Source organism: Ostrinia furnacalis, unplaced genomic scaffold (genome assembly GCF_004193835.3).
Source record: "Ostrinia furnacalis isolate ACB-3 unplaced genomic scaffold, ASM419383v2 OfSCF1535, whole genome shotgun sequence".
NCBI lineage: Eukaryota > Metazoa > Arthropoda > Insecta > Lepidoptera > Crambidae > Ostrinia > Ostrinia furnacalis.
This window is the reverse complement of record NW_021131774.1, coordinates 324210-431219: the sequence shown is the minus strand read 5'-3', so window position 1 is coordinate 431219 and position 107010 is coordinate 324210. Positions and strand designations below refer to the sequence as shown.

The following is a 107010-nucleotide window of genomic DNA, read 5'->3' as shown; positions in this document are numbered from 1 at the left end:
TAGTACTATCCAAAATTTTATTATCCTTACTTATTTAGATAATGTTGGAATATGACAACGCCAACATTCTTCAATAGAAAATGAATCAATTAATATTGAAAACTGTTGGATTTATTCAGATTGGAGAAGATAATTATATAATTTTAAATGACATTGACATAGTCCAACATGTTTCAAAAATTTAAAAATAAATAACGTCAGTCGTCTTTATCATTTTCTATTATTATAACAAAAATATGAATCATTCAAGAAAATCTGTTAGAAATAATTTTCTCCTAGACAAGTGTAACTAACCGCACGCTTCTGATCTTAAAACTATAATATTAATTATAAAATATACAAATGTACATTCTCGCAAAAGACAAAACTTAGATTCACAAAATCCTTACATAAAAATTAAACTCAATTAATAATGAAACAAAATTTGCGCATAACATGGGTGCTTTCCATTTGCTGGCCCAAAAACTGTGGTTACATTGTAATATACAGCCTTAAGTAGTGTGAGAGATATTGTAACTAAATTGTATAGTCCGATCATGTCGATTAAAGATTTCACGATTATCAGACTCACTAATTTATTAAAGATCAAATTTTAATTTTAAACTACAATGTAATCACACTTTTGAACATCTTCAGCCAAATGATTTGGTAAAATCTTTTGCAAAATCAAATAGTAATACAATGTTTAAAATCCGTAACAGCTCAATATAATTACCAATAGTGGATTATTAAAACTTGAACCATAATCTTAGCTCAAAATCAGTGTGTCAATAAAGTACTTTTAAACATTTTTCATCACATAAATTGATTCATAGGACCCTTCCCTGCAATCAAATCACAATTTCATAGGATAAGTAGAAGTACCCTATTATTCGGCAAGCATCTTATTCATAAACGTTTTCTATAAATTAAATATAAATAATACTGTTTCTCTAACGTAACTGGATGAGAATTGTGTGTTTCCGTTTGTTTATAAAATCTAATACAAGCCCATACATTTTGAGCTTATAATTTTTTGATGGTGTAAACGCTTTATTGCGTTTTTCACGATACGTTAAGTATGTATGTGCATACTGCTGGTATATGTACCAGTATTTATCGCTTGGACAACCTTACTTGTTGAAGGCACTAGTAGGCGAGTACATACTAGCAGTGACGGGCATAAGTATAATTTCGATGTTAACTTTCTGTCTTTCACTGTCCTAAATACAAAACCAGAATCGTAAAATTCGTAAAGTTGACGTATTTTTGAGACACCTTATGGAAGAGGTTGATTCACTTCTTACATCATCTAAAATTCAAAGTAACAGAATCTTAGTTATAATATTATTTCAAGTCTTTCTTTTGTAACATCTGAAAGAATTAACATATAATTACGTATTTTTACACAATTATTATTGCATCAAAGACACTAAGGTAGGGTGTAATTTTTCTAATTGAAGACCTCAACTGTCTGACAAATATTTAAATTCGGGATCACTTATTTTTGCGTCCGAATGACGAGATTGCGAAAAATATTTTAAATCATTGACAGTAATAAATTTTAACTATGAGGTAGATTACTCGTATTTTGACTCGATGCCAAGAACAAAGAACAACAATGATCAAACTCTGTCATAATAATGTATTTAGCTGAGAAAAATTGTATAGTGACAAGAATGGAAATCTTTTCAGACAATATTTACAGAATATTTGCATGTGAATTTTAGGACCTTGGTGATTTACTAATTTCATAATTTAATAAATAATAATGACACTGCTTTCAAAGTTGAGTGATATGTTTTCTTAGAATTAGTTTGCTTGTGGTTTTTTTTAATTATAACATTAGACTGTTTAGCCAAAAAATACATGAATATGGAGAACACCGAATCATAATGGTCGTGTTTGGACTAGACGTGCGCGCCGCCGCGGCGCGCCGCCGCCATAAGGAGTCAGCGCGCCGCCGCCGCCGCCGGTAGTTTAAAATTCGCGCCGAGACAAAACCCGCAAGAGAGTACAAGTTTAAAATCAATCTAATATGAAGCGGGCAACGGAGCTGGCAGATATTGACAACCATCTTTGCCTAGGGCACGCTCTCCATAACTTAGTTACGGTTGATGGAATAAAAGTCTGGTGACGAAATGCAAAAAAATAGTAAAAACAGTCAGGTATCGTTTTGGAGAAAGAGGCAGAAAATTAACAAAAGTGTTTAAGCTCTTTGGAGACTGTTTCTCATGTGATAGAGGAAGATGAAGACGATCATGGATGCATTATTAGACTGTAGGTTTATGAAGCTTGGAGAAGTTGACCTCTATCTGACTGCCAACGAATTAGCTCCAGCTGGTTTCTTAGCAGAATATACCAAAGAATTAATCCCTTACTACGAACATACCTAATCAAAATCAAAATCAAAATCAAAATCAAAAATATTTATTCAGTTTAGACCACAAGTGGCACTTATGAACGTCAATAGAAAATAATAAAAAAAGAAAAGGTAGCCCTTATGGGGCACTTTACATGTCTCCTTATCTTTTGGGCCCTACCAGCGCTTCGAGACAAACATATGGCAAGTGCTGAGAAGAAACGCCGGAACAAACTCAGTCACCACTTATTGCCAGGAATTATCTAACGGTAAGAATAGTCAAATTTAAGTACATCAAATATGTGCAGACTGAACTGACCACGCATCCTTGTCATCAATATAGTCTCGAACCTTGTAGTACCCTTTGGACATAAGGGTATTTTTTATATGTATCTTAAATTTGTTTATTGGCAATTCGACAAGGTTGTGTGGTATTTTGTTAAATATGGTAATACATTTCCCCAAGAATGNATTACACCAGGAGGATCACCAGGAAGAAGCGAGTACAAGTTCGTTCGTTCGTTTCAGCCGAAAGACGTCCACAGCTGGACAAAGGCCTCCCTGGTCCTGCGCCGCTCGCATCCAGGCACTTCCCGCGACCTTCACCAGACCGTCGGTCCACCTAGTGGGAGGCCTGCCCACGCTACGTCTTCCGGCTCGTGGTCGCCACTCAAGAACTTTCCTGCCCAGCGGCCATCAGCTCTTCGAGCTATGTGCCCCGCCCACTGCCACTTGATTTTAGAGATTCTGCGGGCTATGTCAGTCACTCTGGTTCTCCTACGGATCTCCTCATTTCTAATTCGATCACGCAGGGAAACTCCGAGCATAGCACGCTCCATCGCTCTTTGGGTGACCTTGAGCCTTATGAGGCCCATAGTAAGCGACCACATCTCAGATCCGTATACCATCACTGGCAACACACACTGGTCAGACTTTTGACTTGAGACACTGCGGTATTTCGGACGTCAGAATATTGCGAAGCTTCCCGAACGCTGCCCAGCCGAGCCAGAGAACAAGTAAAGTTTCAATACTTTCCCAACTCTCGCGCAAATACAGCATGCAACACCAGTTCTCATGGTTCCGGCTTCGATGATGCTGTTGACCAGAAAGCTTGGAAATACCTAGCTACTGCTGATCCTGCGAAACTTGAAGACGGGGACATCTTATCCTACTGGTAAACTAGACAATCTGCCTACCCGCGTTTATCGTCATTAGCACAAGAGCTAAAGAGAGTTTTCGGTTGCTGGAATACTTTTAACAGCCAAAAGGTCCCGGCCCGAGTCCATTTAGGGTGAATAAAATAATGTTTGTGCACACAACTATAAAATTTGCTAAAAAAAATATTTCTGTGAAGAAAAGTGATTGATTAGTCATCTTATTAGTTTACTAAAGTTCTTTCGTTTAAGGGTGGTTGTTCATTATACGTCTTAATATGCAAAGTTGAAAAATCCCACGCCGCCGGCGTTACGCCGCCGCCGTGGATTTTTTCGTGGCGCGCCGCCGCCCGATTTTTTTTGACCGGCGCGCACGTCTAGTTTGGACTATGCTCAGTTGGGACAGTTTTACAATCTCTGATCCTTTTGAACTTTTTTCTTTCTTTTCATGAATGTAGCAATATTAACTTCATTTTCTTCTAATTTTGTCTAATAAAGTTTGAATTGTTTATGATTACTGGCTACAAAAATGTCAACAGCATTATAATATTGTATGTCAAAAAAACCATATTCTGAAACAAAACTCAAGTTTCATGCACGTTTTCACCATCAATCCCTAATTTTTAAGTGACCCCTATGAAAACAAAATTCTTGTTTGTGTTACCATAAGAGGCACTTAATAATTTTGGGATTGATGGCGAAAATGGGCATTAATCGATCAAACCCAAGAATAAATGTATGCTGGTTTAAATACTGGAATTCAAATAATCACAGTATATTTATACTCAAGTTTAAATCAAGTTTTAAGTTCATAATATGGCCTTTTATATTAGTAACAATTTTATAACAGCGAAATAAGCTTTGTAAAAACGTTTGTCCTATAAATGGTCTACTATAATATTATTAGGTGCTCACTTCTATAAAAACTATCAGCGACTTACTGTATCAACATCAGAATGACTCAAAATGAGACTGACTTATCATCATTTATCTTCAGTTTTTTCATCTTTCATGGTTGTAACAGTAACATGGTATGCAATTCACACAGTTGTTCATGTTAGGCATTTGGTTTCTTTTAAGTTCCCTATTTTTTCTTTGAATAAATACTTGAGTCTGTGAATGCAAGTCTAGATTTGGTTCTTTGTGAGAGAAATAAAAATATGTAAGGCTGTGAAAATATTGCAAAAGTGTTATACATAATGTAAGCATGGTATTTACATTATTATACTTATTGTGGAAATCCTTGGGGGAGGCCTTTGTCCAGCAGTGGACGTCTTTCGGCTGAAACGAACGAACGAACTTATGCCATGAATACCAATGGGGTACAAAGGTCCTACCCACATCAATGTAACTACAGCTGATAAATTAATCAATATTGTGGTGTCTTATTTTGTAATACTATTTATTTATCAGTATCATATAAAAGTATAAAATACTTGTACAATATGTATGAAAGCACAATATACCATTACAACCATGAATGATTCATATCTCAGTGTTTAATAAATAAAAGTAAAAAAAAAGAATCACAAAATGTTAAAAATTACCCTTAGCTACTCTATCAGAATATATTTTCTGTAATCTTAGTGCAATTTTAGAAATATGTGTGAATATTAATTTAATTTCTTGTCTTAAAATTTATTTATTATATTCTCTTTCGTCGCTTTAAAACTCTTTTCACATCACAATCGCCCGCAGTTTTAGACTTTTTATTGTAAATATTTACATAACAAAGATTGTTTTTAAGATTTAATTGATAACTACAATAAATCTTATGGGACTTGCTTGCAAAAAAAACAAGATTATGAGCATAAAAAGTACTATGTGATGAACATTAAAAATGACAGTATATTTAATAGTACATTTTACACTTATATCAGTACTTATGTTATTCACAACATAAGTTATATGATTTAATTTCACATAGAAAAAACGTTTCATATGAAATCTAAGACATTTTTTCAGAAAACATCTCTTTATTTCAATATTTTGTATTTTTGAACGCATTACATATACAAAAACGTAATTGTATGCAAATGTCAACAACAGGAATCAAAGATGGATGAATAGAAAATTCACTAGACAAGGTTTCAGTCTCAGAAAACTCCAAACCTCAATGCTTAACATACAGGGTGTCCCAAAATTAGCACGTCACTTGACACTGGAGGTAATCGGGCCTAAGACGCAACGTACAAGTTATGGAAGATGATCAATTTTAGTTATTTTTTTTAATGGATTTAACATCTTAAATCTTAAATGCATCTTAGGCGCCCATTTAGTGTGATGTGCTAATTTTAGGACATCCTATACAATGTTTTCTTGTCTTTTTATTAGTACGTGTTACATAAATGCCAATTAATTGTTTCGAATTACAAAGAGAAATAGTAAAATAATTCACTGGCATCTAAAACTGCGCTCACATTCATCTCAACCTTACTAGCCTCTAAGAGACTAATCAGTATTTACAAAAAGACTATCCTAAGTACTAATTCTCAAGCATGAAGATAGGACGAAGGATCATTTTGCTAGACCAAAACAAGAATGGACCTTACCTAGTGTAAATAAATATCTTAATTCAATAACTACAATATTTATTATCTCGTATTAAATTCCGGTTACGTTTATTACGATGTTTTCATTTATATTTTATTGTTTCATGTAAAAAGTTGCAAATTGATTACTCGTAAGGAGTTTGAAATATTTCTTGTCCGTTCCAAAGATAGCCATCAAAGTTTTGTTAAACTTTTAACTAGAACTTAGCAGTCAATTCGCAACAGTAAACATGTCAAGTTAGAGTATAAACAAACCAACCTCTATGCTAAATTACTTACGGGTGTCCGTGGATTCGGGATATGTTTTCTAGAAACGAAACTCAGTCCTCTCGTACGTCAGCAAAATGAAACTGACACCACTTCAAACTTGATCGGTTCTCACACACTATCACTAATCGGGTGGTCGATGAACTACCGTTTGCGGTAACTTGACACTTTCCACTTTGCTTTCTTTCACTTCTCTGTGCTTGTTTTCATACTTTCTATCTTCTGTCCTGCTTCTGTCGTCCTTTCTGTGCTCCTTGTGGTCCCTCCTGTCGGATTTATGCGACTTGTGCGATCTCGATGAAGACGAATGCCGCCTGTGGTGATCATGTTTCTCTGACCTTTCCGTTCGGTGCTTGTCAGAGTCTTTATGCCTGTGATTTTTGTCTTTATCCACTTTATCTGACTTTTCAGTTTTGTCCGACTTAGGCTCGGATTTGTGATCGTTTCTCTCTGATTTATGGTCTGCTTTATGCTCTGTCCTCTCAGGCTTTTGCTCTGTCCTTTCCGGTTTTTGCTCTGTCCTTTCAGGTTTTTGCTCTGTCCTTTCAGATTTTTGCTCTGTCCTGTCCTTTTCAGTTTTCTCCACTTTGATTTCTTTGTCCGGTTTTTCTGTCCTTTCCGTTTTAGTTTCAACTTTTTTGTCTCTCTTTTCGTCCTTGTTTTCGGGTTTGGTCTGGACTTCTATGCTCTTTCTGTTTTCGCCCACTTTCAACGCTGGTTTCTCTTTGAATTTTGCACTGAGCGCTCTCATTTCTATAACTCCATCCTTATGTTTTGTTGAAGACTTTTTAGTGTCTGCAAAATAACAATGGCATTGTTTGAATGGAAATGATTTAGAATAATACACCAAAAAAAATCATCACATATTTTATGAAAAAATAAAAAGTAGATCTGAATAAACTTGATTAGAGTTTTTTATGTCCCGAATAATATGTAAAATTGTGAATTCCGTCACATAATAATCTGATGAACAACATATAAATTGTAATGTGACATGCAATAAACGTTTTGAATTTGAATTTGAATGAATCTAACCTAACCCACTGTTAGTTCACAATATCACGCATTATAATTAATATCATTATCATCATCAAGTGCAAATACTTGTGATCTCTCTTCGCGCTTTGTGCGTGTTTGTTTAGTTCAAGGAGAAAGTTGAGAGCCTGGTGATCTATCACACAGGGATTACCCTAGTTTAGACACCAGTCTCTCGCAAAGGTTCTGTTATTGTAACATTCACAATTATAGTATTCCATAATTCTTTGTTACCATTGTGAAGAGAAAATAAACATTTATTATTATTATTATAAACTGACGGAGTTCACAATTTCACGTTGACACATCCATGGGATTGTAATCTGCGCACGCAAGTTATTCATGAGAGCATGAGATAGACAACCTCTTGGGGTCCCCTGTATGACAATGAAAGTGCCTATAGTCTGGTCTGCGAGCACGTAGAATTTTGTCCAATGACCCCAAGCTACCCATCCATATCGCTCGCGCGTAATTATGTTGCTGTCGCGCTCGCACACTCACTGGCGTCCGTGGCACAGTCACGACAGCAATATAATGAGGGCTATCGTTTTTTTTACCTAACAGTTGGCACCCCTGGCGATTGACAGGACCATACTCTACAGTGGCGCCATCTTGATGAGTGCAAATGCGATAGTCCTCCTACCACTTTCACGCTCACCAGCTGGCGCCACTGTCTTCGCTACTAGCAAGTGACAGGACCTTACTCTACAGTGGCGCCAACTGGTGAGCGCTAAAACGATAGCCCTCATTACGCGCAAGCGATAAGGATGGGTAGCTTGGGGTCATTGGACAAAATTCTACGTGCTCCCGGACCAGATTATAGTTAGTGCTTAATTCTAGGGTCATGTTACGAGATTTATACCCTTTTTTATTAATTTATTTTATTTTTAACTTTAAAACATAAGGCGAACTTAATGCACTAAAGCATTCTCGACCAGTGCAGTGCAGTTTCTCACCATCAATTTCTAATTTTTAAGTGACCCCTATGTAAACAAAATTATTGTTGTTTGTTACCATAGGGGTCACTTAAAAATTGGGGATTGATGGTGAAAACGGGCATTACTTTGGCTAGGGCTTAGAGGGTAGGTCTTACCAGGCGGCGCGTGGTTGAGCGGCGGCGGCGCGGGCGCGGCGTCGGGCGGCGGGCGCTCGTCGGCCGGCGACGACGCCTCCGACGACGGGTAGTACTGCTTCAGGCGCAGGTGCCACGCTGGGAAGAGACGACAAATATGTCAATACTGTTACTTTGTTACACAACATAAGAGACTATTCCAGTCTTTCCCAAAGTGGGCGATAACGCATAAATTGTGGGCGCTGCAGGCTTAAAGGGGGGCAGTAAGAGACCCAGAAAAAAAATCGGGACGTTTTGTAGAGGCTTGGGAGGCGTCATTTACTAGGAGGACTCTTAGATACCAACTGAGCACTCGACACCCGACTACAAATGGGGGCGCTAAAAAGAATTTATTCTCAAAGTGGGCAGTAGACAAAATAAGTTTGAGAACCGCTGGACTATTCGATTCGATAGGTTTTTAGAAACCATTATTATGTTACTTAGCCTTCGTAGTACAGACGACGGCAAGTCAACGTAACCACTGTGGGTTCTTGTGCAGTTGTAATAGGGGTATTGCAACATTAAATGGGTAGCCAGATGTACTGTCGTGTATACATTTTTCACATCTGCCATTACTTATTGGGAAATGAAAATATTATGTCGATAAGAGATTAGAATTGGAATGTGATCATCATAGCTTTAGCCAGAATCTAGACCTTATTTGTGCCAAACTATGCTGACTTTAAAAAACATCAATCTTAAATAAAATACTATTGATAAAAATACGTTGTGTTTAAAGCTACAGTCTAGTCTGTGGCTACATGCCGTGACACCCAATAATAAAATTAGATCAGAAACATTTCGACCTGATGCTGACCTAAGAGTTTTATTTGTTGAGTGTTTTTACATCTTACCGCCACCAGCCATTTCCTAGAAGTCATCTCACACTGAAGGGAAACTTATAATATTCATCAATCGATCACTCACCAATGGAGGCGACCGCAGACACTGTGCGGAACTGATGGATAATGTTTCGGGGTAAGAAGTAGATGTCATCGGAGCACAGCGGTAGGCGCGAGTAGCGCACGCCTTCCCGTCGCAGTTGGTTGAGTTTCGCTTCCTCTAGCCTGGAAGAGAGCAATGCAATTTAATAACTAATAGTGGTGCCCAAGGTCTAGCTAGCCAATAGCAGCCCTGGTCTAGTCAATCGCAGCGAAATAAAAAATATAAATATGTAATGTAGTTACGCGGTCAGACTCGTCACTGTAGTGCATCATGTTTAACCTTTTCAGCGCCACGTCAAATACAAAAGCCATCACTCTGATGACGCCACGCTTGATAAATTATGATATCAATATAATCATTGTATTCATTATTATTCAGTTTACATAATACTCAATTAGCCTATTACTGACATCATTTTTAAGGCGGATTAATCCATCGGCTTCGTTGGCGTTCAACCTGATGTACGCATTTATCCGTCATTGGCGTTGAAAAAGTTAACACGTGACGCACTACGAGATGGTAGTGTGTCAATGTGACTAACTGCGAGACCGTAGTGTGTCAATGTGACGCTACCGCGAGTCGGCAGTGTCAGTGTGACGTACTGCCAGTGTGTCAATATGACGGTCTGCGAGACGATATTGTTTCAGTTAATATGACGCCCTGCAAGACAGTAGTACAATGACGCGGTGACGTACTACGAGATGGTTGAGCATGCTTACCACGTGACACAAGATCCAGCTGTAGCAGTTGCACGAGCTGGTTGAAGTCCGCTGCATCAAAAGCCACCACGTCCTTGGTGATGCGGCCGCAGTCCGACTCGTCGCCGCAGTGGATCGCTTTGATTATACCGTGCTTCTTACCAAGAGAAGAGACGCACTTCGAGACAGCAATGTGACGTGCTGAGAGACGGTAGAATATCAGTGTGACGCACTACGAGACGATAGTATGTCATAATGACGCGCTGCGAGACGATATTGTATCATAGTGACGCACTGCGAGACGGTAGTGTATAATGTGACACGTTGCGAGTTGGTAGTGTGACGCGTTGCGAGACGGTAGCAGAATGACGCACTGCAATACAGTTGTATGCTTACCACGTGACGCACTGCGAGATGGGCGGCTCATAAAGATCCAATTGTAGCAGTTGCACGAGCTGGTTGAAGTCCGCCGCGTGGAAGGCGACCACGTCTTTAGTGATGCGGCCGCGGTCCGACTCGTCGCCGCAGTGAATCGCTTTCAGCACACCTGGTGGTTGGAGATGATAATTTTACGTTAGAATTATGTACAAAATATATAGACCTGAGAAGCACAGGCATTTTATATTCGACAAATTGAATCCATTAAATTACACAGTTCACTTTTTGCGTTTTCTGAGTCCGTGTACATGGAATGTAAGTATTCTACACACCAAACGGCGGGTTACTCGCCGCTATGAGTCGTGAATTTTTTGTCAGCGGGTTGTCAACGATTTTACATCTCGTTCAAGTGGGAAAAATTTACCTGCGGCACGAAATCAGCATTTTTTAGTACCTATCACTGGAGTTTCGGCGGGCAAATGAGCGCGTACGCAAGTTGCGACATGCCGCCGTCGACCGGACTTTAGTGCATACTATCAGGCCTATTCATCTCCGCGAGTTTACATCGAAAACAAAACACGCACGATGGCCCACCTACAGGATACTATTTGACAAGGCCTCACATACGAGCGAACATTGACTCACGCACGCGTATTCTTGTGTATGATGGAAGAAAATAAAGAAAATGGTGTACTAAATACTGTGCAGTATTTAACTGCCTAAATAATAATAAAAACACAGAATGTAATTTTTTAAGTTGCCTCAAGACACTGAGAGGTAAATAAGTAGTTAATATTATTCATGATAATTCATGCTAAATCACGTATTTCCTCCGCCATTTTCCGCAGTTTGGCACCTGACGATTTTACCGAAGTCAGCCCTATAGCTTCGGCGCAGTGCCGATCACTGATTTGTCAACAAAATGGTGGTGCTCGATTCTTGAGACAAGCTAAATTACACCATATTGTTAACTACATTGAGCATATATTTTTTTAAATACCTCCGCGAAGAAAATCTTCTGTACGAAGTCTTATTATTATTATGTGCTTCATAGCGATAAGACCGCCTAGTTGTACCTTGTGTGTTACTTTTCTTTCTGTGATGTTATTTGTTTGGTGTGCAATAAAGTGTATTTATTATATTATTATTATTATGTGGTTATACTGACCGACGGCGGCGGTGGTGATGCGGTCGAGCCATTGCTCCTGCAGTCGCCATTGCTACCGCACTGCAGCCTTTCTTGTGCACTCGTGGAGTGGACCATTGAGTGCGGTTTTAACCTGGTCCGTCTGTATGTAAAGTCCGTTCGCCGAGCACGTAGAATTTCGTCTAATGACCCCAAGCCACCCATCCTTATCGCTCGCGCGTAAACGGGCGCCCGCAGTGAATGTGCGAACACGACAGCAATTTACGCGCGAGCGATAAGGATGGGTAGCTTGTGGTCATTGAACGAAATTATCCGTGCTCGGCGACCGGACTTTAGTACATATTATCCTGTGTGATGCGGTCGAGCCCGTGGCTGCGGCCCATGTCCAGCAGTGGACATCCTACGGCTGGGATGATGATGATGATAATGGTACTGACCGACGGCGGCGGTGGTGATGCGGTCGAGCCCGTGGCCCACGTGGTCGGCGTGCGCGCGCTGTGGCTGGGATGATGATGATTCATCGATCGTGGTGATGATGATGATCATCATGATGATGATGATCATCATGATGATGATTGATCATGGAGTGGACCATTGAGTGCGGTTTTAACCTGGTCAGTCTGTATGTAAAGTCCGGTCGCCGAGCACGTAGAATTTCGTCCAATGACCCCAAGATACCCATCCTTATCGCTCGCGCGTAATTATGTTGCTGTCGCGTTAATAGTGGGCATCCTACGGCTGGGATGATGATGATGATGATGGTAATGGTACTGACCGACGGCGGCGGTGGTGATGCGGTCGAGCCCGTGGCCCACGTGGTCGGCGTGCGCGCGCTGTGGCTGTGATGATGATCATCATGATGATGATTGATCGTGGAGTGGACCATTGAGTGCGGTTTTAACCTGGTCAGTCTGTATGTAAAGTCCGGTCGCCGAGCATGTAGGATTTCGTCCAATGACCCCAAGCTTCCCATCCTTATCGCGCGCGCGTAATTATGTTGCTGTCGCGCTCGCACACTCACTGCGGCCGCCCGTCTCACAGTCGCGACAGCAACATAATTACACGCAAGCGATAAGGATGGGTAGCTTGGGGTCATTGAACGAAATTATCCGTGCTCGGCGACCGGACTTTAGTACATATTATCCTGTGTGATGCGGTCGAGCCCGTGGCCGCGGCCCATGTCCAGCAGTGGGCATCCTACGGCTGGGATGATGATGATGATGGTGATGGTACTGACCCACGGCGGCGGTGGTGATGAAGTCGAGCCATTGCTCCTGCAGTCGCCATTGCTACCGCACTGCAGCCTTTCTTGTGCACTCGTGGAGTGGACCATTGAGTGCGGTTTTAACCTGGTCCGTCTGTATGTAAAGTCCGTTCGCCGAGCACGTAGAATTTCGTCTAATGACCCCAAGCCACCCATCCTTATCGCTCGCGCGTAAACGGGCGCCCGCAATGAGTGTGCGAGCGCGACAGCAACATAATTACGCGCGAGCGATAAGGATGGGTATCTTGGGGTCATTGAACGAAATTATCCGTGCTCAGCGACCGGACTTTAGTACATATTATCCTGTGTGATGCGGTCGAGCCCGTGGCCGCGGCCCATGTCCAGCAGTGGGCATCCTACAGCTGGGATGATGATGATGATGATGATGGTGATGGTACTGACCCACGGCGGCGGTGGTGATGCGGTCGAGCCATGGCTCCTGCAGTCGCCATTGCTCCCGCGTTGCAGCCTTTCTTGTGCACTCGTGGAGTGGACCATTGAGTGCGGTTTTAACCTGGTCAGTTTGTATGTAAAGTCCGGTCGCCGAGCACGCACAATTTCGTCCAATGACCTCAAGATACCCATCCTTATCGCTAGGTAGGTAGCTTGGGGTCATTGGACAAAATTCTACGTGCTCGGCGACCAGACTTTAGGCAGCAATTTTCCAATATTACCGCACGGTACGAGGTCGCAAAGTTGAAAATCGGAAAGAGCATAATTATCAAAATCTATAGAGATAAGGATGGGTATCTTAGGGTCATTGGACGAAATTCTCGACAAACTGACCAGGTTAAAACCGCACTCAATGGTGAATTTAGTACATATATTATACTGTGTTATACTGACCCACGGCGGCGGTGGTGATGCGGTCGAGCCCGTGTCCCACGTGGTCTGCGTGCGCGCGCGTGCGGTCCTCGAACAGGAACTCGCGCGCCTCGCTGTAGCGCGGCAGGTATTGTAGGTTGCGGAGCTCGTTGATGCCGGTTCTGTGATAGAAAGTAGTTAAATCATTCGTAAAAATTGGCATGAAGCGAGATCATCAAACATAGGTACTTTCTTAATGAAGAAATCAAGTGTTCCCAAGTTTTGGCCAGAGAGGACGCACGTCGCTTTGTGTTTCAAACCAGTAAGTTTAGTGCGATAGTGCGAGTTTACATCAAACGTCATCGCTGTAGATTTCGTAAAAAAAAATACTAACTTTACAGTGTGCTTACCATGAGTTTACTTAGGAGTACTCACTAACGACTGCGTAAAAAAATGTCATAAAAAGATTGTACAGCGTCTCTAGCTGATACTTTGAAAACTAAAATAGGTTTTTTACGTACTCGCTAACGACGACGTTCAATGCAAAATCGCACTAGGCATATAGAGCGTCATTGTCCCACAAAGTCGCAGTAACTCAACGTGAATGTCTAGCGATGTCTGCTTATTTATTGCCATTAAGGCGGAACAAAGTTCGCCGGGTCAGCTAGTATCAAATAATGAAAAGGTAAATGTAATCAACAGCCCAACGATGTCGGAATCAGAGTCCAAACCAGGACGTTTCGATAATCGAGGAACGCTAAAAGTTGCTCAATAAAACTGAAACGTGTAATTTTGTAGATCCTGGCAACAGAATTTGATCAGTCTGCACAAATAAAGATTGATTTGATTTGGAAGAGTTGCAGCGTTGGAAACGAGAGGTGGAAATATTCCCGTAAACATGTAATTTTATTGCACACTAGCTTTCCGCCCGCGGCTTCGCGCGCGTGGACTACGTTATCTACATATTTTACGGAACCCTATTTACATTATAACGGTCCAGTAGTTTTTGAGCCTATTCATTACAACCAAACAAACTAACAAAGTTTTCCTCTTTATAATATTAGTAGATATGTAATTCTTATACAGGGTGTTAGGTAAATGGGTATATGAGCCGACACTAGCCCATGTTAACATAGGCATATAAATGGTATGGTGAAGTCAGAAATTTGATAACATGATTTTAATTTTTTTAATTTTCATACAAAATAAATTTTACAAAATCCGATTTGTATGAAAATTAAAATAGTTAAAATGAAGATATCAATTTTCTGACTTCATCATACCTTTTATATGACCATGTTAACATGGGCTAGTGTCGGCTCATATACCCATTTACCTAACACCCTGTATAAATATTATCTAGCCTCATAACCATACCTCCGCTTCTTAATAGGGCTCTTCCCAAGCTCAGCAGTAGGCACCAGTTGCTCGCCCGGCCGGATCCACAGGATGGGCCCGTCGTTTGACTCCTGTGGCTCCATCTCAACCGCAGACATCGGGCCCCACGGCATGGTCTGAGGAGAAACGATGGTTAGAGGATGATGACCTTCCACCTAGAAGTTAGTTTCAAACACCGCTCTAACGTTGGATGTTGCAGAGATTATTATTATCTTGTAAAAATTGCTGACACCGTGCCCCGGTGAATCGGAGTAGGTAAAATAATGTTTTAAGCACGGTTCAAAACTTCAAATGTTGGATATTACACAAAAATAATTATAGGTTTCAAAAACTTTTGAATCATTTACCTTCGCCAGAGTTCAACTAGGGTGTAACTTTTTATTGATAACGAGGATAATGTAGATTCAATAGTAGCATTCTCCTTGGTTTTCAATTTACAGAAGGCGGAGGCAAGGGGCTATTGACAGGAGGGGGCAAGAGGCTATTTACAGAAAGGGGAAAAGGAGCTATTTACAGGAGGAGGCAAGGGGCTATTTACAGGAGGGAGCAAGGGGATATTTGCAGGAGGGGGAGGCAAGGGGCTATTGACAGGAGGGGGCAAGAGGCTATTTACAGAAAGGGGAAAAGGAGCTATTTACAGGAGGAGGCAAGGGGCTATTTACAGGAGGGAGCAAGGGGATATTTGCAGGAGGGGGAGGCAAAGGAGCTATTTATAGGAGGAGGCAAAGGGCTATTGAGAGGAAGGAGGTCAAGAGGCTATTTACAGGAGGGGGTGGCAAGGGGCTATTTACAGGATGGGGAGGCAAGGGACTAATGAAGAGGAGGCAAGAAGCTATTTATAGGAGGGGGAGACAAGGTGCTATTTACAGAAAGGGAGGCATGGGGCTATTTGCATGTGGGGGTAAGGGGCTATTTACAGGAGGGGGAGGCAAGGGGCTATTAACATGAGGGGGCAAGGAGCTATTTACAAGAGGGGGCAAGAGGCTATTTACAGGAGGCAAGGGGCTATTTACAGAAGGGGAGGCTAGGGGCTATTTACAGGAGGGGGAGGCAAGGATCTGTTTCTAGGGGAGGGGGTACAAGATACTAATTCCAGGGGAAGAAGGCAAGGGACTACTTTCAGGGGGAATGGCCTATTTCCAGGCGGACGAGGCAAAGGACAATAACCAGGGGAACAAGGGGCTATTTGTAGGGGAATTTCAAGGGACTCTCCAGGAGTTCACTCACCAGCTTGAGGAAGGGGCTGGCCGATAGCATGTCCAGCATGTCTGGGAAGTAGCCGCCCACCTCCTCGTGCACGGTGCCCACTAATGAGATCTGATGCAGCGGGCCGCAGCGGAAGGTGCCTGCTGCGTAGGACTGCGCCACCTGGTGGGAGAAATAGAATCGTAGTAATATAGATCAGTCTTCGTCATCATCAGGTCATTACTCTCTACTCTTAAGTAAAAAAGGTAAATGGGGATTGAGACATAGTATACTAGCTTTCCGTCCGCGGCTTCGCCCGCGTGGAATTTTGTCTGTCACAGAAAAACTTTATCGCGCGCGTCCCTATTTCAAAAACCGGGATAACAACTATCCTATGTCCATTAGCGGGACTCAAACTATCTCTATGCCAAATTTCATCAAAATCGGTTCAGTGGTTTAGGCATGAAAGCAGGACAGACAGACAGACAGAGTTACTTTCGCAATTATAATATTAGTATAGACTCGTAGTATACTCCCCCACGTTAGCCAGACGGGATTAGAATGCCCGATGTTTGCATTTTGTCCTGGATATAGTCACAATTCTTGTTCTTCTGTTTTATTCAAAACAAAATATTAGACTGCAATTAGTGCCTTTTTCCGGTTGCTAGCGGCCTGCGTCCAGCGCCTTCCTGCTACCTTTATGATGTCGTCGGTCCACCTTGTGGGTGGATAAATATCTCATAATACAAAAATAGCATCATAAGGAAACCAGCACATAAAAATCATTGTACGATGAGGATAATATTAACATACTGATATTAACATACAGTTCATTCGACAATAATATCAGTAGATCAGTAAAGTTCATCTTAGCGCTATTTGTGTGCATTGTGATTGTGACCGATTTAGTTCGATGAATAAACTATAGGTAGGAACGTAAGATTCTACAATAGTGAGCACAATTGACTTCATACTCGTATAATATTTTATAATCAATAATCGAGTGTATTTAGTCAGTCCCGCCCGGCCATTTTAAAAGCAAATCTAATAATAAACAAAATAAATATCCTTGGACTGGGACTGGGACTTGGACATAAATTGATTGAAGGAATCTCTTAAAGTTATTGTTATTCAAGTATTGTGATGCTGAAAAGAATTTAAACCTGCTGGTAAAAGCGACTGACCTGCTGGTAATATCGGCTGACAGTAGTAGTCTCGATGTCAGAAGCCCGTGCTAGGACTCCTGCCTTGACAGTGAGACTGGGGTGCGCCTCGCACAGGTAGCGTAGAAGACAGGGGAACTGCGCTACCGAGTCTTGAACTATTCTTGACCTGCTGGTACTAGTGAGTAACCTATTGACGAGTGATGACTGACCTGCTGGTAGTAACGGCTGACGGTGGTAGTCTCGATGTCTGAAGCCCGTGCTAGGACTCCTGCCTTGACAGTGAGACTGGTGTGAGCCTGGCATAGATAGCGCAGGAGACAAGGGAACTACGCTGCTGCTCCTCGCACTATGTCTGACCTGCTGGTAGAAGCGACTGACCTGCTGATAGTATCGGCTGACGGTGGTGGTCTCGATGTCTGAAGCCCGTGCTAGGACTCCAGCCTTGACAGTAAGACTGGGGTGCGCCTCGCACAGATAGCGCAAGAGACAAGGGAACTGCGCTACCGAGTCTTGAAATATTCTTGACCTGCTGGTACTAGTGACTGACCTACTGACGAGTGACGAGGCAGAAGCTCGTGCTAGGACTCCTGCCTTGACAGTAAGACTGGGGTGAGCCTCGCACAGATAGCGTAGAAGACAAGGGAACTGCGCCGCTGACTACCCTTGACTTGCTGGTATTATGGGAACTACGCTGCTGCTCCTCGCACTATGTCTGACCTGCTGGTAGAAGCGACTGACCTGCTGATAGTATCGGCTGACGGTGGTAGTCTCAATGTCAGAAGCCCGTGCTAGGACTCCTGCCTTGACAGTAAGACTGGGGTGAGCCTCGCACAAGTAACGCAGGAGACAAGGGAACTGTGCTAACGAGTCTTGAACTATTCTTGACCTGCTGGTACTAGTGACTGACCTATTGACGAGTGATGACTGACCTGCTGATAGTATCGGCTGACGGTGGTGGTCTCGATGTCAGAAGCCCGTGCTAGGACTCCTGCCTTGACAGTAAGACTGGGGTGCGCCTCGCATAAGTAGCGTAAGAGACAGCGAAACCGTAAACTACTCTTGACTTCAATCTTACAAATGAGCACACCTACTGGTAGTAGCGACTGAACTTCTGGTAATATCGGCTGACGGTGGTAGTCTCGATGTCAGAAGCGCGTGCTAGGACTCCTGCCTTGACGGTAAGGCTGGGATGAGCCTGGCATAGATAGCGTAGAAGACAAGGGAACTACGCTGCTGCTCCTCGCACTATGTCTGACCTGCTGGTAGAAGCGACTGACCTGCTGATAGTATCGGCTGACGGTGGTAGTCTCAATGTCAGAAGCCCGTGCTAGGACTCCTGCCTTGACAGTAAGACTGGGGTGAGCCTCGCACAAGTAACGCAGGAGACAAGGGAACTGTGCTAACGAGTCTTGAACTATTCTTGACCTGCTGGTACTATAGTCTTTTTCACGTAAGATGATCCGTATGACACTTCAAGGTTATCCATATTACGCATACTACATAAGCAGAATATTTTTGAAAAAATATTTGTATTTTATTAGCAATATAATAAAAAAAAATTAACTACTTGTCTTGAAATATTTAGTAAAATCTGTGTCTATTGATTATATTTTAATTAAATACGATGTAAAAATATTTTTTATTTAATGNAGCTAAATGTGTGAAATCTTTGAAATACATGTCGCTTGAAGTCTTGAAGCCTTACCTTGAGGAATTCCTTAGCCAGCACCTCCTGCTGTTGGACGTTGAGCATGTCGATTNAGGAATCGTTTTTTTGAACACGAACCATGAAATTTGAATATTATCAATAAAAATTTTTTACAATAATATTTGTAATTAAAAAAAAAACATGTTTTTTTGTTAAATAACACCTATACAAAATATTTCTCTAAAAGTAGGTTTTACTAACTCTTCCAAAAAATCGATAGATAAATCGCTATGGTTTAGTTATGTGACATCTCTAAATCTTTCAAACTCGAAACGTCATACGGATCATCTTAGGTGAAAAAGACTATAGTGACTAACCTATTGACGAGTGATGACTGACCTGCTGATAGTATCGGCTGACGGTGGTGGTCTCGATGTCAGAAGCCCGTGCTAGGACTCCTGGCTTGACAGTGAGACTGGGGTGCGCCTCGCATAGGTAGCGTAGAAGACAAGGGAACTACGCTGCTGCTCCTCGCACTATGTCTGACCTGCTGGTAGAAGCGACTGACCTGCTGATAGTAACGGCTGACGGTGGTAGTCTCGATGTCAGAAGCCCGTGCTAGGACTCCAGCCTTGACAGTAAGACTTGGGTGAGCCTCGCATAGATAGTGCAGGAGACAGGGGAACTGCGCTACCGAGTCTTGAACTATTCTTGACCTGCTGGTAGAAGCGACTGACCTGCTGATAATATCGGCTGACGGTGGTGGTCTCGATACCAGAAGCCCGTGCTAGGACTCCTGCCTTGACGGTAAGACTGGGATGCGCCTCGCACAAATAGCGTAGAAGACAAGGGAACTGCGCCGCTGAGTCTTGAACTATTCTTGACCTGCTGGTACTAGTGACTGACCTATTGACGAGTGATGACTGACCTGCTGATAGTAACGGCTGCCAGTGGTGGTATCTAGGTCAGAAGCCCGTGCTAGGACTCCAGCCTTGACAGTGAGACTGGGGTGCGCCTCGCATAGATAGCGCAGGAAACAGTGGAACTGCGCTGGTGCACCTTGAACCACTCTTGACCTGCTGGTACTAGTGACTGACCTACTGACGAGTGACGAGGCAGAAGCTCGTGCTAGGACTCCTGCCTTGACGGTGAGGCTGGGATGCGCCTCGCATAGATAGCGCAAGAGACAAGGGAACCGCGAACTACCCTTGACATCAATCTTACAAATGAGCACACCTACTGGTAGTCACGAACCATTTGTCGCAGAAGACAGGGGAACTACGCTGGTGCGCCTCGCACTACGTCTGACCTGCTGGTAGTGAAAACTCACCTGCTGATAGTAACGGCTGACGGTGGTTGTTTCGATGTCAGAAGCGCGTGCTAGGACTCCTGCCTTGACAGTAAGACTGGGGTGCACCTCGCATAGATAGCGTAGAAGACAGGGGAACTGCGCTTCCGAGTCTTAAACTATTCTTGACCTGCTGGTACTAGTGACTGACCTACTGACGAGTGATGACTGACCTGCTGATAGTAACGGCTGACGGTGGTAGTCTCGATGTCAGAAGCCCGTGCTAGGACTCCTGCCTTGACAGTAAGACTGGGGTGAGCCTCGCATAGATAGCGCTGGAGACAGGGGAACTACGCTGGTGCGCCTCGCACTACGTCTGACCTGCTGGTAGTGAAAACTCACCTGCTGATAGTAACGGCTGACGGTGGTTGTTTCGATGTCAGAAGCGCGTGCTAGGACTCCTGCCTTGACAGTAAGACTGGGGTGCACCTCGCATAGATAGCGTAGAAGACAGGGGAACTGCGCTTCCGAGTCTTAAACTATTCTTGACCTGCTGGTACTAGTGACTGACCTACTGACGAGTGATGACTGACCTGCTGATAGTAACGGATGACGGTGGTGGTCTCGATGTCAGAAGCCCGTGCTAGGACTCCTGCCTTGACGGTAAGGCTGGGATGAGCCTGGCATAGATAGCGTAGAAGACAGGGAAACTGCGCTGCTGCACCTTGAACCACTCTTGACCTGCTGGTACTAGTGACTGACCTACTGACAAGTGATGACTGACCTGCTGATAATATCGGCTGACGGTGGTAGTCTCGATGTCAGAAGCCCGTGCTAGGACTCCTGCCTTGACAGTAAGACTGGGGTGCGCCTCGCATAGATAGCGCAAGAGACAGGGGAACACTTAAAACTCATTATTATAAGACTTCAGGACTCAAGTCTTACAACACTAGGCTGGGGTGCTTCTCACAGATACTGAGTACTTACTTACTGGCAGTAGCGAATGACCTGGCTGGTACTAGTGACTGACCTATTGACGAGTGATGACTGACCTGCTGATAGTAACGGCTGACGGTGGTGGTCTCAATATCAGATGCCCGTGCTAAGACTCCTGCCTTGACAGTAAGACTGGGATGCGCCTCGCATAGATAGCGCAAGAGACAGGGGAACTTAAAACTCATTATTATAAGACTTCAGGGCTCAAGTCTTACAACACTAGGCTGGGGTGCTTCTCACAGATACTGAGTACTTACTTACTGGCAGTAGCGAATGACCTGGCTGGTACTAGTGACTGACCTATTGACGAGTGATGACTGACCTGCTGATAGTATCGGCTGACGGTGGTGGTCTCGATGTCAGAAGCCCGTGCTAGGACTCCTGCCTTGACAGTAAGACTGGGGTGCGCCTCGCATAGATAGCGTATAAGACAAGGGAACTGCGCTACCGAGTCTTTAACTATTCTTGACCTGCTGGTACTAGTGAGTAACCTATTGACGAGTGATGACTGACCTGCTGATAGTATCGGCTGACGGTGGTGGTCTCAATATCAGAAGCCCGTGCTAGGACTCCTGCCTTGACGGTGAGACTGGGGTGCGCCTCGCATAGGTAGCGTAGAAGACAGGGGAACTGCGCCGCTGCCCCGCGAACCACACCGCATACGAAGTGCGCCCAGCCGTCACTGTCTTCCGAGAACACCAGCTGTGTAAAAAAACATTGTTTTAGTTTCCAGCTCATAGTAGTAGCATAGTAAAAAAAAGGAAAATACTAGCATGGCCTTTTGTGGATATCAAAGAATATTGATCTAATGCCCGGTCTGTAAGCACGTAGAATTTTGTCCAATGACCCCTAGCTACCCATCCTTATCGCTCGCGCGTAATTATATTGCTGTCGCGACTGTGCGACGGGCGCCCACAGTGAGTATGCAAGCGCGATAGCAACATAATTACGCGCGAGCGATAAGGATGGGTAGCTTGGGATCATTGGTCAAAATTCTACGTGCTTACAGACTAGACTATATCAGGTCTAGTGTATTTGAATTCCGTACCCAAAAGGTGTCTATGGGTTAATTGCTTGCGCGAAACGATGACAGCGAAACGATTTCAATATACATCTCTGTAATGAAATCCTCACATCAGCAACGTGGTAGAACGAAGTAAACCCAGAGATATCGGAATCGTTTCGCTGTCATGGTTTCGCGGCGGATGTGTGCTACATACAGGCGTAAGTTAAAATTGGTTAAAATTTCACAGAATATGTATTCTATCGCTTCGGGAACAAAAATAAAAATAAAGGATTATTCAAGGATTATGTTGCTTTTCCATTTGATGGCAATAAATGGCAGCCACTTGAAATGTTTTAAGGCTATATTTCACCGGGACACCATGGCGGCGCAACCAGTCGCCGGCTACCAACAAAATGTATACAGCTCTATAGAGAGTTACTCACCTGGTGTCCGTTTGGTTGCGCAAAGCTGTATACATTTTGTTGGTAGCGGCGACTGGTTGCGTCGCCATGGTGTCCCGGTGAAATATAGCCCTAAGGCAAAGCTAAATGTGTGAAATCTTTGAAATACATGTCGCTTGAAGTCTTGAAGCCTTACCTTGAGGAATTCCTTAGCCAGCACCTCCTGCTGTTGGACGTTGAGCATGTCGATTATGTTGCTTTTCCATTTGATGGCAATAAATGGCAGCCATGAAATGTTTAAAGCTAAGCTAAATGTGTGAAATCTTTGAAATACATGTCGCTTGAAGTCTTGAAGCCTTACCTTGAGGAATTCCTTAGCCAGCACCTCCTGCTGTTGGACGTTGAGCATGTCGATTATGTTGCTTTTCCATTTGATGGCAATAAATGGCAGCCATGAAATGTTTAAAGCTAAGCTAAATGTGTGAAATCTTTGAAATACATGTCGCTTGAAGTCTTGAAGCCTTACCTTGAGGAATTCCTTAGCCAGCACCTCCTGCTGTTGGACGTTGAGCATGTCGATTATGTTGCTTTTCCATTTGATGGCAATAAATGGCAGCCATGAAATGTTTAAAGCTAAGCTAAATGTGTGAAATCTTTGAAATACATGTCGCTTGAAGTCTTGAAGCCTTACCTTGAGGAATTCCTTAGCCAGCACCTCCTGCTGTTGGACGTTGAGCATGTCGATTATGTTGCTTTTCCATTTGATGGCAATAAATGGCAGCCATGAAATGTTTAAAGCTAAGCTAAATGTGTGAAATCTTTGAAATACATGTCGCTTGAAGTCTTGAAGCCTTACCTTGAGGAATTCCTTAGCCAGCACCTCCTGCTGTTGGACGTTGAGCATGTCGATTATGTTGCTTTTCCATTTGATGGCAATAAATGGCAGCCATGAAATGTTTAAAGCTAAGCTAAATGTGTGAAATCTTTGAAATACATGTCGCTTGAAGTCTTGAAGCCTTACCTTGAGGAATTCCTTAGCCAGCACCTCCTGCTGTTGGACGTTGAGCATGTCGATGTCCCGCTGGTGTAGGTACACGACGCTAGCGCCGCCATTGGGGTGCGTCTCCACCCGCATTAGTCTGGAGCAATGAGAGATGACGTGTTGTTAGCAAAACAGTGTAAATTCAGCTTTAGGCCTGGTTCAGACGCAGCGATGATCGCGCGGTTGCTGGGCAGTTCGCAAACCGCTCGATTACCGCCTCAGTGCCTCGTCAATGAGAAACCGCACGTGTCTGAACTAGGCTCTGGAGTTTAACACCTAGAACACGACTGTTAAGAAGGAGGAAGTCAAGTTTTTAACTTCTTAGTAGTGGCAGGCCTGTTCATCTCCGCGAGTTTACATCGAAAACAAAACACGCACGATGGCTCCCTACAGGATACTATTCGACAAGGCCTCACATACGAGCGAACATTGACTCACGCACGCGTATTCTTGTGTATGATGGAAGGAAATAAAGAAAATGGTGTACTAAATACTGTGCAGTATTTAACTGCCTAGCTAAATAATAATAAAAACACAAAATGTACTTTTTTAAGTTGCCTCAAGACACTGAGAGGTAAATAAGTAGTTAATATTATTCATGATAATTCATGCTAAATCATGTATTTCCTCCGCCATTTTCTGCAGTTTGGCACCTCACGTCACATCATTTTACCGAAGTCAGCCCTATAGCTTCGGCGCAGTGCCGATCACTGACGTTTGTCTACAAAATGGTGCTTGACTCTTGAGACAAGCTAAATTACACCATATTGTTAATGACATTGAGCATACATTTTTTAAATACCTTCGCGAAGTAAAACTTCTGTACGTAGTACTTATCATTATTCTGTGGTATAACGGCAAGATCAGCCTTTAACGATGTCAAGCACCCCATGTTCTATTATTGTATATTGGCACTAGTTATAGTCTCCAAAGAAGAATTAATTTTAAACTTTCGCGTTGCATAATTGAATTAATTTAAACAGGGTTTTAGGCGATACCAGTCATCCTGTCAGCCTGTGACCACGGCCGGTGCAACTCGGTCGAAACGTCAGGCAAATACAGGTAATAATATTTCAATGTTCGTAGCGCGTTAAAACCTCTAGAGAAGAGTTTTGTGGCGCACTTAGTCCATAAAGAGGAGCCTTGTAGCTAATAAATAATAAATCTTTGGACAATTTCACACAGCGCCAGCTAGCCCCAAAGTAAGCAACTTAATGCTTGTGTTATGGGTGCTAGCTTAACGGATATACTACTTATATACTTTTTTTTAAATACATACATATTATACATAGTAACACCCAGACCCGTCACAGAAATTAAAATTCATCATTTCAATTTCTGCCCGGCCGGGAATCGAACCCGGGACCACTCGGCATAGTAGTCCGCTCTGAACCACTACACCAAACAGCCGACAAAGCTGAGTGTAGCTGAGTGTCTTTAGGGAGGAGCCTTATGGCCCACACCCCGATGGAACAGCGTTTGATGCGCGCGCGCCGCCTTATAGCTTAGTCTCTAGAAAGGAGTCAGTGGCTTACCTAGTTTCTAGCCAGGAGTCTTGTGACTCACTCAGTTACTAGGGAGGAGTCTTATGGCTCACTTAGTCTTTAAGGAAGAACCTTGAGTCTCGCTTAGACACTTAGGATTTTGATGGTTTGTATAGTCTAGCGACTTACCGATGATACTTCAGGTGCTTGACCACCACACTATCAGCCAGCGGCCCCCAGGACTATTCTTGCAGCATGCTTAATCTCTAGGAAGGAGTCTTGAGACATTCTTAAGTCTCTAGGTCGGGCTTTAGTAGCCCACATAAACTTATTCGTAGCTCGCTCAGTCTCTAGTGACTTACCGATGGTACTTCAGATGTTTCACCACCACACTATCAGCCAGCGGCCCCCAGGAGTCTGCTTGCAGCAGGCTTAATCTCTAGGAAGGAGTCTTGAGACCTTCTTAAGTCTCTAGGTGGGGCTTTAGTAGCTCACATAGATTCATTCGTAGCTCGCTCAGTCTCTAGCGACTTGAGACGGCAGGCTTGAGTCTCTAGCAAGGATTCCACTGCCCATTTTGGTTTCTAAGGGAACTTTTGTGACTGACATAGACTCTAACGTGTCTCGCTTAGTCTCTAGAATGAAGTATTGACTCTAGGGGAGAGTCTCATGGCTTACCGATGGTACTTCAGGTGTTTGACCACCACATTATCAGCCAGCGGCCCCCAGGAGTCCGCGTGAGGCAGGCCGGGCCGGTCGCGGCGGCACTGCACCCCGATGGAACAACGTTTGATGCGCGCGCGCCGCCTTATAGCTTAGTCTCTAGAAGGAGTCAGGGGCTTACCTAGTTTCTAGCCAGGAGTCTTGTGACTCACTCAATTACTAGGGAGGAGTCTTATGGCTCATCGGCAGTGGTGGCAGGACGACGAGTGACGGGAGGAGTGCACGCAAGTAAGGCGACAAGTCTTTGCTTACTCTTGGAGCTCACTTAGTTTCTAAAGTCCGGTCGCCGAGCACGTAGAATTTCGTCCAATGACCCCAAGCTACCCATCCTTATCGCTCGCGCGTAATTATATTGCTGTCGCGACTATGCGACGCGTCGCGTCGGGCGGCCGCAGTGAGTGTGCGAGCGCGACAGCAATATAATTACCCGCGGATTTTAGAAAGGAGTCTAATGCCCGTTTTCACCATCAATCCTTAACTTTTAAGCGACCCCTATGACCCCCATAACACATATCAGGAATTTTGTTTTCACAGGCTTGAGTCTCTAGCAAGGATTCTACTGCCCATTTTGGTTTCTAAGGGAACTTTTGTGACTGACATAGACTCTAACGTCTAGAGACTAAGCGAGACACGCTTAGTCTCTAGAATGAAGTATTGACTCTAGGGGAGAGTCTTATGGCTTACCGATGGTACTTCAGGTGTTTGACCACCACATTATCAGCCAGCGGCCCCCAGGAGTCCGCGTGAGGCAGGCCGGGCCGGTCGCGGCGGCACTGCACCCCGATGGAACAACGTTTGATGCGCGCGCGCCGTCGACAGTGGTGGCAGGACGATGAGTGACGGGAAGAGTGAGACGACCTGCGTGGAATGGAATGGTCAGTTTTTGAAAGAAAGAAAAAATATTTATTTGGTACCAAAAATAAAAACAATTGATGAGGAATTTAAATATACGATTACTTTTAAAGCAGTTTGCTATTATTAGGAAGGGCTCGATTATCAGGGATTTATACTATGGGATCAATGGGTCAGTGAAAAAATGTTTTTGAGAAGAAAGTTCTTAGCTATTGATTTAATCAAAATGTTAATGACCATCATTGACTAGCTTAGCTGTGTCTTCGCAGCCAAAGGGCCTAAAGTACTCGAGCTAAGTTCAATTTAGAGATTATTTAGCTGGCTTTCTTGTTCTTTATTGCTTCATGTTGGTATACAGAAGTAAAGAACAAAGGCAGTATTTTCGCAATTCCTCAAGCACCACAATGTGTTCAGTGTTGCAACTCAGACATTCACTACTCTCGAGGGACTAAATAAAATATAAAAGTTAACTCACCTTTCTCGTTCCCTCTCTTTTTCCTTTTCCCTATCTTTGTCCCTCTCCAACTTCACTTTATCACTCTCAGTCTTCACTTTAACATCCTGCACTTTATCAGTTTCGGTCTTGACACTCCTGCCAAGTCCTGCGAATATTTGTGGAGACGCTGTAGGCTCCTGCTTCACCTTAAAAGGCAGCTCCAAGTTGCCATAACAAGGAAGTTCTCTTCGAGGAGTCGACTGGAAGCGAATCGCCTTCAAAGTCAAGCTGAAATGCGTCCCAGAGCGGCGAAGATTGTTCGTATCCAAAAGCACGTTCGATCTCGTCACGCGAGGGTACTTGTATCTAAACATGGACCTTTGGAAGTGCGTGTTGATTATACGCAGTTGTCTCGACACTGACGAGAATATTCGCTTAGTTATATCATCGTCTGGGACTTTGTTGTTGAGCTGGGACTGTCTCCAGGTTACATTGAGGCCTCCCAACCAGTCGGATGAGAGAGGCTCGTGGAGACAAAAGTCGTGGTGAAGATTGAAGAGTAAGGGATTCCGCATGGGTGGGGTTTTGTTGAGCACATGCAGGGTTAGCATGGCTCCATCGCCGAACCCTCCCGAGTCGAACACTGGCCATATCTTGGTTAGTTTGGAAGGCTTCAGGTTCTCTCCCCACGGGCATAGCTCTAGGGAGTCTTCGCTGCGCTTGCGCTTCTTGCCTGTAATACAATTAAAATTAAAATAGTACAATTGAATTTAATGGTTTATTTAGTATTGAAGAAGGATTTTTACATGGGATTAAAATACATAAGAATACTGTAGCTCTCAGGAGTATAATCACAGAATAATAATGTACGATGGTATAAGTAGTAGAGTGTACAGACGATGTGATATTATGCCGAAAATATTATACAACTAAGTAATATTTTTCTTTAGGTTTTTAATCTAGGTAGTTTCAGACAATAAGTATAAGGTGTGCAGTCAATCCATATCACAAAACATACTGACTGTAAACAAACATTTAACTGACACTTTCTCCTGCTACATAGTTTAGTTTCTTTACCAACTTATTGTGTTATTGTTTGTGTACTACGAATTAATCAATTATGAAGTAATTCTGTCTATTTTTGTTTATTTCTTACAGTTTTCTTAGACTTAAGGTTTTAATGAACTTTGATATGGATACAGATGGGATCTATTTAATGAGAGGATATTAAGCAACTTGTGTCACAAAAACCGACTCCAAAAAACCTACACTAAAACGTAGAAAAATAATTACTAATTACCTACTTATTTATTAGGACGAATTATTAATATTTATGTAGGTATACCATGATTGATACTTCTGGAGTCGGTGCCAAGATTATGAAACATGTAAAGTTTGCCTGCACCGACTCCAAAAGTATCAATAATGGTATACCTACATAAATATTAATAATTCGTCCTAATAAATAAGTAGGTAATTAGTAATTATTTTTCTACGTTTTAGTGTAGGTTTTTTGGAGTCGGTTTAAAAAAAAAAAAAAAAAAAAAAAAAAAACATACGGGTCGAATTGAGAACCTTCTCCTTTTTTTGAAGTCGGTTGAAAATGGGTTACATGAAGGATCTCATTTTCCCAAATAAACTGATCGAACTGATTTAAAAAGTGGTTTCAATAATAAATAGGTATGAATATTGAATAACTAACAAATAATGTGAATTTTCAGCATTACCTACTAATACCTACTAAACTTCTCTGAATAATCAACATGTAGAATTTGTTTTAGATAATAGTTAAATGTTTTGTACTTAGTCTGTTTTTGGCACAACTTTCAATATGTTAATGAAAAGGTAATTATCTAGCTAGGTACTGTAGGAACATTTTTATAAGAGAATACAATGAATTAAATAATTTATTTACTATAGAAGAGAACTTCTATGTATGACTTTTAGGTACCTGGAGATAAGGTAAATTAGGTTTGTAATGTAAAACAGAGGTCTAGTTAAGGTTTGAACCCAGACTGCCATAAAGTTAAAATGTTGGTTACATTGTGGCTCATAAATCTAATAATATCTCAGTTATACCCAAACCAGAAGATTAATTTAATTAAGGGTGGATGGACCAAACAAGAGTAAATATTAATCTCAGAATAAACTTGTCATTTTGACATGATATTTCCCATACTGAAACTATCAAAGTTTGGTCGGATCAGGCTTATGGAGATTAAAAAATTACCAAAAAAATATAATAAAATTCAGTCAGTCAAACAGACTGCACATCATGGTACAAAACAGATTTAGTTGTAATTACAGTGAACCTATTTTATAGTCTTTAACCCATTTTACATCATCATTATGTAGCTCCCTATTACACCACGACTGGAGTAAATAAATCAAGTATTGAATAATAAATAAGCTAGTAGACAGTGGAAAGAACAACAAAATGCTTATTGTCTTGTAAGTAGTAACAAATAGAAAACCTATCAAGCAATGACAATACTGTGAATCAGGAAGTACTGTTTTTATTAAGTTTATGTCACAAAAGAGAATGCAAGCAAACATCTTGGGCTTTTTATTGAATTGTATCATGTAGCTTGCAAAATAAATACCTAAATACTATTACAGACTATAATTATTCACTTTTTTATTTCAATTTATTTACTTTTCCAACAATAACAAAAAAAATCAAAAATATTTATTTAGTTTAGGCCACAAGTAGCACCTATGAACGTCAAAATATAGTAAATAATAAAAAAAGAAAAGGTAGCCCTACTTTAAACATGTAAGGAATCAGATACTGGCTAAGTTATTTAACTGGGCCTTTTATAGATATTTTTTGCAAACCTTGGACCAACTTTTCCTAAATCTAGTAGGTATAAGATGTGACATTGAGCTAGATTTCATTGAGTGTTGAGCATAACTTATTTTCATGGTATTTTTTTTTACTTATATACTCCTACATATTTTAAGCAAAAATCTATTTAAATATATGTACAATAATAAGGTAAAATACTAAAATATCAAGTAAGCTTTTAACAACATGTGATTTTTTCCATTAAAATTTAATGATCTCAATAAAAAGAACATACAAGACGTCTTTCTTTATTGATAAATAATTATTTCTTTTGACTTTCACTCTAATGCTGATGAAGTCATTAATGATATAAAGCCTTGTAATTACTAATTAGATTTCTAGTTCTTTAGAACAAGAAATGCATATTAATGATTTTAATAATAAGATACAAAATCTGGAGAAAACCTGATGAATTTATACATGATTGGTGAATAACTATATGCGTACATTGGCATGTGAGTGTGCGGACTGAAAAACAATGAACGAAATTAATTATTGTTTCTTACAAAAGGCTTGGCAAGTTGTAAACTTAACTTTCTCTTATGAAAAAAACTTCTACATTACTTTCAATGTTTTATGAGACATTTTAATGAAAGAACAATGAAATATTATTAATCAACAATTTTATACAAGGTCCATGTTCTGAGGAATCATTTACTCGAAAGAGAGAAAAAAGTGGTTATTGGATTGATAAAATGCTGTCATTCTGCTGTAGAATAACTCTTACTGAGATTTGAACCCTGTACCTCAAGAAAAATCTAAAACCAGCCATTGCACATCATAGCAACTTGACTAGAAAGTGCAGGTAGCCCTGACCAAGGTCAGCATGATGCAAGCTGCACAGTGTTGCAACAATACTTATCAGCCGAATTACCTCTCAACAAGCACCATTTTGACCAAAAAAATACACCAAAACATCAGAAATATTGAAAGAAATGTTTATAAACAGTCATGACCTCCATTTTAGTGATGTAACTAACAAAAGATAGGTTACTAGATTTCCCACCAAAAACAATAATCAATAATTCGGTAATATCTCCATGATTAGATGGTATAAGAGCGTGAACGCGGTTTTTAAGATGTAAAAGAGTGATTTGTACCTTTGGAATCGAGAGATTGTGGTGGTTTCGCATTGGTTGACACACTTGGATCATATCCCAGTTTTGAAAGTCTTTTGTAGTCATGAGTCACTCTTCGGCGCTTACAGCCCTCGCCGGCGTCTGCTTCGCTGTTCTGACCGTAGATATCATCAGCGAAATCGCGAATTTCGCTTGCTTTTACATTGGTTTGTACAGGTTGATCCGACGCCATTGTTTCCCCAGGAATGACGAATTCTCTACCAAACACCCGTTACTCATCAATTAAACATCAACGGCACGAATGAACTTTACTTTAACACAACGATTAGATCCTACAATCACTTTGAATGATTAGAAACACATTGATTTCGAATAAAAAACAACTTGCGACGCCATTTCTTGCTTCCTCACTTTTTTTTAAACCTTTTTAGCAACTTGGCCACAGTGGCGAGCGCAATGGAATGACACATACAGCCTAATATTAGTTTTGACTAATTAAATTAAAATCAGTCTAATTTAATTTTGTTTATCTTAATTTATTTTAGTTATTTTATTACTATAGAATAAAAAAATACAAACTTAAATAAAAATTACAACAGCCTAGAACAATCTAAAAGCAACTCAACGCCCTCTAGGAGTTTACGGAAATAACAAGTTAAAGCAGTAAAATTTGTGTTGCAAAAATCCAATAGATTTCAGTGCACTGCACACCATTAACACGTGGTACCTTTACTCAACGCTAGATGTCGCTAGTAACTCTTTTATTTTCAAAAATAAATGGGTCTCGCTTTTACAGTACTTATTATTTTTCTGTGCTTTTACTTACTGCCTCTTTTAATTGTTTTAACTTTTAAATTTAATTATTAAAACACCTGTCCATCGGAGAGCTTACCAAATGATGAAGATTAACAAAACCTACATAAACTTGGTCTTCTTATGCAGATTTTATTTAAGTACCTATTTAATTTATTAATAAACTCCATGTTACAGTTCCTACAATCCGTAAGTATTGTTAGGACCTACTTTACAGCGCTGCGGACAGGTAAAAAGTAAACAAACGAGGAATGCTCGCCCGAAGTTGTTTACTCTCCATTCAAGTTTGGGAAGCAATAAAAGTTGTTGGTTAATATATTAAGTTCTTGAAAGTCCACACACTATGTTAAGTTAGGCAAGGCATTTTATAAAGTCTAAAAGAAGTAGGTAGATAGATATCCAGCGAGGAAATGCAGCCAGCATCCTCGCCTCTTTGAATCGCGGACACGCTTTTATTTTAGTTAGAGCACAGTTAATATAGTTAGAGTAAAGTTTTATTTTTTTCTTAGTTTAGTTAAGTTTGCGTCTGTTGTAAAAGTATATTTTATNTTTTGTGTTTAGAATTGATCTACGTCACCGCTCAAGCGTCAGGGTTGTATGAGCAAAGTAAAATAAATAAAAACTTAATTTTAAGAAGCATTTATTGTATTTACGATTAGAAAACTTTAATCTAGTGGAGTTTGTATAATCGTACCATCTCTAAAGTACCTATTAATAAACTTCAGTGTTGCGATAATTCGAAATTAAACAAACAGTTTTAAAAGGTGTAGTGTCGGAAAATAGACACGGTGAAGTAAAGTAAATGTTTTTATTAGCTAAAATAATTTTTTTGCTATAGTTTTTTGTCATAAGTATTTCAAAATAATTTATTATTTAAAAAGTGTAGTTTTTTTTTTATTATTTAAATCACTACAGTTAATTATTATTCCTAAATATTACAATTTTTCATTAAAGAAGAATAACAGTGCTGTTGGAACAATAAACCTTGATTGCGACTATGATCGACCGAGCGTGTATAGATACGCGTGTGCAAACAGGCGCGTGGCGGCCCGGACTGATTTGCAACTTGAAGTTGTCGCGCGCTGTAGGTAATTATCTCGGCCGGCATAGGCGAGTGACGGAGGCCTGATCCTAATCGAAGTGAACTTCGACACTCGCGTTTCAGTTAGCCGTCTCTGTGGTCAAGTCTCTGACTCAGAGAACCCGGGTTCGATTCCCTGTGGCAGCAATATTTTATGCTTAGGTTGCACCCGTTGGTTGGAAGTCCTCCTGGCTAGCTATCACCATCATAACAATCTACTTACAGCCTTTTATAAAAATATTAACCGAATTTTTTGTTTCGGCATTTGGAAACATTATGATGGTAGTCAGTGTTCTTCTATGATCCACCTTCGACCTGATTTTTTCATCAGATCAGTTTATTTTTACATCAGATGAAATGAAAGTGAAAAGTTTTCCCGTTGCGGTTAAAAAACTGTACCTTTCATGAAAGCTCTAACAGCTATAAGTCTTTCTTTAAGCATTTAAATGCTATAATGGCTACCAATTGCCGTATAAAACAATATATTACTTCAAGTTATTTTTATTTACATAGGCTCGCAAAAACGCGTGCCGAGTTAATTTTTCTGTTGTAAAAAATGTACATATCAACACGTACACAATGTACAGTTCGACGAAATACTTAACTGCTATTTTAGCTTTAGTAACAGTAGTAGAAGTAATTGCTATATTAAGTACCTACACTATGTTGTTGTTTTTCTAGAAATAATGTAATTGTAGCAATGTTAAAAATGACTATGTAAAGATACTTACGCCCGTATTCACAAACATTACTATGACTTATGAGGTCTCACAGTGCGCGTGGATGCTGTATTCGATGCTGTACGTTCGATTTGCTGGTTTGATAGGTACAATTTAATACAAACGATAGGTATTTGATGCACTAAAATGTTTGCATTGTGCGGACTGCCCGGGGATCGAACCTGCGACCACTGTCATACATATTACAGTAGTCCGGTACGCGAACTACTAGACACTAAGCTTAAAGAACATCATGAGGGTCTACATTTGTTTATGTTTTTACAAGCCTGGTTTCATTGGTTGGGTTTTTATGGCGGTCAAGCTGTAGATCCTGGCTACACAGGAGTTGCAGTGGTGGGAACGAGAGGTGGGAATAGTCCCGAAAGTGGTTTCTGATAAGAGATTTTTAGCTTGAGCATGCTCATCCTCAAGTTAAGTATTAACTCAGGAGGTGAGCAGATGCCATTTTGGTGCCTGTACCCTGTAATCCCTGTTGTTTAGTTTTAGTTGATATTTTATTTTGTAAGGGTACCTAGGTACTTGAATCTCTATGTATAGTAAGTACATTTTCTATATTTCTTTCAAAAAGTTTACTTGATTAGAAGATTAGCACGCTCTAGCCAAAACTCTCTGTTCCGAAAACGGGCCTTTGTTTTGGTTTATTCCACTTTGTTCACTTGACATTGATACCCAGGTGAACAAAGTAGAATAAACCTTTGTTTTGGGTTTGACGTCGTTTATTTATAGAATCGCTCCTATAGAAAATACAGTAAATTAAAGCCTGTATGGAAACTGATACACTTACTTGATCATTGTTTACGCTGGCTGTTTGTGTAATTCTATACTTACTCAGAAAGATAAAACATCTAATGTTTTAGTCAAATGTCTGGCAACGACAAACGTGGGTGGTAAAAATACGGCTATTGTGAGGCTCATTTATTTTGTCTAGTTCTAGCGAAAGAAATATCGCATTTTGGGGAAATATTAACTTCTTGCTATTAATAGTTCTTATTTGCTTTAATATTATGAAAATTAATTATTTAAGTCTCTTTTCTCAATTTTATTAACAATATCACAGGTACACACATAACATTTTAAAATGGTAAGATCCACCCGGCATCATCATCATCATCATCATCATCATTATTTCAGCCATAGGACGTCCACCCACTGCTGAACATAGGCCTCCCCCAATGCTTTCCATGTTGATCGATTGGTAACGGCCTGCGTCCAGCGCTTCCCTGCTACCTTTACGATGTCGTCGGTCCACCTTGTTGGTGTCACCATCTCCTACTTGAGAGCTGCTAAAACGCACCAACCCAATGGATTTTCGTGAAAATAGGAATCTATGAATTACCTACATTTTATGTTCAGCGATTCAGTTCAATAAGTATTTACATTAATTATTTGGAATAAATATTTAAAAATTATTTTTTTTATCAACTCTAATTCATAATTCGGAAGGCACCACCTTCGATGAGTCATTATAGTTCGTCCTCCACGACCAGTCCTACGCTGCCCGTATCCAGGCGTTTCCCGCAAACTCCATATCGTCGGTCCACCGAGTAGGAGGCTTGTCTACAGTACGTTTTCCAGACCTTGGTCGCCACTCGTGTACTTTTCTGTCCCGAATGTAGAACTTTTCTGCACCAAATATCTCTTATTGTCAAAAAGCTTCGTAGCGTATTGAATCCTGTGATATACAATGTAACAACTCCACCAGCTTGCACTAAGCGTTTCGATGATTCTTAATGCGAGCGAACAGCTAGATACTGGAATTCGTTGCCTGCTGCTGTCTTTCCCGAAGACTATAATCCGGGCCTTTTCAAGGCGAGAGTGTAGCACTAACAGGGCAGATATTATGTACCATCCTAGACTGCATCCCACTTAACACCAGGTGCGATTGTGGTCAAATACCTGCCTTGTTCGATCCTTATCGATACCTTGATCGAATCAGAAATGAGGAGATCCGTAGGAGAACCAGAGTGACTGACATAGCCCGCAGAATCGCTAAAAGCAAGTGGCAGTGGACGGGGCACATAGCTCGTAGAGCTGATGGCCGCTGGGGCAGGGAAGTTCTTGAGTGGCGACCACGAGCCAGATGACGTAGCGTGGGCAGGCCTCCCACTAGGTGGACCGACGATCTGGTGAGGATCGCGGGAGGTGCCCGGATGCGAGCGGCGCAGCGCAAGACCGGTCTTTGTGGAAATCCTTGGGAGAGGACTTTGTCCAGCAGTGGACGTCTTTCGGCTAAAACGAACGAACGAACGAACCTCCAAGACCTCATTGTGCATAAAAAAAACAACTACTTTATTTACCAGATGACATTCCACAAAATACGTCTCGGAGTGTCCTATTACGTCATAATGTTATGTAAGCGTCCGTCCATAAATTCGACTCATTAGCAGTCGGAACGCGGTCCCAGATTCGATTCCCGCTTGTTAATATTCGCATGCCGGCAAATGACCATGAACGATTATAATTTGCGAATGGCTTTGTATGTTACACTTTTAAAATGGTTAGAGTTTTAGGCTTGTTGTAATTTGAAAGAAAGAAAGAAAGAAAGATACATTTATTACAGTGGACATCACACAAATACAGGCAATTACATAGACATGACAGTGGCACATAATAATAAAAGAAGAAAAAATAAAAACAAGAGTAAACTGAGCAGTGCCACCCATTCACCAACCAGATGCCCACTGCAACGGGACCCCACTCAGCATATGCCGTGGCCCACGGTGACGAAGGCCACGGCGCTGGTTTTCAGTGTGCCCCATGCCGAGTGAGGGTCACGGACCATTGGTAAAATAAAAAAAAAAAATAAAAAAGCTGCATAAAATTGTCTAGATAAACATACATAAATAGTAATATTAGTGCACAGATAAATACAAAAGGCGGGAAATCGGTAAGGATGATATGACTACGTTTATTAAGAATACTAATGAAAAGAATACTAATAAAAAGATAAAACTGTTTGTATAGGTGTGTGTGTAGTAATTGTGTTAATGTGTAATATTCGTAAAGAGTGACATTGTTACGCGTTGTTGAGTGTCTCGACGCCCGCAGAAAGAAAGAAAGAAAGAAAGATACATTTATTACAGTGGACATCACACAAATACAGGCAATTACATAGACATGACAGTGGCACATAATAATAAAAGAAGAAAAAATAAAAACAAGAGTAAACTGAGCAGTGCCACCCATTCACCAACCAGATGCCCACTGCAACGGGACCCCACTCAGCATATGCCGTGGCCCACGGTGACGAAGGCCACGGCGCTGGTTTTCAGTGTGCCCCATGCCGAGTGAGGGTCACGGACCATTGGTAAAATAAAAAAAAAAAATAAAAAAGCTGCATAAAATTGTCTAGATAAACATACATAAATAGTAATATTAGTGCACAGATAAATACAAAAGGCGGGAAATCGGTAAGGATGATATGACTACGTTTATTAAGAATACTAATGAAAAGAATACTAATAAAAAGATAAAACTGTTTGTATAGGTGTGTGTGTAGTAATTGTGTTAATGTGTAATATTCGTAAAGAGTGACATTGTTACGCGTTGTTGAGTGTCTCGACGCCCGCACATTTGGTGACATAATATTAAGCGTTTGATGTGTATTATTTTCAAAGTCAAAGTCAAAAGATATTTTTTATCCCGTTTTTTTAAACAGGGACGCGCGCGATAAAGTTTTTCTTTGACAGACAAAATTCCACGCGGTCGAAGCCGCGGGCGGAAAGCTAGTTAGTATAATAAACAAGGGTTTTTCTAAAATGGTAGTAGGCCTCCCACTCAGTGGACCAATGATCTAAGTAAGATTTACTTAGGGAAATAAAAAGAGAGCTTTCAGCGCTCTCTCAAAAGATAGCTGAAAAAAGCTAGTTCCGCCGCACCTTATCTCAAACTATTTTATAGTTCACCATATTGATCTAAAGTAGTTGTATTTTTGAAAGCCTAGTTGCGATTTTAAAAGCTCTTTAATTATAATTATCCTGCTTTCGCCTCCGAGATTTATTTTACCATGTAGTACCCCTGTACGACAACCCAATCCGCACACAATATTCAGCGTAGTAGTATTAAAAAACAAAAGAGCGGGCAACCCCACCCCTACCACGCTGTGGGCTCGGTGTCCGAGCGGTCTCATTTTTTTTCCTTTGTGCGCACGCGCAACGACCGCACGCAGTATAAGAAAAATGCTTAAGTGACGTCACCAGGACGTTTTTACCGACAAAAAACGTAATTATTTTAAGTTGTGCAGTGTAGTGACGAGAATTAGACCCAACAAAAGGTTGGTTGTAACAACTATTTTGTGCAAGTGCTCGTACATTTTTATTATAAGCGTTGTGACACGACGCGTAACTTTGACCCATTTTTAGCTCCAAGTTAACGCGCGATGTTAACCAGTAGCCATTTTTTTGCTCCGAGGTAATGCGAGATGTTACCCAGTAGCCATTCTTTTGCTCCGAGGTAATGCGAGATGTTACCCAGTAGCCATTTTTTATGATCAAACGAACTTACCAAGTGAAGTTCGATCTAAATTATCCTGTTTTCGCCGAAGAGATTTAAGGTCCCTCCCAACCCGAAGATTTCTATATCTTCTTCCCTGGAGGTAAACGTCAATGTCATCTCTTCTCTAAATATAATGAGACCGCTCGGACACCGAGCCCACAGCGTGGTAGGGGTGGGGTTGCCCGCTCTTTTGTTTTTTAATACTACTACGCTGAATATTGTGTGCGGATTGGGTTGTCGTACAGGGGTACTACATGGTAAAATAAATCTCTTCGGCGAAAACAGGATAATTTAGATCGAACTTCACTTGGTAAGTTCGTTTGATCATTCAATTATTGTGACCACTTCTAGGCAAATGTCTTCCCCAGATAGCTTCCCCTAAAACTAAGTAGAATTGCCCACTCAATGCCGGGAATACTGGGAACATCGACCGGGATTCTAATAACGAATATGGAAAATGAAAATTCAATGGGAAATTTTAGGGAAAATTAGTCAAAATGCTTAAGGAAATTCATTTTTTTTATCCACAACGAGGAATTTCTTGGCCTGTATCTCACCTGATGGTAAGTGACGATCAGGCCGAAGGTGGATGTGAGCTTCACCCGGAATCCTCAACCACGGAGGAACTGGCTATCTTACCTCTAACTGCCGGAACACAACAATGCTGTTAACATTGTTGTTATGGCGACAGACTTAGGTAAGATGGTGGTAGCTAGCCAGGCGGACTTAGAACAAGCCCTACCACCAACCAAACCGAACAGAAAAATCTGCCCCCTCTGGTAATCGAACCCAGGACCTCTGCGTCTGAAGCAGGTGGTCTTACCACTAGACCACAGAGGCGGTTAATACTCCAGAGAAATTCAGGGAAAAGCCTTTTATTTTTTTCATAGCCTTGAAACTGAAAAACAGTCGTGTCAGTAAGTGTCCATGATACTTTTCTATGTAAACCGACTGACAAATAAAGCGATGTTTGTGTAAAAATATGAATATTTAATAATAAAGTTCGAGACCGTCTTGTTAAATTACAATACAACACATTTATTTTTCGTTTACAAAATGACAAGTCTGAAAACATGTTTAGTTGATGAAATAGTATAAAAGTAACCCTTGGATTTTGTTTCTTACAATATTTTGTGTTTCGAAAAAATAATATTGCTTAATAGTTGAGTAAGTATTTCGTCAAATAAGTAGTAACTTCACTGTGCCTGTTTAATTTCCATTTTGTGACATAAATCCTAAAAAATGTTATGTAAATACAAAAAGAATCAAAATACCTATAGTCCACGGCAATAGAAACGGGCAATTTTGTAAAGTACTTTCATAAAATACACTTTTAATAAGTAGATCGAAAACGGATCAATCCTTGGGAGGCTTTTGTCCAGCAGTGGACGTGATATTTATTATTGCGAAATGAACGAACGAACGAAGTAGATTGATCAGGACTGGAACATTATCTTTAAAAGATGTTAAAGTATTTTGCAATAAAGATCAAATCCAATAGTTAGTTGCCAAAGTTGTTCTGCTTTATTTGTTTTCAGTGTTTGTACATAAATGTGAAAGTCACCAAAGTATACCTATTTTAGTCTCCTGATTCCTGAGGCAATGTACAACTTTTATGTTTACCTATGTAGAGTCCCTACGTTCCATTAGTTAATCCTGAATTGATTTTTTCAAAGAGTGAAATTATCATAATACAAACAAATGCTAGAGACACACAAACAAATGCTAGGGAAACTAACATAAACAATATTATAGTCCAAAAGGTTTCAGGCAAAAAGTTGCATATTTATCGACTCTACCAGAAGCCTAGAAAGGTAAAAACACAGTAAGAAGGTAAGAAACATCAATATTTCAGCTGATTGATTCTACGGATCCTACAGTTAAATAAAGTTGTTCATAATCCCGTAATAATTAAGGAATCTCGCTCGATAGACCGACGATCTTAGTGAAGGTTGCGGGAAGCGTCCGGATGCGGGCAGCGCGGGACCAGTTTTTGTGGAAATCCTTGGGGGAGGTTTTTGTCCAGCAGTGGACGTCTTTTGGCTGAAAATTAAGTAATGAAAAAAGTGTTTTAAAAACATAACCCTCCTTCTGGCGCAGTCGGGTAAAAATAGCCCTGTAATTATTGAATCAATAGTGTGGAAAACCTTGGGGGAGGCCTTTGTCCAGCAGTGAAAGCCTTTAGGCTGAAAAGGAAGTCATGAAATTTGGCAAGTGTTTAAAAATATAGCCCTGTAATTATTGAATCAAAAGTGTGGGCAGGCCTCCCACTAGGTGGACAGACGATCTGGTGAAGATCGCGGGAGGTGCCTGGATACGGGCGGTGCAGGACCGGTCTTTGTGGAAAACCTTGGGGGAGGCCTTTGTCCAGCAGTAGTCTTTAGGCTGAAAAATTCACGAATTCTTGTAATAATTATCATTATTGAATTCATTAGGACTATACATTATTTTAATTTGTATTGATTATGTTAAATCATCATTGTCGTGTAAGTCTCTACATGACAATGTCTAAATATTGTGTTGTATATGTATGTTAGCTTTTAATAAAGCTGTTTTGTTTTTCAAAATGTTTATTAATTTGACAAGTTACTACTCGTATGAGTATAAGTTTACCTACTGAAAAATAAAAATACAATCTAAGTAAGTATGTGGTTTCATGAACCTTAAAAAATTGTATTTATAAAACTTTTTGCTAACTACGAAGTTATAATGAATTAAAAGCATATTTTTAGGTTTCGTTAATTAAAATTGGATTATCTACAGAGATATAATTAGGTACTTAATAATATGTCATCATAATTATTTAAGTTTAGATGACGGTACATAATCTTGATTAACACTTTGAAACCATTTGCGATTGTGATAAGTGCGAAATTGTAACAAAAAACAGTCTTATGTGCGGTCGACTGTACACTTCGGCTTCCAAGCCTCTTCATTGAGAGAGATAAAATTATCACAAATTTACAACAAAGAACTATCTTTGCTCGTCCTATCAACGCTTAACTTATCAAAAGCTTAATATAATAAATACGTTTACAATCAGAACAAATATCGCTAGTACGAATAATAACAATAACTGTTACATTTACTATGACGTCAATTTGACAAGATGTTTTATGGAGGCCGTATATCATTGCTCTGATTGTATGAGCAACAACACGCTATATTTATTTTTGAACAATCTAAAATTCATGTGCGAATAAAAACTATGTATTATGCAATCGTAATCTGTGGTAAGCTTCCCGCGTAATTATTCGCATAGACAATGAGGGGCCCAGACGTCGCGAATGCGAATTTTAAAAATAAGTCGTTCGGATCGAACCGTCCGCGCCGTGCACGTTCCACATTCGAAATAATAATTGTATTAAGGAAACATGAGCGCGGCGCATGTGTTTGTTTGTTTGTTTACTCGCCGGTGACGTCATATGTTTATTCTCGCGGGGAGGTTGGGGCGAAATGGACACCAAACATTTTTCAACTATTTTTTTTAGTGAATAGTTCATAATTTGCAAGTACATAGTCATATTATGATTGTACATCATTTATAGCGTTTTCAATAGAAGAAAAAGAAACATGAACAATTAATTTTAAGGTTGAAAAATGCTGATTAGTTCAATCCTGAAGTTTGTTCGTTCGTTCGTTTCAGCCAAATGACGTCCACTGCTGGACCAAGGCCTCCCCCAAGGTTTTCCACAATGAACGGTCCTGCGCTGCCCGCATCCAGGCTCTTCCCGCGACCTTTACCAGATCGTCGGTCCACCTAGTAGAAGGCCTGCCCACGCCTGCCCAATCCTGAAGTAAAAATATCAAAATAATGAAAAAATCAGCGATTTGTAAATTATGATCTACAGGACCTAAAATTTTGGAAGTTTGCTATCAAAAGTCTCACTGTTGTATTGAATTATTGGGCCGGTGATATTATGTAACTTATTTCAGAAATTATGGTTAGGTATTACATAATTAAAACATTCAATAGGATGATTTTTTATCACATTATGTTGGTGTCAATTTAAAACTGTTATTATATTTATTTTTAAGCCACTAAATAATTAAACTATTTGAAACTTTCATTTTTTTACGAAAATCATGATCAGACTCAGATTTACAGTCTGTTTGACATTTTCAGATACGAAAAGTAATTTAAAAGCTAGTTTGCCTATTATATTGGGTATTTCTTCTAGATATAAAAATCAAGGATAAGCAGTATCTAAAACTTTTGTAATTAATCAGAAACTTGCTCAAAAGAACCCTCATATTATGTTGTTTTGTTGCTCATGTAAACATTTTCCCTCTAATTTCTGCAACGACAAGGAAATGCAGTGCAGAGATTATAGACTGGATTTTGGAGTATAGTTTTTGTCCAGCAGACCGATTACTCGCCGTTTACCGCGAACAGTTTTCAAGTTCAAGAACATAATTGGCGTGTGATTAACGAGACAGGAGACAGTGTTCCGCGCGAGCCCCGCCGCCTCTTGTTTACACACGCACACAGCCGCGGCACGCACACTGCGCCGCGCCCGTCGAGCCGCTTATTTAGGTATATTGTTGTTTATTTTATTCGGCGCTATGCTCCGACACGGGGCGAGCCTTTCGACTCAGTTTTAACGCGCGTTTTATGAAACGACAACTATGCGTCGATGTTCGCTCTCCGATAATAATTATTCATATCGGGACCGCTCCTAGCGACCGAAATAGCGCGTAAACAATTACAACTTTACATTTTTGCATCGTTTGTTGAGTTTATTTTTTTATTTATTTTTTTTGCGAGTGTCCCGGCCGGCGCGCCTTGTCTCCGCGAATCTTAATAGCGGTTAATCATAGTTTATTTTTACCGCGCAACGTGTGTTAATAATTGTGTTGGGGCCGCCTGTTTCTTTTATTTAGCTATCGTGTTTGATTGAATCGCAAATTGCGGAAGCGTTTTAGCAAAAAACACTAACGTGGACTGTGAAAACGAGATCGTTCAACAATTATACTTTCAAATGTGTGTATGGTAATACTTTTGACAGTTCTAAATTTAAACGGCACGTTTTTTGAGTTTTGAAATTTGAATTTGCGCTTTGGCGGGAACGGTGGGTGCTAACGAAGTAGGCTGCACAGAAAGTTTGGAAAAGTGTTGTGCACACATCGGATGCTGGCAAGTGTTTTTTCAACGCGTTTTCGAGGCTAAGCGCTAGTTGTTTGAACAAGTGTGTTTTCTAATGGATTTATTTTGAGGTGAGTTTAAATTTACTTGTGTGTTGGTGTTTGTATTGTTTGTTCAACGTGTTTTGTGTGCGTGTTCGCGCCGGTCGGTGGTGGCGGGAAACTGTGTACCTAGCCGGTTCTACTCGTGTGTGAGTGTACAAACAGAGCGCTGGTGTGCGTTAGCGACTTATTGTCACTTTGTAAGAGGGGAAACAAGGAGGGAGAGGTTACTTGTCATGTATTTAGGCGAAGACAAAACTTTGATGAGTTGACTTTTTAATTTATATGCTCCTTTTATGAGCGGAGGCCGAGAGACGTCACATATTTGCTCACGTACTTGGCCGTCGATATCTGTATTGATTTTTGACATCACGCCATCAAATATTTTATGTAAACGCGAAAAGTGATTAGCCTTTTCACGAATAAGGTGGCTCGTACTTTCCAATTACGATTGGGCTAACTGTATTCTAAAATTTTGTGTAAATGTACAGCTTTTTACAGACTGTATTAAGTATTTGATAAAGTTGCGTACAAATAATGAGACGGATTTTTGTAATAGCTTATTAGCAACTCGATAGTATGTCCTTAAACCTACCTCTATTCTACCTCCACAATTTATCATGTAAAAGTTTATTTTTAATTTTAACTATACATTAACCCATTATAGACTGAGTTTTCTTAAAGTGTCAGATTTTTGTTTTTTTGAAATGTGTTCATAATTATGGTCTACATAATGCTATACAAGCATTAAAAAAATTATTCGACCTGTAATCTGGAAAAAAAATGCTGGTACCATATGGTACCGCTAGCCTCTTACCGTGTCAGTTGGTTAAAACATAACTTTATCATGGACTTTATAAAATTGGGTAAATTATATATTCTATTATTATTATAATATGTATTAATATACAAGCAAATAACAGGAGTGATATTAAATGTAAAAAAGCTGTATATTGGGTCAGCAATATTCATTTTTATCTTTGAATATTCAAAAATTTGGAATGGAGCTTGGCATTGCACGCTGCACATAGCCCCACGTTACATTTTCTATACTCTGATATTGTTCGAGAGTTGCAATTATCTTGAGTTTATTCTATAAATTTCTGCTTTTACAGAAATTTTTTTTCTCGTCTTGGGACCTTCATCGTCCTCCAAAACTGCCAATGTTTGTGAAAGTTACATCTAAAATAAATAAAATCCCATGGTTTTGTAAAGTATAGGAAACTATTTTACTTTATCTTCCTATATACCATATATACCATTGAATATATCACATACTTCCCAATAAATACAGTAAAAACTAAAAATCATAAAATAATTAAAAAGACATGGTAAGCGGCTAGCGGTACCGTACGGTACCAGTAATTTTGACATACAATATTTCCCATTATTATTACCTATCGACGTAATTTTACACCATTTCACAATAAAAGCACTTATGGAGAATACAAGATTGTAACAAAATCAGTATTTCACTATCACACAAAAAAAATATGATCACTTACTTTTATGGCGCGTCAATTTTTAAGAGAAAATTTTGATGCGCTCACTTCAATCATCAATTACACACAACTGATAAGAATAACTGTCAATTTTTTTTCCTATAAGCATAGACCATATCTATTGGCTACGATTTGCATCAATCAGAGCACTGCATCTTTTCACGTGTTAATGTATAGAGCCAAATTAAAACACACAAAAAAGTGGTACCATATGGGACCGCTAGTCTATAATGGGTTTATGCTCAATAATACTCAATATCATTTTTTTCTAATACCTAGATTATCCATATCATGCTAAAACAGATTATCACTATAAAAAGGGAATTTCCCTTTTACATCACTTCTAAGTAATGGTGAGGTAATCTTTTAACCCATTTTTGAGACAAAATTGCTTTTTTAACTCAATTAAGTACTGTTTTCGCAACATTTCCTGGTAACGTATTTTTATTCCAAAATTTTAATTTAATTGTATATGTAAATATTAATGACATTAGGTTAAAGTAACTTAGTAGTAATCGACCAAAATAAAAAATAAACCGCCAAAAAATACACTGAAACAAAACATTTTGCTTAAAATAACAATCATTATAGATAATATGCAAATTACGTATGTACTATATTATAGTTTAAGCGACATTATAGTAACTATAATGTCGCTTAAAGACTTCAATCAACCGTATAATTCGTAGTTAAAGAAAAAATATGTTATACATAATAAAAAATTAACCTATGTTTATTAATTGAGGATTGATACATTGCCCACTCTCCCCTTATTTTAACATTTACTAAATAAAAAAGTAACAAAATTAAAAATTTTGTTTTAAGGATGAGGTTATTTTATTTTAATGACATGATCTTACGTCATGAATCCCTACAAATATGAAAGTTTGTTACTCTATCATGTAAAAACTACTGAATGGATTTTGATAAAACTTTACAGTTTTATAGTTTATACATCAGAATAACAGCCTTTTTATTACGATTTGTGACGAACTGAATATAGAACCTATTTTTGGTTGGAACTAAATGCAGCAGCGCAAGGTCAAAGTCAGTTGAATTTATAAATGATTTTCACTTAGATACAAACTGTCTTTTACATTATCATTTATCTCAGAAAATAATTACGTTTATTTATTTATTTAACAAGTAAAAAGTTACATTAGATATCTTTAATTAAATACCACAAGGGTTTGAACTAAAGCTAACGAGTTTACAATAAATTCAAAATAATTTAACCAATTTTATTATTCTTGGTACTACTACTACTTTGCCTGGCCCATTCCCATTTTATTTGGGGTCGGCCCAATACAATTTTATTATTCTTGGTATTTTAAAAAAATAATAAAGATGATTATTGATAATATTAATGTTGATACAGTTACTGTAACATAATGTAAATGTAAAAAGTGCGAGTAAGTTTCAGAGAAAGATAAAGATTGCTAATTAAAAGATGCCCGATCTTAATCACCAATTTATCATTAAGTTTGACCACAGCTGACTTTAAGTAGTAACAATACAGACTAATTAATGATAAGTAGGTACTACTTACATTGTGTAAGAGGTAAGAAAGGTAAACAGGAACATTTCGCTTCATAATACATCCATTTTGTAAAAGAAAATAATAATAATGCAATCACTACCTTGAAGAGATTAATAATTATTAATAATAACATCTGTATTTGTGTTATGTCGTCAACAAAATATTCCAGAATCCAAATCTCTCAGTGGGACTGGGAAAGGCAAATAAAGGGGATGGATTGTAAAAACAGGGCTTGTGTGCCCTCTTATTGGGGTTTTGGGAGTCTGTAGGGGGATAGAAAAACGGGCATGCATTTGAGATGCTGAATAAACATGAAAAAGTGAGGGTTTTCGCGTAAGAAAAATCCGCCAGATGGCAATACGCGAGGTCCAAATGCTGCATGATTGGTTATTTTTGACATGACATTGACAGATATATGTCAAAATCCAACAATCACGCAGCAGTCAGAGCCCACATCCACGTTCCGCTATATAGCGGATCTTTCATACGCGTAAAATCCTCATTGTAACCAAATAATTATGTGGTACTACTGATTGAACTATTCCCACCTCTCGTTTTCACCGCTGCAATTCCTGTGTAGCCAGGATCTACAGCTTGACCGCCAATTCAATAGAGTAAAAACTCAATCAGTAAAGGCCAACTGGTCCAGAGGGAAAATCATGACACCCGCAACGAAATTATTTAATCAGAAGAACGTCATTCTGTTAATACAAATTAACAGAACAAGTATTTTTTACTTTTAGCATTATAAGAGACCCTTTTAATTCCTACTATCCTACTAATATTATAAATGCGAAAGTTTGTATAGATGTCTGGATGTTTGTTACTCTTTCACACAAAAACTACTGGATTTTGATGAAACTTTACAGTATTATTGTTTATAACCCAGAATAACAACGATCTGTGACAAATTAAATTTCACGCGGGTGAAGCCGCGGGCAAAAGCTAGTTGTGACATAAAGCCCGACTCTCCTCTCTCTCCTAGTTTTTCTATTTTCTGTCTGAGGATGTTGTAAACTTTAAGCTATTATTAATCCATAATCAATTAATCACGAAGAGTTTTGCGGAATTAATAGATTAATATTTTGTCATGAAACTTTGACTAACGTAAATTATACTTATCATTTCGATAATTAATGACTTAAAAAGTCAAAGTCCAAAATTCTTACAAAAACTCGTTAAAAGCCTGTTATAGAAGAAACCCATAAACATAGGTTTTATTTAAATTAATTTTATAGTAAACTGTAGGTCAAGGTACAAACTATGCCAATACGTGCTTTTTTGCTACAACAATGTTTTAAAAGGTATATAATTATGATGTCGACTATACTTTGATGATACAGTTTAATATTACTGTACTTTGACCATAAAATTAAACAGGTATTCAATTTTAATACGATGGTGCCAAACGGCACCATTGGCCGATGACTGGTGCAAACTTTCAAAATTTCTTATGTGCCGTATGGAGACAAAGGGTTAATTAGGTACAAAGCTTACGGGGCTATTCTCACCTCTCGTTCCCACCGCTGCAACTCCTGTGTAGCCAGGATCTACAGCTTGACCGCCAATACAAACCCAACCAGTGAAGTTCAAGTTTGTCCCGGAGGAAAGTTAGTTCGTTGGACCCGCGTTCGTTGGTCAACGACATTAGGTACAAAGTTTGCGTTTATGTAATAAAAATAAAATAAAACACACTGTATAATCTAGTGCCTCCTCCTTTTTTTGAAGTCGGTTAATAAAAACTGTACGGAACCACCCGCTAATATTACAGTCAAACTTGACAGTTATAAACTTATAACTCATCCGCTCACAAGGACTGATTGTCCTAAACACAAGGGCTACATTCATAAGTACAGTCTAACCCGAAATATGCACTATGTATGCGACTTTCAACCTTACATTGTTGAGCTTAAGGAAAAGTTTCAAGTAGGGTTAAAAAAGGAAATCTCTTTATTTGTTCTGAGTATTCTGATTTTGATAAGTCTCTTTCGTAGAGTTCAAATATGAACTTAGGTTCAAGTCTTTTACAGTTTTTTACAGCCAATAATTAGGTAGGTAAGAACTGCGTAGCGACATTATAAAATTATAGTGTCAGGTTTCAAAAACCTAAACTGCACTAGGCAACACCATTATTTATTAATTTAAGAATATTAGGAAAACAATAAAAAAATACTCGCAGTCACACTAAAAATAACACAGATAGTCAGCAAAGTTTCCACTTTATAAGAAAATCACGGAACTAATGTAAATATTTGCTAGAAAGCTAGGTACTTCTTTATGGTGGCGTTCTTCTTAAAATGGTGTGTTGATCTAGATATCGAATAAGTACTGAATATTGTTAAAATAAGATAAAAATATCACAAAATAACTTACAATTCCGGAGTTGCTGAGTTGGTAGTTTAATAAACCCGCCGCCCCTGGACTATTGTGGTGAACCCGATCGTAATCGTAACACAAGCATATACAGGATGGAATTTTGTAATGCCACCTGGAGTGAAAGTACTCTTAATACTGTAGATATGACCTATTACTCAAAGAAAACATTATTTTTTAATAGAAAGAGAACTGCATTCAAATATTTCCAAAAATTTTTCGAAAATTCACCACCATACCATAAAATTTTCTGTAGTTAAATAATTAAAATAATTATAGATTTCATGGTTTTCCTTTCATTTGATTTATCAAGTTTGTTAGAGAGATTTCATCTTTATACTTAACCCTAACGATCGATACAATAAAAATACAGGGTGTAATTTTCAACAGACTTTAGTTCGATTCCCGGATGTGACAAGCAAATTTTTTGAAATCTTTGAATGCAGTTCCATTTCTTTTCAAAAATAAGGAATGTTTTCTTTGAGTAAAATTTTCTATCTACAGTATTAAAAGTACTTTCCCTCCAGGTGGCATTACAAAATTCCACCCTGTATTTTAGCTTACCACGGGACTATTAGTAATTTGTGCAATACAAATATTATTTTCAAAGGAAACAAAAACAAAAAGCTCAATCAATCAAGCATTTTCAAAGAGTGCATCACACACCACCACTACACTAGATATATTTCAGAGAACTAATAAAGAAATATTCATGGTACATCAAATTAGGTACTAATTTAATAACGAAGCCAAGCTTGAGAAGATTAAGTTTATTTGCCGTTATCGTTATCGTAAGTTATCGTTATCGTAAGTTATCGTTATCGTAAGATATCGTTTGCCTCCTGTAAAAAAAAAACCATAGTTATTTGCCATTAACATAATTACTTGTAGCATAATGAGCTTTTTTCAGAAGATAATAATTAATAAGCTCTGTCACGGGATCCCACTTTCTCAGACTGCACAATTACATGAATAAATATAAAAAATAAAATAAAATAAAACAATGCAGTAACATCCCTGACCTGGCTGTTTGATCAGAAAACATTGGTGTAACTTTCGTCAACATACAAAAATACCATAATGTTTCTCAAGAGGATTTGCATTTAACTACATACTACACGTTAACATTGTGTTAACCTTAAGTACCTATAGTGACGTGAGTGTCCCACGCGCTTTGACAATTTGGACTTTTTTTTCGTTATTTTATATAAAATAGACTCGCTAGTCACAGTGACTAGTACAGCCGTGTATGATACCGATCCGATCGGGCGAATTTGAATTACCAATGAGTTAATACCTCTACCACCCGCAACAGATCTGTAGTCACACCCAATTGTCACTGCAGTGTGACCATTGTTAATTTTACTTATCCGTAATCACACTGGTGTGACTACGGGTAATTTTACCCGATCCGTAGACACACCGGTGTGACTACGGATCACTTAGTTCGACCCGTAGCCACACTGGTGTGACTACGGATAATGCAATCTGACCCGTAGTCACACTGGTGTGACTACGATTGGTTTAATCCGGTGTTTAGTCACACTGGTGTGACTACGGGTAAAAGACCGATTTGTAGTCACACCAACATGCCCAACTATTATTCTTCACCCTATTTTATATTATTTCCTCGTCTTTACATCTTATAGGAAGCTGCTAATACATTTGATACATTTTACATTAAATTACTTATTTATTAACATTAAGAAGAAGATAGCATAACTATATTTTTTTTAGTTTTACGACATTGTCAATTGTTATGCACTTTCATCAAAAGCAGTAACGTAAAAAGATAATTATATAATATAATATCAATATTGTTTTAGTTTTAGTATGTTGTACCCACACTTAACAATTAAAAATAAAGTAAAAAAAATATAAATGTTACATCTTTTACCAAGAAAAACACATTTAAACAAATTAATACAATATAATCACCTGTACATGTTTATTCGAGAATAAATACCTATATTTTCTTTGGATTCATGACAATGAAAATGACGTAGGATCGTATGGAGTAGGTACTTCAGACTTCAGATTGGTGTAGATCAAGGTACAACAGACATTTTTATTCACGCAAAATAGGGTTTGTTTTAAACAGCAAGTTAAATGCTTAAGCTTGATACATTTATTTATCAAAAAAGGAATAAAAAAAATATTACTTTTTAACAAAAAAAAATGTGCAGCCGTAACACTCTGCGCTGCATCACTAACTCCATGTTCTGAATTTTTTTAAAACTCCAACTCACCTTAAAAAAATCTATAAAAAGAGTGGGAACTTTTAAAAACTATACCATTTACAATAACTTTTAATGAAAGTTTTTATCTCTACATTTTCTGTGCGTAAAAATGGAGCTTGACTTTAAAATTTTAGAAAGAAAACGCGGTGTAGTTCTTTTGTTCGAGGGACATCGGTATTATAAACAAAAAGTTTATGCTAATAAGAGCATAATTTGGTTTTGTAGTAACAGGCGCAAACAGAAATGCATAGGATCGGTTACTACACACGTAAGTACCATAATACATAATGGTATAAAGGATCTGCCACACTGTATGCGTTCTGAGGGCAGCGGTCACGTCAAAGTGAATCTCCTGACCGACAATGCAAATGGGGACGTTTGGCAGAAAACAGCACTAGCTAGCGCTAGTAAGAAAAGTGGCGTCCTTTTAGCGGTAAGTGCTGTCACTGTCAAAAAAAAATGTATGGGAAAACGTCACTCTTCAAGTTTAGCAAACGTGTCCTAGCCGAAAACATGCTAAAGTTTCGGCGGTTGCCATGGCGATCGCCATTTTGTTAAAAATTTCTGCCAATCGCAGCCAATGTTGTTCACATGACACTGACGGAGAATGCATCCATTGTGGCAAATCTTTAAATGTTAAAATTAAATTATCTAATAATACTACAGTATGAGGGACGTAAGATCGGCACCTTATTACCTAATATTTATCTTAATTTGTCAGGATGGGAAAATAATAAAGCGCGTGGAGCATTCTTCAGATTGTAAACGTGATTATGCTGGTAATGAAATACTATGTTATGTAGACAAAATGAAAAACGAAGCTGGTACATCACCTGAATCGGTGCCGAGCATTTTCAATAATCATATCAAGCCCATATACAACAAGGGTCTACATCTGATCACTAAAGTTCCATCGTTTGATAACGTGAAACGCAGCTTGTACTCGGCACGCAAAAAGAAGTACCAAGTAAAGAAAACTGTCTACACTCAACTGGATGAAGTGGAAATACCAGCGCAGTTCAACAAATTCCTTGTAGCGGACTACCAATATGAAGGCTCCAGAGTAATACTGTTTTGTTCTCCTGAAAGTAAGAAGCAGCTGTCTAATATCAAAGAATATTTTATAGATGGTACTTTCAAGAGCACGCCGAAACCATTTACGCAGCTTTTCTCTATACATGGCGATCTGAAGAGCACTTCTGAATCGAGTAACGTAGTGCCACTTGTGTATGCCCTAATGAGTGATAAGAAGGAGTCGACATACCTCGCACTATTCGATATATTAACGACGCACTGCCCAGAATGGGCTCCAATTAAGGTCCACGCTGACTTTGAGTTTGCTGCAACGAATGCTATAAAGTTCTTTTTCCCAAATATCTCAATCAAAAAGTGCTATTACCACTTTAGCAACAGCATCTGGAGTAAAAGCAATTCTATAGGAATAAAGTCGAAGCTGTATCAACGTATTGTGGCGATGTGTGCCTCTCTACCTCTTCTTCCAACAGCCAGTGTTAGAGATGGATGGAGTTACATCCAGTCCCAATCCGAGGAGTTCAATGACGCTAAACTAAATGAGTTCTTGAAATATATGAAAAACACGTGGATCAAAGACGACGAGTTTATAAATGAATGGTGCGTTTATAACGAACGTCACCGCACTAACAATGTCTTGGAAAACTGGCATTCGCAGTTAAATAAACGAGTGAATAAAAATTACGTGACCATTGTTAAGCTACTGAGTGTACTTGAAGAAGATGCTACAACTAATTTGATAAAAAGCATAAACATTGAACACAAGACCAATCCGAATAAACGACGTAAGTTGGAATTGGATAAGGATTACTTTTTAATAATGAAACAAATGGAATTGATTCACGGTGAAATTACTGCTGGCCAGTTTCTTGAAACAGTGCGGTAAAAATATTAAAATTCAAATTGTTTATTTAAGCAAGTAGGCTCTCAAAAAGCACTTTAATGCTTCAATCACACCAACAATGCCAATGACAGGTCGCGTGAACTGTCATGGCTCGCGCGACCTGTCATTGGCGTATGATCGCGCCGGCGATGGCGATCTGCATGTGTTGGTGTGGTTGAAGAAGCTTTAAGGTTCGGCCAAACCAATGCGATCACACGCGATCAGCCGGCGTGCAGCGATGGCGATCAATGCATTGAAGACTGGTCGCCATCGCTGCACGCCGGCTGATCGCGTTGGTTTGGCCGAACCTTTACTCGTCCCAACCCTGCCACTGCTTCGGGACAGTAAATGGGCCAGTGCTGAGAAGAAGCAGCGTAAAACTGTCACAATTGTCAATAAATATTTTTTATTTTTGATCCTCTTTTTTTGCCTATTGTTTCTGGTCGTCAAGGGTGAGTCGGGCGAAAATGGTATGACTATGGGAAAACAAAATTAACTGTAGTCGCACTGATGTGGCAATCCGGTGTGACTACGGATCTGTTTGGTTGTAACTCCCAACCAACCCGGGTGTAACTGAAACGTGAGGTCAGTAATAGTTTTTATTTATCATAAACATCATAAGTAGAGTTTATTTTTAATTTATCAACAAATACCTTTGACCTGCCGATAATTGCAGAATACTATTTCAAATGTTTAAAACATAATTAGTTAGGGATAGTGCTGAGAAGTAGCGCAAGAAATTAGTCACTATAGGGTTTTTAAATAGAAATTAAAATCTTTTGTATTTTCATTATTTTTAAATTCATGCTGTGAATGTATGAATACAGGTTTACAATAGTTTCTTAGGTTCACCTTGTGCAATCTGAAATCTGGAACGGGAATTTTATTTTTTTCATTACATTCTTATAAGTCACTCTATTCTTACTTTATATCAAAGAGATTGATCTTACGTGACCCCATTGTGACCCGCACTACTCTTTTTTTCAGCAAAATAACCTCTTTAGCCCTACTCTACCTATAATACAATAACACCTACATTTACCTTAATTCGTGGGCTTCCTTTTAGAAAAATAAGCAATTTCTTGGACCTAGCATTATTTTCACAGACCACGTGGACGGTTATCTAATAGCCCTTAAGTCAATAAATAAAAATGTAGGTATATCAATAAAATTGCTATTGCAAAAATATATTAACTAGGTAGGTACTCCTTTTTGACTGAAACTGCTGAAAATATAATATTCAGGATATTAATGTATTTTCATGAGAGTAGCTTAAATTGATGCAAATGAGTCCAAAAATAAGCAGAATATAAAAATAAAAACGTCAACGAAAAAGTTCGTCTTTAAAATGCAAGGTCCTTTTAGCACTCAAAAACTTAGTTACCAACTCAACTTTTAAGTAATTCATTTCCTCCAAAAAGAAAAAAATAGATTCAAGAAACAAAAAAGTCTTCAACTATTTTTCATTGCTAATTCACCGTACCTATAACTGCGAAGGACGAAAATCATTCAGCCTTTTATTTTTCGTGAAAATTAAAAAAGTGCTAACAAGTTGTTTTAAGAAAGTCTTCAACTACTTTGTCATTTTCACTAATTTATTTACTGTATAGTAGCGCAGACAGGATGAAAATCATTCAGTCATTATGACACAATGAAGGTTCTAACACAGTATTTAATAAATACTTTTTCAATTTGACAGATGAAAAAAAAGTTGTGTAATTTATTTTTCGCGAAATTTAAAACGTGCGTGCCAGTTCGAATGTTTAGGAAGGCAAAGGAGGTCGGAAGCATAGCTGATAGTCGTTTATTTAGATTTCGAGGCCGCACATTATTTAGGTTGTTTTGTTTTATCAGTAGGAAGGCGCAATTTCGTACACACTGAACTGGTAAACGCGAGTTTTGGAGATAAACCGGTTTGCGATTTTGTTTCGCTATTTACCTAATTCTATTATTAACTGAAATAATTAATTGTTTACTTCGTGCAATTCTAATTTATGTTGCTTAAACATGATTAAATGTAGGTATTGTTGCTTCGATTAGCAATTTAATAGTGCTATTATTTTACTTAATCAACACTTATTAGCTCCGTTAGTTTGTATAGTCAGTAATTAGACAAGATATTGTCAAAGAAAAAATCCAATTTCATTGAGCATTTTAATGTAAGTTCTATATTTTTCATACATATCGCTGCACCTTACATTATCGTACTTATCGCACTGTTTTATAAACAATAAAAATATTAGCGCACGCAGTGTTATCGCAAAAATCTAGATTTTTGGACCGAAAGGCCGAGTACTGTTTACATTACCCAGTTATTTATCGCTAAGCATCGGGACAGACACAAACATTATGCAGATGATAGAAAGGTGATAAGATTAGTATGCTAAAAATCAAAATTATAGTACCTAACACTAGCGACTTCGTACGCGTGGACTCGGTTTTACCTCCTTAGGGGTGGAGTTTCATAAAATACGTTCTTAGTGGATGCCTACACACTGTAAGGAACCTACCAGCCAAATTTCAAGTTTGTAGGTGTTAGTTTTTGAGATCGACCGACGATCTGGTGAAGGTCGCGGGAGGTACCTGGATGCGGGCGACGCAGGACCGCTATTAGTGGAAATCCTTGGGGGAGGCTTTTGTGTCCAGCAGTAGAAATCATTAGTTTCTGAGATTGCGTGATTAATCAGTGAGTGGTACTCGTATTTCGCGTTTATATTGTATTGTTTATGATTTTCAGTTAAAATATAGAGATAATTTTTACCTATTGATAAATAAAATGGTAACTGGCTATGTTCAGAAAATAATAAACATATAATAACATATTGGCAAACAGTGGGCGTGTCCGGCAGCAAAAGTTTTCATACGATTTGAAATTCTTTGCGGCTGTCAATTAAAAACTAAAAAACTCATTAATCATTAGAAATTACACGTAGAGCTTTTAATTGAAGGTCAAGATTCTCCATGTTCCAAAGATTGGAGGCAAATAACCGGTACCTCTAATAAGCTATATTAGAGGTACCAGAACCAGGTTTCTGAAGGTTTCAGATCGTACCTCATTGAAGACAGACAGAAAATCATAAAACTCATTTATGCAAGTAGGCTTTTAAAAAGCACTTTTACACGTCCCAGTATTAACTCTACCACTGCTTCGGGACAATAAATGGGCCAGTGCTGAGAAGAAGCAGTGCAAGAAAGTCTATTAATTCGAAGAATATTATATTCGTCAGAAAATTAAATGATGATGACAGAATTTGTGGTACCTAAAGCAGAACTGCTTGTAAACTTGATATGAAATCAGATCATTATAAAGTTACAGTTAATTGTCTTTGGACCCCCAATCTCCATCAGAAGTGAAATAATTAAATTAAAATTGATAACTGCGTAATTAATCGAAAATTTTCGGCACTTTCCGCCGTATCTGATTTCTCGCCATATACTGTACATGTTTGTTGTGTATTTTTGCAAGGCTCGAGCCCGATAACGCTATCGGCCGTCACGCCTACACCCACACTTGCACACACACACACAAGAGCTGTGTGAGGTAAAAAATAGTCATACTTTTGTTGCTAGCTTGCCTAAACTGTTTGTTGTCTCTCTGGGTGTGTTTTTCGTTTGTTCTATATCTGTTGAGTATACAATGTCGGTTTACATAGATAGTGCTTGGGCTTGGTCGAATAGAGTTATAAGTAGGGCTTGAATACCGGAATTCCGGAATTTCGTAACTCCGGAATTTCGGATAGATTTTTTCCGATGTTTCAACTCCGGAACTGAAGCCAATATCGTATTCCGATATTGAAATTTTTCATAAATTATTTTAAGTTTTCAAAACGTTAAAGTCTCTAAATAGGTCCTTAGATAAGGAAGTCCTTGAGATATTATGTATTCGCAACTTTATTACTAACTAGCTTTCCGCCCGCGGCTTCGCCCGCGTGGAATTTTGTCTGTCACAGAAAAACTTTATCGCGCGCGTCCCTGTTTCAAAAACCGGGATAAAAACTATCCTATGTTCTTTCCCGGGACTCAAACTATCTCTATGCCAAATTTCATCAAAATCGGTTGCGAGGTTTAAGCGGGAAAGCGTAACAGACAGACAGACAGAGTTACTTTCGCATTTATAATATTAGTTGGGATAATTAAAGAGACAATAGAGCGGAACAAAAGATCCAAAATGTTCGCTAGAGACAACTCTAATGGGCAAAGCCAGCTGAAGACAGCGAATGATAGTGTAAATTCAACAAAACCTGAGGATTCTGGGTGAGATCGAAAAGTTTTTATGGACAGCTATATTATACCTCGGTCACCAAACCTGTTAATAGCTCAGCCACAGGACAGTTTCAAGAGCTAAGCTAACTCGACACTATACCGAAGATATCCCGGACATCAGCCCTTACGAGATTAGGATGGTTCTCAAACAGCTAAAGAACAACAAGGCACCGGGTGATGACGGAATAACCTCGGAGCTTCTGAACGCGGCGAGTGATAAGCCGATACTGAAAGTCCTTCAGAGACTGTATCTCCGTCTTACTCCAGGGAATAATGCCAGAGGCACGGAACAAAGGCTTGGTGGTGTTTTTCTTCAAGAAAGGGGTAAAAGTCATGGAGTTACAGACCCATCTGGGTTCTGACTCTGAGTCATGTCTACAAGCTGTTTTTGAGAGCCATCACGAATAGTCTCGCGCGTAGGTTCGATGACATAGCTTCTCGAGGAAGCCGGTTATCGAAAAGTTTACACTACCATATACTGCATCTACAGGGTGACAGGAAAAGCGATACATTCCTTGATAGGGGTTAAAGTAGAGCTTATTTGCAGTCATTTAAGTCATATGACACCATGTCCGAAACTTGTTCATTTCCAAGTTATTCAATACAATAGATAAAATACTAAGTTTTTCATTTATTGAGACCCAAGAATAGTTGTTAGTGTGACTTTTTTATTTATTATTTTTTTTATGAGAGTATCTACTAGACGTTTAAATTCAAATAAAAAAATAATGATGTAGTATTTGTTAAACACCTGTACCTTTTTGAATAGCTAATGAATCAAGGAACTAAATTCTGTAATTTGTACGCAACATTCCATACATTTTTTCTTGGAAATTCTTCGTTTATTTACCTAAAACATAATATTTTTGCAAAATGATACATGGTTTTTTAGCTTTAACTTGAGTAATGACGATTCTTTCTTGCAAATTTTAATTTAAAATGTTAATCCTATTGTTTAGCTGTACGAATACAACAAAAAAATTAACATTATTCCGTATTCTTCATTACAAGGGTACATTTTAACATAAAAACGGGAGATTTTTAAAAAAATACTTAAATCTTGAATAACTTGGAAATGAACAAGTTTCGGACATGGTGTCATATGACTTAAATGACTGCAAATAAGCTCTACTTTAACCCCTATTAAGGAATGTATCGCTTTTCCTGTCACCCTGTATACGCTACGGCAGGTTATACAGAAGATCGAAGAGTCTAACTTGCCTATATGCCTGGCGTTCTTAGACTATGAGAAGGTCTTTGAGCCTGGCTGAGCACGAGGGCGATTCCTCTGCAGGGAGCTGTGAGGCAGGGAAATGTATTAATACGTCGAATTCAACTCGGCTGGGCAGCGTTCGGGAAACTACATAACATCATTTCGACCAAAACACCTCAGTGCATAAAGACGAAAGTCTACAATCAGTGTGTGTTACCAGTAGTGATGACATACGGTTCGGAAACGTGGCCTCTTACTATAGGCCTTATAATAAGCTCAAAGTTGCACACCATGGTATGGAGAGTGCTATGCTCGGTGTTTCTTTTCGAGACCGAACCAGGAATGAGGAGATTCGTAAACGAATTAAAGTCGCCTGACATATAGCGATCGGATTAGCAAGCTAAAGTAGCAATGGGCAGGGCACATAGTACGTAGAACAGACGGCCGATGGGGAAAGGTTCTGAAGTGAAGGCCACATACGTGTACGTGTTTGTCGGGAGGCGCTTTCTTTTTTTATCCAACTCCGGAACTAGAACCGGAATTCCGGAGTTGAGTGCCCAATATCGGAAATCAGTTCCGGAGTTGAAAACTATCCGATATTGCAAGCCCTAGTTATAAGTTGGAGGTTGGTACTACTTGCAAAGAAATCGATTTAAAGTCTGTAGGAAAGACTACTCATCTAACTCTTTTATTTCTATCAAATATACTACGGCGACGACTATAATAAGACTATTATAATCGTCTGTTCTGTTCACTATTAAGAGTTTATTAGTGAACAGAACATTTCAAAAGAGCATTTTGTTTTTCAATATCTTAATTACATAGAGTTTGCAAAAGTTTTTGAAGACCTAAGTCCTTTGTTGTACCACTACCACCAATAAAGATTTTAAATAAATAAATAAGTCGTAAGCTTTTTTTTTAACTTACATATTTTTAACTCTACACAGGTATACTCGTATTGTACTATGAACTAGGTAGTAGTTTAGGTAGAGGCTGGCTCTCTTAATCTACATTGCTTGATAAACTTTTGAAATATCAATTAATATAAGTACTGGCTCTTTCAATATTGTACCGGAAGAAGGTACTTATGCAAAAATAAAATAAATTAACTTAAAATAAAGTCTTCTCGTGTCTAAACTTACGTACGGTTTGCGTGGGTTTACCAAGCACTTGGTAACGGTTCCAAAAAGTAACGATTTCAATTGAAAAGCAAATACAATTTTGTCAAATACTACTGTTAGCTTTGAGGAGCCGTTCTCGTTCGTTTTTAAACAAATATTTTTTAGGAAGTCGAAATTATATTTCAAACTACACCTAATTCTTCTGATTCAATTCCTTGCGAGTTCCAAGACAGTTAGGTATCCTTGGGATTCCACAAACTTTCCTGTAGGCCTAAGATGCGCGCCGTGAAAACTTTTATCGACGTCAAAATGTATGGGTTAAATCGATAAAAAGGCGTGATAACCGCTTATCGCGGCGCGCATCTTAGGCCTACTGGTTGGGTTTTTATTGGCGGTCAAACTGTAGATCCTGGCTACACAGGAGTTGCAGCGGTGGAAATGAGAACTAGGAATAGTCCCGTAACCAGCATACACGTGCAGCGTGTCATTTATTGTCCCGAAGCAGTGGTAGGGTTAATATTGGGACGTGTAAAAGCGCTTTTTAAAAGCCTATTTGCAAAAATAAATGAATTTTGTGTCAATTTTTTTTCACAACTTCTGGATAGGTACTAAAAAGTCATGGTTACATGGATCCTTTTTGTTAAGTTTTTACGTACCTTAAAAAGTTAAACGTATGTGGCTGTTTTTTTCGTACGTATACAAATTAATTAGCAATTGTTGTTTTACGAATATTTACATGTTTTTTTTATTCAAAAACAAGCAAGGACATGTTTATTTGCATTGTTTTCTTACAAAATAATAGTTTTGCTTCAAAATGATGGCGGATTTTTGCTTATTTGTTATTTTTTTGTTTGCGTAAAACATGTTTACCGAAATTAGTTTTTTTGCATATTTTCCTAAACGTCTGGAAGTCCTTGAAAGAATTATGGAGATGATATTGGCTCTATATTTTTTGCATAGGTCTACATAATAATATAGGTTTTTCTGCAGCAGATTGTAGTAATCATAATAAAATAGAAGGATTGCGCCTGGATTTAGGCAGCACGGGACTAATCGTCATGGAAATTCTTGAGAGCCTTTGTCCAGCATAGACGTCTTTGGTTGAAATCGAATGTCCACCAAGAAGGCTTCTACCAACCAACGTTCAAATAAATAAAAAATGCTGCTTAATACATTTGATTAAAGTGGAATCTAATTAAATTGTGGCAGCAGTTGTTTTTTTACCAGTAACCTTGTTTATAGAAAGTTGTAGGTATGCTAGAGTAATTACTTAATGCATATTTATTATATCTATAACGCGGTGATGTTTTTTTTCCATAACGATGAAGCTTGGCCTACATTTCTCATGATACTCGAAAAAGGCTAGGGTAATGGAAGATGGAAAAAGCTCGTTCGTTTCAGCCAAATGATGTCCCACTGCTGGACAAAGGCATCCCCCAAGGATTTCCATAACGACCGGACCTGTGCTGCCTGAATCACACAACCACACAACCTTGTCGAATTGCCAATAAACAAATTTAAGATACATATAAAAATACCCTTATGTCCAAAGGGTAATACAAGGTTCGAGACTATATTGATGACAAGGATGCGTGGTCAGTTAAGTCTGCACATATTTGATGTACTATTCTTACCGTTAGATAATTCCTGGCTATTGCCAGGAATTATCTTAACAGGACTAATTAAGTAGTGACTGAGTTTGTTCCGGCGTTTCTTCTCAGAACTTGCCATATGTTTGTCTCGAAGTGCTGGTAGGGCCCAAAAGATAAGGAGACATGTAAAGTGCCCCATAAGGGCTACCTTTTTTTTTTATTATTTTCTATTGACGTTCATAAGTGCCACTTGTGGTCTAAATTGAATAAATATTTTTGATTTTGATTTTTTGATTTTGAATCCAGGCGGCTGGTAAACTTGGGAAAAACCTTTAAAGTCAAAATAGAGCGTATTGGGGTAGGCTTAGATCACTAGTGGACTCTATGAATAAATAGCTAAGCTGAAAAACAATTTTTGGAACACGATTTCCCGAGTAAGTACCTACTCCGTGATAATATTGATGATAGTAGTATTATTGTATCGCATTTGGTACACCTACTACTTATTTTCATATATTAATCATTTTTTGTCGGTAACCACTACGAAATACGCTAGTTTACACTTACTCGTACTAACTTATCGACAAAGTGATTATTTGCAATTGAATATACCTACAGAGCTCTATAATAATCAACGCTGTGCGTTTGACTTCGCATAGCGTTGCTGCTTCACTCAAGCAAGCATCGTTTGTGAATACGGGTGTTAGTGATATAAGTGAGCACTCACTTATTATGTCACAATGGTGGTGTGATGTTATTGTTTACTTTTAATCACGTTTTATCTGAAATTGTCGAGTTTAATGCGACAATCAATGAAGACAACATTATTTTTCGTTATATTGCGATGTTTTTCATTCAAATATTTTTATTTGGTTTTTGTTATACTATGTATTATCATTTATGTTCATCACTATATTCTTCTTTGAAACACAGAATGACTTCTTGAATGAGTGACAGAATCTTTAAGTTGATTCCCATAATACCTAATAAGTATTCTAGTTAAACTGGAAAGAAACATTTGAAAATTCATTTAGACTTTTCAGATTGTGCCCCTTCTAAGATTGGATCCCAGGACTTCCTGATCGAGAGTCCAATCTTCAACCACTTGTATCCCTTCTAGGATTCAAACCCAGAGCTTTCTGCTTGAGGGTCCAATCTCTAACCACTAAACCACGGTTTCATCAACAGTATAAAAGGCTCAAATATCTGATGCTAGGACCTGACCTTCGACCTCCAGGTCAGGTCAGCAACTCTGAGAAGTAAACGTAATAATTCTATTGTAACTTAGCACACAACTGGAAACGCGACAATTAGAATTACAGATCATCACTTACCATCAGGTGAGATACAGGCCAAGAGCTTCCTCAGTGTGGATAAAAAAAAAGAACAGCATACGACGTCGATAGAATGCAAGTAGGTGTAGAAATTTTTATGGAAATGACCTATGAGTAATATAAATCAATTTTGCTGTATAAAATGTCTTCTATAAGTCAGTCAGTAGGTAGCAATAAAGAAGCTGTAATTAATAGGTTTTCCGCAGCTGCAATCTTCAAGCAGCAAAATGAATTTCTTAGCCTAGCTTACTTTCTGCTTTGTTATGTTCCCTGACGATTTTATGAAGAAGATGGAAAACCAGGAGCTTTATTTAGCAAAACCCTCTTTTCAGTAAGATAACGACGATTATGACGTTGGTAATGTCGCAGAATTGATAAATACGAGCTAAAATGACGTAGATACACACAAAATTGATAATAGTAATGCACAAAATAAAATTGAAGGAAAACAAAAAAGTTTAAAAATAGCTTAGAATTTGCCAATAACTACTAAAGTAATAAACTAAAGTATCGTAATTAATGAATATTATGTAGTAAGTACTTAGGTAGGTAAATCTAGTTCCAGATTATATGAACAAAAATAAAAATAAACACAAAAAAGTTTATAAATAATTTAAAATGCTATCATCCTAAGCAAGTAACCAAATAACATTCAATTAGTAGGTAAATGGTTCCAGGAATTTTCGAACTAGATCTGATTAAAAATATCCATTACAATCCAATTAACTTTCAGCTTACGTTTCAATTGAGTACGTCTACTAAGAAGAGTTATTTTTGAATTTAGGGGAATGTCACGTTCGTACAAAAGATTTTTATCAAGAAAATTTTGTCGGCCATTTCTAAGAAACCAATGAGCAACTCTGTAATGTTTCACACATCTTGTATCACGGCTTTTAAGTCTGATGAATGAATGAATGGACACGTAATCATTAAAATTAATAGTAGGTATCTACAGTTTTATCATTATTATGTTCCTTCCTAACATGAGATAAAAAATATACTTAAAGCTATTTTAGGAACACTAATTAATGACGATGATGGGCATGTATTTATTAAAGATAATGATTGTAATTAATTTGCAATAGCATAACTATATGATAATAAAGACGAGAGAACTGATTGAATTACTTTTAATAATCTTCGACTTAAAGGGTCAATTTCAATATGACAAGACATCATCATTTCAGTCATAAGACGTCAACTGCTGAACATAGGTCTCCCCCAATGATTTCCATAATGACCGACTGGTAGCGGCCTGCATCCAGCGCCTTCCTGCTACCTTTATGATGAGGTCGTTGGTCCACCTTGTGGGTGGACGTATTACACTGCGCTTTACGGTACGTGGCCTCCACTCCAGAACTTTCTGCCCCATCGGCCGTCAGTTTTGTGTACTATGTGCCCTGTTCATTGCCGCTTCAGCTTGCTAATCCGTCGGGCTATGTCAGCGACTTAAGCCTGTAACAAGACAACTCAATTCAATATAATACTTGTAATAATTACAAACCAAGAAGTATGAAACAAACCTGTGTTAGTTCACAATATTAGCGTAAATGTCTTACTTATAGTGTTAATCAGATAGCAATAGAGTTGCGCAATTTGTTTGTGCCGACATCAGTTAGCGTAAAACAATGAAGTATGGGAAAATACTCGGCTTTCTTAACCACTTTTATACGTACATACATACGTACAAATTGTATTCATGTGAAACCGAGTTAAGTAAGAGATTAGTTATCTGTAAGTTTGTACTTATAGCTCTAAGCGGAACGGTTTGAGTTATGAAATCATAATTTTTAGATCATTATTCGAGGTCAAAAGTTATTGACCTGGTATTTACCAGGTAGGATTGTTGATTGTTGGATAGTCTTTTAGAAGACAGCAGTTTACTGGAATAGTGAGATACTCCTAAAACAAACTAATGTAGTGCAATGCCAAATTTTCAAGATTCGGAAGTAAAACGTGAAAATTACGTTATTGCCTGAAGAATTTCCAATTTATGGAGTTTGAGCTGTAAGCATCGAAACAATAAATAGAATGTAAAACCACTCATAATCAGAAAAACATAACAATCTATGGAGGTATTTCAAAGCAATTTCTATTGCTCTGCCTAAAATACTACATTAAATTTGCAACTCTAAATTACTACATAACTTCATGAACTTAGTATAATACACCTTAGCTTAATTGATTTATAAGGAAACTAGCTGACCCGGCGAACTTTGTTCCGCCTTAATGGCAATAAATAAGCAGACTTTTTTTTTATTTCGAACGGGATAAAAAGTATCCTATGTCCTTCTCCTGACTCTAAACTACCTCCCTGACAATTTTCAGCTAAATCGGTTCAGCCGTTCTTGAGTTATAAGTGGTGTAACTAACACGACTTATATATATAGACTGTGAATGTATGGTGTATGTTTTGTTGGTTGTCCTTAAATAAATAAATAAATGTCCTAAATTCCAAATATGATCTTCACAAAATTTGTCAAAGAATCCTCAGCTTGCAAAGTTAAAATTTTTAATTTGAACCACACAAGACAAAAACTGACGTTCCGCCGGCATGTCTTGACCATTTATACGAAGCAGAGCACCTGCCCTTTAATGGTCGTCGAGATGTTTTTGTAAATTGTTTAGCTTATTAAGAAATAGAAACAATTACATCCCGCCATAAACATTGAACGTCTCACTCTGGTATTTCATAAAATTCCGAGGACTATGCGTAAATATTTGCTTTTTTCTTCACATTTCTAAAGGGTCGTCCAATAAAATGCTTATTAAAAACTAAACTTCTCATTAAGTCACAATTTTTGTTAATTTAATTAATTTAAGTCGAATTCCAAATTGGAGGGACAAATTCTTGCGATGGCTGCATTAGTTTCATCTATTTTTTTAAATTCCGGTATCGTTTTTGCCTTCACACCTAAATTTTATGCACAATCGTGTCAATTTTTACAAGCTTTATATTGACTTCACTTGTTAGTATGTGTGGGACAAATCTTGCAACTGAATTTAAGACCAGTTCTCCTCAACCGATCGAGCTGAAATTTGGTATACTTATGTAAGTACGATGACAATGCAATATTATGGTACCATTGAGCTGGTCTGATGATGGAGTCGGGAGGTGGCCATAGGAACTCCTAAACAAAACGGCGGAAACTCATCGAGTTTGGGTTCGTTGGATTTGTCTTTTCGAGCACTTTAGTGTTAATGTCCAATGTCCTGAGATTAAGATATAATTAAAAAGTGTAAAATAAAATTATAATAAAAATAAACTTTTTAAAAACAAGCTTTTATTCTGAATTTCGAAAGCTTGTAGCGCAAACAGAGAAAAAGAGGCATAAATTCCATGCGCGATACAAGCTTTCGAAATTCAGAATAAAAGCTTGTTTTTAAAAAGTTTATTTTTATTATAATTTTTTATGAGTTTGGTTATCCAAATGCCAATGACGATTTATGTAACTATGTTTATTATTAGAATCCTCAACAGTAAACGTAATCTAATTGTTTTAACTGAAGTTCAATTGATGACATTTACTATAAGTATTGTCGACATTGTCGTTGGGGTCAATGTAGAGTTTTAAAACTGCGAAAACTCTATCAAAATTAGTTTTATAATAATGGTCCGAAAGCACGTCCTTGGAAAGCTCCTAGAATTTTGGAAGATTCGCAATCTTGTCGAAAGTTTGTTGCTTTACAGTTTTACGTGAACGATTATCTTTGACATATCATGCTCGTATCGATTCAAATCGCAGCTCATTACGAGCATCGTCATTACGCGTAAATACCTCCTCAATTCAGACAGAGAATTTATTGGCTGGCGGGGCGAGCAAACAACAACATTTTGTGTGCCGTCCTCGCGAGCGGCTGTTAAAACACACACGCACACACACAAAACCAACCAGGAAACGTCTAGCGAAAAACAAACAGGGGTCTTTTGTGTTGTGTAAACAATACCGCCGTATGCAACAGGCGTGACGACGAAAAAACAAAGCTACAGGTTACTTTCGGCAGATGGCGCTGAACGGTGCTTGTAATTTCCATCTGCAAGTTAGTTCAGACGGTTTAACATAGATGGAGTTAAATTATACTATCATGTTATGCTCTATTTTTGTTTTATTTAATTTTACGTTATGTATTAACGTAGGGGGTGATTGATAAGAGCAGATATTTATTATTGTATTGCAAACACGTAGTGCGTGACAAACAGCAAATATTATGATAACGTTTATCGATTGACCTTTATTAACTTTTTAGTAAAAGTCGTCTCTACAAACCTATTACACGTATAAAAACGTAATTTAAATTATTCTTTACTTCAAGTTAATTAAATATTTATCAGTATTTTGAACTAGTATTGTTCGTAGTGTTTTATCACTCTAAATTAACAGCTTAATGGTTAATGATAATAAAATAGTTCATTAACCAAATACGACGTGCATTAATTGAATTAGAAAATGTGTAACTCTTTCAAAATGCAAAGAAACCTCGCACTTTCTTATCTATTTCTAAATATAAACTAACGCATAGCTGAAAAGTTTACGTTATGCCTAGCTTAGCTAGGCTCTGACAATAACAAAATATTTACTTTCAGTCCGGTGGCTTCAGGTGCCCTTACTGACATAGCATTGATAACCAGAACATCTTATAATCATCTTTATTACGAGCTAATACCAACTTAAAGACTTCTCATTAAAGTTTAATTTGCAGCTGGATAGCTAAGGTGAATAGGCAAATGTAGAGTGGCAACTGAAATTAGTCATAGACTTAGATTGCTGGACAATATTTTTAAAATATCAGTTGCTTATAATGTCGACTATCGTAGAAAAATTCAAGCAGAAGCGTGTTTCAATTCCCAAGGTTCTGTATCTTAAAAAGACGAATGTGTACAAAGAAAACTAGACTAAGACTACCGACTTGCATTGCTCCTTCCTTACTTTGTTAAGATTCACAAATATTAATTAATATTAAAACCTGTTTTACGAACTTCCGGAGGACGCTTTCTAGCAATCAAACTGCCTGAACTCTCCTATTGTAAGTTGTTGTCTAATTTAGGTCGTGTACAAAAAAGAGATGACAAAGGGAAAGTCCTTAGTCTTAAGTAAAAATACTAAGTGAAATGTTAATTTCTCCCTCTTTCTCCCTCTCGAAAAATACAAACTATTAAGCTATTAATAAAATAGACTTAAGTTAAGCCTTAGACAACGTCGTTCGCGACGGAACCCTCGCAAACAAACGTAAACATAACACGTGAGTGTTGGCTTATTATTGTTTTTTCTTCTGTTACAGATTGTATTCAAAACAATCGAAGCGGCCGCCTTCAGTCGTCGCAGCGCGAGGTGTGCCGCAGGGTGCGTTCATAGGCCCTATATTATAAACTGTTGCAAACTTTTGTCGATGAAAAGGATCAGATGATCGAGTGCTAGTGTTTTAAAATCGGAAAGATTAGTGAAATCTGGATGTGTCTCCAACGGGACGAAGAGGATGTCGACTACATAGATGACTCGGTGAGTGTAGAATAGAATAGAATAAAATCTCATTTAATATAAAAAATGCGGTTTTCGAAAGACCCTACTCCAAGTCAGACATTATCTGCTATCAAATTATGTTGAGGTGGAAATATTTAACGCGCAAAAATATGTTCTTTTGTATGTTGAAATCAACTCAATAGTCTCAGCAAATAACTAGACTTGAGAATGCTAACATTTGCTTTTATTCATTTTAAAAATACCATTCAGAAGCTCAAAGGCTCTAACAAAATCTTTAGACGCTTCCTCCTCAAATAAAAACAAATTATCCCTTATCGGAGGATGAAATTGAAGGCAATATCATCGCGTGACAAGGCGATTTCCGACGAAAACATATTTTGATGATCAGCCCTGGTACGGGAGGGTGTTTTGGGAATGCGTCAAAACAGTGACGATATATTTTTGTAGATTTTGACCCACTGCTGGGCTTAGGCAAGAAAATCTCTTTGCTTTTCCCTAGGCGAAAGATGCTTTAGCTTTGAACTTAAAATTTTTCATTGCGTTGAAATAACACAACCTTCACTGAATTTCGTTGGTTATGGTGCTATAGACCATGGGAGCATTACTGGGGCAATAATGGTGTCAGATTTTAGAGCTGCTCAGGTGCCCTAGGTATCTACGTCAAAGAAAAAAATCACAACAAGCTTAACTCACTTTTATCATGCAGGAATACTTTGCTTGCTTATAATATAAGATTAATTATCACAATCTTAAGAAAATCGCAAAGTCATAAATTCAAATTCAAATTCAAATTCTTTATTGCTCCAATGTTGGTATATAAAAGTTTTTACATATAGACATAAGTCAGAAAATATCGCATTTTAATTTGTCATAATCGGGAACCGAACCCAAAACGGTTTAACAGCACTATGTCATCGGTTCAGATCCTTTACATAACATCAACGTAAATAAAACGGTAATTAGCGAAGAATGCCACTACAGATTCTGGCATGATGCCCCAAGAAACGTGGCAGCAACTTTAATTAAAATTAAAAACAATTTTATCGCAACCGACGAATGTTTTCAAACAACATTTTGTAAAACGTAAACTCGAAACAACCGAGAAGAGCCGTTCCTAAACAAATGACTGCTTTCAAAGATTATTATAAACAAAAAAACGAATTCGAAAACAAAGTATTTTTTTTAAATTTTGAAATGAGAATAAGGCTGCTTCAACATTTTAAAGCAAGAAGTGTCTCTCTGTTCATGACGTCGACAGAAACGGAATATTTTTTCTAAAAAATTTAAGCCCAAGTAGATACGTAACTGCAACCTTTAGTTTCATTTTAAGACCTAACAATCTAAAATTCGTATGGTGTAAAATAATAATCAAGGTTCGAAGATCGTCTGCTTATTGCAAGAAGTCAGTTACTACAGTAAATAATCAATAATAATAAAATCACGAAAGAACTCACCTATAGGTACGGATTTAATGTAATGCCTGCCTGGCAAAAAAGCCAGCCTCGAAAACCCTAAGAAATATTGTAAATGTATTGCGAAGGGCTGCATCGAAAAGCCTAAAAAATTATAAAATTTTTGCTTTCAGTAATCTGCCTCATTAGCAAGCAAGAACAGCAAATTTTTATGGAATATTTGAATTAATATAACTTTTTATATTGTACAAACAGTCGCCTTTTGCTAGAAAGAAGGCCTCTGCAATTAAGATAAGAGAGGCAAACATAAACAACTATTTAGCTCATAAAAATTATCATCAATTCACAAGTACGTGCGTACCTGATAAGGCATTCAATATTGTTTTCATTTGATTAATCAATATTGTTTGTTTATTAATTAACTAACTTCAAATTATGTAACATTTAACTTTAATAGTGAAATTGGAATTAAAGCAGTCCTATGAGAATTATTTTAAGCATTCATGTCAGAGGTCCATTTAAACAAACGGGCCCGTTAAGCAGGATCTAATAAAGCATGATCCCGCAACTGGACTGTCGTGTAAGTGAACACAAAATGTGACATTGAAATTCAAAATAAGACACTGCAAACAGGGTGTTCGTGTGAACGTTATTAAACGGGATCCCGTACAAAATAGTTCATGCAAAAAACGGGATGTCTTTACAAATACACGCTTTTACAAATCGTAATTATGTGAAAATTCTGATTGTTTCAGAGACCAATGGTGCAGCTACATTTACTGGTAAGTTCATCTGTTACAGTTATGAATATTATTAATAAGAAAAAAGTAGAGACTTCTCACAAAATCGGCTATTTGACAGGTTTCTAAAACATTTGAGATCACTATTAAAAAAATGTTTTCAATAACACTAGGGCGGTGGGTAAATGTATGTATCATCTTCATCATACTGTGAAAAGATTCATTATTTATTTAAATCCATATTGTCACGTTGAGGCGTTGTTCACATCGGTTGTAGAGGCGGATACAACTCTCCGCACGATCTCCCTCCATCTCTCTCTATTGGCAGACTGTCTGGTGCAGTCACATACGCCGTCTCCTACTGCTGCTTTCACTTGGTCGGTCCAGTCCAGCGCATTGGTGACCTGCCACGCGATCGGGTTCCTTCGACTTTTCCCTGGACGACCAGTCGTTCTATGGAGTTGTCATCCCGCCGCAAATCATTTACGATTATTTTATTACTAACCGTAATAAAAATGTATTCTACACAAGTAGATCTCATGAAACTTAATCTTGAAGGTGAGAAGGTCACATCGAGTATAACATATAGAGTTGTATGAGTCAGTTAAAATGACGTGATTGCTGATTCACTGAATTGCCAAATTATTATGTTATTTACATACAAGTTAAGCTGACTATCTGCATATAAGATAAACAATCATATTATGTAGATTGCAAAAGATAGTTCGTTTCAATGAAAAAAACGTCCACTGCTGGGCAAAGAATTTCCCTAATGATCAGTCCTGCACTGTCCACATCTAGGTGCTACCTAAGACCTTCACAAGATCGTCAGTTCACCTGTAAATTGACAGTTTTTAGCTCTATATTGGTCGCCGAACCAAGGACAGTTTAATATTCCCCTGTGATTAACAAAGGGCTTTACTTGTTGTGTATTGGCAGTTAAGCTGTAAATCCTGTCTAGACCAGAGTTTCAGCTGGGGGAAACTGGGAACAGCCTCATTTCCTCAGACGGGTAAAAATATACCTCTTTTCCCGAACTCTACTTTTTCTTCTTCTTGTCGTGTCGACAACAAACCTACTAAGTGTCAGCCCAAAACTCCGCTACAAGAGTGGTGTTGTCAGTAGCCTTCATTAAATGATCAGTTGTTCTCTACCGAAGTACCGAACTCTACTAATTCATACTTTAAACGCGAAAGTGTATCTATATCTGTCTGGTGCCTCTGATGAAATTTATTACAGAGATAGTTTGAGTCCCGGGAAATGACAGAAAATAGCTTTTTCCCCTATTTTTGAACATGCGTGATATAGTATTTCTATGACTACACTCACGCGGGCATAGCCACGGGCAGAAGCTAGCATCTAAATAAGAACAGTAACAGACAAGTATTTAAGAATAATGACATGGTCAAACAGACCTGACCCTTCTGTTGACGCAACATCTTTGACTTAATCTCTAAGGGTTGGTACTAAGGACAGAGAGACCCTTTGTGATGCTCGGTTATTGCCAATAAGTATTAAAGGGGCACAAGACAAAATGACGAAAAAATTTGACGCACTCAGAGTAATTTTTGGACATTGTAGAGCTTAAAAGGGGCCTTTTTATGAATTGTTTAAAATGCAACTCTACTATAAGTTTTGTATATCAAAAGGGAGTCTATCGCCCGTATTCACAAACATTACTATTAGGTCCCACAGCGCGCGTGGACGCACAGGGTGATACATGACCCAATCACAGAGCTCTATTCAACGCTGTGCGTTCGATTTACTGCGTCACTTAAGCAAGCATCGTTTGTGAATACGAGTGTATGTATTGAAACTTAGTAGGTATAAAATAAGCAAAACAAAATCGAATTTTACTTTTAAAAAGCACTTACCTACTGAATTTTATTTCAGTTTGGAATTTTCCATCATAGTTACAAAAATTGTTCAAATAATCTCCAGCGTGGAATTACTATGTGCAAACATCTACGTACGTGAAGAGTGCAAGAGCATATGCTAGTCTTCCAATAAAAGGGTTGTCCACAAATCGCACCAGTAAGCAGTATCTGTGTAAAACTCGGGACGACAATAAAACTGTTTTTCCGTTCGGCTATAAAAGCCTTTTGTTGAATCGTCACTATTTAGTGCAGCCTTCCTCAATCTTTCGCATACCGGAAATGAGAGAATTTTTTTTTTTTTTTTTTTTTTTTTATCCACAACGAGGAAGCTCTTGGCCTGTATCTCACCTGATGGTAAGTGACGATCAGGCCGAAGGTGGAAGCGAGCTTCACCCGGAATCCTCAACCACGGAGGAACTGGCTATCTTACCTCTAACTGCCGGAACACAACAATGCTGTTAACATTGTTGTTATGGCGACAGACTTAGGTAAGAATTTCCTATGATTTAAGTTCGTGGAAACTAAATTGCGTAAACTGCTGGACAAAGGCCTAATCCAAAGAGAAAGCTTTTCCTCGACGACCGGTCTTCTCCTAGTTTAAGACTTAATTAAACTATTATTAGACAAAAGCAATATGTATCTATTTTGGACAAAAATTCAAACTAGGAAAGAAAAACCAGGAAACGGAAATAAGCAAAAAGGTGCGTCTATGTTTAAATATTGAGATAATTAATATTATTAAGTAAATATGAAGTATCTAACTCGTAGCACATTCGTAGTCGTCGTCTCAACCAAATGCCGTACACAGCTGGACAAAGACTTACATTAGTACGTTTCCAGAAGTGCTCTTAACAGCTAGACAGAGGTTCACAAGGATTTCCAGAACGAACGGTCTTGCGCTAAAAATATCAAAATATCTACCTAAAAAGCGATATTTTTTTTATCCACAACGAGGAAGCTCTTGGCCTGTATCTCACCTGTAATGATTTTTTATTTTGTTCGTGTTACGGTTTTGTTCCCTAAAACTGCTAAAACTTTCTGCAGAATTTGAATCTATAATCGTAGGGCATGGCAGGTGACTCGAATTATGGATACTATTGTTACAGTTATAACACCATTTGCTGATGAAAATGCCTATATTAAACTACTCTATCAAGTCATTAAAGCTAAAAGTGCTTACTCAGCTTAGCCAGAAAACGTACAAAAACTTCCTCTCAAACATTCATAATTAAAATCCTCAACACTCCCAGCAATATCGTCTCATTTCCACCCGGTTTTGTTCTGTTCAGTTTAGTTGGGTATTCATCGCACTTCCTAGGAAGGGGGGAAGTGGGGGAACCCCCTCTATACATAACCTATAAACCTGGTAGTTTTACCACTTCAGCACTAATAAGCTTGCTGAAGAGTTTCGAACCTTAGTAGCTGGTGGTAGAGTTTAATGTGGAACGGGAATCCAGTAAGGTTTTATTGTTGGAGGCAGACTATGGAGCTTTATTGCTATTTCTCCGCCATTAGCGTTTATAGTTTAAGAGCTGGATGTCTAAAATTAGTTTAATATTAACTAATTTTTACTTTTCGCGTCGAGTTTCATACGCTTTGTCTTCTAATCATCAGACGTCATGGTCATCTAGTGATGGTGGTAGAGCAACTATATTTTGTCTTTTGCGCCAAAAGAGAATCGACTAAACAAAAAGTTCCAATTTGAATTAGCGAAGCTGAAATACTGAAACCATTTCATTCTGCAAAACAGGAGCTTTTTTTTCTCCTAATTGATCTAAGGATCTCAATCGCCTAAAAACATAATACGTTTCAGGCTTCAGCACAATTCTGTGTTTAAAAAAAACTGTTTATACTCCATAGAAGAAAATAACGTAGGTAAATGAGCTTACCAACTAGTTAGTGGTTTGCACTTCAAAACACAAAGATTCAAAGCCCTATAGAAGCATTTTTTGTCGAGCATACTAGTATTTTTTCTCAGAACTATCAATAAAAGAGAATGTTCTTAGATAAATGAGAAAATAATTTAATCCTTACGAAAAAGATGCTCTGAGAATTAAATTATTCTCTCGATCAAATCCAGCTTCCAAGAAGCTTTGTCTCAAAAGTTTTGGACCAAAAATAAAAAGTTTCAATACTTTACCCATAGATTGAATAGTCATTTTCATATTCATTTATTTAAAAAATTCTGTTTGTATCAATCGGTTCTCAAAGGAAAGATAAATCTAAAACACATACGTTATGAGACCAATAATATTAAATACCTATGCTAGCTTATTCTTAGCCTTTTCTATGACGTTGACCATAGATTATTACTATTCATGACGCCATTTTATTGTCAATAAACTTTTGACACAGCACCACGTCTCTTATTCGCTCGGGTAGGCGGTCGCTTTAAAGCAACGCTGGGCGTCGCTCTTCAGAGGGCGGAGTCACGCCCACCCTCATCAACCTCCTCCTGTATTATTAAACCTCATAGTTCAACTCTTAATTAATATTTTTTTAAAAGGCACGCGCCATTTTGCCTTTTTTGTTTTTAAAGTTTCCGCGACCGATCAATACCGTGCGGCCAGTTCGATTTGAATATAGAACGAATCAGGTGTAGTAATTTCTTTTTTATTTTATTGAACTACTTCTGGTATAAAGCTTTATTCGAAATAAGACCTCTTTTCCAAAAAGTGACGTTCTAAAAATCACGTTTGAATTCGAATCAAATTTAATTTAGCTCCAAGAAAGTACTGGCTTATCTCAAACTGGGGTCAGGGATTTGTCTCAGTGGAACAGACTGTAATTTCTAATTTTTCTCGGTAGATGACTAGTGGAGGCTGAATCGATAGGTGTTAAATCATCGCCCAATAAAAATGTCAATGGCCTACTGCTACGACGGAGGTTGCATTTACACCGTTCACAGTCTGAATGCTGAAAATACATGTATGATTCCATTCTGTTCTATCGTAGCCATTCCTTATAACACAGCCCCCCTAGACAAGTAGAAAAGCGTGGTAGATGTAAAGTCGAAAGATGGTCGAAAGGCCTTTTTTTGTATGGACTTACAACGGATTCGATTTTCGATTCGATTAAAAAGTGCCACGTCTTGTCTACCTACAGTAGGTATTTTTATGTTCTAAGAGGTTATCTTCTAAAATATATTAACTTGCCTAATACTTATGACTGCGACTTCCCATAATTATTTGTGAAAAATCCCACTAGTGGTTAGGGTTATCGGGTTTATCTTTGACCCACAAGTCTATGAGATAATAAGACATTTTAGCAATTATATTTATCTGTGTATTTGGGGTAATTTAAACATTTTTTGTTTTAACTGACCTATAGCTAACAGAATCTTTAGGAAAGGAGACGCTTTTTACAAATACACAATTACAAACTTTACAATTTGGCTCTATGTGATTTTGTTTGTATGTAGGTTATAAGTTTATGATCTTTACTGTGTCATAACGATGTTGAGCAGTTACTAAGTATAAAAAAATATGACAGCAAAATCGTTTCCGAATCATCCTCTTTCAAACGCTTCGGTGCAAATGCGGCCGCGCGCACGCGCTATACGTTCATATCGGATTATAATTGAAATAAATCCAGCTCAAACTCCCCACAGACTTTCCCAGAAAACTGATTACATTCTTATCTTCCTTACTTACTCGACTATGATGTTACGACATTCGTGAATCATACCAGATGCCGCGAAAACTTTTTGCACTTTCGCGCTCTTTTTCAAATTTTCATAATTTTCTTTTTTTTATGGCTGTATGCCTGTTATAAAAAGTATTTAATCAAAGCAAAGGAATTTATTATTTTACAGTCTACAGACCGTTTCGCTTCGATGTTGCGTCAAAAAATAAACATTTTGCATCATCAATAACATTTCGCACAGCGACTTGTACGCATGCGTACAACGCTTCCGCACAGACGCGTTCTCTGTCAAAAATATGCAAATTAATCTATAAAAAAGCTGATTTTGTGGTATCACTACATGTCGATTATAGTTTGGAACTTGTATTTTTATTTGCGACACCTTTATTTTGGTTTGTGTCTTGTTTTTTTGGGTTGGAAAGCGCGTCGCGTCATCGCGTTGTCTCTGTCTGCGGGCATCGCGCATGCTCCGTTGTAATGTTTATATTATTTGTATTTGAGCTGTGTATCACGTAAACTATAACTACCACAGCCGTAGCGCCAATACTGAGGGCCAGTGCCCGCCCCTCCCCGCGTCGTAGTTAAATATTTCTTGCTTATTTCGCCCTAGCATTGTTGTTCCCGCCGCGTCGACGACTGTTGTGTATTGTTTAGACGCGCGCCTTCCAAGCAAATATATTGTATTATAAATAAAATACCCCGCGTACGATTATAGAGGTTTTTTAAAAGTGTTCTTCGCCAGTTTTCGACGTATTTTGGATAGAATGCAACCGATTGCAACGCGTAAATAATTTGCATCCAGAACTGCATTCGAGGCGGTGCTCATGAGTGGTAGATTTCGTCGCTGTACAGTGTTAAGGTTTTGTTTTGTTGTTTAATTGTTATTATTTATTGTTGTTTTGTGTTTGTTTATATTTATTTTAAGCGTTGTGAGTGAATTTTGTTGTTTTTTGGGAATTTTGCGAAAGTTTCGCCGAGTTTTCGTCAGTTTTGGTATTGAAGAAAAATTAATTGCATTTTTAAGTATCAATTTGAAAAAATATTTTTCATCGGAAAATCACTTTAGTGTAACGTATTGACGAATTCATTGGATTCACGTAAGTATTTAGACAGCTATTTAAGTGCTTTTCTCAAAAATATGAATTTTAAATAAATCGTTCATAGGGTCAGCCATAATTTCTTTCAAATAAAACCCTTTTACAAAGATCAACGTTCAAAACTCCGTAGTCGCCGTAGCCGCGCTCGTAGCACCGTGAAAAGTTTGAAATTCGAACGTGGAACTTATAAGCACGTGGCCCGTCGCTCATGTGCGCTCGGCGGCCAATGGTAGCGTCGCTCATCAGCGCGCGCCAATCGCAGCCGCCCGCTTTAGAGCGCCACTTTTGACAGCTGATAAGAGACCCCTTTTCCCGCGAAAATGCGCTTCCAGTTTTTCTTTTTTTACATCCCACGTTTCTGGTGACGTACTTTTTTACACCGTAGAAAAAATACTGGCTGGAATAAATTAAATTAAAATACTGCTATTTAATGCTTTTCGTATTTCGATGACAATGGGGCTACGCCTACGCGAGCCTTTAGATAAAGAAATAGGTGATCATTATTAAAATTAAATTATTTTTCTTTCTTAGATAAATACACCTTATTAATCATTGTTTTATGAAAATACAGGATAATATTTCAAACCAGGTACTCGTGTAACATGTAGTTTTTTGTTTCCTAAGTAGGTAGGAAAACTAGATATCTGTGTTTACTCAATAACGTGTTTATGTGTAATATTTAAATAGCAAATGCTTATAGATAACTAAAAAACCCACTTCACTTGTTATCGTCCGCAATTTTTAAGTGCTAACAGAATGACCTGCCACTGCGTTAGTGTTGATAAGCATAATCTTTATTAAAACAAAAATAAATAATAATATGTACGTAAATAAATTATCTTTTGGTTCGTGTCGAATTTCGTGACCCAAAAAAGTTAGCCAAGGTCGATTTGATTGAAGTATCTTTAAAAGGATTACTTTGTGTTCGACACAAATACCTACTAATGTCAAAGTCAAAGTTTTTATTCAGTACTTAGGTCCTTTCTATTGCGCTTAATACACGTCACAAATACAGCTTGCCCTACCACCACTTCGGGACAACATATGGGCTGGTGCTGAGAAGAAGTGGCGGAAGAAACTCAGTCACCTTTTTCAGCCTCTTTTTTAATCAGTTACAGCAAATACTTACATTAAACAAGATATGTAATAAATATTTGCGAGCTAGGAAAGTTAAGTAGTGTCTTACATCAGTCGTTCGTTGTGCAATTGAAATGGGCAGTTGACACTAATAAACAATGATTGTAAGACACAACTCTAAAAGAACGCATAAATCTGGTCCTAAAAACTTAGTTTTCATTTGTATAATAAGATTTCTGTAGCTGTGGCAAATGTTCTTTGTCATACATTAACTTTGAGAGAATCGTGTTTTGACAGCTTATAAAAAGTATGTCAACTTACTCATGGTATAAACTCTCCACATTAATAATTTAAAATCTGGAAACTCAAATTAGGTATTTCGCTTTTTAGAAGCTGAACTTCTTACTTTCTAGAAAATTCGACTACGGGAACGAAACTGTACTTTATTCACTCGAAAGACTTTATTGGGAAGATGACAGTACCTAATGCTCCAAACAAAACAAAATACCTGCATAATATGGCTTAATTATTAAGATCCATGCTTGTTATTTACAACTAAGGCCGGGGGAAGCCCATGGCCTTCATCTTACTTGATGGAAAGTGATGATCAGGCCAAAGGTAGAAGCGAGCAAGCCTTTGGATGCTACAGTAAAAGAACTCACCAAGAAATACAAACTGTACAAAGATACGAGGGTTTGTGACAGTGGCTGATGAATCTTCTTTGTTTTCGTTTCATATTTCAAGCTATTTATGTGAATCTAGACAGCCACAACGGCATAATTGGTTAATTATGCCTTTGTGTACCTAATAATGCTTAGAATCTGTACTCTGTAACTAATAAAAACAAAAGCAAGACGACTTTTTTGACCATCACGGGCTCAATTTCTGTCGCACTTATTTGTTTTTTGTTTTTCTTTGCTGTCAGTTTAAAAAGGCTTAAATTAAACATTCTCCTAACAATAACAATGCAATGATCCTAAAAATGTTGGTATGTACTTTCTATCAGGTGGCAACAGTGGCATTTGAACCTTAAGAAATAAAACTTTGAAATGAAATTGACCAATTCAGTAGTCTTATTTTTAGTTGAGCTTGAGAGATACTAAAACAGCACCATTGAAAGATGAAATTGTGAAGGAAAAATGTGATATTGAATGAAGAAGTTAATAACGATACTCTTGAAATGGGTTAGTGGACACCATAGTCAATTGACATACTTTTTATAAGCTGTCAAAAGGCGACTCCCATAGATTTTGCATGGCGATGGGGACTACGACGTCATCAGGTCAAGTTGCTTACGAAGTAACTGAAAACTTACTAAATACTATCAATATTACAGTCAATTGAAAATTAAGTCGCATTTCAGGGCTAAAATACTGACCTTTACTCTCAACAAAGTCTTTAAAAATAGCACAGAGGCTTTGAAAGTTACAAAGAATGATTGAATAGAAGTCATGCTCAGAAAAGAACAGTGTAAGATGATCCCAATCTTCAAACTCAAGTTTTGACACCAATGCCAATTTACGTAATTACAAGTCACAACTTTTCTGAAAGAAATAGTGTGTTCTTTTCAGTCATTTAAGCTCAAATAATTTTCGATAACTGAAACATTTCGATTTTTTCCTTGGTTTGAAATAGATGTTTCATTGAGTTAAACATTTGGAGTGTATTACAAATACAGTGTATTACAATATATTGCCCTACGAAATTTATAGAAAGAGTCTCATCTTAACAGCTCATAAAAATAGTACTTCAATTGACTATTGACACTATGGATAAGATGGTATTATTGATATACTTCACGCAAAGACTCGTGGCTTGCGGGGCCACATGTAATTTTTGAAACAGACATGCACACTCGCCAATATTTTATTAATTGTTACGTACTATAAACAACGCTATGCCTACCTCTGTGTGACGTCAAATAAAACCAGTGTGATTGCGAAAGAAAACTTGATATGCACTGTTTTATTACTACACCGCCTGCCACGAGTCTTGACGAGTCTTTACACCGAAAGGGAAAAAGGGAAAACTTTCCTTTTACTCCTAAAGTCTCGAAGAAAACAGTCTGTCATAATAATATTTTTCCATTTAACTAATGTAGACTAAATTATCTTCGTGTCAGAAAATATCTTACAAAAAAGCTTTACAGTAGCTTTAATCAGTGGTAAACAGTTTTATAGCGCTACGACGCTACAAAATTCGTAGTCATCGTAGCGTTACCGAAACAAGCCATTTTGCTGTTTCAAGCAAAAGCTTTGTAAAAGTTTACTGATTAATTATTAAATTATGCTTTCAAGGATAATCATGATTTTTAAATAAGGCGATTTAAATAAAATACAAAATGCGACAACGTCTTATTCTTAGTCAAGATTTTAGGCTGTGCGAATAAATGATTCAAATGTACAAAATAAATAATATCTTTTTCCCTTAAAACTTGGTTGTTGGGATTGTTGGATATTTATATCATTAATGACGAAAACCCCAATTGGGATTTGAATCCGCGATCTTTCGCTTACCACTCTACCGGTTTACCCTTAATTAATATTTTTGATGTTATTGCGACTATTCGATGCATTTTGTTCACAAAAGTGCAGAGAAACTGAAATATTTCAGCAACTTCTTTGTGTTTATGAGATAAAATATGCTTATTGCCTTCCTACTCACATATCTATGAGAAGGTGGACCGACAACCTCATAAAAGTAGCAGGAAGGCGCTGGATGCAGGCCGCTACCAACCGGCCATTATAGAAATCATTGGGGGAGGCCTATGTCCAGCAGTGGACGTCCTGTGGCTGAAATGATGATGATAATGATATATGAGAAATTGAGAAATGTGTCAGTACGTATCGTTTCGTTTTTCGTTTCAGCCAAATGTATGCCACGTTACAAATTCCATATAATTACCTACACGCCATATAATATACCATAGACATTTAGTTCGTTTAAATAGATATTGTAATTTTCAGCCTGAAATGACTTTACATTCACGACCTAACCTAGATGAATATCATTCGGACTAAAAAATCCGATTACTAGATTTAAAATAGAACAGTGCGCGCGATCGCAATGTGTAAATAATTTATGAATTCGAATTCATGAGCTGAATCGATCGATGCCTTTTTTAGAACCGTCCGACAGTCGACATAGTGAAAAAGTATCGCTGTTTAAAAAAAATATGTCTGTCTTTTATGCGCAATAAAATGTCATCATAATCATGCAAAGTATTGTCATTTGAAGTAGGTCAACAGTAAATCTTGATTATTTTTCGATCATTTGCCAGTTAAATCATTTGATAACATTTTTATATTCTCAATTTATGCATAATTTAATCGTATATGTATAAAACTGACTCGAAAATCTTTAACGTGCAGCTATGTATGTGTGTTAACATTTTTTTTTCATTCAAACTCTATAGCAATTTAGTTCCCAGTTGGTCAATCCCGATTGTACCTTCTTTTTTCACGAAAAAGTCAGTCATTGGTCAAGGTTTCTATTTACATTAAAAAATAAACATATTCTCCTTACACAGGGTGACTGAAACAGAACGTTTGTGAATTATTGGACCCTGCTTAGCTTAGCCAAACAGCTGTATTTTGGGAGATATGTTTTTTAAACCTTATTGAGGTTCTTCCATTTGATCTTTAAACGCTTGATTATTTCTTTTTTTGTGAAAACGACCTCATAGGCATACATTCCTTTTCCATGGATAGGTACTACGAGTATAATAGAAATTCAAGATCACAAAATTTACAGTTGTTAATCTGAAAAACCCTTAGCCACGAAAAATTATAGCAGAATATAATGCCCTTGTCTGCCCGATACTTAGATACTTGAATATAATCTAAATACGCCTCCATAGCTATTTCCCGAAAGTCGGCGACTTCAAAAGGCGGCGTCGTCTCTTAACAGCGGGTGGGCGTGTCCCTTTTCAGCGTCGGCCTGCCATTGGTCGGCTCAAGCTTTGATGTGCGCCGCTCAAGAGTGGGCAGAGTCGGCGCTTTTCAGGAAAGCTTTTGAAAGTCTGGTTTATAAATTAGGTTTTGCTGTTAGACATTTATTAAGGCTTGTTGAAATGAATTTGAATGGGTGCTCTTTTGGAGTTATATAATTGGTTAGAATAAAGATAGAGCCTGATTTTTGAATGAAAACTTTCGATTTTGCGAACTATACGCTTTATAGGGAAATAAATAGATAACTTTAGATAAAGAAGACCTTTCAGAGGGTCTAAAAAAATTACAGGATTTTACAAGTAAAAAATAATGACTCGTTTTAGTCGACATAATTGCGATCTAATTGAATTTAAACCCATAAATAAATAGCTGATACAGTGAATATTTACCATAATACAGGGACGATGACTCTTTAATTTTATATTTTTATTTTTCAATTTGATTTCTTTATACATTTATTTTAAATTTAGGTTCAACTTTCAATTAACAACGACGAAATCCATCATGATTAATGAATCATTTGTGTACTTTAGGATGACCCAAAATGGCGATCGCTTTATAACATGAGAGAGACACAAATAGATAAAAAGATACCATTAATATACGACTAGATTAAAAGATATGACTGATAGTTTGTATATCTTAAATATAATATAGTGTACTAGATATTGTGCGATTTGGATATCTGAGAAGAAAGAAGATAGAAGAATTATGTTGTACGCTGTAAGACAGGTAAGTTTGTAGTTACCTAAATGAAGATTTTAATTAAGGCTTGTAGACTTGTAATTAATTTGAGCTTCAAAACTTTGGGTATTCACTATTTTAATATTAATAAAGTTTTGGAATGAATGTGAAACTTATGAAATTATTTTTGCATCAGTATGCTTTCAATTACTCTTTGTTCTTGGAATTTGCTTATTAAATAATTATTAAGTTTAAAGTTACATTGTATTATTATTTGCTGCTGTCAACCTATACATAAAAAAATTTAAAAAAAGGCTTGAAAATAGGATCAAGTAGTAAAAAGAACTTTTTTTGTGGAGACTTTCTTAATGAATACCCAATTGGAACTCATAAACGGTTTAATTATGAGTCGTTTTATTTTAAGACAGAGGGAAAATGTGTTGATTTTCCTTAAGAAATGATTAATTTGTTTACTTTAAAGATGTTGGTTATGTAAATATTATTTTAGTATTGTAACTAGCGGCCGCTCGCTACTTAGTACGCGTGGATCCCGTTTTACCCCCTTAGGGGTGGAGTTTTGTAAAATCCTTTCTGAGCGGACGCCTACGTCATAGCATCTACCTGCATGCCAAATTTAAGCCCGATCCGTCCAGTGGTTTGGGCTGTGCGTTGATAGATCACTATGTCAGTCAGTCAGTCAGTCAGTCAGTCACTCAGCTTTGAGTTATAATATTTAGATTACGAGAGGATTTAGGACTTTAAAGAGTTTATTCCCGTTACCCACCTCGTACTTTTCACACATGGGCAAAATCACTATTTTGTTTTTGTTAATCAACAGGAGACTTCTTTTCTTGCTTGAATTGCAACTAAGGTTGCAATCCTTATTTGACTTTACGACCCGCCATTTATGCGACTGACATGACTCAATCGGCCCGCTCTACATGATGCTCTCTGAGACACTTCATCAAATTTTATCATTTCGTTCAGACAATTAATAACTAAGGTGTGGGTGGGTAACATAAAAAAACTGTAGTAGCATTAGAATGATGGTTTAAACAACCAGAAAACACAGTTATTTCTCAATTTGTGTGATTTTTAAAACCAGAAAACTCTAAAAAAGAGTCAAAGTCTTGAATTTGAAAACTACGGATCTATATTGCATATCCATGGAAGTCATCCATATCAGGCATCAGGTGATATTATTATTATGATTTTCTAACATCTTTACCATGGAAATTGTATGTTGCTGTGGAATTTGATAACTTCAATCGATAAGTATAATTCTCTAATCGCGGTACGCTCTTTATTAACCGACTTCAAAAAAGGAGGAAGTTATAATTATGTTCGGCTGTATGTATTTGTCCTTTAAGCATTTTTCATACTCCAACTTAAACCTAGATCACACGGAGGCGTTCATTTTCATTTCTTGAAGGTTTTTGCTCATATCTACATGTAGGGTATTATATTATCTGTGATGTAGGTATAAGCAGCATAAAGATGTATTTGTAATAATAATTGTTGCGAGCACAATCGCTGCATTTATCGTTAGTTTTTGTTATTGTACCCCGCAACATACATGTTTTGTTTCGCGGCGTCGGCTGTTTTTCGCCAAAAACAAAACAGTAACCCGATAGCAAAACAGTGCTGACTCAAATATGGTCTCGGGTTCGTTCGAACGAGCCTTGTTTTGTACAACAAATACTCCTGTAGTTATACTAGTTTGGCCACCGACTTGTAACTTAAAACTTTCAATAAATAGTTTTTGAATGCGTACTGCTCTACATATTAGATATTATATGATTTTCTAGTTTACTTAAATCGTATTTTTAAATAATAGTACCATGGTTTTATGGACATAACGTTTTTCAAAGATAAATCTACGTACTTGTAACACTTTCTTGGGAATTTTATTATAAAAATCAATAGGTAAGTAACTAATCATCAAAATCAATAATCTTTATTAGCAATCTACGATCTTTCCATCTTACGATCTACTTAAAATTTAATCAGAATCAAAATTATCTTTATGCATACACTAATTGAATTAGTTTTTACTTACTAGTAGTCAAATGCTCTGGTGCCTTACAAGTCTCATTCTTTTTTTGCCCTATATCAGCGCTTCGAGACAAACATTTGGCAAGTATTTAAAATCTTAAAATCTTGAAATAAAGTTTCAAATGACGATCATTGTAGAGTCACTACCTTTTCTTTTTATTATTTACTATATTTTGACGTTCATAATAAGTGCCACTTGTGGTCTAAACTGAATAAATATTTTTGATTTTGATCTTGATTTTTGATTTTTCACAACAAATCAGCAATTCTCATATCCAATTAAAGTGCAAGCAATTAAAAACCAATATCTTACTAATTGTCCCACTTCCGCTTGCTGTGCAATTCGTTAATTATTATGTAACGTCACGCTTTCAGCCGTGTTTACAATAAACAAAGTGTAAACAAAACACGTATTATGTCTTCGTGGACGTGATGTTTGGTGCAAACAATCGGGGTATTTAGTTTTACAAGTAATTCGTTAACAAAGAGTTCTGTTGCACCTATTGGCGGAGTACTTAATTAGTTGGCCATTTTGCAGATTTGATATAGTAATATTAATTGTTACTAATCAAATAAACTAAGTAACAATAAAAGCTGATAGGTAAATTGAATTGAAATTGTTTTCCATAGGTAAGCTTTTATCATGGAATCAAGCTTGTGGTTGATCGAATTGGTATTTAGATTTATTCACGGGAAATCCATTTAGAAATGTTGCTGTCTTTTCAAAATTATTGGCTTATGCTTGAAGAAACAGAACTTAATGTATACCCAATAGAGCTATAGGTAAGTTCCTTGGTGAAAATACCACTTTTTCTTCACTATCTGAGAGCTTTGTGATGAGACCAGGGTTCTAAATTAAATTCAATTTAGCTCAATCTTAGCTTGAAAATTTTATCGAGTTTAAGGCTTTCTGTTATTTGCGTAATATTGGCATATTACCAGCCTTTCTGCCTGCCTTTTTTTTACATAAGAGCTATTGAAGATATACGAGTACTCAGATTAGACAATGGTCCCCATAGTTGACTAGGTTTTCGAGGATTCTGGTAGAGTCGACCACAGTCAACTTCTAGAAAATGCTCGAAGTTGCACGTGGTTCTGCCAAACAGAAAGATTCTTCAACAGTTAACATGTCACTATCAGCTGACGATTTTCAATATTTATACCACAGTCCTAACAATGCCCTAACAAATTGTCTAGGACATCGGATGTTTTAAAAAATAGTACCGGCATAGTTTACAATCTAGTTTTCATAATAGCTCTTGGTATTTGTCAAAACAGATCTCTGGTGAGGTCATAGTGCAAATATGTTTTCCTATGGCCAGCGTGGTGGAAACAATAGCATGGATGTATGCTGACAATTTGATGCATGTCATCTTTATAAATAACTAGCTGACCCGGCGAACTTTGTTCCGCCTTAATGGCAATAAATAAGCAGACTTTTTTTATTTCGAACGGGATATAAAGTATCCTATGTCCTTCTCCTGGCTCTAAACTACCTCCCTGTCAATTTTCAGCTAAATCAGTTCAGCCGTTCTTGAGTTATAAGTGGAGTAACTAACACGACTTTCTTTTATATATATAGATAGTTTCTCGTTTTGAAAGAAATGTTAATGAAAACCACTTATTTATGTAACTTTAATTTTCGCAATAGAACACGTAATCTAGAATCCTATGTCGGCCTAAATTTTTTTTTACTTATAAATACATAGGTTCTAATCTATTTTGAGCACTTAATGCAAATTCATCATAAATACGAGTATATAGGCCCTTTTCAGGGCATTTATAAACGCCCCTAATAGCTTGCTCTACCAACACGACATGAAAATAAAAACGAAGTTGCGTATCTTTAAAAATCGAGCTTTTCTTGAACTTCTAAAGAAAACTTCTTTCTTCATCTTTGTTCTCGCTCATTTTTTGTCCGCGACCACGAGCCGAACTTAAGACGTAATGTGGGCAGACGTCCCACTAGGTGAACCGACAATCTGGTGAAGGTCGCGGAAAGTACCTGGATGCGAGCAGGGCAGGACCGGTCGTTTTGGAAATCCTGGGAGAGGCCTTTGTCCAGCTGTGGACATCATTTGGCTGAAACTAACGAGTTTGCAGTCTAATCCTTCTTCTGTGTACTCCGGAAACTTCTGAAAGACTAAATAATACAAAAATTTCTACAATTCGTTATTAGCAGAGCACAACAAACAGTCCGCGTTTGCTCTGCGCCTACGCGGCGGTAATGTAAATCAAATAATGTAAACAAACTATTACATCACCCGTGTGTTAGCCGGCCAGTATGCAGGCATAGGATCGTCTAACTTAGCTACCATTTTAATTGGAGTTAGTAATTTAATATCTTGCTCACAAAGAAAACACTAGGTAGAGACAACGAGAACCCCAAACCGTAGTGTAGTCATGGCGTAGTGAGTGTGGTCATACGATTTTCAGGGGTTTCCAAATCGGCAAAAAATAAATTCGGTCACTAATTATGAGCGCTGCAGCTCACTATGTCCACCGACCAATAGTACATATCCTATTTCTATTATCAGGCAGTCACAACACTACTGGTTCCTGACGAAAAGAAAAATTATTTTTTTGCTATTTTTTAGTCTTAGATATACCTAAAGTCAGTTCCTGCAGTAAGCTTTAATTTTTTTATGCAGAACAAGGCAGGTATTTGACTGCATTCGCAACTGATGTTAAGTGAGACGCATTTTAGGATGTTTAACTGTCTTTACTAGCCAACTTTATTCAATTTTCAGTTAGTTTTTTTTTATTGCATAACGAGGCAGGTATTTGGACCGCTCCTGGTTTTTGAGACGCAGTCTAGGATGATAGTCTAGGAACGTCTTTCAAATATTCATCTGAACCCTATTATCATGACGTCTCTAAACGGTCACCCATCCTCTTTTCACCAGTACTAATCACCACATAACTATTACTATGCGAGGACCACTTTTGTATTCCATTATACTACAGGATCCCATGACATGCTCGCAAAAGCAAGGTGTTGGTATTGACCAATACAATGAACAGGTTTTCGATTTTTGCCCAACAACAGTTATTTCTTTGGTTGTATCTTGAATGGGCTATTGCAATTTTATCTTAGGGGTACTAAACCGGTTATCATGATTCTGTACTTGACATTGCGATTTTAAAGCAGTTACAGTTGAGATTTACTGCTGTTTACTTGCAATTTTTGACGGAGTGCAATAAAGAAAAGTGACGTTTAGTTTGTCGTGATTAAAAATGTTCCCTTTAAACCTAATGATTAATTAACATCAGTAGTCTAAAGGGGTTTGTGTCCGATACCTACTTCATGTTATCTTACAGTTCTTTTTCTTAAACCAACAAAATAATTAAGTAATGTAAAAACAATTGTTTTGTAAAGCTGTATTTCCGGTGACATTACTAATTATCTTAAAGTGATTTGAAGTGGATGCAATGGGACATCATGGATATTTTTCTACCATCAGAGCGCGGGTTCGCCATGATTTTTCATTTTATTTTAATCTTTCATACGAATGTTGATTAAATCTATGACCTGGGCTAATAGCGTACATACATGGATATTTATTTTATCCAGATACCTAGCAGAGTTAAGCCTTATTATGTACTGAATAAAGAAACACCTGTGGTTTCAAAGGGTAATAATTTAATTTCGAAAATCAAAGCGTATCAGAATACTTCCTTAGGAATTCGCGACTGTTGCGAATTCGAATGCGAATTTAATTTGTTTTAGGAAAAGGTCACATAATTTCTGTAAACGAGACCTATAAAACATAAATTTGTAGTTTATCTGTAAGATAAATAAACTATCAGGGACTTTATCAGCCAATCATGAAACGAAACTTAAATGAGGATGTTATTGTTGCAGGGTCCGGAGCCGGCATTGAACTCAAACTCTGGTGGCGCCGCGAAGCCACCGCTACTCAACTCATTCGAGCTGGACCGGTGTCTTGACCGGTAAGTTAATATAGCGCTCCTGCTCGATGGACCGACGACTTCAAGAAGTATAGCAGAGGCTGGATAAATAAAGCGAGAAATGAAGCTTTATAGCGTTCCTTCAGACGTCCGCGATGGACTGCTACCTAACGAAGGTAGCTCACACTTTGCAGTGCAGTGGCAGGATGAAAATGGAAGATCGTTCTGCGTTCCTTAGGGGCTTAAGCCAACAATGGTCTGCCATTGAATTATAGTGATTTATATGAGGACATAAAGACAGCACATCATGACTAGAGTTCCATTAAGGTGCTACAGTGCAGTTTTCTCGTCGACTCATATCATGGAATGACGAATCAACAGTGTTTTATCTATTGCAGTCTTCGAAAAAAGGCTCGCGATGCGACTTTTGAAAGGCAGCTGGTATCTTAAATGACTTTTATAGGTCAACGGGCAGCACAATGATCCACGGGTGATAGTGGTTGATCCTATTTCCATCCCGCACAGTTAGATTCCAGATTCATCATCGTCATCATTCTTTCAGCCACAGGACGTCCACTGCTGAACATAGGCCTCCCCCTATAATTTCCACATCGTCCAGTTGGTAGCGGCGTACATCCAGCGCCTTCCTGCCACCTTTGTGCGGCCGATGGCGCAGCAAGATTTTGAAGTGGAGGCCACGTACCAGAAATTGCAGTTTGAGACGTCGACCCACAACGTGGACCGACGACCTCATAATGCTTCCAGATTATTGATCAGATTTTAAAAACCATCTTCCCAAATTGCTATTTCTGAGACCATGACTTAGCCTGGAATCGAACCTAGTCCAATCAAAGAGTTTGTTTCAGAGAGGAGTCCGGCAGGTGGGGCGGCGAGGCGGCGCGGCGGCGCCGGCGCACCTCGCCCCCGCGCCGCGCCTCACCCCCTCGGGACCATGAGCCCCTCTCGCTCGCACGGGTAAGTTTCGCTATCTTGTGTCCCTTTCTGTGTGATGATAATTTCGGTGAACTTTACTATATCGGGTGGAAAAGGAAAAAGTTTTAGGCTGAGTAAGTAGTACACCTAACTTTGACCGTAACTTTAACGATAAACGGTGCTTTTTGTATAGAGTTTGACACAGATTTTTGACGTTTGTCAATGTTAAAGTAAGATGGTGCAACCCAGCCTTAGTGTTCTAATTTATTTATTTATTTATTTATTTGACCACCAACAAGGTTACATTCTATGTTATTAACTTGAACGTATTTAAAAAGTGCACTAAACAATGCAATTTACTTTAAAAACTAAATAAATAAGTGTGAATAGGTATAGTATAGTATTTACGAAATTCCAACTTTGATCTGATAATCACTCACGTCATGTTATTATCATCATACTAAACGTAAACACGTCTAAAAAATAAAAGAACAAATTGAGTCGTCATCACTATGCCTTGCGCTAATTCGCGGAAAAGAAAAAAGCTTTAAGGGTATTTATTAACGTCCCATATAATAGGAGAGTAGGAGAAAGTAATTTAAACGCTTCTTTCTTGCTCCACGACCCCTAAATCACCCTGTATAGCTTGCCCTACCACCAATGGTTTAACCATTCTGCAAATCAAAACTGTTTCCACCAGGCATCAGCTCCTACTTCTCCCACCGGTGGTTCGGCCCACTCCAGCCCGGCCCCAGTCTCCCCCGCCGGCAGTGGGGGAGCAGCCGCCAGCGGGGCCCGCTCTCCCCTCCCGCTGGTCGCGCCAGACCTCCTCGCGATGCAGTTGCTGGACCAGCACACCCAGCTGCAGGCTCTGATGAAGCAGCGCTTGTTCCATCAGCATCACATGCAGAAACAGGTGAGAAGACAGGCAGTTATGAAGATGATGTAGAAAAAAGTACTATCCTACCTATTTCCAGGGGTTTTGGAGGGCTACTTACTCGTATACCAATGACAGCGTCTGAGCATCATCGCAGGACTTGCTTTTGTGCGCTCCTTATTTCTGCTACTTATTCAAGAAGAAAAGCCACGATAGCCGAACGGTGAAGAGGTCGGACTGGCCGACTCGTCATCCGAGGAACGCGGGTTCGAACCCCACACAAGCATTATTTGGCTTAGTACGAGGGGCTAACGGGACTATTAGTAATTTGTGCAAAAACATCTACATTCTTTTAAAAAAAAAAGTAGTAGAAACTTCAAATGAAAACATGTTCGTCTTGTTCACCATACTGTGTTCATAGACACAGTAACCCTTACCTTAACCATGTGGGTACTTATCCCAAAATCCCTAATAGGTACCATATTTATGTCTTCTTCATCATTCTAGCACATGTCATCGGAGGCAGCCAAGAGGCAGCTGGAGCAGTCTCGTCTCCAGGACCAGATAAACCTGAACTTGCTATCACAGTCCCACCTTCCGCCGCCTGATACTTCACCTGGTGAGTTTACTATTCTTATGGTATCTACTTGAATTGTATTATTCTTATGGTACTTGAAGATCAGAATTAGGAAAGGAATTTAATGTGAAAGATTGAGCGCCTTCAAATTTAAAGCTCGAGGAAGCACTGCAGTGACGCCACTGTGGCACAATTGTTGCGCTACTTTCATTTCACACAATTTCTAGAAGCGCAACGCATATGCGCGTTTGACACAGTTAGTGGCACTGCAACTTTTGGATGAGGTTACCCATTTTGGGCTAGAGATTCTCTTTAAGAACTTGCTGAAAAATTGCAGAAGCTTCCATCATGTATAGTGCTGGAGGAAACTGACTTGATAGTCAGTTCTGTGGTGATCCACAGAATAATAATAAGTACTCTATCACTAAACTTTTTAGGCGCGGCCTATTTTGGGTTAGAGATTATCTTTAGGAACTTGCTGAAGAAGCTTATGTCATGTCGAGTGGCGACCACGGGTTGGAAGACGTAGTAGGTCGCAGGAAGAGCCTGGATGAGGGCAGCGCAGGACCGTTCATTGTGGAAAACCTTGGGGGAGGCCTTTGTCCAGCAGTGGACGTCATTTGGCTGAAACGAACGAACGATGTCATGTAACGTGGTGCTGGAAACTGATTTATCGCTTCCATCTCCAGGCTCTCTGCAGCAGCAGCTGGGCGCGCAGCAGCAGCAGTTAGTACAGCAGCTGCAGGCGGTGCAGCGCCAGTACCTGATGCATGGCCCGCTTTCTGTGCCGCCTAATGCCCCACCAGGTTAGTACTTTTAAATTATTATCGTTACTTTTTTAATAGTCTCAATATCCTGTTTAACCCTAAGCGGTCGCAATCGAACCTGCCCGTGGTAACAATTGATTTCTAGTGCGTCTTGATTTGCTGGTACTTGAAGGGCTACAGCACTTCTTCGATAGAATGAAATTTTGAAAGAATTTATGTCGGGAACTGCTGGGTCTACAGACACAATTCTAGTATTATATTATAGCTTATTTCAGTCTACTTTAAAATTTCCAGATTATGTATTAACAGAAACTATTCTTTTATGGTCAAAATCTGAAAGATTACAAATATTTTTACAGCTTTTTCGATTTTTTGCGTTTGCGTTCAGCTTACAAATACAAAATATTATGTGAATTATATAAGTCATTCAGGATTCAAGGATACGTGATCACAAAGAACATGGATTCTTTATAATGTTGGCTCAATGAATATTGAGCCAACATTATAAAGAAGTTTGCAACTAATCGATGTTTACAGTTGCTTTGACTATAGGGGAATTAATAATTCTTCATTTTGTATACTATTTCAATATACTTAAGTATAATATTTATGTGAGCACTGTTACATTATTAATTTCTTAGGTCTGAATCATTCCCTAGGTCTGATGCTATGGGGCGGCGAGGTTGAGGAGCACCCGCTCTTCGGGCGCGGGGTCTGCAAGTGGCCGGGGTGTGATGCCCTGGCTGAGGACTACCAGGCTTTCCTCAAGTAAGTCTTCCTTGCTCAATCCAGTTTCAAATTCTTCATCAGTTTCACAGAATGTATTTTCCATCACTTTTGGACTCACAGCGTCACATAACTGGCATGATTGGATTGGATGCGTTAATTAAATTAACCAATAACCATTCCACCAGAAACCTAGGAGATGCTGTCAATTTATAAAAAATCACCATTGAAATTGGCACACACGTGCATTTACTGTTGTTAATTTTATTGATTTATTTAAAACCTTTATTGCATGCAAAACCTTATTGTATGGCATTCTCTACCAGTTGCAATCAATCATTTAGATATGATCAAGTACATTATTTTTATTTTATTTATTTAATTAGAAAAACACATTGTAAAACCCTGGTTGTTTTACAATGTGTATCAGCTGGTGCGATTGTGATCAAATCCCTGCCTAGTTCTGCATTAAAAAGAGTTGTCCTTTAGGCCAAACAATGAATTTGTTGTATAATTTTCTCTAGGCACCTGGAAGCGGCGCACACGCTGGACGACAGATCAGCGGCGCAGGCTCGGGTTCAGATGCAGGTGGTGGCTCAGTTGGAGCTCCAGCTGCGCCGCGAGCGCGACCGCCTCGCCGCCATGATGCGTCATTTGCACGCTGCGCGCGACGCGCACCACGCCACCAAGCACGCGCACGGTAAGAACTATTCCCACCGCTGCAACTCCTGTGGAGCCGGGATCTACAGCTTGATCGCCTCGCCGCCATGATGCGTCATTTGCACGCTGCGCGCGACGCGCACCACGCTACCAAGCACGCACACGGTAAGAACTATTAAGTGTATTTTTAATCCTCAACGAGGAAGCTCTTGGCCTACATCTCACTGGATGGAAAGTGATGATCAGGCCGCAGGTGGAATCAAGTTTCACTCAGAATCCTCAACAACAGAGGAACTGCCTACCTTCCTAGACATCTGTAGATGCAGGTGGTGGCTCAGTTGGAGCTGCAGCTGCGCCGCGAGCGCGACCGCCTCACCGCCATGATGCGTCAATTGCACGCCGCACGCGACGCGCACCACGCTACCAAGCACGCGCACGGTAAGGACTATTTCCACTTCTTATTCCCATCGTTGCAACTCCTGTGTAGCCGGGATCTACAGCTTGATCGCCTCGCCGCCATGATGCGTCATTTGCACGCTGCACGTGACGCGCACCACGCTACCAAGCACACACATGGTAAGCACTATTAAGTGTATTTTTAATCCTCAACGAGGAAGCTCTTGGCCTACATCTCACTTGATGGAAAGTGATGACCAGGCCGCAGGTGGAATCAAGTATCACTCAGAATCCTCAACAACAGAGGAACTGCCTACCTTGCTAGACATCTGTAGATGCATGATGCGTCATTTGCACGCTGCACGCGACGCTCACCATACTACCAAGCACGCGCACAGTAAGGACTATTCCCACCTCTTGTTCCCACTGCTGCAACTCTTGTGTAGCCGGGATCTACAGTTTGACCGCCTCGCTGCCATGATGCGTCACCTGCACGCTGCACGTGACGCGCACCACGCTACCAAGCACGCGCACGGTAAGGACTATTTCCACTTCTTATTCCCATCGTTGCAACTCCTGTTAGCCGGGATCTACAGCCTCGCCGCCATGATGCGTCATTTGCACGCCGCACGCTACACTATTCTCAGTCTCACCTCTTGTTCCCATCGTTGCAACTCCTGTGTAGCCAGGATGTACCTACAACTTGACCGCCAATGAAAACCTAACCAATTAGCTACCCCTAGGCTAGTAACACATCTTCAGGTCATTAAGTTTCTCCTGCAGCAGGGCGACCCTCTCTAATTTACCAGAGGAAAATGAAGGATTTGGGCTACACTGCCCACCCTGGTCACACGAGCTGGTGATGCCTGATGCTTCGAGTACATAAATGCGATTAAGGGCGCCTCTATAGATACACACGTCATTATGCCCTATAATTAACACCAAATTGTCTGAAAGAAGAATAGCAACACATTCAAATAGTGACAGACAAAGGCCTAAAGTGTTGTAAACCAACCAGTAAAGATTAACCAACATAATTAAAGCAGTAATGAGTATTTTATTTTTCTAGGAGCAGCTAGTGAGGGTGCATCTCCAGGACCCGTCAGGCGTCGTGTATCAGACAAATCTGGCGTCGCCATTGCTGGGGGTAAATATATTTTCATTAAATTTTAAATCAAATCAAATCAAAAGACAATGCCGGAAATTGGCGTCTTTTTTTTTTCGCGCGCCCATCGACCTAACTTTGTTTTTTTAATAACAAAATAGTGTAATAAACCAAACTTACTATGACATGTATACCTCTAAACTCAGTCTGAACTGAGTTATGAGCATTAGAAGTTTGATGATTTTCATACTAGATTTGCTTTTTGCGCGCAAAGTTTTCTAACAAATTGCAACAAAATAGTGAGATTGTATGTGTAAACAAACAATACCATCCATTAAAGGCTCCAGACATCAGTATGGAGCAGAATCAGCGCAATAAAAAAATAGCGCAATATTTTGTTGCAATTTCTTACAAAACTTGCGCACAATAAGCAAATCTAGAATGAAAATCATCAAACTTCTAATTCTCGTAACTCAGTTCAGACTGAGTTTAGAGGTATACATGTCATAGTAGGTTTGGTTTATTACACTATTTTGTAATCAAAAAACAAAGTTTGGTCGAGGGCCGCGCGAAAAAAAAAAAGACGCCACTTTCCATACAAAATCTGGCATTGCCATTTCTTTACTAAATTGTCTTAATAACTTTTACTTGAGACACCAATCTAGCTAGTAGATAGAGGTATGAGGATCTTACAATAACGATTTCTCCTGTATGTCACAAGGTCTGCCATACATGCTCGAAAGAGCTGGATTAGATGTTCAGCAAGGTAATAAATAATGATTACAAACTTCAATATCCAGCAGTTTAAAGAATATTTAATTATAATTATTAATAACTTTTGCAGAAATCCAACGCAATCGCGAGTTCTACAAGAGTGCAGACGTTCGGCCACCGTTCACTTACGCTTCTTTGATTCGACAGGTTAGTGACATTTTGGTTTTGAGTAAAGCTTTTTACATTGTTCATTTTGCGGCGACTTTATAAATTACTGATATTTATTATTCAGTCTTATTTTAATCATGTTGCTTATATCTGTTAGTATCATAAATATTGGGGATTGGACGAAATTACTTTAATTATATTGATTGAAGATTTCCTATTAATTTGGTATGGGGTTATTCAGGGTACATTATTTTGACCAGAATTATTTCCTATGAAAAAATATACTCTTTATTAGATGAGATACGCTGATTGATTTATTAATTTCATATCTTTTATATTTCAGGCTATTATTGAATCTCCAGACAAGCAGCTGACGCTGAATGAGATCTACAACTGGTTCCAGACTACGTTCTGCTACTTCAGACGCAATGCTGCGACCTGGAAGGTATGTTTTAGATTTTAGTTGCTCAATTTAACATACATAGTTCATTTAATTGTAAATTGAATTTAAAATCATACGAAATTCGTATAATAGCAATAAAGTAAAATTGTTTCATGCAAAATACTATTCAAAGATTAAAGATTATATAAAAAGCATTTTGAATCAGTAAAATTCTGAATTAAAATAAGATATTATTAAAGTTTTAAAAGTAAGATAGGTTTCATTTAACTTAGTTGAAATATTTTAATGGACAATTTATTTTTCGAACCATGATGCTATAAGGTAACTGTATAATTTAGAAAACATTAATCTTAAGTGTTTAAGTATAATTTTCATCATATTTTCATTGTTTTTCAGTAAAAAAAAGTATAAATAAATGACGCATACTGAAAAACATTGAATTACTCTTTTAATGTAAATGGTTGTAACCTAATGATTAATCATCTTATTTCAACTGTATCTACTGTGTAGACAATGCTACTGTTTATTTAGATGACAATTCACTTTGAAAACAAAAATCAATTTAACCACAAAAAACAAAAAAGTGATTTTGTAACACATCACTAAAACACTTCAAAGTGATTTGTCACAATGCCACTACCGCGACCATATAAAGACTGGCCAGTACGAAAACAGAACGCGGTGCGTCACAACCTGTCGCTCCACAAATGCTTCATGAGGGTGGAGAACGTGAAGGGAGCCGTGTGGACCGTGGACGAGGTGGAGTTCTACAAACGGCGCCCGCAGCGCGCCGCGCACGCGCCGCCGCCGCCGATGCACGCGCCCGGGTACGGCCCTAGCCCGCCGTGCCATACAGACTTTTATAAAGACACTTCTCAACACTTTCACATAAAGATACTTATCACACTTCGACCCCAAAACACTTTCCAATTATTGTCACACTGATCCAAAAACAATTTCCAATTCTTGTCAAATTTCTACACCAATACACTTTCAAACACTGATCATACGTTCGTCTCTAAAACTCTACCCAACATTTGTTACACTTGAACACTTCCCAACACATCTCACTTCGACACTTAAAACAATTATCACAATTCTACACGAAAACACTTCACATACTTCGACTCCAATACACTTCACAACATTTATTCCCAAACACTTTCCAACATTTATTGTACTTTGACACTATTACTTTTTTATCACATGAACTAAAACACTTCCCAACACTTTGAGACACTTGAACACCAAAACACCTTTCGAAACTCAACGCATTTTGATACTAAAACACTTCGCAACAATTATCACACTTGGACACTGAATGAATTTCCAACATTTATCACACTTGGACACAAAAACACATTTAAACACTTGTCACACTTTGACACTTAAACACATTCTGATATATATCACACTTAGACACTAAAACACCATCCGATACTTATCATACTTCAACACTAAAACACTTCCCAACACTTGTCACACTTCGACACAAAAACAAAACACTACAAATTTTGTATCACTTGGATACTAAACCACTTTCCGACCGACACTTACACCACCTGGGATACTATAATACCTCCCAACATTTGTCACACTTGGACACAAAATACTTATTACCAAGAACACTTTTCAACACTTATCACACTTGGACATGAAAAACAAATATAATTTTAACCGAGACAAATTAATTACACTCCAAACAAGTAAAGTAAACATTCGGAAACAAAACATTAATTTTGGCTCACTCCTTCAAACATTTTCTAATATACCTACATACAATTCATACAATATAATGATTTACATTTATTGAAATCAACTCTAACACTAAAAAAGTAACTGCATGACATCTAACAAAATACCATTTACAGAACTACAATGTTTACACAATTATTTTTTATCTTTAAATTCAATACAACACCGACACACAATACTACTGAAAAAATTACACCTATTTCACCACAGGTAAAATACACTACTTTGTCACACACTTATACACAGCATTATAATATACAACCACACATAAAAAACACCATTAATATAGGTATATACGACTATGATTTACGTCAAATTATTAATAATCACTTATACAAGCTTGTTACATACAATAAACATAATACTAAACATTAATTATTCTTCAAATATTTTTTGTTTGAAAAATACTTGACATGGACTTGGACATGGTTTATAACTCTAGACAAAAGTTAAACTAAAAGTTTTATAGCTACTACATTACCACTCAAAAAATATTTTGCGATTTGAATAAAAAAAATAATAATGACATTTATATCATTACATAACTACTATGTTGTCCAACAACAAGACGATTAGGAGGTACCTATTCTTAAAATCAATATAGCTATCATATTGGACAATCCTATTATTATTCTCAGACTAATAAGCTAACTAAGCCAGAACTGTAACTTTACAAAAATCTGACACTTTTACTCTATTATAAGTACCTACTACTATAATAGTCCTCAAATCTAATATACAGTTGAAGACCACCATTATTTTCCAGCACGTAATCCACAAAACGATCACAAATCATACAATAACAGCATACAAATTACATAACCCACAAAAACACTGAAACATTATAATAATCATTTAATGACAGTTGTAAAAAATATTTTTGCAAAATCTTATTCAATTAGATTTAAAATAAAACTGAATTTGTTTTAAATGAAGAACAAACACAATACAAGAATTTTTATGAAATAAAATAAAACACTAACCAATTTTACATTCAACACATTCACATCGCTACACTTCACAGATTTTAAATTCAATATTTTAATCTTCTCTTAAATATTTTCTATCTAACCTAGCCATGTGTCTAACTCTTATTGTGTAAATAAACGTTTTATCTCATTTCAGATTTGACTTTGTAATTATTTGTGTAGTGAATTTTGAATTGGATTTGTAAGTGGTGTCATAACAGATATTAGTATTATTGATATTATCTGTTACGGCGCCACGCCATGTGAGGTCTTGTATTTTGTATTTAGGTCTCGTTATATGTGTGTGTACGTGAATTTCAGCGCCACGGTGAATAACGTTTTTCTCGCTTGCCTATTAACCTCGCTCCTGTCATCTGTCCGTTCCTTCGGGGTCTCTCTTCTTGGGCCATCGAATCCTGCATGTCATATCACAAGATGTACTTCCACGACGATCTGATTGTGCTTTCATCGCTGCAAAACTAAAACGCGATGAAAGCACAAAAATAATTTTAAGTGAGTGAATCGCGTCGATTTCGTAGATTCGTTCTAAATGCCGATGAATTATAGAATGCGATCCGGACGAACCTGTCTCTGCACAAATGTTTCGTGCGCTACGAGGACGACTTCGGCTCTTTCTGGATGGTGGACGACGCGGAGTTCGTGAAGCGCCGGCACCTGAGCCGCGGGCGTCCGCGCAAGTACGAGCCCGCGCCCAACGCCCCGCCTCCACAGTAAGGGCGCCGCCGCATCCGAGTTGCGACCGTCCAACGAATCTATCTGACCCTCTCAACGTTTGTGTTTCTACACTGCCTCGAATTCAAATCCTGAATGATGAATTTTCAAAGCACTATCACAGAAACACTTTTCACTTTCAGTTGAAAAGTTTTCTTTTCAGCAGCTTTGTTCTTGAAACATACGTATTTCATTATACCAGATTCTACTTTCATTAAAGATTTATATAAGAAAACATAATGCAAATTGCACCAGATGCAGGATTTCAGAAGAATGAGCAGTTTTGAATCATGAATATTTGACCATGACAAGTTACATGATGTATTTTCGTCCACATTTGTATGTTTGGAATTGTTTGATGGAACCGAGAGTCCTTTCTATTGTATCCAATGAGAATCGTTGGGCGATCGCGTCCAAATATAGCACATTTGTATGTGAAATATCTGACCTGATCGGAAATTATCACAAACACTAATCCGTAGACTAAGTGATAACTTTCGATTTCGATAGATTGATGTTTCTGACCATTACAATGTAAAGTGTCTCACTGTGTAAGCTTTAGATTAATTTCAACATGTCATGTTAGAATGTAACTAGAATCACGTGATTGTTCCAATATAATATAGTAATATGAATAGATGTGTACTTCGTGATATTTTAGAGCACTTCAAAAGAACTTATTACATTTCTAGTCATAAAAGCTTTGGCCTCTTCTGAATAACAAGTACACATTTATATCATAGACTCTTAGAGTGCAAAGCTATAACCAATTGTTTTGCTATAGTTTTTAACATCACAATTATAATACAACTTGTTTAATAAATTAGCTTAATCATACATTTGTTGCTAATGTAATTTCCAATATATTTTAATTTGTACTTGATACTCGTAAGATGTACCAATAACTGCGACCATGTTGATATATATTATTGCATGTATAATATTATGATTGTAAAGAAGGATCGTCGTTGGATACCCAAGTAAGACAAGAGATCTTCTTGATTCTTTTCTTTTCTCCCATCTAACATCTGCATGTTTTGTTATCCTATGTCTCTGATATTCAGGTAAGGTCTGCTTCTACGCTTCGCATGTTGCATTTTCGTCGCATGGTAGATAGTTTTATTTTATTACCTTTTTATATTTCATAAGCTTGCCTTTTGTACTCTATTTTTATTATTCTATTTATCTTTCTCTTTCACACACACACAACACGTCACTAAGACACAACCACTTTTACAGACTAATTGGACTTTTCATTCAAAATTGTACACTTTACATAATACACATTTGCAAAATCTACAATTATTGGTAGTACATTCAATAACGGTTTTGCACCTTTATTGAAAGGTCTGAAATGGCCCGGGTATTTATTTTTTATTTTATTTTTTTATAATTATAGCAAATAACGTTGAGATCAGTAATTTGTTGCAAAAAAGAAAATCAAAGAAAACATTTGAATCAAAGTACATTTAGTTTGAGTTAAAGATAATAAGAAAGATTTTATTTTATGTTTGTTTCTCTACAATGTTCTATAATGATTCATTATTACCACAGGTTCATGGGAGCCCAAAGCCCACCAATGATGACTAGCCCCCACGGCTACAGTGAAGCTCTCAAACGGAATCTTCAGGTACAAAATCTAAATTTTGAACCCATATCAATTTACATAGTTAATATCAATGGTTAATATACGTAAAATATAACATAAGTTATGAACTAAAAATAAAATGTTGTTTACAGGGTATGATGGAAGACTGCAACCTCTCATACATGTCAAACGATGATCACATTATGCAGACAGATGACTATCCGTCTTCTCACGATGATTACAAGTATGCTAAAATATTTCAGTCCTCAAGAAGCATGATTTTAATTTAACTCCTATTGCTTTAGGCCTATCATATGAGCATAACACAATTATACTTAGAAGTGTAGCTAGAGATGTTTCAACTCTAACCAAAGACTTTACTCTAAGCAAGTTTAATGCTTACAGCTACGGAAAGGAAAGGTCTAAGAAATAGTTTAACAAAGTCTAAGTTAGACACGCGTCACTTAATTCTGTGCAAAGCATTTGATGACAACTATTCTTACATTTTTAGCAGACCACCGATGATGAACGGCTATGGCAGCAGCAGTTCGTCCCACGACGTGAAAGCCGAAGACCTGAGCGCCAGCGAGGCACAGGACATCAAGCCCAACATATACGCTCTCAAAAACGAGATGCAGGCTTCGGATTATTCTAATAAAGGTAGGATTAGTTTAGTATACACTTTTTTATGCATTTAAACAAGGCAGGTATTTGACCGCAATCGCACCTGCTTTTAAGTGAGATGCAGTCTAGGATGGTAAATAATCTCTCCTATAGGTGCCTAACTGCCTATTCACTCTCGATTGAAAAGGCCCGGATTATAGTGTTCAGGAAAGACATCAGCAGGCAGCGAATTCCTAATAATAGAAAAATACATTAACAAAATCATGAAATTCATTTTAAACTACACTTTCTACATTCTATTAATCATCAGGGCATTTTTGTCTCCACTACAGGAACACGATACTCTCCCAGGGGCAAGGGGTTACTCTACAGCTATAATTTGTGGGTACCTAAAGAGAAGTGTAAATCTTGGTTGCAGGAGACTACGCAAACTCCACCAAGGAGTCCTCAAGCAACAGGTCCGGAGAGACCAGCCCCTACGACGACTACCCTCGCTCAGAGGACCGGTACCGCCCCTCGATATCCCACATCAAGGACGAGGCCGAGAACTTGTCCCTCAACGAGCAAAGATCTGACAAGTAAACCCTCAATCACGCGTCGACCTGCAAGTGTTATTGTGATCGACAGAAGTGAAGCAAGTGAATTTGTAACACTAAAGTGATTTAGTGATGTGAATTATTGTTCTGCTGACATAATGACGTTTCTTTGCGTTAGCGTTTAGCGATATAACAGTATGTAATACAGTTTATATTTACGGGTGTAGATCTATTTCAAGTTATTAGCATTGTGTTATAGATTGTAATGTGTTCACTGTTGAAGTTTTTATAAAAGTGGACGATCTCGACGTGAGGAATTGTAAGTTAGGATTTACCAAATATTTTGTTTGCTTTTAAGTGAGCCCGGTTTTAACGGGATACTGAAGTATTATAGGTTTTATGTTCTTTTTCTATTATTTTTTTATTCTTAAGTTTGGTAGCTGTGGACTTTTCAAATACTTTTAGTGGTAGAGCATAAGTGTTAGAATTTTTAGATGAAAACGAATTAAGCCACACGATTGGCAGTCAACGATGATTAACCTTTAAAGGTCCATATCAATATTTAAAAATATTTAATCGTCAACTGTAAATTAAAAATAGAACAATAAGTAGTTGTATTTGGCTATAATATGAAGTTGTAAGTGAAGTCTTAGTGAAATATACGCGTAGCGTTCAGTTGTTTTCACTTGTCTGCTTCGATTTAAAAATATTTTTTAATAAATCTACTTATTTTTTAGGTTTTTTTAAATGGTCTAAGAATATTATGTTAAAATTAAATATTTGCGATAAGACCGATTGAATTCTTTTGGTTTTCATCATTTATTTTGCGATGGTTTGTGACTGTTATTTACAATGATCTGATGTTTTATTTTTTAATGCTTGTTATAAATTAAATTGTATTTTTGATGAATGAAGAGAGCGTGCCATATTCCGTGGCTGCGTTTATTTTGTATTTCTTCTTTGAATTCCATGGAATTGCTTTTTATTTTGTTAGCGTAAGTTTTAGAATGTAAATATTTATCATGATAATCATGAATTGTAAATTCTTTAAACGGTAAAATTAGACGCGTGTACACGTTTACTTATTATAACTATTGCATATTAAATCGTTCATGTTGTAGAAAATTTAGAAAAAATACTTAGTAGTAAAAACTTTCACTGTACCTACGTAAAGTTTTTCGAAATTTCTTTTTTACGAAAATAAACTCTTGCATTTCTAAACTACTGCATTTATGAAGTAATAATAATGAATAATACATAAAAGTTTGGTTGAATATTCTGATATAAAGTACGAGTAATTAAAGTTAAATTAAGAGGGTGAACCTAATCATATCACAAGTATGTATGTATATCTGTAACACTAGTATATGATCGATAAATTAAACGTATACCTGACTTGCAGTAACAATAAATATGTAAAGTATAAAATCACGATCATTCACGTCAACATTTTAATGTAAATTGTGCTAACAAAATTACTTTGGAGATTCCATTTAAATCCTTTTTTTCCAAAAAACAAGTAACTAAACTTTTCTTTTATTATTAAACTACTCATTAGCACGTCAACAACTATTAAATTTTTTTTTTTTGATGATACTAAAGCGAAGTTTAGACTAGCAATCAAACTTGCAGAAGTTGACTTCTGCAAACTGTCACCACTGTGTAAATAGCTGTGGCAAGCCAACTTCTGCAACATTTATACAGTGGTGACAGCTTGCGGAAGTCAACTTTTGCAAATTTTATTGATAGTCTAAACCTCGCTTTAGGTTTTAAAATCCATTTGACAATTATTTTTTGTGGAACGTTTACCTGCTAGTGATAATAATATAGCTTTTTTTAAATGAATCACAATAATACTTTTTCTTTGCATAAAGTAACTTTCAAAATACATTTTTTTAAGTACAATAGAAATTCCGTATTGCATTTTATAAATTAAGCAATAAGTACCTATTTGGGTTTTTTCAGGGAATTGATTGTTATTATTGGTATGTTAATTTAGCTAAATAGTATGTGAGGGTTAGAAGTGATAGTGTTGTGTCTCGAATACAAAAAACCGGATATTTATCATTCATCACTAGTTTTTAGTTTTGAGTTTGTGCATTTAAATATAGAATGTTTGCAAAATTCAGTTAGGCCCAGAACAGACGGTGAAACGCAACTGCAACGAAACTGCAGCTTTCTGATGATTCTTATGAATGAAACTGAAACTGAAAGTTTCAAACTGGTCGCGTCATGTGTGGTCTCTCAACGGACGCTATGGCAGAAACTTAGATGCAACTCAAAAGTAACTAGCAGTTGCGGTTTCGTTGCAGTTGCGTTTCACCGTCTGTTCTGGGCCTTAATTGAACTCATAGCAGTCTCATCAACTCTGAAAGGGATCAAAACCGTATCGCCTTTTGCGAACTGTCATCGCCTTTTGCGCTCTGTCAATCGCGATGCGAGGCGCTTACGTTACGGTGCGGATAAGATAAGTGTGCGTTGCAGTATGGAGTTTCATACAAAGTTAACACGTTGAGTGCGAAACCAGGTCTATAGACCTTGTGCACGTCTCGCTTACCGTGCGGCTAAGAAAATTATAGTCTTCCTTGTCGTGCGAAAGGCATAACTTGAATTGGGTCCGGTGTAGGAAAGTGATGAATATATATCTATGATGTATTCTTAAAATAGAATCCAATGATATACCTACCTTAATACCAGGTTTTTAGACCTGGTACCGCACGGAAGTAATAAAATGTCTTCATAATGCGAAACCAGGTCGAAGCATCTTGTACCCTGCGCACCTGGTACCGCACCCCACGCTAGCTTCGTGCAGCCAGTGTTGCCTCGCATTCGTAAGAAACGCACATGTCGACATGGCGTCAAGAGAAACAAACAAAATCAAAACTGCAAATTGATTATAATTTAATTTGCTACACGATTTATTGCTAATTTAAATAATGTTTTTCGTGACAAACATTTGAAGTTGTAACTAAATGTTATTAAATAATATGTTTTCTTTAAATATAGCTTATTTAAGTATTTGTGCACGTATATCTTATTTGTAAAATATTTAGACTAAATTATTAAAACATCTTTGTTTGTTACTTTTTTAAATTTTTATTATAACTTAATTTAAACTATCGATATTTGTATTTCACATCCCTAGAATACCCACCAGACTTCCCTACTTCAGTGCGGCACAGGGTGCATAAGCCTTGTATTTTGAATATAGCTATAATTTTTATACTAAACAAGTTATTCACGAACGGCTTCAGGTGTATGTCAATAAATGCATAATTATTAATATTCAAAGAAAAAAAACACAATATCTATTAACATGAAGCCAAAAATAAAATTAATATATCTTAAATATTACAAGGTCTTTAAGCCTTGTGCCGCCACAATGTAAGTTTTAATACCAGGTTTACTGACCTTGTACCGAAGGAATGGAAAGTATTAGAAAGTTACTGCCGCAGTAAAGGTGTTAACTGACCACCTCAAGTTGATTTACGATCCCCTTTCCAGGTTGTTAAATGTGCGACGTCCTTAACAATTAGTTTTTATATTGTTAAAAATAAGTGATAATTTTAAAAACATTTGCCATAAAAGAAGCGCCAAAAATATGCGGACGATTTTTAAAAACAAAATTAATTTGCTTAATTTTTTTTTAGCAAATAAGTTCAAATTCGAGATACGACGCTGTGGTGGGTTGATAGGTGACGCAATACATTTATTGATCATTGTAAATTATACTTAATTAGTGTTGTATTAAACCAAATCATTACAATTAGTTTTTTGTTTTATTTGCCCTTAAAAGTTCCAATAAAGTCATATGAATGTAGAGAGCTTTTGCCAACGCTTTTATGATATGCATAAATGCAATCGTTTGTTAACCAGACAAAATAAATAATAAACTATTTGTTCCTACCGTCATTACCTAACTCTACATAAAGCATTACATAGTTTACCTACCTACCACATAACGGATTAAGCTTTCCTTATAAAAATACTTCTCGTGCTATCTAAAAAGGCTATCTATATTGATCACCCATTCAATAGGTACTCAATCTTAGGTTAAAATTTGAGATACATATGTATATCTCTATAATATATATTTCTTAACAGAACTCTTTAATTACTTCTATCGTTCTTCCATCTATCAAAGACTTCAGTCACCTCCCGAGCTATCATCTTTTTATCTCCAAACTTTCTATCAACATTTTTTCAAAATGACATGAATGACAGCACAAAAATAGCCCGCCACTCGGCGGATATCGTCGTATAAAATAATATTATCTATAGTCTTTTTGTTCGGCGCATGCGCCGCAAATGTTACCGCATGTTGAGTCACGTTATGACACATAGACGCGTTTTATTTCAATGCAACAGTCTAAAAAAGTTTGATGTACACTTGCAATCCAATGCAAACTTAGTTACAAATATGTAGAGTCAATAGCTCTTCATCAGACAACATTTTTGTTTCAAAGTAGTTCATTATAATTAATAATTACATGTACTACCTTTTGGCTGTTTTGTACGACATTATGGAATAGGACCTCTCCCACTCATTTCATGAATTCATGAAGAGTGAACTTCAGGTATCACCAGCCCGTCTGGCCAGCTTGGGGAGTTCTATTTTGCACCACAAATGTGTTCTGACTGGTGGGATATCCATTTACATAAAATATGCAGTCAACTGCACTAATTTAGGTACTACAAACTATCCAATAATTGATCGAAGTGACTTATGTTCCTTCCACAGGTCTCTATCAAACAAATCAGAGACTTCTAAGCTTTTTTAACACGTGGAAATCTCTTATTATTCGTCAGTAGCGGCCGCCCGCGATTTCGTACGCGTGAATCCCGTTTTAACCCATTAGGGATGGAGTTTCGTAAAGTCCTTTCTTAGCGGATGCC

General features: G+C 37.9%; 2 protein-coding genes across 3 annotated transcripts; one reads left to right on the top strand and one right to left on the bottom strand.

The window, feature by feature from the left end:
• Positions 1-6146: 6146 nt before the first annotated feature.
• LOC114353038 (uncharacterized) lies at positions 6147-31677 on the bottom strand. The gene is made up of 12 exons (XM_028304845.1): positions 31270-31677; positions 27361-28054; positions 26718-26891; positions 23806-23923; positions 21891-22079; positions 16322-16462; positions 15074-15210; positions 13739-13878; positions 10500-10650; positions 9388-9527; positions 8443-8559; positions 6147-7109 (listed from the first exon to the last, which is right to left on the bottom strand). The coding sequence occupies exons 1-12, from the start codon at positions 31478-31480 to the stop codon at positions 6439-6441; spliced, it is 2883 nt and encodes a 960-aa protein (XP_028160646.1). The 5' UTR covers positions 31481-31677; the 3' UTR covers positions 6147-6438.
• An 11272-nt stretch (positions 31678-42949) lies between these two features.
• Positions 42950-103526, top strand: FoxP (forkhead box transcription factor P). 2 transcript variants are annotated; one of them, XM_028304847.1, is made up of 18 exons: positions 42950-43593; positions 67937-68154; positions 70304-70330; positions 88539-88627; positions 89452-89560; positions 90219-90434; positions 90903-91014; positions 91662-91778; positions 92399-92507; positions 92990-93165; positions 94591-94668; positions 95471-95547; positions 95852-95953; positions 99202-99365; positions 100921-100996; positions 101107-101198; positions 101466-101614; positions 101997-103526. In XM_028304847.1, the coding sequence occupies exons 2-18, from the start codon at positions 68107-68109 to the stop codon at positions 102158-102160; spliced, it is 1905 nt and encodes a 634-aa protein (XP_028160648.1). In that variant the 5' UTR covers positions 42950-43593; positions 67937-68106; the 3' UTR covers positions 102161-103526. The 2 variants fall into 2 exon arrangements, with proteins under 2 accessions (XP_028160648.1, XP_028160649.1); XM_028304848.1 differs by lacking the exon at positions 99202-99365 and adding an exon at positions 96587-96738.
• Positions 103527-107010: the final 3484 nt, after the last annotated feature.

Bases quoted from the DNA above. Each gene is read 5' to 3' on its own strand.
- LOC114353038 (XM_028304845.1), bottom strand. From the start codon at position 31,480: ATGGCGTCGGATCAACCTGTACAAACCAATGTAAAAGCAAGCGAAATT. The intron at 13,879-15,073 runs GTATGGTTATGA...TTTCTATCACAG, and splicing joins AGCCCTATTAAGAAGCGGAG to AACCGGCATCAACGAGCTCC. The intron at 9,528-10,499 runs GTAAGCATACAA...GCTCTCTTCCAG, and splicing joins ATCTCGCAGTGCGTCACGTG to GCTAGAGGAAGCGAAACTCA.
- FoxP (XM_028304847.1), top strand. From the start codon at position 68,107: ATGTGTCTCCAACGGGACGAAGAGGATGTCGACTACATAGATGACTCG. The intron at 91,015-91,661 runs GTGAGTTTACTA...TTCCATCTCCAG, and splicing joins GCCGCCTGATACTTCACCTG to GCTCTCTGCAGCAGCAGCTG. The intron at 93,166-94,590 runs GTAAGAACTATT...TTATTTTTCTAG, and splicing joins CGCCACCAAGCACGCGCACG to GAGCAGCTAGTGAGGGTGCA.